General features: G+C 42.7%; 2 protein-coding genes across 2 annotated transcripts; both read left to right on the top strand.

Annotated features, from left to right (window-relative positions):
• Positions 1-4,681: 4,681 nt before the first annotated feature.
• TMSB10 (thymosin beta 10) lies at positions 4,682-5,748 on the top strand. The gene is made up of 3 exons (XM_060027728.1): positions 4,682-4,823; positions 5,070-5,184; positions 5,461-5,748. The coding sequence occupies exons 2-3, from the start codon at positions 5,085-5,087 to the stop codon at positions 5,487-5,489; spliced, it is 129 nt and encodes a 42-aa protein (XP_059883711.1). The 5' UTR covers positions 4,682-4,823; positions 5,070-5,084; the 3' UTR covers positions 5,490-5,748.
• A 62,021-nt stretch (positions 5,749-67,769) lies between these two features.
• On the top strand, positions 67,770-143,455 carry KCMF1 (potassium channel modulatory factor 1). The gene is made up of 7 exons (XM_060027443.1): positions 67,770-67,933; positions 112,734-112,901; positions 116,927-117,066; positions 130,744-130,845; positions 133,766-133,940; positions 137,139-137,421; positions 141,331-143,455. Exons 1-7 carry the CDS (start codon positions 67,918-67,920, stop codon positions 141,590-141,592), a joined length of 1,146 nt encoding a protein of 381 aa, XP_059883426.1. The 5' UTR covers positions 67,770-67,917; the 3' UTR covers positions 141,593-143,455.
• The last annotated feature ends 724 nt before the right edge of the window (positions 143,456-144,179 follow it).

Below are 144,179 nucleotides of genomic sequence, written 5' to 3'. Positions count from 1 at the left end.
TGCTCACTTGTGAACCTACTGAAGCCCAAGGTCTGAATCATCTCTATCACAGTCCACATACCTGGCTATCCACTCCTCATTGAATGCCTCCAGGGATAGGGAACTCATCACCTCCCCCAGAGTGGCTTATTCCATTTTGGGTAAGAATTTTATGCATTTGTTCAAAGAATATTGATTGAGCACTTATTATATATCAGGCATTGCATTTGGCGTTGGTGACGCAGTGGTAAATGAGACAAATGAGGTCTCCCATTTCCTAGTGTGGGAGATAGACAATAAAGAAATGAATTTATAACATGTTTGGTAGAGATAGATTTGTTGATGAAATAATCAATAAACAATCTATAATAGGAATAGAAAGGAGTTTTATCTGAGTCAAACTGAGGACTATAGCCCAGAAGACAGCCTCTCAGTTAACTCTGAGGAACTACTCCAGAGAAGCATAGCTTTCAGCACAGTTTTATATCTTGTCAGAGCAAAGAACATTAAACAAGTCAGGGATACATTCCTTCAAGATTTCAGAAAAAAAAAAAATAGATCAGAACACACCCAGCGAGTCAGTATGGCCTTGGCACCTGGGAAGGGAGTCATTTCATTGAAGAAGTACTAGCATTGGCGTCCCAGGAAGGGAAGCATTTAATCTTTATTTTTAACATGGGCATTCTTTACTTCTGGTCAATGTGCCCTTTTCTTCAATAATTGAAACAGATGTACAATGTACGTCTGATAGGCCACAAATTCAAGTTAACGGATGTGTAAACCAGAATGACTTCCCCATACCTCAATATGTACAAATTTCTTTCATCAGATTCTAAGAAGAAAAATGAAACAGGGTAAAACTTTAGAGAATGTCAGGGGTGGTCAAGGAGGGTTCTCTGAGGAGAGGACGCTCAAGCAGTTTTCTTAATGAAACGAGAAGGTACACAATGTGAATATCTAGACTAAGAAGAACATCTCCCATGAGCATTTCATCAAGGAGTAAACAAAGCGGAAGTAAATGTCTTCCGAACATTCAAAGGAAATCTGGACTGAACTCTTTCTGCTTATTCATACAGCCAGAAATCTCACTGACACTTGAGAGTTAATCCTGTGACGTCTCCCTGTACTTGCAGGGTTAATGGTCAGGCAGAGAACGCTCCGCATCTGTCCCGATCAGGTTCATTTCATCATATTTTGTCCATTTCTCCACTGGATCCACTTTGCTTTGGCATTTACAGTGTTGCATCCTTCCTAATATAGTCAGCATTCTATCTACATCCCCATTCAAGTCCCTAAAAAAAGTCGTCAAATTGGCCAGGTCTGAGGGCTGGAGTCCCATGGCAAATCTCCAAAGGCTACCCCCCGCCCACCAGATTGACAGTCATCAAGACTCCCTTTGGTCTCTCTTATTAGCTCTTCGATTTCCCGTGCATCCTTCTCAATGAAGATGGAAACGTAATTGGAGTTGAGTGGTCCTCCTTTCTCTACACCATCTGTGAACAGTACACAATCCGTTCCAAGCAGCAGGCTGATGTGTTGTCAGACAAATGACGCCCCAAGACATAAGGAAACACAGGGCACAAGCATGAGCTTGTTGACTGACTCAGAGTCATTCAGTTACTACATAGACTTGTCACTAAGAGTCTCATCATCTTTCTATCTTCCACATCCAGAATACTGCCAGATGCCCCGTGGGCATTTGATAAACCTCTGTTGAAGAGTACGTGTGTGAGTATTATAGAAGATATTTAGGGAAAAATCCCCAAATGAGACCTAAGACCCTGGCACCCCTAAGTTATGATTTTTCTATCTCATGGGAAAATGGGTTGTGTTGCTACGTAACAAAAATTCCCAAGACTTAGTGACTTACAAAAACTGCAACATTTATTTTGCTCATGAATCTGGAATTTGGCCTGGGACAGCCTGTGTCTGCTCTACTCAGCATTACCTCACGTGCTTGCACGCTTAGTGGTTGATGCTGGCTCAGAACTCAGCTGAGGCTTGTGGTTGGAATGCCTGCAAGTGGCCTTTCCTTAGAGGTGCTTGGTTTTCTCAGAGTGTGGAGGCACCCAGAGAGAGAGTCAGGCAGAGCTCTGTGGCTCATAAATCGAAAAGCATAATTTCTGCCACATTTTATTCACTAGAAGAAAGTCAAGAAGGACAGTCTATACTCAGGAATTAGTGGGACAAGTGTCAAAGAATATGCTGACTTTTAAAACCATCACCCGTAGGATTGAATGAGACTAATAGGTTTGACCGTTGTTCTTAAGCAACAAATGCCTGAGAGGATCCCTGCTTCCTTAGAGATGGGCCACAGAAGTGCACTGAGTGAGAATAAAGAATGTCTGCAAGTCTACTTAGAGCTCCTTAGTTTGGAAATCATGCAGGCTTGATATATTTGAAACATGTGTCTCTACAACTGTATCGAGAAGACAATATTCCCTTGTTTCCCAAATAAAAGGAAGTTGGAATTGGACTTCACCAAGGGTCCAAATTAGGACAACTTCACAGGCCATAGGTGGGACCCAGGAAGGTAAAACCTAAATAACACTTGGCATTGCATCTGTAGAGGAATCCAGTGCCACTGAGACGCTCCAAAGAGTCGACGTCTCTGGATGTCTGGATATTTTCATGCTCAAGTCTGGCAGATCCTTCAATCGTGTATGGTAGAGACAGCTCCAAGACCCTCCACCCCTGCTCTTACTCCTGGGCACACAGCTTGACTACATTTCCCAGCCTCCCTTGCAGTTAGGTGAGATCATGTGACTGAGTCAGGCCACAGAGATGAGGGCAGAACTCATGGAGGCTACTTCCAACCCGGTCCATAAAAACTCTAGTGCAGTCCTCTGTCTTCTCTTTTCCCATCCACTGGCTAGATGGAGTAAAAATCCAGGACCTAGAGGAGGGCGGAGAGATGAGAGAGAAGGTACATGAGTCACTACATGGAGGAAAGCTGCCTGAACAGAAACAGCATAAAATGTTGCTGCGTGAATGGAGAATAAACCTCCTTTGGAGGTTGTTTGTTATGGTTGTTTGCCTGACTGTGAAGTTGGATTTTTATTTAAGAAATGTTCAGTCACCTCCCTCTCCCACCATGGGTGGAATATAATACTTCTCCATTCCATTGAGGGTGGGTTTGGCCTATGGGATGTTAACAGACAAGAGGTGACATGACATGCTTTTACACACACTTCAACACTTCTGCACTCTCTTTTGCAACAGCCGTCTTGCTGTTTTCCTATCACCTTGAGAAGAACAAGCTCCAGCTAGATCCTGGGCCAGAGCATGAGACAGCTGTGGAGCAGACCTAGATCCAGTGAGCCTAGCTAGCTCAGCTAGCTCAACCCAGCAGCTCCTGCCTGCAGGCGAGTGAGTGAGAATAAGTGATTACTGCTTTAAGCTACTGAGTTTTGTGATAGTTTGTTACACAGCATACTGTGGCAATAGTTGGCTGATACACTAATGAAGTGTGTGTGCCATTCTCATGGGGCTGCCATGTTAAGCTTCCACTTGATGCCTGCTCTTCATCTAAGTTTTATGCCAAAACTCTTTTACATATAAAGAGGTACAAGGAAAGACTTGCCCAAGGTCACACAAGGAGTTTGGTGTATCAAATTCATGAGCCCAAATTTATTTCCTTCTGTTCCAAACGCACTGAGGGAATGTGAAAAAAAGCGGTTAAAATCAGGAAGGGATGGAACAGAACTTAGGATGTTTCCATCAAAAGTGTTTGGTAATACTCCTTGACATTTGGAAACTTCAGGACAAATAAAACAATGACCAGCTTCACCTCCTGGGTTGTTCATTTGTGGAACTAAAGATGTTGCACAGGATGAAGATACAACTTTTCTAAGAAAGATTTGAATAGTTGCAGTATACCACTCCCATAATGGGTTAAAAAGGGAAACAAGAACCTTTGTAGGGACACCTTCAAGGTTAACTCAAGGAGAAAAATGGAACCTGGGGACACAGCATCCCCAGGAGCCCTGTGAGAGAAAGAACACCGCAAGGCCCTGGGGACGGCCTGCTCTCACCACCGCCTTTCAAACCATGCTTGCATCAAACATCTAAGGGAGCACCAGCCAAGGGTCCTGCAGGAGCTGCCCAGCTCAGGGAAGGGAGACAACCGGCCCCCAACCTGAGCAAGGAGCAGTGGAAACCTATCTGCAACCCTCACCCCCACCCCGTCTTTTCATCTCTCGGACCCTTGGCTCGGATTCTTTTAGTGTGAGACCCCGCAGGGGTTCACCTCCCCGAGGAGAGGAAAAGGGGGTGGGGGTGGGGGGTTTCTGGTGTGCTAAAAGCCAAAGACGCGCGGACTGCCCAGGGGTGGGGTGTCTCCTGCGAGCGGGGACGGCTGCAAAGCGCGCGAGCACGCCAGAACACCCATACTCACAACGACACGCTACACACCCACACCCACACCCAACCATACACCCCTCCCCCGCTGGCCCCCCACGCCCCTCCTGCGGGTGAGGAGCAGACTCCCGGAGAGGGGAGTGCAGCACCCTATAAAACTGAGGGCCTGGCGCCCACCCTGGCCGCGCCTGCAGCCTCCACGCCGGGGACCCGGAGAGCTGTGGGCACTGGGCGCAGGAGGCCCCGCGCGCGGGAAGTGCCGCGCCCAGCCCGGCGGGTAGCCAGACGGAGGGCACGGCGGGAAAGCTAGCCGCCCGCCCTGGCCCCGCCCCCCCCAGCCGCCGGTGCCGCCCCCGCTGCGGCGGGCGAGGGGCGGGGCGGGGCGCGGCATATATAAGGCGAGGGGCGGGCGCCGCTCTTTTGTCTCTTGCTGCAGCGACGCGAGTCAGAGCACCGGAACCGCGGGCTTGGAGCGGAACTTTTCGGTGAGCGGCGCTCTGGGGCGGAGGCCCCATCCGGGTGGGGTCGGAGCCGCCCTTCCCCGACGGGACGCCCGGGCCGGCCGGCCACGCCCTAGGGCTGTGGATGGGGTGCGGGACGCGCCCAGATCCTTGGCCTCCGGGCTGCCGGGAACGCCCCGGCCGGAGTGCCACGTCGAGGGGCGGCGGCGGGGAGCGCGGAGGGGGCCGCTGGCCCCGGCTCCGGGCCAACCGCCTTGGTTTGCCCGCTAGGTTTGTCTTAAGAAAATGGCAGACAAGCCGGACATGGGGGAAATCGCCAGCTTCGATAAGGCCAAGCTGAAGAAGACGGAGACGCAGGAGAAGAACACCCTGCCGACCAAAGAGAGTGAGTCCGCCCCCGCCTCCGGGTCCTCGAGCTCCCAGCCCAGTCCCCACCCCGCCCTTCGCCTGAACCGAGCCCCGCACCCCATCCGGCCGATTCCTCCCGTCGGGCAGCCCCAGCCCCCCTTTCTGTTGCACAAGGCGCCTGTCCCCAACCCCAAGCCTCTTTCTTAATCCCCAGACCTCGTGGGTGCCTCGCCCAGCCCAGGTTTGTAAGCGCCTCGGTTGGCGGGTTGCAAGAGGTTCCCATCCCCCAGTGCCCGCTTCCTGCCCTCCACAGCCATTGAGCAGGAGAAGCAAGCGAAGTGAAATTTCCTAAGAACCTGGAGTGTTCTCCACCTCCATCATCTTGGAGACCCTAGTCGTGATGTGGAGGAAGAGCCACCTGCAAGATGGACACGAGCGACAAGCTGCACTGTGAACCCGGGCACTCCGTGCCGATGCCACCGGCCTGTGGGTCTCTGAAGGGACCCTCCAATCGGACTGCCAAATTCTCCGGTTTGCCCTGGGATATTATAGAAAATTATTTGTATGATTAATGAAAATAAAACACACCTCGTGGCATGGCTGGCGTGGTCTGAGTCTGTTAGTTGAGTATGCGTGGGTAGTGCCACTGCAGCAGAGCTCCAGCCACCGGAGTCGGAGTTCCTGCCGCAGAGCGGGGGAGGGGGTCGCAGGATTGGCTGGCTTGCAGGGACCATCTCTTAGTTTTGAGTTTCCCTGCTTCTGTGTAAGATTTTACGGGTTATTAGCCGCCTACTCTTGCAATCCATGCAAAATTTAACCCCACTTTTCATTCCTGGAAGCTGTTTCGGAAAATGCTTTTTTAAAAGCAGAATTTGTTTTTGATAAGCTTTTACGGTCTCACCGTTTTCTCTGGCCTCATAGTTGTGGTGAACACCAGGAGAGAACAGTGATTTAAAGTCTGAGAAGAAAGGGGGAAATGACTGAATCTGGAATGTTGGAAATTGGGCGAGGTCACAAATTCCCCGAGAGGCTTTCTCTTGGAGCTTGAAAAAGGAGGCATTGGAACAAAAACAAAGGCGGGATCCAAGGAAAGAACAGCAAGAACATCACAACTGGAGGAACCAACACCAGAACTAGAGAAGCTGTGGGGGACAGCCTAGCTTTTTGTCTTTTAACCCGGGCTCAGAACCTTCCACAAAAGCGTTAGCCATTAGAGGGAGTGCTGGGCCGAGCAGCCTCCGGTGCTGTGATCAGCAGGGAGAGTGGGATTCTGGAGGCAGGGCTGGCGCCAGCAGGGGCAGCAGCAGAGCCCTGCTGGGTCACACCCGCTGGACCCACAGGGAAGGGGCGGGCCCGCCCAGAGGCCCTAGCGGAGGAGGAGAACCTGGGGCTGCAGGGCATTCTAAAGCACAAGAAACAGGCTTGTGGTTTCAGGGGTGGAGTTTCCTTTTAAGGAGGGAGGAGATGACACATCGTGTAGTGATTTGTCCCATATCTGCCTGCGCGTCAGGGGCCGGACACTGGGTGAGGGCAGGTAATTTGAATGAGGTGTGATCCCAGTCCACGGGGCCTTAAAATGCAGTGGGTGAGATCTCCGCCACAGTAGACCACAGTCAGGGATACCTAGGCCAAGGGAGTCACTGCCCATGTGACATGGAGTGGCTTGACAGTGAAACCTGTGCTGTGGAGGGTAAGTGGCCCTGGGGAGGAGAAATAAGGAAGGGACACATTAAGAGACCACCGGGGCAAGGGACACTAACCTTTACTGAGGTAAGGTTAAGATTTCTGAAGCGATAACTCACAGCCCGCTTGCCTATCTGCCTCTCCTTTCCCCACCTTGGCGAGGCCCCAGTTAACTCATTTTCTGAGTGTAAAACAAAAGTGCCCTTAAGTCTCCTGGATTTTTGTCTTCTTAAATTCTTAGGAAGAGCAAGGCTCTCATGGGCACCCACCACCTCAGAATAGAAAGGATTTTCAGAAATCTTTAAATTTCTTCAGAAATTTTAAATCAGAAATCTTAAATCAGCTGTGGGCCAGGCACTGTGCTTGGAGCTTTAATTCTCAGAAACTCTTATTAAGGCAGTATGATTATCATCCCATTTTATAGACGGGGAAACTAGGGTTCAGAGAGACTAGGAATTTGCTGAAGACACACAGCCAGTGAGTAGTGGAGCCGGAATCTGGGGCCAAGGGTGTGCTTTGGGGGATCTTATAACCCCAGTGTTCAGGACATGCACTGCATCCCACGTTTCATGAGCATCCACTACTTGAAGCATATTTATAATTGCCCCTATAGGGGTCCATGGTTGGGAGGTTGAGGAAAAGGAAACAAATCACTACTACCTTCAAACAGTAACACAGTTGGTGGTGAGAGGGCTTTGGCATTCCCAGGACCCTCTTACTCGCAGAAGATTCCCATGACTTTCTCACCTGCTCCGCAGGAAATCCTTTCTATTCTGAGGTGGTGGGGTGCCCATGAGAGTCTAAGAATTTAAGACAAAAATCCAGGAGACTTGGGCTTCCCTGGTGGCGCAGTGGTTGAGAGTCCGCCTGCCGATGCAAGGGACACAGGTTCGTGCCCCGGTCCGGGAGGATCCCACATGCCGCGGAGCGGCTGGGCCCGTGAGCCATGGCCGCTGAGCCTGCACGTCCGGAGCCTGTGCTCCACAACGGGAGAGGCCACAACAGTGAGAGGCCCTCGTACCGCCAAAAAAAAAAAAAAAAAAAAATCCAGGCGACTTAAGGGCACTTTTGTTTTCCACTCTGAGACAATGAGCTAATTGGGGCCTCGCCAAGGTGGGGAAAGGCGATGCGGATAGGCAAGCGGGCTGTGAGTTATCCCTTCAGAAATCTTATCACACCACATTGGTTTACAAGGTAAGGCTGGCCTTCCTCAACCCATCCCAGCTCCTGAGCTGCTTCAATGTGTGCACGTCTACACATCTCTTGGTCTGAATGGCAGAAACCCCGTAAGACAGACCCAGAAGGCCAAGCACTGGCCAGGAAGGCTGCCTTCCTAGGCCCCACCTCTCTCCCCATGGTGGATTGCAGGGAGTCCCGTGGGCATCACAGTGGAGTCAGCACCAGAACCTGGAGTGTCAGAGAACATTGAAGCACCTCAGGCCCACCCTTACCTTCCTTCCTCCCTCCCTTATCCCACCATTTCTATTCCTTGCCACCTGGGAATACTGACACCCTTGGGAGAATTATACTGAATTACCGGTTTCTGCCCTTTTCCTCCTATCTAAGCATTCAGGAACCAATTATGAGTCCAATCACAAAACAAGGCTTGCTCTGAAACTAAAATACAATGGTAACTTTTCTTTTTAAACCTGGATTTCTGGCTTCATTTCCTTATTTCATCCCTAAGGCAAGCGTTAATAATTCGGCCTCCATGTGATGAATGGGGCTCAGGGCTCGGGACTTTCCACTGTCTTTGTTAGGGTGCACCAGGGGACTCAGGACGACAGAAGGTCCCCATACACACACTCCACCTCCTATTCAATAAGCTGAGTGCCTGGTATGTACCCCAGGCTGCTCAAGGTGCTGGGAAAACAGATGGAGGCTGCCTCAGGGAGCACCTAGGCTAGATTAGAAGGAAGACCCAGCCTGTCTTCCCAGCACTTCCCAATCCCCCAGATCGCTCTCCCACCCTCTTCTCTCATCCTCAGGCAAGCACTTCCTCTTCTCAGGCAATATTAGGTGGCTTAAAATAATAGAGTCTCTCTAGATCCCTCACTCAGCATCCCCTAACATTAGCATCTTACTTCATTATAGTCCAATTATCAGAATCAAGAAATTAACATTACACTACTATTAATCCCACTCCTGGTCATGTACCCAGACAAAACTATAATTCGAAAAGATACATGCGCCCCTACGTTCATAGCAGCACTATTTACAATAGAGAACACACAGAAATAACCTAAATGCCCATCGACAGATGAATGGATAAAGGCGTGGTACATATATACAATGGAATATTACTCAGCCATAAAAAAGAATGAAATACTGCCATTTGCAGCAACATGGGTGGACCTTGAGATTATCATACTAAGACGAAGTAAGTCAGAAAAAGAAAGACAAATACCATGATATCGCTTATATGTGGAATCTAATATATGACACAAATGAACATTCTATGAAACAAAACACTCACAGACATAGAGAACAGACTTGTGGTTGCCAAGTGGGAGGGGGCTGAGGGAGGGAAGGATTGGGAGTTTAGGATTAGCAGATGCAAACTACTATATGTAGCATGGATGAACAACAAGTTCCTACTGTATAGCACAGGGAACTATATTCAATATCCTGTGATAAAACATAATGGAAAAGAATATGAAAAAGACATATAACTGAATCACTTTGCTGTACAGCAGAAACTAACACAACATTGTAAATCAACTATGCTTCAATAATTTTTTTTAAAATTATACTACTATTAACTAAACCAAAGATCTTATTCAAATGTCACCAGTTTTTCCACTAACGTCCTTTTTCTGTTCCAAGATCCTATCCAGGACCGCACATAACATTCACTTATTTCTCTTTAGTCTCCTGCAATCTGTAATAGTTCCTCAGTCTCTCCTTGTCTTTTATGACCTTGACACTTATAAAGAGTATGGCCAAGTATCTGCTGAATATATCTCAATGCGGGTTTGTCTTATGTTTTCTCATAACTGGACTGATGTTCTAGATGTATTTTTTGGTAAGCTGCACCACGTTCTTTTTGGAGTGGAAAGAAAAGATTAAGTGCCTTAGTTCTCATGCTTTTTGCCACCTTCTGTCATTTCCCTCGCATGGGAAAAACACTCCTGTGTTTCCCCTCTCTACTCTTCCTGCACTACTCAACCATACGTGCAGGAAAAACTCTTCTGTTTCTCCTTTACTCCAGCATTCTACTCACAGAATACCCTACCTCAGGTCACCAAATGGGTGGATTTTCCACACCAAGCAATTCTCAGATTCTCCAGACACCAGCTGAGTGTCCCACAATTCAATTCAGTTCTGACACCATCTACCTGGAGTTAGCATCAGAGCCCACAGGTTAAGGGCTCAGTACCACAAAACTGCCCCCTCCTCCCACTTCAGACACCAATTGCAAGTCCAGCTTGACAGTATGCATCTAATAGACTGAGGCTGAGCAGAGCTGCCCTATGACACAGTGACCCCAGGCCTCGTGATACATTCCAGAGGGACGAGTGCATGTGTCCACCAAAGGACCTGTCCAAGAATGTTCCATTCATATTGGTCAAAGAGCAAAAACAACCCAAATGTCCATCAACAGAATGAATAGACGAATCTGTTGTATTCACACAGCTAATCACTGAGTTACTCAACAGTAAAAAGGAACCAAGTGCTGGTATCTAATATTGTATGATTAAATCTAAACGACAGGGCTCCCCTGGTGGCGCAGCGGTTGGGAGTCCGCCTGCCGATGCAGGAGACGTGGGTTCGTGCCCCAGTCCGGGAGGATCCCACATGCCGCGGAGCGGCTGGGCCCGTGAGCCATGGCCGCTGGGCCTGCGTGTCCGGAGCCGGTGCTCCGCAACAGGAGAGGCCACAACAGTGAGAGGCCTGCGTACCGCAAAAAAAAAAAAAAAAAAAAAAAAAAAAAAATATATATATATATATATATATATATATATATATAAACGACATTCTAGAAAAGGCAAAAATAATTTTTGACGATAAAAGTCAACAGAACCTGGGGTGATGGAAATGTTATATATCTTGATCAGAGTGGTAACTATATGAGTGTGTAAAAAATTATCAAGATAGACACTTAAGATTAACACTCACATACACTTCACTATATGTATGTTTTACCTCAATACAAAGATTTTTTTAATCCTATGAAGAACTAAGGATTCCCAGCTTTTAAGACCACATACCACTAGCTCACAGAGAAGATCAGAAGATTGTATAAACAGAGCCTGTATCTGGTTCCAAGGGGCAACAGGAAAACATGTTTCTCTGGCCCTTTCCTTCCTTCTTTCCTGCCTTTGAGTATTTCCCCCCATTTGAATGACCCTCCATCTCTTTTCTAATTGGTCAAATATTAGCCTACAAGGCCTTACTAATCACCACCTTCTCTGATTAGCCCGCCTCATTTCCCAACCAATGCCATTCTCTCTGTCCTGTCAGCTCCTATCTGCCCCTCTCTACTGGTACTTGGACATGTCACCTTCTCAGTTAGACTGAATGGAGAAGGATCTGTATTCATTGATACTGGTGGCACCCACAGTAGCCAGTACATAGTAGACACTCAATAAATAATTATTGAATTGTCACTGAAATACCCCACTGGCCTCACCTGCTGCCTCTTGGCCATACTACAGCCAGGCTGCTATCAGGCCCCCTACTGTCTTACTATGGGTTCTCTTCTGCATTGAAAGGGCCTAAGCATAATCGGCATGTGGGAGTGACCATAGTTCAGGGAAGCCAAATAGCTTCATTTCCCTCCCAGAACCAGAACAGGATGCAATCCTATGACAATGAAGGGAAGTACAGTGAATTCACAATTGAGGCTATTGATGGAAAGCTATTTATTAATTACCCAGATGGCAACTGTGAGTCTCAACCAGTTAAAAGAGTTTAGATATTGGGTTGCTGATTTCTGTGAAATACAGAGGCTGTGCTCTTGTTCAGTTTAATTCAGCAGGCATTTTTTGAGTGCTAGTGAATTCCTATCACTGTACTAGGGCTGTGGAAGCTGTAAAAGACTAGGGCAACTAACTACACAAAAGGTGGAATGAAGTAAATGGTAAAGAGGGAGATCAGCAAAGCACCATGGGAAGGTATATGAAGGAACCGTGAACTCTGGACAGGTGGTTGCTTCATTGGGAAGAAGCATTTGAATGAAGACCCAGAGGAGTGAGAATGGGAGCAGAGCTTTCTTAACAGAAGGAGGAGCAGTGCATTGTGATACCATAGCATGTTCCGTGGAGGGAAAGGGCAATGGTTCAGTGAAAATGGAGGACACCTCAAAATTAGCCTAGAAAGGTAAGTTGAGTTCTTTATCCTATAGACAGTTGAGAGCCACTGCAGATTTGAGGTTGGGGCAAAGTGATCTGGAATGTATTTGATAGCATGAGAAGGATGTTGTGGCAGACACAGAGGGTTATCTACCTGACCACTATCACCATCACCACCAATTCTACCATCGCCACCATCACCACCACTACCACCACACACTTCTCATCCTCTGCTACCCTGCCTTCTTCATGGCCAAGGGAAGCCCAGTTGTATTTAGATATAAAGCAGTTGATGAACCTCAAGGGGCACAGCCCCAGGAGCAATGCTTGATTATATAAACCTAAAGCACCCAGGGGTTCAGCATTATAGAAATTTGTGAGGTTGTTTTGTTTCAGTTTGATTGTCATAAAGATTAAGGGACACTGTCGATAGTTCATGGACAAGGATCAGGAATGTCTGACATCCTGCAATGCACGGGGCAATCCCATATATCAAAGATTTGTCCCATGCCCTGCATGACTTTTTAAAAGACCCTTGGGCTTCCCTCGTGGCGCAGTGGTTAAGAATCTGCCTGCCAATGCAGGGGACACGGGTTCGAGCCCTGGTCCAGGAGGATCCCACATGCCGCGGAGCAGCTAGGCTCGTGAGCCACAACTACTGAGCCTGTGCGTCTGGAGCCTGTGCTCCGCAATGGGAGAGGCCGCGATAGTGAGAGGCCCGCGCACCGCGATGAAGAGTGGCCCCCGCTCGCCGCCGCTGGAGAAAGCCCTTGCACAGAAACAAAGACCCAACACAGCCAAAAATAAATATTAATTAATTAATTAATTTTAAAACATGGTCCTCATTAAAAAAATCTTTAAAAAAAATTTTAAAAAAGACTCTCTATTGTGGTATAATTACGTATAGAAAAGTACACAGATCATTAAGTATACAGCTCAATGAATCTTCACAAACTGAACACAGCCTAGTGTCTCCTTCCAGTCATATACTTATTCTAACTGCAAACAGCATGTACACAGTATGCCCATTTTTGAACTTTATATAAATGGACCCATGACTTGTGAATAAACCACTAGACATTCACGTAGATGAAATATCTCTTTATAATCATGTGACTCCAGCAACAGCCAATTTTATTCTACATTTTGCATTTTCCTGGAATGCAACCGCCATGTAAATGTAAATTGAAGGAAGCCTTTTTTTTTTTGGCCGGGCCTTGTGGGATCTTAGTTCCCCCACCAGGGATTGAACCCAGGCCCTCGGCAGTGAAAGCACAGAGTCCTAACCACTGGACCGCCAGGGAATTCCCCCAGGGATGCCTTTTTTTCGAACTCAGAGCTTTACAAAGAGTTGATTGCCATTGCAGAAAATTGTGGCATGGAGAGCAGTATCTCTTTTAGGTTTTGAACTGTTGTTACAACACAATTGTATCAGTGTTCGTCTGAAGCTGTGGACTGCTTCTTTCTGTGCAAAATATTGTTTTGCCATATTATATTAGTCAGCTTTTGATAGGTTGTGAGGCAGTAACAAACAACTCCAAAAATCCCAATGGCTTACAACAACAAAAATGTATCTTTTGCTGTTGCTCTTCATATATACATCAGTTGAAGCTCTGTTCCTGTTGCACATGTCTTTTTCATTTTGAGAGCCAGGATAAAGGAGCAGCCCTATCTGAGACATGCTGCTGTCATAGCAGAGGAAAAAGGTATAGCAGAACCGCGCAATGGCTTTTCAAGCTCTTCTCAGATGTGACACTTCCATTCACATTACACTGACCAAAGCAAATCATAAAGCAAGCGTGACATCAGTTGGGTGAGGCAGTGCAAGTCCCATGCCCTCAGGCTGGGATATCTAATTCTGGTATAGGGAAGGCAGGAAATAATTTGGAGTCATAATATAATTTACCATATATATTGAAATGCATATGCATATAATTTTTGCCAATTATCTTTCTTTATTTCACCTTTATATTCCAATGAGAGCTTGTATTGATTTGTTTTTCAAGTGCATGTGTGGATAGATTATATTATCTTTGATTTTCATTTCATGAAAGAGGAGTGCCATAAAATATTTACACGAAAAGAGATGTTGGTTCTAAGAGGTTGAAAACCGGCAGTCTGAAGCAATCACAGTAATTCCATTACCCTGCAGTGACTGACTGAAGAATAGGTATGGGTTGCAATTCTGGCCAAGGAGACCCAAGAGGAAGCCTGCAGGGGGACTTCAGGGAAGATGGTATCTGTACTTTGAAGACATAAGGAAAAGTTGCATGTGTCACTGTGTGAGGATGTGAACCTCAAACCACAGCAGTCATCTCGAAGCCATGAATGGCCATGCCCAGATGCTGAGAGTGGAAAAATGAAAAGAATCTGGGTATTTGAGGAGTTCTTGAGCTGCTGAGTTTTCCTGAAAATGCCTCATCTTTGAACTTTCTGTTATATGAAATAATACATTTTTCTTACATTTAAGAAATCTATAATTGCGTTTTCTGTTCCTGGTAGTCAAAAGTATTCAACAATGATCACCTGGAAATGGGAAGACTGTGTGGGTAGAGGTGTTGGTTTGTAGGATACTGTTATAGTCCAGGCAAGAGGTAATGAGGACTTGAATGAGGGGAAGACATGCACATAGTGGTGTGCTGGTATGTGTTTCACAACCAGCTCTCAGTTCGGGGTGGAGGTGGAAAGGAGCTGAATTTGTAGCATCTGCCAATGTCTATGGTGTAAGTATTGCCAATTTCAAGCTGCCAACAGTTTAACCACCAACTTCCCTGCTTTCTGAAAATTTAACAAATGGATCTTTGCAAGCTAGCGCCAATTGGCTTCAGCACACCACTGGCTGTGGGGAGTAGGAAATCAGGACAGATACAAAAGATTTTGCAGAGGGAGAATTAGTACGACTTCAGATTGTGTGGGCAATTATAGAAGTTGTAATCTGACAAACAGGAAAACAGAAACAAACCTTTGCTTGTCCATGTGACTTCATTTCTGTCTTCAAGAGTGGAAGATCAGGGCTTCCCTGGTGGCACAGTGGTTGAGAGTCCGCCTGCCGATGCAGGGGACACGGGTTCGTGCCCCAGTCCGGGAAGATCTCACATGCCGCAGAGCGGCTAGGTCCGTGAGCCATGGCCGCTGAGCCTGTGCGTCCGGCGCCTGTGCTCCGCAACGGGAGAGGCCACAACAGTGAGAAGCCCCTGTACCGCAAAAAAAAAAAAAAAAAAAAAGAGTGGAAGATCAAAGCATCCAATAACCAGGGCATTTCCCGGAAAGTACATTGGGAGACACAGTATCACTTTGGAGGCAATTTTACAGTCCGCAAATAAGTATCATAAATTAATTTTATGGCCAACACATTGTACAGAGATACAATAAAAGGAGGCCATGATAAAGTGGGTGTGTCTGGCACTGAGCCCTGGGAAGGGCAGGATGAACTTGTAGGACCTCACAGCGTCCTAGAACCTGCGTCAGGCAAAACATCAGTGGGAGTCTGCGTGGAAACACCCGGTGGGAGGAAACCAGGCCAGGTTGGCCAGAATCAGCGAGCTATTAGGGCCAGCCAAAGTGGAGATGCTATAGTTCATTAATCGATCGATCCATTGTTTTCTCCATTTATTCACCACAATTTATTCAGCACCTGGTAAGTACTGGGTCCTAGGCTACGCATGCTCAGGATAAACAAAACGGATTTCCTGGACCTCATTCTCTTGCAGGTAAGATAAACAGGTAACCTAGATTACTGACAAAATACGGGAATTCTGTATTCTGATTTAAAACTAAAAGGGCACTAGTATTATTTTTTTACCTCCTCAGTGAAATTTAGAAGACTGAACCCTTAACACTGGGAGATGACCCTGTTGGCTCAACCCTGGCATTTTTCAGCATTTATTCTGAATTTCTGTAGCATTTATTTCTATCTCTGTATTGTTAAATTGATGTGTTTCATAGAAATCAACAAGATCAGAAGGACTTTGTTATTGGTAAGAACATAAAAACCACTGGCCCCATGAATGCTATTTAAGATTATCAAGGGACTTCCCTGGTGGCACAGTGGTTAAGAATCCACCTGCCAGTCCAGGGGACACGGGTTCGAGCCCTGGGCCGGAAAGGTCCTATATGCCACGGAGCAACTAAGCCCGTGCGCCACAACTACTGATCCTGTGCTCTAGAGCCTGCGAGCCACAACTACTGAAGCCCATGAACCACAACTACTGAAGCCCGCGCTCCTAGAGCCCGTGCTCTGCAACAAGAGAAGCCACCGCATGAGAAGCCCGGGCACCACAACGAAGAGTAGCCCCCGCTCACTGCTACTAGAGAAAAGCCCGTGCGCAGCAACGAGGACCCAATGCAGCCAAAAATAAATTAATTAATTTTTTTAAAAAATCGAGCACCCAAACCACAGCTAAGAATATTTTCTACATTATGGAGGAATCCTATTCTTTAGGAAACAGAAAAATTCTCACTTTTGTATCAGTGCAGCCCCAAGACCTTCATCTGAGGCATCTGTGACTAAAAAGAACCAATTCTTTGAGTTATTTTTTTGTCCAAGCGTTATCTCCTGCCAAGCTGTCCCTTACTTTGTTTCCTGCTACTTAGGTGCCAGGTTATTTGATATGGCTTGTTCTTAGGAAAAAACTCAGTGGAGTGCATGATCTTATCCTGAGGATTCTTTGGTGTTTTATTCTTAAAAATCCTATCCAACCTGGCTTAAGCAAAAAGGATTTATTTACTCACGTCAGTGAGAAATCCAGGGAGTAGTTTCTGCTTCAGGTGTGCTGATGTGAAGATAGTCAAATGATGTCACGGGGACCTGGTTTCTCTCTCTCCATCTCTCACCTCAAACTTTTTCTTTTCAGGCTAACCCTCCCCCTCATGGTGACAATACAGCTGCTAGTGCCCAGAGACTGCATTCTTCTCATGGGTAAGAACAGTTGAAGAGAAGAGAGAACTTCTCTTCAACCAGTTCAAACATAAACCCTGGACCTAACTTTCAACGGCCTGAATTAGGTCAAGTGTCCATCCCTGACACAATCACACTGGCCGAGATAAGGGAAGACAGAGCTTAGTTTAAAACTAGGTCCCATAATGACCTATATGGGAAAAGAATCTAAAAAAGAGTTGATATATGTATATGTATAACTGAGTCACTTTGCTGTATAGCAGAAACTAACACAACACTGTAAATCAACTATACTCCAATAAAAATTAATTTTAAAAAGATAAAATAAGGGGACTTCCCTGGCGGTCCAGTGGTTAAGACTCTGCGCTTCCAATGCAGGGGGCTCAGGTTCGATCCCTGGTCGGGGAACTAAGATCCAATTAAAATAAAATAATTAAATAAGATTAAAAAAAACTAGGTCCCGTGCTATCCCTGGAGTTAGGAGATGGGTCAGCTTCACCAGAATCACAGGGACATCACATGCAGAAGGAGTACATGTGTGAATGAAAATCAAGGACTAGGGGCTTCCCTGGCTGTCCAGTGGTTAAGACTTTGCCTTCCAATGCAGAGTGTGCGGGTTCGATCCCTGGTCGGAGAGCTAAGATCCCACATGCCTTGCGGCCAAAAAACCAAAACATAAAACAGGAGCAATATTGTAACAAATTCAGTAAAAACTTTAAAGAAAAAAAGAAAATCAGGGACTATTATTAAGAACAGGGTAGGACTTCCCTGGTGGCGCAGTGGTTGAGGGTCCACCTGCCGATGCAGGGGACACGGGTTCGTGCCCCGGTCCAGGAAGATCCCACGTGCCGCGGAGCGGCTGCGCCCGTGAGCCATGGCTGCTGAACCTGCGCGTCTGGAGCCTGTGCTCCGCAACGGGACAGGCCACAACAGTGAGAGGCCCGCATACCACAAAAAAAAAAAAGAACAGGGTAAATGGATATTAAGCACCCAAACTCCTCCATATCCACCACAGTCATGTGCTAAACTGGAGTCTGAAGGTCCCATTTTAACCTCTTAACCCCTGGGGACTGCAGGGGCTACTGTGAGTCTGATCCTGGGGGTAGGCAGATGTGAACTGGTGGAGAAAACCTAACTTCTCTGTTATCACAGCCCTATTCCCAATGTCCCTGCCAAAAACCAGGGCTGGGGCAAAGGCCCTGAGATTAAAGACACACACACACACACACACACACACACACACACACACACACATCACCTGTGTACATACATACATATATGTATACATGTATAGATGTGTGCATGTTCCTGCACATATATAAAGAGGTTTTTAAGGAATTAGCTCACAGGATTATGGGAGCTACTGAACCCAAACTCCATACAGCAGGTCAGCAGTCTGGAAACTTGAACAGTTCTTCCATGCTACAATCTTAAGGCAGAACTTCTTCTCTAGGAAACCTCCATTCTTGCTCTTCAAGCCTTCAACTGATTGAACAAGGCCCACCCTTATTATGGCAGGTAATCTCCTTTACTTCCAGTTAACTGATTGTAAATGTTAACCGCATCTACAAAATACCTCCACAGCAACATCTAGACTGTGGGGTTTTTTTGTTTTTTTTGCAGTACGCGGGCCTCTCACCGTTGTGGCCTCTCCCATTGCGGAGCACAGGCTCTGGACGCGCAGGCTCAGCAGCCATGGCTCACGGGCCCAGCCACTCCACGGCATGCAGGATCTTCCCGGACCGGGGCACGAACCTGTGTCTCCTGCATCGGCAGGCAGACTCTCAACCACTGCGCCACCAGGGAAGCCCTAGACTGTGTTTGACCAAATAACTGGGCATCACAGTCGAGTCAAGTAGACACGAGAAATTAGCCATCATCACAGTGACTGAGGTTGATTGTTCATTTCATCCTCAAAAGCACCCGGATTCCAGCAGCCATTGTCACCTGGGATCTGGGCACCGGACCATGCCGTGCCAAGCTTGGCTGGCAGCAAGGAACGCCCAGTGCAGAAGTCTGGCTCCTACTCCCACCCTGGGCCAGGAAATGAACTATATGTTGGATGATGGAGCAGAAAGCTGGAAGGAGCCTCAGTTCTGAGCCTGGGATCTCCATGCCACCATGCCAGACCTGGGTTGCCTACTTCCAGACTTCTTTTGAGGGAGAGGAAAAAGCTTCTATGATGTTTAAGTCATTGGGTTTGGTGGGTTTCTCTGTTATACGCAGCTGTTACATGAGCCCAATTCTATGTAATACAAAAACCAAAGAAAATGAAACTCACTTAAGATGATAAACAAAGGACTAAACAAGAAAGCATTTTTTTTTAATAAAGCATAATTCAAGATGACGGAAATAAGACTACAGAGATTTTTTTTTTTACCATAAATATAAATTAGTTTTAAAAATCCTTCTAAAAGACTCTCAGACTGGGTCAAAACCATTTCAATCATATTTTTTCAGGGAAGGTACATCAGCAACAATTTCCAGAAAGGTTAGGGTGTTAATAACAAACAAAGTAAAATTCAACCCAGAAAACAGTCAACAATTAAAATGTTGTTTAATATTGCCACTGTCTTAAAAACATTCACAGGGCTTCCCTGGTGGCACAGTGGTTGAGAGTCCGCCTGCCGATGCAGGGGACACGGGTTCGTGCCCCGGTCCGGGAAGATCCCACATGCCGCGAAGCGGCTGGGCCAGTGAGCCATGGCCGCTGAGCCTGCGCGTCCGGAGCCTGTGCTCCGCAACGGGAGAGGCCACAACAGTGAGAGGCCCGCGTACAGCAAAAAAAAAAAAAAAAAAAAAAAATTCACAAACTTTTATGCACTGAATAACATACACACACACACACATGCACACACACAGGCACATACATGCCCATTGTTACCACTTAGAAGAGTGCCAGGCCCAGATGGTTTCACAGATGATTTCTTTCAAAGCTGCAAGAAAGTAGTAACTTCACTACCTCAAAATTTGTTTCAGTAGCTAGAAAAAGACATATGCTACCAAAACATTTTACACAGCCAAACTGATCCTGAAAACAAAACCTACTAGGAATATTGTTGCAAAACTAAATAAAATACTAGCAAAATTAATCAGGAAATAAACTAAAATAATATGACAACAATGCTGCTAATTAAAGTTTACTACAAGAATGCAAGGATTGGGACTTCCCTGGTGGCGCAGTGGTTAAGAGTCCGCCTGCCGATGCAGGGGATACGGGTTCGAGCCCTGGTCCGGGAAGATCCCACATGCCACGGAGCAGCTAAGCCCGTGCGCCACAGCTACTGAGCCTGCGCTCTATAACCGGTGCTCTACAGCAAGAGAAACCACTGCAATGAGGGGCCCGCACACCGCAAAAAAGAGTAGCCCCCACTCTGGCAACTAGAGAAAGCCCGCGTGCAGCAACGAAGACCCAACGCAGCCAAAAATAAATAAATAAATTTATTTTTTAGAAAAAAGAATGCAAGGATATTTCAATATCAGAAAATTTACTGGTCATATTTCAGCACACTCATTGGGAAAAGGAATATATATATATATGTTTATCTTGATATGAGCCACAAAGTTTGCTGGTTTTTTTTTTTATTTCAGCTATATCTGATTTTTTAAAGTTCTTGGTAAATTAATCATAGATGAGTTCTTTCTTAACAGGACTAAAAATATCTGGTTCATACTAATTAGCCAACATTATTTAATGGTGAAATATTAGAGTAATTTCCTTTAAAATCAGGAAGGATATCAGGTTGTGAATTAGCGTCACTGTGTTTTAACATCGTTCTGGAAGTCTTAACTATCACCGTAAGAAATAAGAGGCATTATTATGGAAAGGAAAAGAGAAAAATGTCATTATTACAAATAATTATCCAAATTAAGATTCAGCAAATAAATGTTAGAATTATTCAGAGAGTTTGGTTAGATTATTTACATCACAAAATAACCATAAATCAACTGCAGCTATAATCAGTTAGAATATATAAAGAAAAAATGCCATTCATAAAGTTAAAAAAAAGACCTAGCAGATTATATTTTCAATAAACTCAGGCAGACTGAATTTTTATTTATTTATTTAATTTATTTATTTATTTATTTTGTGGTATGCAGGCCTCTCACTGTTATGGCCTCTCCCACTGCGGAGCACAGGCTCCAGACGCGCAGGCTCAGCGGCCATGGCCCACGGGCCCAGCCGCTCCGCAGCATGTGGGATCTTCCCGGACCGGGGCACGAACCCGTGTCTCCTGCATCGGCAGGCGGATTCTCAACCACTGTGCCACCAGGGAAGCCCCCAGACTGTATTTTTTAAATTCTCAGCAACAGTAAATCCCATCCCACATGCTCTTCCTCAGTGTGTCCTGGCCACTCCCCTATAAGAGACAGAGTCCAGGCCCCTGGCCCTTGAATCCAGGCTGGCCTTGTGACTTGCTTGGAACCAAGAGAATTCAGCTGACTTCTGAGGCTAGGCCAGAAAAGGTCAGGCCTGGTTCCCCCTGGATGCCTGCCCCCATCCCTATGCCAGGTAAGAAGTCCTATCCTCTGAGGCCACCAGGTTGGAGGGGTCACTCTTAGCACTCCAGCCCACAGGCTCCCACAGTCCCAGTTGAGCCCAGTCTTCCAGTGTCCCCATCAAGGGGCCAGATGTGTGATGACTCCACTTTGGAACTTCTAGACTACCCCATTTGCTAGCTGAGTACCATGAAGTACCATGAAGTACCATGAAGTGACCTCAACCTCAATGCCACAAGGAGCAGAATTGCCCAGTTGAACCTGCTCAGACTCCTGACCCACAGAATGCAAAATGGTGCAGTCACCGTGGAAAACAGTTTGGGGATTTCTCCAAAAGTTAAACATAGAACTGTCATCAGACCCGGCAATTCCACTCCTAGGTACATATCCAAAAGAACTGAAAGCAGAACTTGAACAGATGTCTGCACACTCAAGATCGTAGCAGCATTATTCACAATAGCCAAAAGGTGGAAACAACGCTAGGGTTTTTCATCAACAGTTGAACGCTAGGGTCCATCAACAGATGAACGGATAAATAAAATACGGTATATATGGACTTTGGAATATTATTCAGCCACAAAAAGGAATTAAATTTTGATACATGTTTCAACATGGATGGCCCTTGAAAACATTATGCTTAGTGAAATGAACCAGACACAGAAGGACAAGTATTGTATGATTCCACTTATATGTGGGACCTAGAATAGGCAAATTCATAGAAACAGAAAGTAGAATAGACGTTACCAGGGGCTGGGGGAAGGGAGGAGTGGGGAGTTATTCTTGATGGGTACAGAGTTTTTGTTGGAGATGATGAAAACGTTTTAGGTATAGATAGCGGTGATGGTTACAAAATACTTTGAACGTATTTAATGCCACTCACTTGTACACTTTAAAATGGTTAAAATAGGAAATTCTATGTTGGGTATACTTTATCACAATAAAAAAAAAATGTCCCTGATCCACAGAATACGTGAGATACAGCAAAATAGTTGTTTTAAGCCACTAATTTTGGAGTCATTTGTTAAGCGGAAGGAAACCAGAACACAACACGTTTAGGAATAAATTTAGCAAGAGATGTACAGAACACTACAAAAGTCTACTGGTGGAAACTGAGCATGATTTGCATAAGATGGGAGATAAATTAGTCAGAGTTCTCTAGTCAGGGTTTCTAGACAAACAGAAGGTCCTGCCACTTCCTCCCTAGTCTCTTCCTTTGGGGTCAATCTACATCATCCCTCTCTCCCTCACTAGGGCAGCCTAAAGCAGGTTAAACCCAACAGAGTTTGCTTCCCACCAGCACTGCTCACCAATGTACCTGTCACGCAGGACATGATTTGTACCAAGAGACGTTTGCCCCACTCTCATCTTTATCAAACTCGTAAATAAAATAAACACTTATAATAACACCCTCATGTAAATGTAATAAAGACATCTCTAGACAATGTTGCTCTTTTTATTAACCTGCAAAAGGGTGTCCTTACAAAGCAAGTCTGTAGGTACCTCCCTCATTCCCACGCCACAGATCACCCTCTTCCAAGCACATTGCTGCCTAGCCCCTTCTTTTCAGAAATTCTAGAGGCCTTACCAACTACTGACACAAGGCAGATGAATGGCCCTTTAGCCAAGGCTGTGCCAGCGCTTCTGCCCAGCTTACCTGGAGGTACCTACCGGCTGCTGGAGGCCCTCACATGGCTGTGTCCCCCTCTTCTGCCCACAGGCTCAGGGTGCTGAGGGGGTCTTTCCAGAACCTCTCGGTCACACTCGGGGCGGGGCAGGGGGCGCAGGGCCTGTCTGCCTGGCCCACCCAGATGCCAGGCTTAGTCCTCGGCCTCGTCAAGCCTGGATGCCACGGGCGGATTCAGGGCAGGTCTAGGCAAGTGGGATGCGCAGGGCTGTTATTTTCAACTCAAGCGTCATGAGAGCGTCTGATGACTCGGGCGGCAATTTCTTGAGTCAACACCGTCCATCATGTGGGACGGAATTGAGCCTGAGGGTGTTCAGAATCAGCCATGGGGCAGGATGGAGTGGAAGGCACCCCCCAAGGCCGGTCTCTACTGGGCTCAGGGCTCCGTGGCCACGTAGAGCAAGAAGCGGCTTGAGATCCAAAAGCGCCAAACAAACGCGTGCGTAAACCTGCACTCTCCCCCCCCCACCCCACCCCACCCCTGACCCCCGGTCCTCGTCCACAGGTGAACGCGGAGCCCCCGCGGGGCGAACAAGCGTCATCTGGCGGCCCGCCGTGGAGGCTTCCACAGAGAGAGTGACCCCAGTCACTTATGTCACACTGAGTACCTGCTCCGTGCCCGGCAGCGGCGTTGCACAACTCATGGGATACCCGGGGGCGCCATTCTCACAGAATCCAAAGTAAAGTTGCCCCTTGGAATGAAGCGCCGCTGTGGTCCTGTCTCAGCCTGTGAGGGACCCACAAGCCAGTGGAGGAGAGAGCACGCTTGAGCTGGACCGCGAATGAGGTGAGGAAAGGGAGAAAGGGCCTTCTGGACAAAGGGCGTGTGCCCAGCGCAAAGGCTGTGAAGGGTCTCGGCATGCGGGTCTGGCTAGAGCCTAAGTGCATGGAATTTGGATGGAAAAAGAGGGTAGGAATAGCTGTGAAGCTTCCCCAGGGCCATTCTGGGGAGTTAAGGCTTTATCCTGGGCCACACATTTTTTTTTTTTTTTAATAAATTTATTTATTTATTTTTGGCTGCGTTGGGTCTTCGTTGCTGCACACGGGCTCTCTCTAGCTGCGGCAAGCGGGAGCTACTCTTCGTTGCGGTGCGCAGGCTTCTCATTGCGGTGGCTTCTCTTGTTGCGGAGCACGGTCTCTAGGCGCGCGGGCTTCGGTAGTTGCGGCACGCGGGCTCAGTAGTTGTGGCTCGTGGGCTCTAGAGCGCAGGCTCAGTAGTTGTGGCGCACGGGCGTAGTTGCTCTGCGGCATGTGAGATCTTCCCGGACCAGGGCTCGAACTCGTGCCGCCTGTATTGGCAGGCAGATTCTCCACCGCTGCGCCACCAGGGAAGCCCATCCCCCAGACATTTTAAATGTAAGAAGCTTGCAGATATGCATTGCTAGGCCAGCACGGTGTTTTAAGAAATTTTAAGTTGGCATGGCTTCAAGAGGAGCTCATGCTCTCAACCAGACCCCACCAAGCCCTGTAGTCTGCAAACATGCCCAGCCTCACCCCTATGCATCATTTCCCCAGCCCTGAAGCACATGAGTTTATGACTGTGCAAGGTCGTGGGGTGTTGGCTCTGGACGGCACACGTAGGAACTGGCAGAGGAAAGAGGGGGTACCATCAGACTCCATTCCCTCTCACTGGATGATTGGGGGTGAAGTGCCCCCCCAATCATCATCACGATATGAGGTGCCCAGGCTTCCAAGGAAAGGCTGTGCCCTGGTCCCTACCGGGCCCTGGACACAGAGCACTTACTTCAGGGTCAGCTTTCCTGTCCTTGCTTAGACCAACACTGTCTGGGCTGCCCCTATTTCGAGGATTGCCCCTTCCTCCCTGGCCCAGGACTCCCCATTCTCTGTGACTCTGTCCTCTCCCAGGGGAGCACTGGATGTGTTAGAGGGAGAGCAGACTTCTCTCATGCAGGGTTGGAGGGACACGAAGGAACTCAAACCACCGGCCTGCAGGCAGCCACAAGCAGGTTCCAGGTACACCAGGGCACAGGTGGTGGCTATTGAGCCAAAGACCTTAGGGGGGGAGAACGAGCGCCATCTTGTGTCCATTTCTGGAGTGGCAGCAGAGAACTGGGACACGTTTCTATATTTTGTTCCAACTCTGTTCCAGGTCTCGAGCAAAGCAGAAAAAATACAGAGAGTAGTGTAGTATCGAAAGCCCACAGCAGACCAGAAACAACAAATGTAAAACATTCCCTCTTCTCTGACCACAGCTGACCTCCTCCATGTTCCCCAGACAGTTCACACTGGGAGGGTTGAGGATGGAGGATCCTTTATGAGTTTTTGACCTCAGAAAGCTTCCTCCTGCTTTGATCCAACTTCGGAGTTCAGTTTGGGCTCTCAGGAGGTTGGGGGCTTCCCTACAGATCCCTGCACTCTACCAACTCTTGTTCAGCACTCTACAGCTTGTTTACCTTTAAGCTTGAGAAGCATTTAGAAGTAGAAGGAGATGCAACTTTCCTAGAGGAGGCCTTCAGAGGACCCTTAAAAGAGGGTGTTAGTGCAGCCACCAGGGCCTCAGCCGGGTCTCTGGTGGGATTTTTCCTCCTTTCCAAAGCTGCTTTTCCACCCATACTCACACACTTGTGTTGGGCACCTCTCAACACAAACCCTATCTGAGTGGGTAGAGTCCCAAACCCAGACACATGGGCCCTTATTATCACCTTGACTGCTGAGCACCACTCGGAGACAGACAGGAGAGCAGGTCTGAAGGCATTTTGAAGAAAGCAGGTCTGGGACCAATGACCCCTCCCCAAACTGTCTGTAAGAGGAGAAGATGCCCCAGAGCTTAGATGTTTTCTTAATTAAGGATTATAAGTTTGCATGGAATATTTCTGTTTGATGATCCTTGCAATTCTCTCCCTGGACAATGTTTTTTCTTCTTCTCCTTTTCTTATTTTGTTGCACTGTTAATTTTTTTTTTTTTTTTTTTTTTTTTTTTTTTTGGTTACGCGGGCCTCTCACTGTTGTGGCCTCTCCCGTTGCGGAGCACAGGCTCCGGACGCGCAGGCTCAGCGGCCATGGCTCACGGGCCTAGCCACTCCGTGGCATGTGGGATCTTCCCGGACCGGGGCACGCACCCGCGTCCCCTGCATCGGCAGGCGGACTCTCAACCACTGCTCCACCAGGGAAGTCCTGTACTGTTAATACTCTTAAGGTCACCTTAAATCTATTCTGGCATAAGGGGGGCGGTATACATATGTAGGTATGTGTACTCAGAGGCTGGCAAATAAGAGGTCTTTTGAATTCATGAGTGAGTGATTCATGAGGCAATGTAATACCAAGGTTGGAACAGGAGGGGGCGTAGGTGAGCACGAGAGTTGTGTTCAGGTCACAGAAGGGGACAAACAGAAGCAGGAGACAGTCAGAAAATGAAGCAGGTGTTGGTGTCCAAAGGCTGCTTCAGCCAGCAACTCATGGCAAAATGGACAAGCATCACTAACGCACCAGTGGAAGCAGGGAACTGAGTCAGTCAAGAATACAGATTTCTGGGCTTCCCTGGTGGCGCAGTGGTTGAGAGTCTGCCTACCGATGTAGGGGACACGGGTTCATGCCCCGGTCCGGGAAGATTCCACATACCGCGGAGCGGCTGGGCCCGTGAGCCATGGCCGCTGAGCCTGCGCGTCCGGAGCCTGTGCTCCGCAACGGGAGAGGCCACAACAGTGAGAGGCCCACATACCGCAAAAAAAAAAAAGAATACAGATTTCCCCCCGCCCACCCCAAGGTGGCACAAATGCTATAAAAAATAAAAACATGCTAGACTGGTCCAAAGTCCAAGGGCAAGCAAATCTTCAACTCACACATATTTTTTATAAACCCCTAAATTCACAAGCAATTGCCAGGTATAATAATAGTGATTCCTGAGTAAACATTTTCAGAAATATTTTTTTGTATAGAAAACATTTCTTTAATTAAATTAATTTCTTTAATTTTTTTAAAGAAAATGCTTCAGCCATCAAATTTGTCAGCAAAATGAAACAAGGACACTACATACTAAAATGCCAAAGTTACATGAGCAAAACCAACCAACAACAAGCCAAAAACACCTGATTTTTTTTTTTTTTTAGGGCTGCATTCTGATGTATGTAGGGATGGAGTGATGTCCGGCATTTGCTTTAAACTTCTTCAATAGAGACTGAAAGAAGAAAAATGAAAAGGAGAGGATAGGTAGACAAAACAAATGTGGGGAAATGTTCATATGTGTTGAATCTGAGCAATGGGTACATGGGGATTCTTTTTCTATTCTCTGTACTTTTGAATATGTTTGAATGTGTTCATGAAAAAATATGAAGACTTCCAGTTTCAGCTAGAACATGTAAACAGCTTGGAAATTGTCATCCCCTTCCTCACAACAAGAAGAAAGTGAAAACTAACAACTTTTCTTAGATCCATCAAAAAATTGAAGAGGTAGGGCAAATCTCCATGATGAAAAATGGAGAGAAAGGGGAGTAGAGATCCTCAAAGCCAAGCAGACATTGCTGGAGCCAGAAACTGGTAGGGAACTTAACAGCTATTTTGACGAATGCCTGGAGGCTAAGTGTGGACTAGATTGAGAGTGAGAAACCCCTGGGGGTCCAGTCTTAGGGGCTCTACATTTTCAGGAGTTTTGGACACCAGGAACCCCATCTGGTTCTCACTGTAAAGATCCAAGAAAAATCTCCTGATGTTTCAGGTAAGGAGAGGGGAAATGTAACCATTGTAAAATATGCCCAAGTCATTCTCCATTACAAATGTCTGCCCATGAAGGGCAACTACTCTACCAGAGCCTTATCCGACTTGGGGGTGGGGATGGGGGCAGCATTAGGCAACTCCAGCCCCCTCTAGCCTTCCTGTCTCAAGTCAGGTGAAGGAAAAAAAGTCAAGGAAGTGCTTCTGAAAGTCACAGCTCAGGGACTCAGGCCCTCCCCTCCCCCACCCCCCAAAAGAACAGGGACGTAATCAAAAGATTATAGAATCCAATACCTTACTACCACTTCAGCAGGACTCCTGCTTAATAACAGTGGATTACCACTGAGATAGTTGCAATATACAGACTGTATTTAAGAAGGAGTTCTTGGAGATGGAAGCAACTTAAATGTCCATCAACAGATGAATGAATAAAGAAAATGAGGTATATACGTATGATGGAATATACCTATCCATTCTTTATGAAGAAGGAATTCCCGTCATATGCTACAACATGGATAAATCTTGACGATATCATGCTAAGTGAAATAAGCCCATCACAGAAAGACAAATAGTGCCTGATTCAACTTATACGAGGTATCTAAAGCAGTCAGGCTTACAGACACAGAAAGAAAATGGTGGTTGCCAGGGGCTGAGGGGAGTGAGAGGCAGGGAGTAGGTGTTCAGTGGATGTTGGATTTCATTCCGGATGGGGAGGTGCTGGGGATCAGCTGCATGGCAATCTGCATGGGGTTGACGGTATTGTACCACATACTTGGAAATTGTTGAGAGGGTGAATTTTATGTTATGTGGTTTTTTGCCACAATTTTTTAAAAGGCGTTCTCGGAAAACTAAAGACAACAATGAAGGAAAAAAAAATATGGTAACTACAGGAAACTGAAGCCTCTGGCACCTACAGCTATAGTATACACTAAACACGGCCCAGCTATGTCTAACCAGATTAACATAAACCTTTCACATGAAAGCTTAATTATCTCAGTTTCTATCACCAATACATCATGTCTAGTTTTCAACAAAAACTATAAGGCATGCTAAAAGATTTTTTTTAATACAATTGAAGAAACAAAGAAAACATCAAATTCAGATATGACACAGATTTTGAAATTATCAGATAGGGAATTTAAAATAACTATGTGTAATATGGTAAGGGTTCGAATGGAAAAAGTAGACAACAGGCAATAACAGATGGTTGATGAGGTATAGAGGTGGAAACTCTAGAAAGAATCAAAAGGAAAAGCTAGAAATAAAAAACACTGTAACAGGGAATTTCCCTGGCAGTCCACTGGTTAGGACTGGTGCTGTCAAGGGCACAGGTTCAATCCCTGGTCAGGGAACCAAGATCTCATAAGCCGCGTGGCGCAGCTGAAAAACAGAACAAAACAAAACAAGTAACAGAAATGAAGAATGCCTTTGATGAGGGACTTCCCTGGCGGTGGACTGGTTAAGAATCCACCTGCCAATGCAGGGGACGTGTGTTTGATCCCTGGTCCGTGAAGATCCCATATGCCGCGGAGCAGCTAAGCCCGTGCACCACAACTACTGAAGCCCGTGCACAGCAACAAAGATGCAATGCAGTGAAAATTAAATTTTTTTAAAATGTTTAGGATGATAAATTTAAAAAAAGAATGCCTTTGATGGCCATATGAATAGATTGGACATGGCCAAAATCAGTGAGCTTGAAGATATGTCAATAGAAACTTCACAAACTAAAATGTAAAGAAAGAAAGAAAAACAAGAACAGAATAGCCAAGTACTGTGGGACAATTTCAAAAGATATAACATATATGTAATGGGAACACCAGAAGAAGAGAGAACAGATTAGAGAAACAACTAAAGTAATAATAACTGAGAATTTTTCAAAATTAATGACCACTTAAAACCACAGATCCAGGAAGCTTTGAGAATACCAAACATAATAAATAAAAGGTCTACACCTGGTTATATATTCAAACTGCAAAACCAAAGGCAACAAGAAAATATTAAAAGAAGCCAAAGGAGAAAAACAGCTTACCTATAGAAGAATAAGGATAAGAATTACATCCAATTTCCCATCAGAAACCATGTAAACAAGAAGAGAATAGAGTGAAATATTTAGTGTTGAATGAAAAAAACACCTACCTAGATGTCTGTATCCAAAAAAATTATTCCTCACAAGTGAAAGAGAAATAAAGACTTCCCAGACAAAACTTGAATTTGTCATTCATAGACCTGCCCTTCATTTTAACAAAAAATGTTAAGTTTTTCAGAGAGAAGAAAAATGATAAAAATCAGAAAATCAGATCTACATAAAGAAATGTTAGAAAGTAATACAACATTGAAAATCAACTATACTCCAATAAAATTTTTTAATAAAATAAAATAAAAAAGAAGTGTTAGAGAAGGAATAAATAAAGGTTTAAAAATCTTTTTTCTAACTCTTAATTGATCTAATTGATAATTGTTCAAAGTTATGATAGCAACAATGTATTTGGCAATTATAGCATCTGGGTAAATGAAATTAATGACAGCAATCTTGCAAGGGACAAGTGGAAGGAATTGGGAATGCTCTATTACAAGGTACCTGCACTACTTGTGATACTCATGAAGTGGTATAATCTTATTTTAAAATACATCTAGTTCATTGGAAATGTATACAACAAACTCTAGGATAACTACTAAAAAAGAAATATACTTGATATGCTAAGAGGAGAAAAATAAAATTTAGAAAATACTCAACTAAAACCAGAAAAGGCAGGAAAAGCAGGGAAGATAAAAAAGAAATAAAGAAAAGCAGGAACTTGAACAGATACATATATAAGGATGTTCATAGCAGCATTATTCACAATAGCCAAAAAAGGAAACAACTTTTATCAAAACAATAAATGTCCATCCATCAACAGAAGAATGGATAAACAAAATACGGTATATCAATACAATGGATTATTATTCAGTCTTAAAAAGAAATGAAATTCTGGGCTTCCCTGGTGGCGCAGTGGTTGAGAGTCCGCCTGCCGATGCAGGGGACATGGGTTCGTGCCCCGGTCTGGGAAGATCCCACGTGCCGCGGAGTGGCTAGGCCCGTGAGCCATGGCCGCTGAGCCTGCGCGTCCGGAGCCTTTGCTCCGCACCAGGAGAGGCCACGGCAGTGAGAGGCCCGCGTACCGAAAAAAAAAAAAAAAAAAAAAGTATGCTTTCAAACCATGGTGGAATCAAACTAGAAATTAGTAACAGAAAAATTGCTGGAAAATCCCCAAATATTTGGAGATTAAACAGCACACTTCTAAAGAACACAAGTCAAAGAAGAAGTCACAAGAGAAATTTTTAAATATTTTGAACTAAATGAAAATGAAAATACAACTTATCAAAATGTGTGGGATGCAATGAAAGCAGTGCTTAAAGGGAAATTTATAGCATTGATTGCATATAATAGAAAAGAAGAAAGATCTAAGAATAAACAATCTAAGCTTCATATTATTATGAATCTAGAGAAAGAAGAGCAATATAAGCCTAAAGCAAAGAGAAGAAAAGAAATAATAAAAATTAGAGCAGAAATCAATGAAACTGAAAACAGGAAATCAATAGAGAAAAATCAATGAGCCAAAAGCTGTTTCTTTGCAAAGACCAATAAATGGATAAACCTTTAGCCAGGCTAAGCAAGAAAAAAGAGAAAAGACACAGATCACTAATAATAGAAATAAAAGAGGGGTCATCACTACTGATCCCAAAGACACTGTAAGGATAATAAAGGAACATAATGAACAACTCTATACCCACAAATTTGATAACCTAGATGAAAACGGACCAGTTCCTTGAAAGACACAAACTACCAAAATCCACACAAGGAGAAATAGATAATCCAAATAGGTTTACACCTATTAAAGAAACTGAATCAATAATTAATAACGTCCCCAAAGGGCTTCCCTGGTGGCGCAGTGGCTGAGAATCTGCCTGCCAATGCAGGGGACACGGGTTCGAGCCCTGGTCTGGGAAGATCCCACATGCCGTGGAGCAGCTGGGCCCATGAGCCACAATTACTGAGCCTGCGCGTCTGGAGCCTGTGCTCCGCAACAAGAGAGGCCGAGATAGTGAGAGGCCCGCGCACCACGATGAAGAGTGGCCCCCACTTGCCACAACTAGAGAAAGCCCTTGCACAGAAACGAAGACCCAACACAGTCATAAATAAATAAATAAAGCAAACTGTCAACAAGTAAAAATAAACACTATAAAAATAAATAAATAAATAAATAACGTCCCCAAAAAGAAAGTACCAAACTGAGATAGTTTCATTGGTGAAGACTTCCAAACATTTTTTGAAATAATATCTATTCTCTACAGTCTCTTCCAGAAAATAGAAGCAGAGAGGACACTTCTGATCTATGTTTTCTTAGACTTGGTATTTATCTATTTGTCATCTATTCATCATAGGCAAAGTTATTTACATCTCCCCTTCAATCCAGAGTCCTTACCCTTTATCTAACTCTCACAAATAAAGACAATATTTCTCCTGGCCTAAATCAATCCAGGGTCAAGTACCAGACACCTAGGAACAGCCCTGATGTCCCAAAGCCCACCAGAAGTATTCAAACTAGCCAGTCCTAAGCTGTTTCCCTTACCTGCCTTGCCTTTTCCATGGAAAACACAATAAAGGCTCTGCCCCAGACTTTCTTGCTCCCTCTGCCTCCTGACCAACCTTGGTGCTTCCTCACATGCCCCTGCCTGCAGTGGCATGCCCTCCTTCTCTTATGAAACGTAAGTAATAAGTTATTCTTTCAAAAGTGGTTGTCTTTGTGTCTGTCACCTTACCATACCTGGTTAAAACAAATCCTGAGAACACATCTTAGAACAACTTCCTAACTCATTGAATGACGCCAGGCTTACCCTATCACCAAAATCAGATAAAGATATTACAGGAAAGGACAACTACAGATCAATATCTCTCATGAACATAGATGCAATAATCCTCATCAAAACATTAGCAAATCTTGGGCTTCCCTGGTGGCGCAGTGGTTGAGAGTCCGCCTGCCGATGCAGGGGACACGGGTTCGTGTCCCGGTCCGGGAAGATCCCACATGCTGCGGAGCAGCTGGGCCCGTGAGCCATGGCCGCTGAGCCTGCGCGTCCGGAGCCTGTGCTCCGCAACGGGAGAGGCCACAACAGTGAGAGGCCCGCGTACCAAAAAAAAAAAAAGTTAGCAAATCCAATCAAACAATGCTTAAAAAGAATTATACGCCGTGACTAAGTGGGATTTATTCCAGGTATGCAAGGCTGATTCAACATTCAAAATCAATTAATGTAATCTAACATGTCAACAAGATAAAGAAGAAAAATCTTATGATCATATTGATGGATGCAGAAAGTGCATTTGACAAAATCCAACAACGATTCATAATAAATGAACACCCAATCAGCAAACTAGGATTAGAGGGGAACTTCCTCAAGTTGATAAAGAATATCTACAAAAACCTTACAGCTAACATTATACATAATGGTGAAAAACTAGATGCTTTCCCCCTAAAATCAAAAACAAGGAAAAGATATCTGCTCTCATCAATCTTATTGAACATAATACTGGAGGTCCTAGCTTGTGTAATAAAATAAGAAAAAGAGGGGGAAGGGTATATGAATTGGGAAGGAAAAGATAAAACTATCTTTGCTTACAAATGATGTGAATGTTTAGGTGCCTAAAGAATCAATAACAACAAAAAATTCCTGGAACTAATAAGCATTATAGTAAGGTTTCAGGATAAAAGGTAAATATACAAAAGTCTATTACTTTCCTACACACTACCACGAACCATTGGAATTTGAAATTAAAAACACAATACTATTTACATTAGCAGCCCCAAAAGATAAATATTAATACTTAGGAATATGTCTAACAAAATATGCACAGGATCCATTTGAGAAAAACTATAAAACTCTAATTAAAGAAATCAAAGAAGATCTGAATAAATGGAGAGAGACGTTCATGGATAACATTTAATATTGTTAAAGTGTCAATTCTTCCCAAATTGATCTGTAGGTTCAAGGCAATCCTAGTCAAAATCCTAGCAAGTTGTTTTGTGGATATCTACAAACTGATTCAGAAGTTTATATGGAAAGGCAAAAGGCTCAGCATAGTCAACACAATACTAAGGAGGAAGAAGAAAGTCAGAGGACTGACACTATCCGACTTCGAGACTTACTGTAAAGCTTCAATTATCAAGGCAGTGTGTGGTATTGGCAAAAGAACAGGCAAACAGATCAATGGAACAGAGCTGAGAACCCAGAAATAGACCCTCACAACTATAGTCATCTGACAAAGGAGCAAAGCAGTTCAGTGGAGAAAAGACAGTCTTTTCAACAAATGGTACTAGAATTAATAGACATGCATATATAAAAATAATAATAATCTAGACACAGACCTTACACCTTTCACAAAAATTAACTCAAAATGTATAATAGATCCAAAGGTAAAATGCAAAATGATAAAACTTCTAGAAACTAACGTAGGAGAAAACCTAGATGATCTTGGAAACAGTGATGACTTTCTAGATACAACACCAAAAGCACAACACATGAAAGGAAAAAAATGATAAGTTGGACTTCATTAATGTTAAAATATTCTGCTCTATGAAAGGTACTGTCAAGAGAATGAAAGATAAGCCACAGACTAGAAGAATATATTTGTAAAACACATACCTAATAAAGGACTTGTATTCAAATATACCAAAAATCTTTGAAAATCAACAGTAAGAAAACAAACAACCCATTAGAAATTGGGCAAAAGATCTAAACATACCACATCAAAGAAGGTATACAGATGGCAAATAAATATATGAAAAGATGTTGAACATCATATGTCATTAGGGAACCTCAAATTTAAACAACACTGAGAGAGCATCACACATGTATAAGAATGGCTAAAAAAATTTTTTAATAAGAAAGAAACCTGACAATATCAAATGCTGGTGAGGCTATGGAGCAACAGGAACTCTCACTGATTGTTGGTAGGAATGCAAAATGGTGCAGCCACATTGGAAAGCAGTTTGGCAGTTTCTTATAAAACTAAACATAGTCTTACCAGGGAATCCAGCAATCACAGTCCTAGGTATTCACTCAGTTGAGCTGAGAACTTCTCTGTAGGCAAAAAGCTGCACATAAATGTTTGTGGCAGTTTTATTTATAATTGTCAAAAACTTGGAAGCAATCAATGGAATATTATTAAGTGATAAAAAGAAATGAGCTATCAAGTCATGGAGGAATCTGAAATGCATATGACTAAATGAAAGAAGCCAATCTGAAAAGGCTGTATGATTCCAACTATCTGATATTCTGGAAAAGGCAAAACTATTAGAGGTGGTAAAAAGATCAGTGGTTGCTGGGGGCTGGGAGGTAGGGGATGAAAATGTTAAGCATAGGAGTTTTTAGGGTGGTGAAACTATTCTATATGATGCTTTAAGGGTAGATACAAGACATTATGTATTTATCAAAACCGATAGAACTATAGACACAAAGAGCAAACCTTAATGTAAACTAGAGACTTTAGCTAATAATAATGTATCAAAAATATTGGCTCTTTAATTGTAGCGAATGCATCACACTAATGCAAGATGTTAGTAATAGGAGAAACTGTGTAGGAAGCTGGTCTTGTGGGAACTCTCTTTACTATCTGCTCACTTTTTTCTGTAAATATAAAACTGTTCTAAAAATGATCTATTAATTTTATTTTTTTTAAATATTCATTTATTTATTTGGCTGCGCCAGGTCTTAGTTGCGGCACGCGAGATCTTCGTTGCCGCTGTTGCGGCATGCAGGATCTTTAGTTGCGGCATGTGGGCTCTTAGTTGTGGCATGCAGGATCTAGTTCCCTGACCAGGAATCTAACCTGGGCCCCCTGCATTGGGAGTGTGGAGTCTTAACCGCTGGACCACCAGGGAAGACCCTAATTTAAAAAAATATATGAAGCTTTTATTGATAGATAGCATTGCAATATAAGTGAGCACAAATGTTATTGCCTGTGATTTCCTGCTACCCCATGATTCTCCCTATCTGGGCAGCTAGAACAAGAGTCTCCCCCTTCCACTGGTTAATGGCAGGGCTATTATAGAGGAATGAAGAAGAAAAGAGTCTGAGTCTTGGCTTTAAGCTTTCAAAACTCCAAAGATGATTTAGAAGACTATTCTATCCATTAGGTAAGGTTTTCCCATGAAGGAGGAGGGAAGAAATGTGCTGGAGTGAGAGAGAAGAGTTGAAGGGGAAGCAGGAGGGTGAAAAAGACCTGAGAAGCTCCACATCTCCATCCAGATAGCTTTAACAAAACATCATAGACTGAGTGGCTTGAACAACAAACACTATTTCTCATGCTTCTAGAAGCTGCGAAGTCCAAAATCAAGGTGCTGGCAGATTCCATGTCTGAGAGGGCCCTCTTCCTGGATTGCAGTTGGTAGTCTTCTCCTTATGTCCTCACATGACCTCTTGGTGTGTGCACAAGGAGAGGGAAAGATCTCATGTCTCCTTCTCTTTTATAAGGACACTAATCCCATCATGAGGACCCCACCCTCATGACCTCATCAAACTCTAATTACCTCCCAACGACCCACATCCAAATACCATCACATGGGAGTTAGGGATTCAACATATGAATTTGAGGGGTACACAAGCGTTCAGTCTATAGTAGTCCCCCAAGCTACAGGAGAGGCCAAGAAGAGGGAATAGTGAGAGAAACCCAGAAAGGCATGGGTGATGGTCCAGGGGCAAAGAGGCCTACCCTTCCCTTCCTGGGGAGGGAGGGACTCTGGGGCTCCCTCGTGGGAAGGGGGAAGAGGCCCAAGACAGCCTCGGGACCCTGACTTCCCAGGCTGGAGCCTGAGGAAGCATGGCCAAATTTCTCCCTCGCAGGAGCTGTGAAAAAACCAGAACTGTGGGGACCCCCAGTTAGGAGAAGCAATGACACAGCAGTGACCTTGATGGACCAGAAGGACAGTGTCCACCACAGTGGACACCAGCCTGACAGACAACAGCAAGGATGGACTCCCTGCTCATCCAAATCCCCACCTGATGCTGTGATCCCCTCCACGTTCCTCAAAAAATCAGACTAACAATTAATCGAGGAAACTCTGACTGAAAAATGGAAGTTAGGTTGAGTTCTTTAAGTACAGAAAATTACATGTCTTATGCACCTGAGTTTGTGGGTTAGGATTCACTCACACAAACACTAGATAAACCTTCCTTGCTTCAGCCTCCAGGGTAAAGACGCGCTCTCTCATTTACTGCTCTTTTAGCACTCTTTTCTCATCAAAGGCATCCATCATAACTTTCAAAGAATGCCTTAAAGAAGAAAAAAATTATTTTTTCAAACACAGCATGCTTTCTCCCTTAAAACAGGGTATGTAGCAACACATTCAGAGGTGCATGTTAAACCAGCATCTGAAATGCCTTCCTGGATAACACAGTCTACCCAGGAGCAGCAGTTCTTCCAAATGACATTTCTGATACACAAATAGAGTGGAGACGAAAAATTAGTTAAATATTTTTGCTGCCTTTGGTAACAAGGATGATCTGAACAGATTGCTACCATACACAGAAGCTTCTGTGTGGACAGCTCTACCTACCCTCCATCCCACCAGATCCCATGCCCATTCCAAACCTCCCTTTCACACCTGGTACTTGAAATGTGACTTAATTATCTTTTCTTACCCTGTATACAGCTCTGATTGGATGATTATATAATAATTGTATATACTTACATATCATTATATGTATAGATAATGATTATATATTATCTATATATATGTGTAATAATTATGTTTACTGTCTTTTCAGAGGATGGAAAGACATAGAAACATGAGATACAGGGCTAAACCCTTTAATGTAATGGAGAATGGTTAACTTTTATTGGGTGATTACTATGTACTAGGTTTTCCATTCATTAACCCTTTTAGTCCTCACAGTCCTATGAGAGAGGTGCCATTATCGTCCCAATTTTTTAAGTTAAGGACCATGAGGCACAGAGAGGTTAAGCAATGTGTTAAGCAAGGCCACACACACAGGAATCCAACACCAGAGGCCATGCTGGTAAGGACTGTGGTTTACTGCCTCCCATCATGTGAGTCTCATGTAATGACATTTACATACATTATTTACTCTTACTGTAGTACTACAAGTTAGATGTCATCCCCAATTTTCTAATGAGAAAACTGTGACCCAGAAAGGTTAAGTGATTTTCCCCGCAAGACACCCAAATATTAAGTGGTAGAGGTGGAATTCCATTCTCAGAGAATTTTCCATCACACCAGTAGAATGCAAGGTCAGTGAGGGCAGAGATTTTTCACTTTTGCTCATTGCTGTTTCCCCAGCACTGAGAACATTGACTAGCACACAGCAGGTACTCAATATATGTGTGTTAAATAAATGAAGGCTTCCCCTGCTACAAATGCCGAGATAAGCAACAATTATTGTCAGGAGGTTAGAATCACGTATCCATGCAGATAGCCTTGATTTCATTGTGCAAGATTCGGGGATCTCCCAGCTGTTTGCAACTCAGATTCTTCAATTTATGTATGAGGGGAAAGTTATATGATATACATCTACTCATCTAACCTTCATCTTTTTCCAGAAAGAGTTTAAGGAAGTTTACAGGCTTATAACCAAAGAGAGATGAAAACTGAGGCAAAAATATGATGGAGACAAAGTAAAGCCAAGAATGGGGCTCAATAATTCGGAGCTTAAGGAACTCAATGCTTGCTAGGTGGGCCTTATATTATGCTCCAGGCTTCCTAACAACCTGTGCGAAAGGAATATCTGATTAGTTACACAATCCACAATGTCTGTGAGATGAAGGCAAACTCCTGGATCCGAAGAAGTATAACTGTTCTTAGTGCTAAAATCAGAAAAACCTCTATATTGGAATTTCTCATGAAGGTGACTTGTGTGCGTTTTATTAGAAACTCAAAAAGTGAAACCAGAGGAGGAAGGTCCCAGGGTAAGAATTTAACTGAGACTTTACATAGTGTAACAGAGCTTATAGCTCAGTGCACTGGATTGCATGCTAAGAAACAAGTCCCTACGCCTTGTCAGAGTGATATGCCATTGTGTGATAGACCTTACAGTTTTCTAGTTTACTTAGCTGAGGACACACCAGTAAGCCTGCATAGAAGGGATGTTCCTAGTGGAACTCCACTGGCCCCTCTCAGATCCATGGGGATGCACTGGTGACTATTCCCTTAGCCGCACTAAGACATGACCAACATTAATTCTCTTCAGTTGTTTAGTTACTCCAATCCTTCAGTTAAGTCTCTTCTAGACATATGGAATTACAAAGTGATCATGGTGGTGATGGTGGTGGTGGTGATGGTGGTGATGGTGGGGTTGGTGTTGGTGTTGGTAGTGATATTGGTAATAGTAATGGTGTTGGTGGGGGTAGTGATGGTGATAGTGATGGTGGTGATGCAGGTAATGGCAGGGGTGGTGGTGATGCTAGGGGTGATGGTGGAAATTATGGTGATGGTGATGGTGGTTTGGAGAATACAGGGAATGGGCAGTAAAGCTAAAGCAAGTGTAGTCTGCTGCCACATTTCTACAAAGTTGGAAGAAAACACAAACCACAAAGGAGACTAATCCTAGGATTTCTGGGCACTGACCAGCAGCCACAGGAGAAGCACAAAGGTGACCTACCTCTTTTGCAAGGCAGTACCTTCTGGAAGGGCCAGGATTCTCCTCAGAAAATAGTTTTACATTCCTGTAGGTGCACAGGCAAAAGAGACCTCAAAGTTCTATTCTAAATGACCTGGCCAGGGATTTCCCTGGTGGTCCAGTGGTTAAGACTTCGCCTTCCGGGCAGAAGACCTAAATAGACATTTCTCCAAAGAAGATATACAGACTGCCAACAAACACATGAAAGAATGCTTAACATCATTAATTATTAGAGAAATGCAAATCAAAACTACAATGAGATATCATCTCACACCAGTCAGAACGGCCATCATCAAAAAATCTACAAACAATAAATGCTGGAGAGGGTGTGGAGAAAAGGGAACACTCTTGCACTGCTGGTGGGAATGTGAATTGGTACAGCCACTATGGAGAACAGTATGGAGGTTCCTTAAAAAACTACAAATAGAACTACCATATGACCCAGCAATCCCACTACTGGGCATATACCCTGAGAAAACCATAATTCAAAAAGAGTCATGTACCAAAATGTTCATTGCGGCTCTATTTACAATAGCCCAGAGATGGAAACAGCCTAAGTGACCATCATCAGATGAATGGATAAAGAAGATGTGGCACATATATACAATGGAATATTACTCAGCCATAAAATGAAATGAAATTGAGCTATTCGTAATGAGGTGGATAGACCTACAGTCTGTCATACAGAGTGAAGTAAGTCAGAAAGAGAAAGACAAATACCGTTTGCTAGGGCTTCCCTGGTGGCACAGTGGTTGAGAGTCCGCCTGCTGATTCAGGGGACATGGGTTCGTGCCCCGGTCCGGGAAGATCCCACATGCCACGGAGCGGCTGGGCCCGTGAGCCATGGCCGCTGAGCCTGCACGTCCGGAGCCTGTGCTCTGCAACGGGAGAGGCCACAACAGTGAGAGGCCTGCGTACCGCAAAATAAATAAATAAATAATAAAATAAAATACCATATGCTAACACATATATATGGAATTAAAGGAAAAAAATGTCATGAAGAACCTAGGGGTAAGACAGGAATAAAGACACAGACCTACTAGAGAATGGACTTGAGGATATGGGGAGGGTGAAAGGTAAGCTGTGACAAAGCGAGAGAGAGGCATGGACATATATACACTACCAAACGTACAGTAAATAGCTAGTGGGAAGCAGCCTTATAGCACAGGGAGATCAGCTCCGTGCTTTGTGACTACCTGGAGGGGTGGGATAGGGAGGGTGGGAGGGAGGGAGATGCAAGAGGGAAGAGATATGGGAACATATATATATGTATAACTGATTCACTTTGTTATAAAGCAGAAACTAACACACCATTGTAAAGCTATTATACTCCAATAAAGATATAAAAAAAAAAAAAGACTTCACCTTCCAATGCAGGGGGTGCAGGTTCGATCCCTCATCAGGGAGCTAAGATCCCACATGCCTCCCAGCCAAAAATCCAAAACATGAAACAGAAGCAATATTGTAACAAATTCAATAAAGACTTTAAAAATTAAAAAAATTAAATAAATGACCTGGCCAAAATGGTTTTCTTCAAAAATGTATGAAGGAAGCTGAAATCTGACACCTGACTTGGCCAAAATAAACACTCATTCAGTCAGGCAGAGAACCATTGCCCAGCTTTGAGCAATGCTGCCTCCTCGTGCCCCTCTCCACCCATGAGGTGTTTGCAAAACTGCAAGATGGCATGGAAGGATGACTTGATTGTTTAGGTCAGGGGTAGGCAACCTTTTCCCATCAAGGGACAGACAGCAGATAGGCTCTGCAGGCCATATGATCTCTGTCGCAACTACTCACCTCTACTGCTATAGGGCAAAAGCAGCCACAGACAATACGTAAAGAAACAAGTGTGGCTATGTTCCCATAAAACGGTATTTACAAAGCTGATATTCAAATTACGTATAGGGCTTCCCTGGTGGCGCAGTGATTGAGGGTCCGCCTGCCGATGCGGGGGACACGGGTTCATGTCCCGGTCCGGGAAGATCCCACGTGCCGCGGAGCGGCTGGGCTCGTGATCCATGGCCGCTGAGCCTGCGCGTCCGGAGCCTGTGCTCCGCGACGGAAGAGGCCACAGCAGTGAGAGGCCCGCGTACGGCAAAAAAAAATACGTATAATTTTCGCAAGTCCTGCAATATTATTCTTCCTTTGATGTTTTTCAACCCTTTAAAAATGTAAAAACCATTCTAGCCTTGCAGGTCCTATAAAAACAAGCGATAGACTGGATTTAGCCAGCAAGCCATAGTATGCCAATCCCTGGATTAGAATGCCAGTTTCTAAACCAGTCAAGAGCTGGGGAACTTCTACCAGAAATCACAGATTGAATTTTAGATTCATTGAACTGTGGGACCTTCTTTCTGATGACAGTTCTGCCAGCTGGGACCCCTTCTATCTATTTCAGTGTGACAGAGCCATCTCTTCATCTGTGACCGAAAGCTGGTCTTTCTGTCCTCTGCAGCAGAGGCTGAGCTTCCATTCCAAAGCTGGCCCAGATCATTAGGAAGAATGTTATAAAGAAGGGAAAAGAGGGAGGGTAGAAAACAGTTCCCAGGCCACCCCACCCCCCGGAGGCTCTAACTGCTTTGCTTCTATTGCTGCTGGCTGTCCCGGTGGTGCTACTTTTTTTCTTTCTTTCTTTCTTTTTTTTTTTCCTGTGTTCAGTCTTCGTTTCTGTGCGAGGGCTTTCTCTAGTTGTGGCAAGCAGGGGCCGCTCTTCATCCTGGTGCGTGGGCCTCTCACTATCGCGGCCTCTCTTGTTGCGGAGCACAGGCTCCAGACGTGCAGGCTCAGTAGTTGTGACTCACGGGCTTAGTTGCTCCGCGGCATGTGGGATCTTCCCAGACCAGGGCTTGAACCCGTGTGCCCTGCATTAGCAGGCAGACTCTCAACCACTGCACCACCAGGGGCTTCCCAGCTTTGAACAATGCTGGGGCTTCCCACTACTTTGTGGGCAGAAGAAGGAACCAAGTTCTAACTTCTGAGGGGGCAGACCTGGGGAAGGCACTGGTCTACAGGATAGGCGTGGAAGCCACAAAAACGCCAGCCCCTAGCCTTGATTTTTCATTCTTTCTCTAATGCCTGTTATCATATTCTTAACAACTGTCATGTCAACGTTTAACATTAAAGGGATTTCCCTGGTGGTCCAGTGGCTAAGACTCTGCACTCCCAGTGCAGGGGACATGGATTCAACCCCTGGTCAGGGAGCTAGATCCCATATGCCGCAACGAAGAATTTGCATGCCACAACTAAAAATCCCACGTGCCACCACTAAGACCTGGAGCAGCCAAATAAATAAATATTTTTTAAAAAAACATATAACATTAAAAATATAACAAAAAGTCACCACCATTGGTGGGGAGCACCCTAGCTAGAGCCTTAGCTTTGCTTCTGTAGTTCCTGCCGCAGAGTCAAAGGCAGTAGAAATATCAACAAAAGCTTTAAATTGGGTGGTGGTTCCAAGTTCAAGGTCTAGAGTCAGGTAGGCCTGCTAGTTACTAGCTCTGAGATCTCAGTCAAGTTACTGGAAACTGCAGTCTGTACTCCACTGCCATGGCTACTGAGAATAGTCCCTACTTGTCCACCATCCTTGGGTCAGTCCTTCCAGATTTTTCTACCTGGGGGAAGCTCTGCATTGGCTGAGCCTGTCACATGGCAGCACCCCAGTTGCTGGGGGCAAAGCATCTGGCCACCTTTCAGCTTCTACCTTGCTTCCTATCAAAGTATGTACATTGGGAGATGCTCCCCAAATAGGAAGGAATACAACTAAAAATGACACTTCACTGAATTAATTACATTGTAGAATTATTGTAGAATAATACTTAAGGACATAGAAAAAATGCCATTTATTGGTAGGTCAAATTTTAAAAGATTACAAAGTGAATGTATACAGTATGATTTTATATATATGTATATATATGTTAATGGAAAAATGAAGACCAAAAAGTTAGAAGTGGGTACCTCCAGTAGGATGATAGGATTATGGGTTGCTTTTATTTTCTCATTTGTGGTTTTCTATATATCCCACCAGGGAATACCCACTAAGCTGGCTATAATCAAAAAACAGATAATAACAAGTGTTGACAAGGATGTGTAATGGTGCAGTCACTTTAGAAAATAGTCTAGCAGTTCCTCAAAAGGTTAAATATAGAGTGACCATAATACCCAGCAACCTCACCCCCAGGTATATTCCCTAGAGAAAAAAGAAATATATGTCCACATATAAACTCGTACATAATGAATGGATAAACAAAATGTGGCATACACATACAATGGAATATTATTCAGCCTTAAAAAGGAATGAAGTTCTGATACATGCTACAACATGAGCGAAGCTTGAAGACATTATGCTAAATGAAATGTCAGTCACCAAAGAATAAATATTGTATGATTCTATTTATATGAGGTACTAAGAATAGGCAAATTCACAGAGACAGAAAGTAGAATGATGGTCGCCAAGGGCTGGGGGGAGGGAAGAATGAGGAGTTATTCTTTAATGGGTAGAGTTTCAATTGGGGAAGATAAAAAAAGTTCTGGACGTAGGTAGTGATAGTGGTTGTACAACAGTGTGAAAGTACTTCATGGTCCTAAACTGTACACTTAGAAATAACTAAAATGGCAAATTTTATGTTTATGTCTATTTTACCATAATTTTTAAAATAATTACCAAAAGTTTTAAAAAGAAGTGGAAATGAAACAAATATAGTTCTATAAATGTAAGCAAATTATTTTATACACTTAATAAAGTATTCTACAATAATTTTATAATGATTAATATGGTAACTTTTTTTTTTTGGCCGGGCAGCTTATGGGATCTTAGTTCCCTGACCAGGGATTGAACCCGGGCCTTCAGCAGTGAAAGCACAGAGTCCTAGCCACTGGACCACCAGGGAATTCCCTGGTAAATTTTATATTATTCATATTTTACCACAATAAAAAAATGTGTACATGAATATTCACAGTAGTCAAAAAGTAGAAACAGGGACTTCCCTGGTAGTGCAGTAGTTAAGAATCTGCCTGCTAATGCAGGGGACATGGGTTCAATCCCTGGTCTGGGAAGATCCCACATGCCACAGAGCAACTAAGCCCGTATGCCACAACTACTGAAGCCTGTGCGCTCCAGGGCCCACGTGCCACAACTACGGAGCCCACATGCTGCAACTACTGAAGCCCATGCGCCTAGAGCCTGTGCTCCGCAATAAGAGAAACCACTGCAATGAGAAGCCCATGCACCGCAACAAAGAGTAGCCCCTGCTTGCCGCAACTAGAGAAAGCCCGTATGCAGAAACGAAGACCCCACTACAGCCAAAAATAAATAAAATTATTTTTTTAAAAAGTAGAAACAGGGCTTCCCTGGTGGCTCAGTAGTTGAGAGTCCTCCTGCCGATGCAGGGGACACGGGTTCGTGCCCCGGTCCGGGAGGATCCCACATGCCACGGAGCGACTGGGCCCGTGAGCCATGGCCGCTGGGCCTGCGCGTCCGGAGCCTGTGCTCCGCAATGGGAGAGGCCACAACAGTGAGAGGCCCGCATACCGCAAAAAAAAAAAAAAAGTAGAAACAAACCAAATGTCCATCAACTGATGAATACATAAAATGTAATATATCTGTACAATGAACTGTTATTTAGCAATAAAAAGGAACAGAGTACTGATACATGCTAAAACATTGGTGAACCTTGAAGACATTATGCTAAGTGAAAGGACGGACACAAAGGCGATATATGGCATAATTCCATTTATATGAAATGATAGAATACACAAGTCCATAGAAAATGAAAGCGGTGCCTGGGGTTGGGGAACATTTCTCCTGGCGAGTAAATGTATAGTTGCTACTGGCTGGGTTTCTTCTGGGGATGGTGAAAATGTTCTGATTGTAGTGGTGGTTGCACAACTCTGTGAATGTATTAAAAGCCACGAGTTGTACAATCTAAATGGGTGAATTGGAGCATATGTGAAGTCTGTCTCAACACAACTGTTACCGAAAGCAGTTAATGGGGGGAAAAGCAATCTATAAAGGCATAAGCAATTTTAAATTTTAAATGCTAGATGGTAGAGACACAGATTAAATAGTAAAAACAACCAAAACAAATGTTAAAACTATTCAAATCCAGGGCTGACCTCTCCTTGAGACGCCATATTCCTCTAACAGTGTTTGGTTCCACAGGGCCTGGGGGTCCTGTCTGGTACAAGGTTGCTATGGTCTGAATGTTTGTGTCCCCCCAAAATTCCTATGTTGAAATCCTAACCCCCAAGGTGATGGTATTAGCAGGTGGGGGCGTTTGGGAGGTCATTGGGTTATGAGGGTGGCGCCTTCATGAATGGGATTAGTGCCTTATAAAAGAAACCCCACAGAGCGCCCTAGCCCCTTCCTTCATGTCAGGACACTGAGAGAAGACAGCCATCTATGAACCAGGAAGCAGACCCTCAATAGACACTGAATCTGCTGGCTCCGGGAACTTGCACTTCGCAGCCTCCAGAATGGTGAGAGACAAGTTTCCGTGGTTTATAAGCTACCCAGTCTGTGGTAGTTTGTTCTAGCAGCCTGTGAGGACCAAGCCAAAGATGAAGTATCATGCAACCATCCTAAGGCAGTTCCAGACTGAAGGTTTCCTGCTGAGGGGTGCCTGAGAAAGCCGGCAGAAATACAGCCGCTTTCCTAGGGCAGAGCACGTGCTCAGGAGGCCTACGCTGGATTGGGACACTCGTAATGTTTCAAAGATGCATGAAATTTCATATCAAAGTCTCATGTGCCTCTACGCCTCAAAAAAAAAAAAAAAATCCCATGTACCTACATGGGCTGAACCAGGGTAGCAACTGCCCCATGTATAAGGCACGGATCTCACGGCTTCTACAGCACCCCACTCCTACCTGACTCCCAGTAGGTACTCACACTTGCTTTACCTGCCTGGTCCCAACCCCCTGCTTAAGGTTTCTAAGGGCAATGAGGGAGTCAGTTCATCAACTCACCTCTTTGGTTTGAGGGGGTAGGGGGATCACCCTGGGGCTGTTTTTTTGCCTTTAAAGAATGTTCTGCAATTCTTGGCTAAATTTAAAATGTCAATCAGAAAAGAAAAGGCTTGGTGGTGAGAGAGGCAAGGGACAAAATCCCTCCCCGGGGGGAAAACAAGTCTAGATTTAGAAATTACCAGGAGCTGGGCTCCTTGAGCCACCTTGGCCTTGAACGTCCTACAAAAGAAGGACATCAGTGAGGATTTAAGAGGTACTTAAGACCCCGACCTTGTGGTGGCCTTTACAGTTTGGTTTCAGTTTTCAACACGTGGCTTTAAAAGGGACTTTCCCTATCAGTGCAGGAAGCGTTGACAACAGGAACAGCCCCAGAGCAAGAAGCAAACTGAGCTGAATTCAGCTACAACTGGTGAGCAATAAGCTTGAGATGCTGGATTGTCACACAGCTGCCAGCAGCTGGAACCAGCCGGGGGCCGTCAGATCGGAGACTTGGGACCTGACACAGACCAAACCCTGAGGCTTGTGAAAGCACAGAGCCTTTCTTAGGAGGTGGAAAAGGAAATGAAAGCCAACATTAGGTTGAGCAGCTACTGGCAACGCTGAAAGTTCAGGCCAAGTCCACGTGCAGAAAGATGCCCCAGGTGGCCTTTCTGATGCAGGATAAAGGGATCATCTGGATGAACCTCAGGCAGGGACACCGTCCCAGACACACAAATTACCATTCCCCTCCCTGTCCTCAGGTAAGGAGAGTAAGGAGAGGGGTGCCTTTAAAAAAAAAAAATAGACAATACATTAAAATTGTAAATGGTGGCCTTATTTGCAAAGCAGAAATGGAGACATGGAGAACAGGTGAGGGGAACAAATGTAAAGATACCAAGAGGGAAGTGGGGAGTGGGATGAATTGGGAGATTGGGATTGACATATATACAATCTTGATACTACGTATAAAATGGATAACTAATGAGAACCTACTGTATAGCACAGGGAACTCTACTCAATGCTCTGTGGTGACCTAAACGGGAAGGAAATCCAAAAAAGAGGGGATATACGTATACGCATAGCTGATTCATTTTGCTGTATAGTAGAAACTAAAACAACATTGTAAAGCAACTAAACTCCAATAAAAATTAATTTAAAAAAATTTTAATGGTGAGAAGTACACATTGAAGTTTCCCTCTCATCGTCTCTTGGACACCCAGTTCCTCTCCCCAGAAGAACTGTAAGTTTCTTTTGTTTCCTTACAGAACTAGTTTATACATAAACGATATATATATATATATATATATATATATATATATTTACATATATGTATAATTTTTATATATATTTTTTTTCTAAAAACGGCAGCATATTATAACGCAGTTCAGACACTTGCTTGTCCACTTCTCAGTATATCATGGAGAATGTTCCAGATCAGCACATACAGAGCTTCCTCTTTGGTTTTACAGTTGCATAGGATTCCTTTGTGTGGTTGCACCATCTTTTTTATTAATGTTGAACATTAAGGTTATTTCCAGTCTTTGCTATTACCAACAGCGCTACAGTGAAAAACCTTGTACATATGTAATTTCTTGCATGTGCAAGGAAAGTACATTCCTGAAAGAGAAAATGCTGGAAAATTTTTGCTCGTTATTGCAAAATTTTCCTACATAAAATCCATGCCAATTTACCGCCCCCCCATTTGCAATTCAGGGCATGTGCTCCAGGTAGGAATTGAGATGATTCTGCCCTGGGGGAAAGGGCTGCTCCTTCCTTCCAGAGCTCTTCCTTTCTACCTGTATTATTCATAGTCATCAAATTCAGACTGGTCATTTGGTCAGTCTCCCCAGCTCTGGCCTGTGAACCCCACAAGAGCTAAAAATTGGGCCTTATCCACCTTTGTACCTCCAGTGTCTGGTCCAGAGCAGGTGATCAATAAATGTTTATTAGATGCGTGAACAAATTAATAAATTGGGCTCCTAGCTTCCATCTAGGAAAAAGAATTGGAAACTGTAGAATAAGGACTAAGCCTGTAATAACCGTAAGAGATTTCTTAACTCTCTGAAACTTTCCTGTGTTTGGGGGTTTTGTCTTCTCATCTGTATTTCCCTAGAGAGATTAACAGTTAAATATCAAAACTCTTCTATTTGGCTCTTGCTGAGTCATATCCTTTATAAGAAACTGGTGAATACAAGTAAATTGTTTCTCTGAGTTCTATGAGCCATTCTAACAAATTACTGAACCTGAAGAGGGGGTTGTAGAAACCCCCGATGTATAGCTGGTTGGTCAGGAGTACAGGTGGGAACCTGGGCCTTCCTATTGGCATCTGAAGTAGAGGCATGCTTGTGGGACTGAGCCCTTAACTTGTGGGATCTGACGCTAACTCCAGGTAGGTAGTGTCAAAACTGAATTGAATTGTTGGACACCCAGATGGTGTCTGGAGAGTTGGAGAACTGGTTGTTGTGAGGAAAACACCCACACATTGGATGTCAGAGTATCGTAAGTCAAAACAGTTCAGGCCTCCCCAGCTCCCAAACCGGAAAACCTGGCATCATCTTAGATGCCACCTTCCCACTGCCCACCCTTACCACTAGCCAATACCACCCTTACCAATACCTTGACAACTTATCCTGATTCAACCTCTCAAATATCTCTCATCTCCCCTATTCACCTTTTATTCATCGGTTTACTCATTCAGTCCGATATTTACTAATTACCTTTTCTGTGCCAAGTTTTATGCCAGGCATTGGAAACCAATGAGACCTGGCCCCTGACTTAGGAAAATCACACTCTGGTCATGACTTAGAAAGAAAAATACAATCATAAAGCAATGGAATTCACGCAGAGACAGAGAAATGCCCAGAACCCCATGGAGCCCAGAGCAGGGGTCCCTAGCCCAGCTGGGAGAGGTGGGGGATGGGATGGAGATGTCAGTAAACTTTTCTTGATGGAATGATGCCTGCGTTTTAAAAGTTTAAAGACTGAAGGGGAACTGGCCATGCCAAGAGGAGGGAAGAGGACATAGTAAGCGGAGTAGGCAGCCTTGAGAATGGCCCAGAGGTCAGGGCAGCATGGACAAGAGATCGTTAACGGCTCTCCCCTCCCATTCTCCTCCACCAGAAAATCTCTCTAAAGCTCAAATTTGACTTCCTGTCTCCCCTGCTTGCTGCCCTCTGCTAGTTCCCCTTCCTGATCTGTGGCTTCTCAGCCTCACCTCTGTTCATAAACTTCTTAGGGTGCCCTGGACAGTATTTCCTGTCTCTGCACCTTCATCTCTGCTCTTCTCTCTGTCTGGAATTTCCTGCCCTGCCTTGGTGGATTTGGCGAACTCCTATTCCCACTTCAGTGTGACTCAGCTGTGACTCAGATGTGACTCTTGCGCAAAGATCCCCTCCCACTCGCACTCACCTCTGTGGTGCACGTATTCCAGGGCCGTGAACTTCACCTATTTCCAAGTCTCCCTCCCGCTCCGGCTGTGCGGGGACAGACCTCCTCCACCCACTGGCACCAGGACTAGCCCACAGCGGATCTTCAGCAAATGAGGAAATGAGGGCTACTGACCAGGTGAAAATGCAGCCGATGACCCGGAAAGCAGAAGCTGCTGGAACATTCCTGAGACCCTTTAGAGCTAGAAGGGGCTTGATGTTGGGGGTTGGGGGATGCTGACTGCAGAAGGCCTGAGCTGAGGCTTGATGCCTCTGTCTTCAGCTCTGCCGCAGACCCTGGCTCCAGACACAGCCTCAAGCCTCCCAACCAAGGCTCTGACCTGGCTTCTCAACCAACCTGCCTCCTCTTGTCCATGGATCCGTGTAGACTCCCATTTATAACCATGAGATGCCATGGCTCAGAGGCACCGTGTAATGGTGATTGTGTGGTTATTATGATCGCGAAGTTGTTCTGTTTTACATAGCACATAACTTTATGTACATCGTGACTAAGACTAGTAAAATTCTCTGAATTAAAAAAATCCCAATTGAATTTTATTTAATTACAAAAGCAAAGCTCTCTCATTTTGAATGTGCACAACATTCAGCAAAGTCAGGAAAAGAGCCCATCAGTCCCAACCTCCCACTTTCCCAATCCTAATCACTAGGTGTGACTACTGTTAACAGTTGGGTGTGTGTCCTTGAAGGTGTATGCAATTTTGCTCCCTCCCCCGAAAAAAATATACATGTATATATGTAAACGACTTGATGGACATCTCTGTCAAAACACCTAATTCTATTTGATTCTCTTTAATAGCCACACAGTAAGAATTCATCATATCAGAGGTGAGCAAACCATGACCTCCACACCAGAGATGGCCCAGCACCTAAATAAAGCTTTACTGCCACACAGCCAAGCCCATTCATTTACATATTGTCTGTGGCTGGGTTTGCGCTACAGTCACCGAGATGAGCAGTTGCATCAGAGACTCTATGGCCCACAAAGCCTAAAACATTACTATCTGGTCCTTTACAGAAGAAGTGTGCCAGCAAATTCCCTGGCAGTCCAGTGGTTAGGGCTCTGCGCTTCCACCGCAGGGGACACAGGTTTGATCCCTGGTCGGGGAACTAAGATCCCACAAGCCGTGAGGCTCGGCCAAAAAAAAAAGTGTGCCAACCCCTGAAATATATGGCTGTCCCATGCTTTATTTAATCTGTCCCTTATTAATCACATTTACATTGTTTTCATTTGTTCACCATTACAAACAATTCCACCATGGGGATCAGTGAGCGAGAACATGACAGAATGTGAAATCAATGTGTTCACACAGAAAGACTTCCTTTAGGGACTTCCCTGGCGGTCCAGTGGTTAGGACTCCACACTTCCACTGCAGGGGGCACAGGATCAATCCCTGGTCAGGAAACTAAGATCACGCAAGCCATGAGACGCCCCCCCGCCCCCCCCCCCGCCAATAAAAAGAGATTTCCTTTAAAGGGGGTCTTCAAGTTAATAGACCAAGTGGCTCATGAGGGGTTTCTGGGATTCTGAGCAATTGTTAAAGTAATTGAGATCTCGTTTTCATGAAAAAGAACCAGGACACCCACCAAAAAGCATCAAAGCACCCTCCAGGATCCAGGATTAGATGAAAATTCAGGGATGTAAGACAATGAAAAATAGATTCTAACAACCAGTGGCCTCCTCTCTATGATGGCGGGACATAAAGGAGCCAAAAAATAAGGAAAGAGAAGGAAAGGAAAGGAAGAGTTACCAACTGCATGCCAGGCACGTGTGCTGGATACTCTGTATACAGGCATGGTGTTCCAAATGTTAAATAACCGTTATGGAATGGGCATCAACCAGTCAGAACAGACGCAGACCTTAAACAATCGGTATCGCTGAACCAGTGTGAGCCACTGAATATCATACTGCCCATATTAACCCTCAACTGAATCCCCACAGTATTATGCCACCTGACAGCCAAGAAAAGTAACTTTGAGGAAAAACGTCAACCTGCACAAAATGTCTCTTCCTTCAAGGAAGCCTCAGGGATTATCCCCTCTGCTCTGACCGCCAATGATAACTGAAGAAGCAATTATCAGAACTTGTGCACAGTCTCAGACTGTACTGGGGAATATGGGTATGTATGTGTACAGTTAAAGTTATACATAGGTATTTACCCAAAGAAGATATACTAATGGCCAATAAATGTTTGAAAAGTTGCTCAGGATCATTAGTAGTTAGAGAAGTACAAATCAAAGCCACAGTGAGGTACAGCTTCACACCCACTAGGATAGCTCTAGTCACAAGATGTACAATGACAAGTGTTGGCAAGAATGTGTGGACACTGGAACCCTAGTATGTTGATGGTAGGAATGTTAAATGGTACAGACACTGTGGAAAACAGTAGTTCCCCAAAAAGATAAACATGGAATTACCTACCATAAATGACCTAGAAACTCTAGTCCTAGGTAGATACTCAAGAGAAATAAAAATGTGTTCGCACAAAAACTTGTACACAGATGTTCATAGCAGCAGCATTGCTCAAATAGCCAAAAGGTGGAAATAACACAAATATCTATCAACTGATGAATGGGTAAACAAAATGTGGTATATCCACGTAATCGAATATTATTCAGCCACAAAAAGAAACGAAGTCCTGATAAATGCTACAACATGGGTAAGCCTTGAAAACACTGTGTTAAGTGAAAGAACAGAAAGAAAAGGCCACCTACCTGTTGTATGATTCCATTTCTGTGAAATGTCCAGAGTGGGCAAATCCAGGGACTGGAAGAAAATTACTTGTAGCCAGGGGCTGGGGGGAGGGGGATTGGGGAGTAACCACTACTAGACTCAGGGTGATGAAATATTCTAGAATTAGATAGTGGAGATGGTTGCACAACTCTGTGACTATACTAAAAACTGCTAGGTTCACCCTTTAAAAGGGTGAATTTCATGATATGTGAATAGAATTCTTTTAACAGTTACACATTGTTATATCAATGAACTTCATTGCTGATTAACCTTAATGGCTCGTGCCACAGATCTCCCTGTACAAGAGAGGACATTTGCTTCATTTGCATAATTTTGGCACATCCCACCTGAGCCCTCATTCCAGCTAATCCTTCTGGTTCCTTTTTGAAATCAAGCTCTGTGCTCAGCCCTGCTACTGAAGGGGCCTGATTCAGACTGTGTTTCTCCCCTAGGCCCTGTGGGCCCCATGCCACACTTCAGACCCAGCCTGCTGGCTTTCTTCCTGCATACCGTGCCCTGCTCAGCCAGACTGCCACCCTGGTGGGGACAAAAGTTAGAGCCACTCCAGGATGGGAAATAGCCTCATTAAAGAAAGAGACAGAGAGAGAGATTGAGGGGGAAAGGGGAAGAGGGAGGGATGGAGGAAGGTCCCAGGTCACTGGAAGCCAAATCTTGCTCTTGACTCATTTATTTATTTGATTTGCTGGATATTTTCTTTTGTATTTTCTTTCTCTTTCCTTCCCCTCTTGAACCCATTTATCCATCCTTTCTATTGGGCTGGCCAAAAAGTTCGTTCAGGTTTTTCCACAACGTCTTACTTTGTTCTTACAGACTAGGCACAGGATCGGGTCCTGAGGAAGCTGCATGTCTTCTCTTTCAGGTTTGTTCTTCCCTTTGGTGAAGCGTCTCCTCCTTCTGGATTACTCCCAGCCGACATCCTGGCTGACTTTTGCCAGCGGCCACGTGGCCTCAATGGTGGATGTCCTCGGTTCCGGGAGTCTGTCAGCAACGCCTCAGCAGCTTCTGACAACTTGAAGTGCATTCCTTGTATCTTCCTATTTCAAGGCCCATGTTCACTGGAGTCCAGTTTCCTGCCTAAGAGACACCCCTCTTGCCCACAGTCTATTTACAAGAAGCCAGGGGGTGCTAGACACTCTCCAAGTCACCAGCTCCTTACACTTCTCTAGGTCTTTAGGGGAAGGGCAATTAACAACGCTCAGTCTTCGTTCGGGTGGAGGGTCACTTGTAGCGAGGAAGAGGAGAGATGACTTCTTAGGGGGATAGGACTGGATGAAAGGATCGTTGGTCACAAGTTAAGAGCAAAGCCAAAGGAAGAGATGAAGAGGAAGTCCTTGTCCATGAAAGGTCAAGATGAGTCCTACAAGCCAGATACATGGAGCACAGTTTGAGGCAACATGGCAGGGTTGAGGGGGTGTCCAACTACCTTTACAACAGGTTTTTTTTTTAGCTGCGCCACGCAGCTGGCAGGATCTTAGTTCCCCCGCCAGGGATTGAACCCGAGCCCTGGCAGTGAAAGCGTTGAGTCCTAACCACTGGACCTCCAGGGAACTCCCACAATAGGCTTATTATTTTTAACTGCTATATATGTCTTCCTCTTTGGGGGCCAAGCCTCGCCTAGTTTAATTACATGGTAATAACAACAACAACAACAGTAAGTAACACTTATATAGGCTCTCTCTGGGCCAGACACTACGCTTGGTGCTTTACATGAGTGAATAAACCTTACTGGGTGGGAGGAGCCACTGTTTGTGCTTCTAGACCAGTGGTCCCTGAGCTCTCCCCACGAGAGTTCTGAAAAATTGGCCTCAGTGGGAGGGTGGGCAGCCGTGGCACAGAGAGAGCACAGGACACTGGGTTCAAAAACATCAAATGCAGACTCAGAACCCTAGTAGAGGAGCACCCGGGACAGTATCAGGAGCCAGGCTGCAGACCAGGATTAGAAAAGAAATCAGAGTGGGAGGTGGGTTCCCAAAAGGGGACGATGCTCAGCACCCCACGGAGGGGCTCGTTCTACGCCACCTAATCCCAATGAAGCATGATAAATTTAAGCCGGGTCTACGTCAAGAGTTCTTAGCGGGCTTCCCTGGTGGTTTAGTGGTTAAGATTCCACACTTCCGGGCTTCCCTGGTGGCGCAGTGGTTGAGAGTCCGCCTGCCGATGCAGGGGACGCGGGTTCGTGCCCCGGTCCGGGAAGATCCCACATGCCGCGGAGCGGCCGGGCCCATGAGCCATGGCCGCTGAGCCTGTGCGTCCAGAACCTGTGCTCCGCAACGGGAGAGGCCACAACAGTGAGAGGCCCGCGTTCCGCAAAAAAAAAAAAAAGAGAGATTCCGCGCTTCCACTGCAGGGGGCTCAGGTTCGATCCCTGGTCAGAGAAGTTCTGCATGCCAAGAGGTGTGGCCCAAATAAAAGAGTTCTTCGGGCTGCACGTGGAGTAAGATTGGGGGCTAGAGGTATGGGGGTGAGGCCCAGATCTGGACGTGGAGCAGGGAAGAGGCCGGTATGGATTTCCAAACCTGGTTTTCCCATGAGCTCTGATAGGGCACCGTCTGGGGGAACAAGGGCAGGAGCCAATGCTCTGGGTGGTGCTCAGAGTCAAAGATCCAGTCCACAGGGAGGACACGGAAGAGATCAAGACAGAACAGTAGGACCCAAAAAAAGCCAAACCTAGGGATGGGGATCATGGACAGGGCAAGAAGTGATTTCAGAAACACGTAGGTTCATTGGGCGTCCCTGAGCCAGAGACTCCTGGGGCCATATTATAAAGAAAAGGCATGGGACACAGCAACACCGGAGCTCAGGAACAGCCCAGGGCTAACAGAGCTGAGTCGCTTTGCAATGTGCTCCCTGGAATGAAGGTGGGCCCATGGGCTGCATAACAGGATGCTGAGAAAGACGGTCCAAAGTGTCAGTCTGAGGGGCTGGGCAGAAATAGACCAAATTTCAGGAGGCAAGACAAGGACGTTCAGAATGGAGAGAGGAGACAGTCCTGGAGAAACTCCCCCTTGCCCCTTGGAGCAGGTCAAATGTGGTTTTATGCCCCCGGGAAGAGGGTACTGATGACAGCTCACCATATGCTGGTTCAGACAGAGGCTGGGTCCTCACTCCTTTCTTGCTCAACCCACCACACAGCCTTGGGAAGGACCGGCTCAAGAACTGGATTAGAGAAAGTAGCCATGGGCCAGCCGTGAGGCAGCGTTTATTGAGTTCTTACCGTGGCCAAAAGCAGTGCTAAGCATGACTCCTTAGTTACAGTTCATCTACCCAGACTTTCCATTCTTTCTTCCTTCAATGAAGTTCTCCTTTTGATTATTTATCAACCACAACCTCTACAAGAGCCTTTGTTTTGGGCAAAATGACAGATATCTGTTAATGTTTAGGCAAATGTGTAGGCAAAATGACAGGTATCTAGGAGTGGGGCCCCTGTAAACACGTTATTCTTTGTTTAATTTTTTTTGTAGTTTTCAGTCACTGAGATTTGGGAGTTGTTTGTTACTGCAGCGTAATTTACCTTATCCTGATTGATCTAAGTGCATAGAGGAAGGAAATCAGGACAGGCTTCACAGAGAAGCTTGGGAAGATGAGGTCAATTGGAGCAGCAGAGAGCAGAGAAAGGGACACTCTAGAGGGTGATTGGGGTGTGGAACCACAGAGCTGCACAAGCCACTGACAGGCTCTGAGGTCTGATGTGGCTGTCATGCAGGACACAGAGAGGAAAGGAAGTAGGGTGAGACGAGGCTGCAGGGAAACATAGGGGCCAGATCGTGACAAATCTTAAAAATATACTAAGGAGTTACAGAAAATGAGGAACCAACAAAGGTTTTATTGAGTTAAACCCTAGTGGGATATATATTTTAGGAAAATGACTAGCTGCAGAGTAGAGAGAAAACAGAGTAGGAGGAGGACCAGAGGCTAGAAGACCAGTTAGGGGGCAACTACAAGTTGAGAGTAAAGTGGCGAAGGCCTAAATCAGAGACTGACAAAGTTTTCCTGTAAAGGTCTAGACTGGAAATAGTTTAAGCTTTGACTACCATGCAGTCTCTGTGACCACTGCTTAACTCCTCATGATAGCACAAAAGCAGCCAGAGATAATATGTAACAAATACACATAGCCATGTTCCAATAAAACTTTATTTACAAAAGAAGGAGGTAAGGGCCAGATTTGGCCCATGGGCTGCTGTTTGCCTAGCCTCGACCTAAAGTAATAATAGGACAGCTACCATTTTTTGAGACCTGCCATGTACCAGGCACTTTTCAGACATTGTTACTGATTCTCTCAACCTTGCAGGGAGGGATTATTGGCTCCATTTTACAGAGTAGGAAACTGAGGCTGAGAGCTGTTGGGTAACTTGCCCAGGGTCATACGGCTGGTATATGGCAAAGTCAGGATTCAAAGTCAGGTCTGACTCTAGAGCCCAGGCTCTTAACCCATGCCACCCGGAGGCAGCCAAGAAGGGACGGGGGATATACAGGACTGTCAGTTCTCAGTGCCTGAGAGAATCCATTCGCTCACTCATTCATTCATTCATTCATCCAACCTCCCTTCAACACATATTTTGCTTTATGCTATTTGCAAAACATTAGGGATTTGAAGATAAATGAGATGTGATTCCTGTCCTTGAGAAGCTCAGAGTCTAGCATTTAAACCTATAACTGGATGTGGGGATGAAGAAAGGGAAGTGTGATTTATTAATAAGATCAAGGAAGTAAAACAGTGAAATCGCTTTCATCCCCACCTGCTTCTTTCCTCTAAGCATCCAGAGAGCCCTCCAGTCCTTTGGGATCAGAGACACCCAATATTTTCACCTTCTAGCAGGAACATGTAGGTGATTTACCATGAAACTATTGAAGTTTAAGCTTCAGGGTCCCTTGCTTCCTAAAACAGGCCCTTCTAAGGCCCTGTGTCTAATTTTGTATTTCTTTCTTAGGAATCACCCCTCAGAAGTGTATAGGCCTCAGGCTCCCAAATCTGGATCTGCCCTTGAGTGAATATTTCACAGAGCCAGGTCTGTGAAACACTGTTTTTAGGAATTACCAGGGGCTAAGGATCCTGGTTTGGGCTCTCAGGGAAACTAAGAACCTGGGCTTGCCCTCAAAGTCACAGGTGTGGCCAATTCAAAGTCGTTCCCCTTAACAGCAGCTGGTTCTGCTCCCTTTTCCTTTAAAATCAACCCTGGGCCCAGTGGTTTCTGCTGACTCCACTCCTTGGAATTTAAGACACCCAGGAATTCAAAAATCTTCCCATCAACCTCTCAACAACCTCTCAGTGGGCCACTGGGGCAGCAAAGGACACAGGCAATCCTAATGGTGCTGGGGGTGGGCCTGAGGCTGGGCAGGAACTGAGAGCCACTGAAGGTAGGCTGCTGGCCATCACAGGGCTTCCCAGGCTGAGGACGTCTCTCCAGCTCATCCGTAGGCCCAGAGGAAATCAGACTCTGCAGAGCTGGCTGTTTTACGCTCATCCGAGTCACACATGACTCAAAGCTAGAATGTTGTTTGTGTGAAAACAGGAGGCCTAACTGGCAAAATAATGGGCTCTGGCCATTGCTCAGAGTCCTGTGCCTTGCCAGGCAAACCCACAAAGCATCCCAAATTACAGGCTAGGAATTGGGTGAGTGAGTGAGCACGACGCTGAGACTCCTTCAGGGCAGGTACTATGCCTGTGTTGTCCACTGTCACATCTCCAGCATCTGGTACGGCCCCTGACCCATGGGAGGTGCTCAATAAAGACTTGGATTAAAGAAAGTGGATTAGCTGTTCTTGGGAGATAAATCTGTTTCTCCTAAGATGAATTAGCCATCCTTTGGACAGTTCCCTCTAAATGAACAGCACTGACCAATGGTTTCAGAGCATCTTTTTCCTTGGACAGTGTGAGAGACACACTATAGTTTCTAACCTTGTGGCCTCCCCTTTTTTGGATTCTGTGCAAGTCACACACAAGCCTTTTGTTATGACTCGTTACCTGCCAAGCAGTCACCTTATTAACAGTTACATTCCAGGGCTCTTTTCCAAAGCTTGTTTTAACTCCTTGGTGGGTGTTGGGGAGACAGGTGACATACTGAGAATCCCCACCGGCTGCAGGGACTGGCTCATCCATTTGGTGTGGGTTCCACTCACTTCACTTTCAAAGGGCCTCGGGTTCTGACTTTCCTTACAGCCACCAGTCCTCCTTAAATCCATTCTTCCCAGGATCTTCCTATGTGGGTTTGTAAGGGTTTTAGTTAGCATATGATTTTTTGGCATAGTTGAAGCAGGAAATGCTTTCATGAAGAATTCAGCGGCTTGTGGAGATAAACCATGATGTCAGAGGGACATCAGGACGCCTGGACTCATTTTGGACACACCATTCATTTTACAGCTTAGCACCCGAAGCCCTCTGTGGTAGCCAAGTGCAGGGCTGTAAGCAAAGTTTGTAAATGAAGAGACACTCCCTCCCAAGGTCAGCAAGCTGGTAAAAGGGAATAACTTAATTGCAATCACGGAGAATTGTAAAATGAACTGAGAGCGCTTAGTGGAGTGATCCTCCAACTTTGCATGACCGGGATCCCTGTGGGTGTTCTTTCAAATGCAGATCCTTGGGCTCCACCCCTCAGAAACTCTGACCAGTAAGTCCGAGGGGGCTGGGAAGGTTTTAACAAACAAGAGCTCCCCCCTCAACCCCCCCAAGAAGGTGATGCTACTGGAAGTGGCCCCAGCACACTTGAAGGGGTCAGGAAATTGTTCACAAGGGCAGGGGTCTACTGCTGACTTTTTTTTTTTTTTTTTTTTTTGCACCGCAGCGCGCAGTTTGCAGGATCTCAGTTCCCTGAGCAGGAATTGAACCCGGGCGATGGCAGTGAAAGCAATGAAAGCGCCAATTCCAAACCACTAGACCACCAGGGAACTCCCTCTACTATTGATTTTTTTTTTTTTTTTTTTTTTTTGGCAGTACGCGGGCCTCTCACTGCTGTGGCCTCTCCCGTTGCGGAGCACAGGCTCCGGACGTGCAGGCTCAGCGGCCGTGGTTCACGGGCCCGCCGCTCCGCGGCATGTGGGATCCTCGCGGACCGGGGCACGAACCCGTGTCCCCTGCATCGGCAGGTGGACTCTCAACCACTGCGCCACCAAGGAAGCCCTCTACTGCTGATTTTTAAAGGAGGAAGGGGTAGAAACTTACCAGGCACAGAGGCACAAAATGGCCTTACCTTCGACTTTGAGAAAATGAAGGCCAAGAGACACAGCTCTGCCTAAAACAACTTTATTTCTTATGACTGTCAGCAGAGAATGAGTCCTATTGCCTGGTGAACGCTTACTTCACCTGGGCTCCTCTTGTCTCCTCCATCCTCCCTGCTGCCTTACTCAGGCACAGACACACACACACACACACACACACACACACACGCGCGCGCGCGCGCGCCTTCCCCTAAGCCTCTAAACACACTGGAGTCTCCCCCATTCCTCAGATCATCAGAACCATCCCCTTTACTCTGGACCCCTCCACTTACCACCTTCTAGTTCCCATTTATTTCAATGAGAAGCTTCTTTAAACATAAAAGAAAGAAAAAAAAAAGAAACAAAAGGGATATGAAACTAGTACTTGTTCATTAGAGAAAATTTCAAAACTAAGGGGGAAAAGGCCCTTCACATCCACATCATAGACTCTCAAGACACTCTTATCAGAATGGCAATTCAATTAATTCTGTCACCAGAATGTAAATGGCTTGAGGATGAGGACGTGATTTTCTTTTTCATCCTTGTAAGCTCGGTGGACACAGAAGGCTCCCAATAAACATGTATAAATTGAACAAATAACATAAATCCTTCATATTATCCATTCAGTCTTTATTTTATGTATTTGCTTTATTAGAAAACAAAAATGGCATCATGCTGTTTATACATCATTTACAAAAGGATCAGTGTATGATTAAAGTCTGATTTTCTTATGGAAAAGATACCACAAATATATTTCTAGCTGCTCTGGGTTTGGATAAATAATTTATTTAGGGGCTTCCCTGGTGACGCAGTGGTTGAGAGTCCGCCTGCCGATGCAGGGGACACGGCTTCGTGCCCCGGTCCGGGAAGATCCCACATGCCGCGGAGCCGCTGGGCCCGTGAGCCATGGCCGCTGAGCCTGCGCGTCCGGAGCCTGTGCTCCGCAACGGGAGAGGCGACAACAGTGAGAGGCCCGCGTACCGCAAAAAAAAAAAAAAAAAAAAAAAAAAAAAATCAGTGATGGGACCTTATATTAGATAAAGTAGTCAGGAAAGGCTTCTCTGAGGAGATCACTTTAGGTTAAGGCTGCTACGGGAAGAATCAGGTACGGACACTCCAGGGATAAGAAAGGAAACCACTCTGCAGCCAGAGCAACCCATCTAACACGGATTACATAGTGGGGGCAGAAGACAAGCTGAAGTAAGTAGAGGCAGACCCTACCAGGACTTTAGACCTTGGTAGGAATTTGAGTGATAGTCTGTAAGAGATGGGGAGCATTGAAGGTGAACCATCTGAAGGGCTCTAAGCAGTGGATATATGATCCATTTGTAACTCTGAACTGTAGCTCTAGGAAGGAAACACATCAAACTATAACAATGTTTACCTCTGGGTGGTAGGTTTATAAGTGATCTTTATTTTCTTTATGTTTTTCTGTATTTGCCAAAATTTCTCCAATGAGTATGTATTACTTTATAGTTTTAGAAATTTAGTCAAAAAACGGGAAAAATCTAACTAGAAGTGGTACAAAGGACAACAGAAGGGGTATGATTAGTGGCGAGGGGCCAAGATGTACTGAGGCTCGAGGAGGGAGGGTAGCAGCCTGGAGTGGTTTGGTTGCCATGGGAATGGAAAGGGATGAACCTGACCAATGTTTAATGGGTAAAATCCACTGGTGACTGATTGGCCATAGGAGGTAAATGGGAAGGAAGTCTAGATGACTACTGGGTTTCATCTTGGGTAACTGACTAGGTTGATGATGACTCTGCTCAACCCAGTAGAGGATACAGGAAGAGCACAGACATGGGAGGGAAGGTAAGAGTGGTATCACAGGAAATGAGAGTGGCCTACAGCATAAAAAGCCAAGCAATCAGATGAATCAGGTTATAAAGCTGAGGAAGAGGAGTGACATTTTATGAAGCTTGACTATGAAGAGAAACAATAAGGTGGTAAGCAGAGGGAATGGAGGGCTGAGGTGTTTCTTGGCCAAGGGAAACAAACCAGCAGAGGCTGCGTGGCTGGAAGTATAGATGTTAAGGAGGTGACTGAAGGAGTATGATCCAAGATGGGGTGAAGTGGGATCATAAGCAGAGGTGGGATTGAACTGGAAAAAGGACATCTTGGCTCTTCTGGGATGGGAGTGAGGGCATGAAGTAGCAGGATACACATGTACAGATTCCTTTGGGGGTTAATAGTGGGAAGGGGAAGTTCTTACTTTGTGAACTATATTCCCTCTGTGAATTAGAAGGTGAGGTTATCTATTGGGGGGGTGGATAGGTAAGTAGTGGAAGCCAAGTGGTGAAGGTCTGTAACAATCTGAGAAAGGAAGAGGGTGCTGATTAGATAAGAACTGCTCAATGGTACTGAGGTCCAACTGAAGTTGGATCCACTAGATTTTGTAACAGTTCCCCCCCGCACCCCGACGAATCCGTTTATTTGCATCATATTTTACATTGTGTTCTGCATGCCAAGAAAATATAGGTGGGGGGAAATCGTCATGCAGTTGATTCCGGATTGGGAGTTTGCAGGGGTGGTGCAGCTTGAGAATGAGGGGTCTAAAGAGTTGAAGGTCATGAATGAGAATAGTTTTAGTTGACCATAGGGAACCCACTGGGTCAGGAAGAGAATAGGGTTAAAAGAAAAAGAAAAGAAGTTAAGTGGAAAGATCAAAGGATTGAGGTCCTGAAGAAGTAAAAGAGTAGATTTAATGGCAGAGTAAGAAAACTGGAAAAGTAGGCAGTCACAATAAAACAGGAAGTCGTGTAGTAGAGCTCTGGGTGTGGTCAGTAGAGGGGAATGGGTGGCTGAAGTGCAGGTGCACATAGTTAGATTGTCAGAAACCAAGGCATTGCAACGCTGTGCTTGAAAATACTCAGAGTGGCAGAATTTGAAATGAAAACTGGAAAGTTGGAGGCCTCCATGACTCTTACCTAGTGACAGTGAGGTGGGTGGAGAGCACAGAGCGGTGAGGTACCAGATAGCATGAGCCTTTCTGACCCTTTCCAGGGCTCTAGGGAGGTGGCAGAAAAGGGTGGTTAGCAGCAGGGCCTCTGAAACACACGGGGGCTCAAATCCTGGCTCTACCAGCGACTAGGTATGCGGCCAAGTCAATTAACTTCTCTGTGCCTCTCTTGCCTTATGAGTAAAATGAAGCTATAATAGCACCCACAAGAAAAGTGCTTATCACAAGCTCTACCTGTAGCAGAGCACTACTTAAATGTCAACATCATTATGATTTCTTATTTGTGCAATGAAGGGGTTGTAACAGTCTCTAAGGCAGAGATTCTCAAACTTTTTGGTCTCCGGATCCCTTTATGCTCTTAAAAATTACTGAAGACTCCAAAGAACTTTTTTTTAAATGTGTATTATACCTACTGATTTTTTAAAATAAATTTGTTTATTTTATTTATTTTTTTGGCTGCATTGGGTCTTTGTTGCTGCGAGCGGGCTTTCTCTAGTTGTGGCGAGCGGGGGCTACTCTTCGTTGCAGTGCACGGGCTTCTCCTTGTGGTGGCTTCTCTTGTGGAGCACGGATTCTAGGCGTGCAGGCTTCAGTAGCTGTGGCACGTGGGCTCAGCAGTTGTGGCTTGCGGGCTCTAGAGCACAGGCTCAGTAGTTGTGGTGCACGGGCTTAGTTGCTCTGCAGCATGTGGGATCTTCCCAGACCAGGGATTGGACCATGTCCCCTGCATTGGCAGGCGGATTCTTAACCACTGTGCTGCCAGGGAAGTCCCCTATTGATTTTTAATTAAAATTAAAATCTTAACATAACCCATTTCCTAGAAAATCTTTTAACATAACCCATTTCCTAGAAATACACATATTTTTAAGAAAAGTAATTTTTCAAAATAAAAAATATTTGGAAGTGTGACATTGTTTTACATCCTTGCAAATAGTACCTCTAATGTTCGGCTTAACTGAAGACAGCTGGATTCTCTTAGCTGCTTCTGCCTTCTATCTACTGAGACGTGCTGTTTCAAGTATACAAGAAAACCCAAGCAACTCACCCTCTGAAAGGGTCTTGAGGACCCTGGACAACACTTTGAGAACAGTTACTTTAAGTTTTCTTCCAGCTTTATACCACACTACTGGATCCGAGACAGAAAGGAATCATGTGATTGTCTGTCTTGGAGGAGTTTAGCTAAGAAACAAGATGAAAACTAATTATAAATTATGCACAGCATAAGTGAGCACAGGGAACTTACTGGTGTGCCTGAGGGGCAAGGAAGGCTTAACAGAGTACAAGGAATTTTAATCTAGGCTTGAATTTCTTGTCCTCCCTCTAAGCAGAGGGAAGCACATGTGCAAAGGCCCAGAGGCAGGAATCAATATAGTATGAGATAGCACAGGGTACACTGGCAGAGGCAGGAAAAGTCCTTATGCTGGAAAAGAATGTTGGGCCTTATATGAGAAGTTAAACTTCACCCTCTAATCACAGGAGGCTGGGGTGACAAGAGTTTGCTTTTCTTTTTTAAAGTTAGGTTTAGTGAGGTACAATTTACACAGAAGTAAAATGTAATCTTTTAGGTTTACAGATCTATAAGTTGTGACAAAGGTATACAGTAAACACAACACAATCAAGACAGTATTCTCATCACCTCAGTAAGTTCTCTGTAGTCAATCCCCATCCCCCCACCCTCTCAGCTGCAGGTCACTATTAATCTGATTTCTGTTCCTACAGTTTAAGTTTTTACTTTTTCTTTTTCTTCTTTTGGCTGCGCGAGCAGCTTGCGGGCTCTCAGTTCCCCAACCAGGGATTGAACCTGGGTCACAGCAGTGAAAGCCTGGAATCCTAACCACTAGGCCACCAGGGAACTCCCTAAGTTTTTACTTTATAAAATTATACACTCACAAGAAGTTGCAGAGAGAGCCCACGTACACTCCCCCCTGGCCCCCATGGTAATATCTTACAAAACTATAGAAAAATATCAAACCAGGAAACTGACATTAGTGCAATTAACTAGACTACAGACCTTATCCTGATTTCACCAATGTTTATGAGCATTAGCTTGTGTTAAGGTACATAATTGGGCCATTGTATGGATTTGGGTTGGCAAGGCAAGGACACAGAAGAACTCAAGGAAGTGCAGGCAAAGGAAAGGACTGGAAGAAGCATTCCTGGAGAACAAGAATCATTTTTTTAAACATTTATTTATTTATTTGGCTGCACTGGGTCTTAGTTGCGGCACGCGGGATCTTTTGTTGCAGCATGGGCTCCAGGGCGCGCAGGCTCAGTAGCTGCGATGCGCGGGCTTAGTTGCCCGGCGGCACGTGGGATCTTAGTTCTCTGACGAGGGATCGAACCCGAGTCCTCTGCATTGGAAGGCGGATTCTTAACCACTGGTCCACCAGGGAAGTCCCAAGCCCAAAAATCATTTGATGAACAATTTGGTATGAGCGTTTACATTAATCCTTTTTTGGGAAATGCAGTCTCCTATACGAAGGACAGCAAGCAGGTTGTTTTAATTGAAGGGCCTGATCTCTAGTTGAATTGAGGAAATGTTTCATCTAGTCATGAAAACCCTGAATAACCATAATATTCCTGCTTACTCTTATTCAAATAGGAAAAAATACATTTTTTTAGTGTCTTCATTTTCTTACTTTTGCCTGATTGAAAACAATGTTAACTGTCAAAGATCCGATATTCCCTTCAGGTTTAGACAGTCATCTGTATGCTCTCCTTAATAGGATTAGCTAACATTTCCCCAAACCAAAAGAAACTAACTCTTATTCCTTCCTGGAGTATTTGTCAGCTCTCCTACCTGCTCCAGCATTTTACCTGACTATATTACTGATAATGCCCTAACCTCTATAACTTATTATTTACAGACATCATTTACTCATCACAAGACTATGGGGTGTTGCTGTCTTCACTTTTACAGCCCAAGAAATTGACGGTCCTAAGAGTTTGGTACCAGGGAATCACACACACAATACTGTACAATGCTTAGAAAGACACTGGCACAGGGCAAGCATTCAGTAGATATTAGCCTTGTTGGAAGCCCTATTTTCTCTATCCCACCAAGCCCCCTTACGGCCTAGATGAACCTCTTTCTTCAACAACTGTGCTGGCCTGAATTTAGGCAAAAGCTCCGTACAATACTTCCGCACTGGAAGTATTTCTGGTGACAGTCCTCATTTAAACCCGTTTGTTTAAACCTTAGTTTGACTGGGAACTAGTTCATCATTAGTTACTACCAAATAGTGACCTAATACTTAGTTCCCTGACTTTTAAGATGAGCTTTTAAAAATACCTTTCAAATCGAGAAGCGTCTTGAAATCAGATGTAATGAAATATGGTAACAAACTGTGTTTTTACTGTGTCCCGTGCTGGATATTTTATATACACTTTAGCTCTTAATCGTCCAAATACCTGTTGTTATTATTATTGTTATTATCATGTGTAATCGCGCTCATTTTAAAGATGGGACAGTCAAGGCACAAGGAGGCTAAGTCATTTGCTCCAGGTCACACAGATAGTAATGGTGGAAAGGAAAAAGAGTAATCCCAAAGCAAGCAGTACCTTAGAATCCAATTTCAGTAGACTCAGCCTAGGGACACACTTCTAGTTTATGGAGAAAAACAAAAATTCAAATATAAAAGGGTAAATGCCCAAGGTTACATAGAGGATACCAGAACCAGAATCCACGGCATTTGTCTTGACTGCAAAGTGCGATCTCTTTCCACTAAACCACGCTACCAATCGACACGTGGTAAGGGGCTGTATAAATATTTGATGAACTAATTAAGGCCTGAAAACAAAGTTGACAAGAAAGAGGGTAAAAATGTAAAAGACAGATTAAAAACAGAAAAGTAGTTCACGGACAGGAAGAAAAGGAAACACACACACATACAAACACACCCCAACAGTTTTCAGAGAAGAATATTCAGGGTGAGCCAAGGTGCTGGAACAAACTTTGCGCGGGTGCTGCCGGACACCCGGGCTGGAGGGAGCGGAGTCTTCGAAGTAGATGGTTCCCGAGGAGCCGGCCCTGGGGCACAGCAGCCAAGACCGGCCGCCTCCCGGCTGGCCTCTCGCGTCCACGCCCTGCCGACCGCGAGTCACCCCGCCGGGCAACACCGGACGACTCCCGGAGGCCAGCCGCCTTCCCCTTCGGGGCCGCTGGCTTAAAAAGAAATACAAACACATGTCCCCAGCCGGTGCGCAGCCTCCCGTCTGGATCGGAGGCCGCAGGGCGCTGCCCGCTGTCGGCCCGGCAGCCATGCGCCCGAAAGGGGGGAGCCTTCCGGGGTCGCAGCTCGCTGCCGGGAAGCACCCGCCGTCGCGGTTGGCCCGGCCCACCGGCGGGGCGCCTACGGCCCGGGCTCGGATAGGCCCCAGGCGGGGCTGGGGGCGGCCGAGGGCCCCTCGAGCCGCGCGGGCCGGTCATACTGGCGAGCGGCTGGCGCCGGCGGCCGAGCATTTCCTCTTCCTGCCTACGCGCTGCGCGGCGGCGGCGGCGGCCAGGCCGAGGCCGGGCTCGGGCGCCCGACCGCGGCCTGCCGACGAGCGCGGGCAGCCGCCGCCGCGCCGCCCCGCCGCCCCCGCCGCGCCCTCCAGCCGTGGGGCTCCGGGCTGCTAGGCCCGGCGCGGGCTGCGAGAGGCGGGGCCGACGTGCGGGCGGCGGAAGGAGGCGGAGGAGGAGGAAGAGGAGGAGGAGGAGGCGGCGGCCGGGAGCCGGGGAAGAGGGGCGGGGGGTGGGCCGGGGGAGGGGAGGAGCGGGATTTGCGGAGCGCGGCGCCGCCGCCCGGAGCCGGCGGGCCCGAGAGTGACCGAGTCACGGCGGGCGCCGGCGGAGCCGCGGCGTCGGACCCGCCTCCTGGAGGAGCTCAGCCTCGGCCAGGCCCGTCCCCATTCCCGCCCCGTGCCGCCTCCCCGCCGCAGCCGCCGCCGCCGCCGCGGGAGCGCTCCGCTGCCCACCCCGCCCCCGCGGCCGAGCCCGGGAGTCGAGTGGGAGTCGGCCGGCCGGCGCGGGCAGCGCCGGGACCCCGCGGGGGACACTGCAGCCGGAGCCCGGGAGGGGCCGCGCCGCCACCGTCTGAACTAGGATGTCCCGACATGAAGGTGAGAGGAGCCCCCACCCCCACCGCCAGGGCCTCGGCCTACCCCGCCCGGGCCGGGCGCCGCGGAGGGCGGCCGGGAATCGGCGGAGACTTGGGCCGAGCCCGAGCCGGGCCCGAGGCGCCGGGCCCGAGAGCGAGCGAGGGCGGAGAGCCGCGGCGCAGCCGCCGCCGCTGCCGCCGACACCGCCGCGGCCCTGAACTGGGCCTGGTGCCGGAGGCGGGGCGACCGGGCAGGCCGGAGGGTTTGCACTGTCATGGGGCGGGGGAGGGGGAGGGGAGGCGGCGGGGCCCGTTACCGGCGGGAGCCGGGCCCTCGGGACTGATACCGGACGCCGCGGCCCGCCCGCCCGGCCCCGGAGTCGCTGGGCCCCGGCGCGGCCTAGCGCTCCCGCCGTCCCGGAAGGGCCCGGCGCGGCCGCCGAGCGGGGCCGCAGACGGCGGCAGGAGACCGAGGAGCCGGCCCGGGACCCGGCGGGCGCGTCCGGTCGCCGGGAGACGACGGCGAGCGCCCCTGCCTGCGGGCGACTGCGGGGCGGGCGGGAAGGCTCTGCGGCCGGGGAACGGGAAGCCCCCGCCGCCTGGAGCCCGCCCCGGCCTCGCGGCTAGGCCTCGGCGCGGCCCTGAGCTCGGGTAACCAAGTTCCCGGGGCGGATCCGTCCCGGCCGGGCGAGCAAACTCCCTGCTCGGTCACCCGGTAGGAGGGGGACTGGCTCCCGGCCGGCCGTGGGCCCCTCTCCCGGCGTGCATGTCTCCCTAAACCAGGTTTTGGTAAATGACCGTGGTGAGGTCTGTTAGTGGTCAGGGAGCGTTTTGGACTTTGTTTTGCGATTTAAAAACATGATGGGGGTACAGTTGCAAATCAGCAGACAGCTCTAGCCCGGCCCCAGGGCACAAAGAGAAAAATGTTTAGAGCCGAGGTATAGGCGTTGATCTGGTAAAAAATAAGTTAACTTCAGTTTGCTGCCATATGGTTTAGAAAAGGGGGAGGGGGGTTGTGTTTTCTTTGTTTCACTACCACAGGTATTTAAATAAAAAGTATTACGAGACTTGGCGAAAAGTTTATCCTAGTAAGGTTAATGCAACATTGTAGAAGTGGCTTGAAGATATTGTGTACTCTGGATGTTAAAATACTGTATAGGTGATGTAGGAGTGGAGAAAGTTTAGTGAGTCACATTTGTGTGTGCATCACACTGTTAGAAGGGTATTCTTAGGGAAATACAGGCCTTAGACTTTAAAGATTGAAAAACTCAGATTGTTCAAAATTATATTCAGAGCATTACTAATTATAATGTAATTTGAGATGGACTCCAAGAAAATATTGTGTCCAAGGGTTCTGTATTTTAAAGTCAGAAAACTAATAGGAAATAGGTTATATTTTCTTCACTTACTGTGTACAAGTGTTGGACAGTTTGAAATAATAAGGTACATAGGCTCATACAAATATTTAGAAGCTATGCCTGTTTTCCCGTTTTCTTCTACTTAATGGCAATACATTTTCTATCTTGTAATTTAAAAGAAGTTGTAATTAAAGTTATAATAAAATTTTAATTGGGGATATTAAAGTTTATTTTAGGCTGAAGTCGTGTGTACATTGACCACCTTCAAGACAAAACGAAAGTGAGTAATGGCTGCAGGCTCTCTTACTCATAAGAACTAGGAGAGTTAAAGTTACAGAATCATAGCAATGGAAGAAGGGTGTTTGAGACCCATTCTCCTTGCTTTAAGAAAATATCCAGGTAGTTCCAGATGGAATATTCAGATTGAATGGTGTCCTGGGAAGATTCCTTTACCCTCAGTAATCTTTTAGAGTAATTAAAATCCCACAGCGTGAACATTCTTGAATGTAACACAAATTCTGTAATTTAAGCCCAGTTTTCCCTGTTTGGTCCTGTGGAAAGGCATGTGGTCATGAAACTTACATTTACCGTTTAGTTACTTGAATATTACTGAACTCCTCAGCACATGAATAGCACACCTTTTCTGGTAACTTACATAATGCCAGAGGTTTCTGAAGAAGGAGCATTCCTATAATGTATCAGTTTAAGACTTATAGTACAATATTTGACAAGTGATTACTTTTTAAGGGTCTGGTTTATGGCCTAAGGCAGGAATGGCAATCTCATTAAGAATCACATTTAATTCATTAGATATATGTTTTGTGGAATTTTAGTTTAGGCTGCCAGTTATTTTCATCAGTAGAAATTTAGCCTATCAACAAATGTAGAGTTTGACACCCTCGATATTATAGTTTGTTTCTTACCCTTTCTTCTTTGGGCCAAGTAATCCCATTTCTTTAGTGGTATGATTTTTGAGCCCTTTCAATCATCTGTCCACCTCCAAATTCTCTGTAGTTGTTGTTTTCCTTTCAGTAGTATGAGCCAGGACTGGGTGTAGTAGTCTGCGAAAAGATCTGAACTGAGCTGCCTGTACTGTTGTGCTTGCATTGTGCTTCCTTTTCAGTGCCTTCTGTAGGCATGTAATTTGTTAGTTTGTCTTTGGGCCCATCCTAATGAGTTGCGCTATTTTATATGTAACATGTAACTTTGGACAACACAGCCCCAGGATGGACATCTGTCAAGCTTAGAGTCTGTACTTGGTGAAGCAGTGGACCACCTCTGAGAAATGAGATGCAACTAGAAGCATAGAAAAATGTCCTAGCCCAAGGGTCAGCATGCTTTTTTCTGTAAAGGACCAGGTAGTAAGTATCATAGTCTTGGCAAGCTATAAGGTCTCTGTCCACTCTGCCGTTGTAGTATAAAAGCAGACAGCATGTAATTAATGAGCACAACCATGTTCCAGTGAAAACTTTCTTTATGGAACTGCTGTTGAATTTCATTTTAATTTTCATGTGTCATGACATACGATTCTTTGTTTTACCATTTAAAACTGTAAAAACTGTTCTTAGCGTGCAGGCTGTTCAAACACAGGAGGTGGCCGAATTTGGCCCATTTTGGCCTGCAGGCTATAATTTGCCTACTTTTACTCTAGAGTAGAGCTTTAGAGAGCTGATAGAACTGGAATTGTTGGGAGTCCAGAAAGGGCCCGCTCTGCTTGGTGTTTCCTTTGGGAATGGGGAGCAAGTCCATGGACTGAGCCAGTTCTGTACCTGTTTCCAGCAGTACCATGTCAATTGGGATAGAAGTCATTGTTCCTGAGGCATGGGAAGCAGACTCCCCAACCACCTTCCCAGACACTGTCTGAGTGGAGATGATGGTACTCTACATTGTCTCCCGCTTGCCCAACGTGACTTTTCCAACCAGAATTCCAGGGCCTTTTAATTCACTTTGTAACGTTCTTGTCACGTTAACAAACATTTTACAACATCAGTTCTTAGTCACTTTATGTTCAACATACCAACGCCATCTAGTTCCATGTTATACACAGTGAAACCAATCATTTTCTATTTCATTTGTAAGAGTATTTTTTTTAATGTTTCACTACATACTTTCCTTTTAAATACATTTAAAGTATAACTGTGTTATGCAGAGCTTAAAAACTATATAATAGCTTTGCACATGTTTTTAAAAACATCAAATTACTCAGTGCTTATTAGCTAAAATGAAATTATGAGTGTTCTTGCATGAGTTGGAGCCTAGTTGATTACCTGGGGTTATTACCTTAAATCATTCAACCTTTTTTTATTCGCTACTATGTATAAGGCCCTGGGTTAGTTACGGAGAATGTGGGGATGAATGAACAAGACACAGCTTCTCACCTTAAGTTTGGTGGGGAAGGTGCATGTGTGCACAGCTTCTACCGCCCAGTAGACATACCATAAGGAAGGGATAAACAAATTGATGACAAAATAATTACCAACTTTTTTCTTGCTAATTTTGCCCAATTTCAGAGAGGGAATCTATTGTGATTCCTAACTCCTTTTTCTTGAGTGCCGCCTCAGCTTTTTTGTGGGCTACTCTCGATTTTGCATAAAATTGTTCGAGATTTCAAATAGAGTTCCTATCTCTACCTGATTTATATTTCCTCTAGTTTTTTGAAGATTTTCATATGTAAAAATGATAGTGAATAAATGGACAAGTGATGATACTGTGTTATTCTCAGAAGCATCTGATACTGTTTATTTTCAGAATGTAATGTACAAGAGTAAGTAGGCCATTACTCTAGTTTTTGAAAGTTGTACCATTTTTTTGAAATTGTAGAACTCTTCTGTTAGTAGATTTCTCTTCTCTAAAAGTGCTGTCTGATGCTAAAAATGCACATGCAGACAATCCCGTAGTGAATTGCAGTAATTTTGTTTTCAGGATTTGGGGACTGGAAAGCCAGGATTGGCAATTAGCATGTGATTTTAATGTGGTGACTTTTGCCTTCCTGTGGCAAAGTAGATTCACTCCCACTGAAAAGAGCTTTGCCATCATGTCAGACAACTTACTTTACTTAAATGATCTGTTGAAAGATTATGACATTCTTACTTGACTTTAAATTTCAATAAATCATGAATTACATTTACCTTGACTTTCAATAAAGGATAGAACATAAATATTTTAATTTCTGGGGTCTTCAATTTCATGATTTTGTATAAAGTTGATTTTGAAGCCCATTTTCCCCATATATTGACATTTGTGTTAAAGTTAAAATGTGACGAAATATAACTTCCCTCTCTTATTTTAAATTAGAAATTTAATTTGGAAGAAATTCCTTTTAGTCTTAGAATTTTAAGAATTTATTAGCAGCAATCTTGCTTAAAGATTGAAAACTTTTTCACAGTGGAAAATTAGGAAGCTTCTGATGTGAAACTACCAAATTCCTTCATATTACACTTGCGACATTTCAGAAAAGAAATCCATGCCCTTATGAGTCATTACTTAATTTTCAAAAATCAGCTTTATAACATCTACCATATATATTTGCTGAGGTTTGGGTGTTTCTTTTAGACTGGGGGTTCCAAAAGTTGTTCTTAGTGAAGATTAAGGTATCGTTGTGTTATCCTAAAAATAGTGTGTTTTTAATTTCATTATAAATATTGCTGTGTGGCTACATTCATGAATACAGAAATGTTTCCTACCCATCATACTCATAAAATTTAAAAGGAGTGCTATTCATAATTAAAATCTTTGTTGATAAAAGTTTCATTTCATGTTAATTTTAGTGTTGTGCTAGGAGCCATGATGTTGTTCATTTCCTTAAAATGATATGGTATGCTTTTTTAGTCACTTAAGCTAATCATTATAATTGAAGAGTCTGTAAGAGGTATACAGATCAGAGCATTTTTTAAATGTGCTAATTTTTATATATTATCTATGTCCTGATTCATGTTGGAGATATTGGATAAGGCAGACAGTTTCCTGAGGGAACAAATTACCTACGTTCCATGGGAAGGAAGTGAGTATTTTGGGTGAAAAGAGAGGACGTTTTGGGGATGGTAAGGACAAGAGGCCAGGAGGGTGATGGCAGAGGAAAGTTAGGGTGGGCCTGAAGCTTGGAAATTATCTGTAGTCACAGGGAGTCAGAAACACAAAACTAACTCTTATGCCGATGAAATGTCTTAAGAGCTGCATGCCAGGAGGTAAAAACTCACTGTCCTGTGAAACTAGCAAGAGATGAATTGCCTGATTAGGCACCTTCCAGGGTGCCATCCCTGCTACCTTTCTCACTGCCTTCCCACATGTTTGTTAATCCGTGTTTTTAGCTGTGTCTTTCTGAATAGTGACAAGCAGAGTGTGGGTCTATCCAGTTCATGTACATGGTCTGTGTATCTTTTCAGGGCCACAGTACCAGCCATCAGTCCAGCAGACTTTGCCCGTAGCCACAAGGGGTATCAGGGAGAAAGTATGGATGGATCCTTGCAAATCCATCACTGCTGTGAGAAAAAACCAGCTGAAATCACAGGAGTGGGTCGGTCAATCGAGTCACCTTCAGCTTGGAGGGACAGACAATAAGTGGGTGAAGCCTCTTGACATCATGACTAATTAGGTTTGCACATTATGTTCTGCTGAAGTGTGTGTCTGTGTGTTCCTTCTCTTGGTAGTATTCACTGCACTGTCATGAACTTCAAATTTTTCTACAGTCAGAGGATCTTCATTCAGAGCGCCACTTTAGAGTGCTAACTTGATGAGTTGACCATTCGAACAGTCACAGGTATACTCAACTATAATGTTTGGTTTTGACTTTTGTTTCTTTTGTTCCTTAAGACTCTGTCACCCTCCCCATCCACCCAGCAAAGTTAAGTTCCTCCGGTGGCACTCCTGCCTCATTCTCCAGGCGTTTTTTTATGCTGCAATTGTTTACTTGTCTGCCTGCCCCACAAACTACCTGAGGGGTAGGTATAGTGTTACACTTACCTTTGTACCCTACCACCTAGCATAGTGTCTGGCCTTTGGAGGCCCAGTGAACATTTGCCGGTGATTGTTAGAGATGTTAATACTTGTCTAAAAAATGGTGAGACTGGACAATGCATTCCTGTTTTTATCTGGAGGAACTGGTTAACAGGGAGAGAGATTGTAGGAAAGAGAACTTGGAACTTCCATAAAAGTCAGAGGGGATGAATAAACTATGTACATAGAATGAAAATAACTTAGGGTAGCTGACTCCTGTGGGGATGGCCTGGGACTGGACTCTGAGGTACTGTTTTGTTCTCCTTCTGGCTCTGGTTTCAGATTAGCTGGCTGTGGGTTCTGCATATTAATTGTACTGTGTATGAGTTTTTTGGTTCATTCAGTCATTCATTCAGCAAATATTTATGGACTACCTACTCAAGTACCACTCAGTCATCTCCAGAGCTTGCTGCAAGTTGTTGACCCTTGCTGCAGGATGATGATATTCAGCGGGTTAGAAACACATGTTTGGGAATTAAATGCTGTTGCATAGGTTGTGGCTCTTTTCCAGTGTGCTCGAGTTAGTCCTTGAAGTTTATATTTTATGACAGGATAGTTAAGTCATGTAAGTGTTTTAATGTTTTGGCAATATTTGCTCCCCCTCCTTTTTTTTTTTTTTTTTTTTAGCTTATTTTCATTCAAGCTTCACAATCACTTCTAATGCTGTCCAGCAGTACATTTCTTTAACAATATTATCCTTAGACTGTAAGACTCAACACACATCTGCATATATAAGTATCTTTTTGATATTGAATACTTAGAAAAGAGCTCAAGGGATTAAGCTTTTTGTATTCAGTATAGTTTTTTTGCGAAGTCCTTATGGTTATATAGCAACTGTTGGGGTGAGTAACTAGACCCTACTTCCTTCTGTTATTCTTCCTCAGCCAGCATTCTCCTTTGGTGTCCTCTGTGATTATAGAGGTTTGGCAGTGCAAGCAAATGAGAAACTTTCTAAGTCAGGAGTTAAAAACATTGAAATAAAATGGGCGGGGATTATATAAAGGAGTTGTTACAGATGTGTCCCTTCTCTGCAAGAATGAAATACATCCTGGGAGCTGGGGGTTGGTTTGGTGTTGGGAACCAGGTAGTTTTCATAATCAGAGATCTTATGTTCATCCTTATTGACACTACTAGGGATTCTGACACAGTTAATTGCAATTTGAATTGAATGTCACCTGTTCACGTGTTTGTATAGCTATAGATATGGATATACATAGTAGTCACAGAGGTAGAACCAGTCTTCCTATCCTTGGGAAAAGTGGTGATTAGAACCTCAAGTTACAGTGGATGAGCATCTGGCCCGTGGTGATCCTGTATTAGGCCAGGATCAGGGAGCTTCACTCCATGTCAGACATACTGCATATCTTCATGCTCATTCATTGTTCCATATCATTTTCTGCAAGCTTCTTAGAAATCACCCAAATGGTAGAGGAGATAGCAAATCTACTTGCAGAATTGGGGTGCATGATCACACTGTCCAACAGAAATCTAATTGCAAGTCACATGTAATTTAAAATTCTCTGATAGCTACAGTAACAAAACTAAGGAAGTGAAATTAATTTTAATAATTTAATGCTTTTAACCCAATATATACAAAACAGCATTTCAACATGCAATCAGTATACAAATTGTTTATGAGATATTTTTACATTCTTTATTCTTTACAATGCTATAAAAATCTAGGGTATAGTTCACACTTAATACTTTTCAATTCAGATGCTAGATTTTCATAAAGAATACTTGGTCTTGGGCTTCCCTGGTGGCGCAGTGGTTGAGAGTCCGCCTGCCGATGCAGGGGACGCGGGTTCGTGCCCCGGTCCGGGAAGATCCCACATGCCGTGGAGCGGCTGGACCCGTGAGCCATGGCCGCTGAGCTTGCGCGTCCGGAGCCTGTGCTCCGCAACGGGAGAGGCCACAACAGTGAGAGGCCCGCATACTGCAAAAAAAAAAAAAAAAATGAATACTTGGTCTTAGTTGAGACATACTTTAGACTCATATATCGGGGGTCTGCTGATTCATCTTTTGATCATGTACTGTTTCTTTTTGTAAGTACATGTTGATGCAGTATTGCCATCTACTTAATGGTCTGTTCATTAGCATTCTAGATTTCTGTTCCTAGAATTTCTCTCCTATGAAGCTAGGTTTTACCTTACTTTTGCACCTTAAAATTATTTTTAACTTACTTTAACTGCATATAACCATCACAATAGAAACCTACTTTATAAACAGCTACAAATGTATATAAATTCTAATCCCTTTGTGAGCTGTTCAGATTGATGAGGTATAAAGTAGTGGCTTCAGGGTGATTTTAATGTGAGTTTGGGGGTTATTTTAAAGTCCCCTGCGTTGACAAATGTAGAATTTGGGAAAATTGTTACTAGTCCATTTCAAGTTCTATTACGGTGAATTCATCATTTGAAAACAGTGACCCCCTAGGCTTGGTAATTTATTGTCGATATATTTCATTGTATAGATTAGATCTCTAGTATCCATCTCCAAAAGTCTCTTGGCATCTAGCAATAGAAAGACAGGTGGTTATGATTGTTCTTTAAAGTAATTTTAAGGAAAATGACTATGGAGTTAATACTTAGCCCACTATCAAGGTTAGCCACCCACTGGTGACTTCTCTCTTTTACCTATTTGGCTTATTGTTTTCCAGTTACAGCTAGATTTGCAAGTGAAAATAGAGTGTTTGGAAGACAGTCTGTTAAAAATTAAAGACCTAGTGTTTTTCTGTCTTCATTTTATTGGAGCAACATTTCCACTGAGCAGTCAGTTTTACGGTTCTTTTTTTTTTTTCCCTGCAGTCCCCCTCCAGCCAGATCACTGGAACATAAGGAATCTGTGGCTCTCTCTCTCTCTCTCTTTTTTTTTTTTTTAATAGTATAAAAATGCTAGTACTGTCATTTTTGGGTACTCTCATCCAGTGGTTCTCAAAGTGTGGTTCAGGACCAGCAGTATCAGCATCACCTGGGAATTTGCTAGAAATGCAGATTCTTGGACTCTACCCTAGACCTACCAAATCAGAATTTCTGGGGGTGGGGCCCAGCAGTCTGTGTTTTAACAGGCTCCTACCTGGACCCAGTTACAACCAAAGGCATTCTTTGCCTGAGGTTGTTATTGCTGGTGACAGGCACACAATGGTTGTGGGACCACTTTTCATGGTGTGATACTAACCAAATGGAAATGGAGCTCATGACCTTGGCATCATTCTTCTTGAACGTCATGCTGTTGTCACCTGAGGAGGTGAAGAGGAGCATAGCTCTCTGCTCCAGACTAGTTCTATTTGTTTGTTTACTCAACATATATTTATTGAATGTGTACTTGGGGCTAGGCACTATTCTGGCCACAAGGAAACCATAGTGAACAAAACAGAGAAGCTTCCTGTCCCTCTGACACTCACACTCTATTAGAAGGAGTATACTGGGGGTGTATGGCCTACAAGCCAAACTTGGCCACTGCCTGTTTTGGTCAATAAAGTTATATTGGAGCACAGCCACATCTCCTCTTTCCCATATTGTCTAAGCTGCTTTGTGCTACAGTGGCAGGGTTGAGTAGTTGTGACAGAGAAAGCTGAACATATTTATTCTCTGCCTCTTGGCAGAAAAGGTTTGTGGATCCCTGAGAAAGACCATGAAAGAATGAATAAGTAACAGAGTGTTAGGAGGTGACAAGTGTTATGAGAACCCATACAACAGGTTAAGGGAATAGAGAACGGGGGCCTACTTTAGACACGGTGGTCAGGAAGGGCCTTTCTGAAGACAGAACTTTAAAAGAAAAAATTTGAATTAAGTGAAGGATGTGTAAAGGAGGGTACAGCAAGTGCAGAGGCCTTGAGACTTGGAATGCTCTGGGAACAGCAGTGAGGCCACTGTGGATGGCGGACAGTGATCTAGGGGGAAGAGGTAGGAAATGGAGTTGGCATAGCCAGGCCAGACCCTGCATACCCTGTATGGTGGGCTGTGGTGAGGACTGTTGAATTGTTAGTGCTTTGAGAAATACACTGTAGAAGCCCTTCTTTAGAGAGATCTTTCTGGCAAAGGCTGGAAACTAAATCCCTAATGAAGCACATTCCAGCATCTCTAAGAAACATTTCTTTTTGAACTTTCCCCTATACTCTTCACTCTAGGGAGTCCACCAAGTAGGAGAATGGGAGGGAGTAGACTGCAGAGCTAAGAAAACATGAGCGAGTTGGAGAGAGGTAGATGGGACAATACTGAGGAGACCAGGGTGTCTAGAACAGGAGACTCCCATATGCCAGTAAGTCCTAACTTCCAGTTCAGTGCTAGGAATCTGGTTTCTGTAAAAGGATACTAATATACTTCTTTGGCCTCTTCCCAAGGGTTGTTGTGGAGATGAAATGGCAGCACATGTAAGAATGTTTTCTAAGTTAGATAAAGTGCTGCACAAATGTAAGGTGATGGTATTTTTATTATGGGAGATAAGATTAGAAAGGAAGATTGGAGCAAGGTAGATAGGGAAGGATTTTGATTGCCACACTAAGGTCAGTCTTTTCCTTTTTCCATACAGGTTATGGGATGGAAGGGGGGTTGGGGTAGTGCATCAAAAGTTTTAAGCAGAGAAAGGGCATGATGAAGAGTGGCATGTTTTAGGAAGAGTAGTGGGGTCCGTGTGCAGAGTAGGTTGGTGCCTGGGGCAGGGACCAGTTAGAGACTCTGGCGGAATGAGCTTGAAGTTAAAAGGACCTGAATTAGTCAGTGACAGTAGGAGCAAAAAGAAAAAATATGACTTGAGAGAAAGTCCTATTGCAAGAGAGGAAGGACTAAAGTATAATTTCAGGACAACCAGCCAGGGTGCTGGGAGGATAGCAGGTTCTTTTGGTAGTTAAGGAAGATAGGAAGGGACAGGTGGGGAAAAGATGGGGAAAAGAATAATTTTCAGCTTTTGACGTTCTGAATTTAAGGTGATGGTAGGCCATTAGGTAGAAATCAGGAGTTGAGAAATACTACACTGGGGCTCAGGAGAGAGAAATCTTGGTTAGAAAAAAGAATTTTATAGCCCCCTACATTGAAGTCTGGGGATTGGCTAGATTTCTAAGGAAGAAAGCATCTAGAGAAGGGAGGATCAGAAAGCAAAGGGAGAACCATGATTGTGATGTGACTTGGAAGCCACAGACCATTCCTGACCACCCATCATCTGCAATAGCACTTGTCATGCAAGTATTGACTTACTCCTTTAGATATAGGCTGCTTTGAATAGGGGTGAGAGGTAGAGTAGATGAGGAGGTGGGAAGGGGAGAAACTAATACTAACCAAACATTTGCTACAGTAATAGTAGTATTTATTGAGTGCTTACTATCCGAGGGGCACTGTGCTCAGCATTTCAGATGTACCAACTCATTTAGTTCTCACAACTGTCCTGTGAGGTGTATATTTATTATCCCAGTGTAATGGATGAGGAAGTTGAAGCACTGAGTTCAGTACCTTGCCCAAGGTCACACAGTCTGCGATGAAGCTGGAATTCAAACCCAGGTCTGGGTGCTCAACATTAAGCTGTACTCTGTACCAGGCACTTTATAGACTGGTTCCTACAGCGGGGATCACAATTAAAAGGCTTAGTAAAATTTCAAAACAACCCAGCAGATATGTTATCCTGCTTTACAAATTAGGGATTTGAGTCTAAGTAAGAGAGGTTAGCTTATTTGTCCTAGGTCACCCAGGTAGTAAGTGGTAAAGCCAGGACTTGAACTAAGTTCTGTCAAAAACCAAAGCCCATGATCATTTCATTTCATTCAGAGGTCAGTAAACTTTGTGTACAGAGCTAGATAGCAAGTACGGCTTTGCAGGCCACGTGGTCTCGACTGCAGCTACTCCACTCTGCTGCGGTGGTATGAAAGCAGCCATAAGACTAAACATAAACAGATGAGCGTGGCTATAATCCAATAAATCGTTATTTGTGGGTACTGAATTTGAATTTCATATAATTTTCAGGCATCACTGAATATTATTCTTTTTAAAATTTTCTAAACATTTTTAAATGTAAAAACTGTTCTTAGCTTGTAGGTTGGACAAAACAGGTGGTGAGCCAGATTTGGCCCATGGGCAATGGTTTGCTGACTCCTACTTTAATCCATTCATTTAATAAATATACATTGAATACTTTCTCTATGCGGAGACATTGTGTTGGGCACTGGGGATGAAAAGCAGAGGGAGTTCCAGTTCCAGCCTTCTAAGATGAGACAGGTAATTATAATACAATGTAGTATGAACTATAATAAATTTATACCTGCAAGGTATAGTGAAGGAATAGATATGGGAGGCTTCTCAGTTTTATGGATGAATTCATGAATGCATCCCAAAAGGAGTTATGTATTTGAGCTGTATCTGATGTTGGGGAAGAGTATCCCATGGAAAGAGACATGGGCAGAAAGAATTTTGCTCTGAGGGGAGACCATAAGAAATTTAACATTATTGGAGCAGAAAGGGAGGGGCTGATGCCAGGAGATGAACCTTGTCAATAGGATAGGTTAATGGGAACGAGTTTTTAGGAAATTTTAAACCAGTATGACTTTTGTGGTCTAGAAAGAGATGCTCTGAAGGATGGATTTGCGGGGGGTGGGGCGGGGGGACGGACAGGTAAGTTACCACAAGATAAGATAATTGCTATAGTGGGTGCAAATGAGAGACCTATCTGGTGAATGGTTAGGCGTGGGGATTTTGGAATAATGAAGAGTCTAGGAAAACTCGGGGTTTGGGCTTCATTAGTTGGGCAGTGCTATTCATCAAGATGCATATCTAGGACAAAGAAGCATGCTTTAAGGGTGAAGGTGGGAAGTAGGGAAAAGAGAAGTGACTTCCATATTTAGCATGTTGGGTTTGAGGTACCTGTGGGACATCCGGGTAGAGATGACCAGGGACAGTTGAACATGTGGGTCTGGAATTCAGGAGGAATAGGTCTGGGCTAAGATAAATCCATAGTGGTAGAGTTGATTGCTCAGTGATGGTGAGAACATACAGATTAAGAAGATTGGTAGACCAATCATTCAGCCCTTGGGAAAAGTTCACGTTCAAGGAGCAGGAGGACTGGCTGAAGGGGATAGCCTGGAGAGCGGGAGAGCATTGTCACTGAAACTTAGGAAGGTGACGTTCTGGAAGGAGGATATGGTTAGTATTGCCGCAGAAAGGTCAAGAAGATAAGGAGTGAAGTGTTCTTTGGCTGGGACTGTTGGAGTGAGGAAGGTTGTGGAACTTAATGAGCACCTTCAAAGGCATAGGCTGGAGCCCAGATTGCAGTGTATTCAATCCTGAAGGAACATGAGAAACTGGAAACACTTCTTAAAGATTAAGCTGTGAAGGAAAGGAGAGATGTCTGTAGCTAAAAGGTAGATACTACAGACTGATACTAAAGACTGGGAAAAGTCATTCACTCAACAAATACTGTGCCAGGTACTGGTGTTGAAACTGGGGATAGAGTAATGAAAGATAAGAGGAAGTTCTCAGCGTAGAGCTTATGTTTTAATGGGGAGGTTGGATACAGAAAAGGAACACATAATTTAATTTTGGTTACTGATAAATATTCTGAAGAAGATAAAGCAGACTGGGGGATTAAGGATTGAATATGATGGGAGGTGAATGAGTGGTCTGTGTGTTTTTTAAAAAAAGATTGGTCAAGAAAGCCTTTCAGAGGAGGGTGACCCATCTCAAGCAGAGACTTCAGGTATACAAGCCCTGGAGTTAGAATGAAGTAGGTTATGCGAGGAACAGGATGGCTGGAGCTGACTAGGTGAGGAGGTGGGGATAGCCTGGGCCAGATTACATGGGGCTTTACAGGTGATGGTGGGGCATTGGGGTTTAATCCTTTGAATGTGGATCTAACAAGGACACAGGCAGGCCAGGTGGGTGAGAGGAGGGCCATTTACTGAGATGTGGAGGGGAGGAGCATTTGTGGAGGCTGGAGTCAGGAGTTCTGTTTCAGACATATTAGGTAAGAGATGTCTGTTAAATGTTCAAGTGGAGATGTGTGCTGAATCAACTGGAGTTGGTTGAATGAGTGTGAACAGGTACAGGCTCAGCAATATCATTAGGTATCTTAAAGTCAAGACTTGGTGTGATTCTGCTGCCTTTCTTTCCAGTTTATTGTGGCTTGAGTCCCTGAACCTTTTAGTAGGTAAGTGTCTGTTTGGGGGGGCCTGTGAACCTGTTTTTTTCCCCCAAAGTAGCAAGAGAGAGGGAGCATAGAGGTCACAAGCCCGGTGTGTCTCCTGTGCCAGTGTTGCAGTGATACAGGTCCAGGCCAGGAGAGCTCAGTGTGGAACTTAGGCCAGTTTGGCAGCTGGATAATGAATTAGTTTATTTGAATCCTTTTCTCTCCAATAAAATCAAGAGAAGATAGAATAATAGACCTTTTGGTCCAGAAGGAAATCAACCTTTTTTTTTCCCAAATAAAATTGCAGTCTAGAAAGGCTGAGTCACACTACCTGAGATCACAGTGAGGGCTAGAATTCAGATCCTATGACTCTTATTCCAGGCTCACTTTGTACTATATATGCTGCTGGGATGAAGTTACCCAAAACTGTAGGCTCAGGGAGAGTTATTAGTTTGTAGATACTCTGAGGCTAGATTTCTTCAGTGGATAAAATTTTCTGTTCACTCAAGGTTTTTTTTTTCTGAGATGCTGACTAGTAAATTTATCCATGGGACTTTGGAGCCAGACCACCAGGGTTCAGACCCCAGCCTGGTCACTTACTTTACAAACTGTGACCTTGGGTAAGTTGTTCACCTCTGTGTGTATCATTTCATGAGGTGGGCATAATGCTAGGGTGGTTATATTTGATGGTTATTATATATATAATGTTTAGAATAGTGCCTGGCATATGGTAAGCACTCATTGTCTGAGCCATCATCATCATTTTCATCTTGGACGTACGAAACAGTTGTCTACCATACTTCTCAGTTCCGTGCCTGTAATTTGAGTGTTAACGTTATGCAAAGTATATAAGAGAAGATATAGGAAGGTAGGGTAAGATAAGGTATATAAGGTAAGATATAGTCTCTACCTTTGAGGAATTTGCATTATAATGGAGGGAGAAGTTTTAAAAGGCTTACCTATTTGTTATAGGACAGTGAAAGCCATGAATAATCTCTTACTTTCCTAACATTCTGTGAATCTGAGTGTTCAGATGAAGGCAAAGGGACTAAGGAGAAAGAGGTTTGAGCAAGTTTTGTGGATAAGGGACTTGCCTGGGTAGAGGAGAAGCAGACATTCCAGACCAATGGGGTGGGCAGAAATGAGTATGTAATAAGAAGGCCAAGGTAGGAAAACACAATTTGTGAGAATTTGTGAACAGTGAAAAGAACAGTTTTGCTAGGGAAAAGGCCCATGAAAAATAGTAGTGATTAGGATATATTGAGGATATATCAAAACCAAGCATTACCAGACTTATCTCTTTTGATTGGGCTTCTAAATTGGTATATCAAAGTATCGCCATAGGCAATATCTTTCATTAAGGTGTATAAAAGACTGTCATTGTCCTCGTGGACAGGATATTAGCTCTATTAGATGATGATGTCAGAGGAGTGCATCACTGAGTAGCTCAGAGTGTTGATTGGTAGATTAGTGGCAACCTAGAGTAAAGAGAGGACTAAGGAGGTGATTCTGTACCTCTTTTTTTCTGTTCTAAGATTTTTTTTTTAATTGACTGAGATTAACACATTGGTAATATATTCCCCTGTTCTATTAACCAGGTTCATCACATCAGCATTTTGCCATTTTTAAATCAATTTCCTACCCCCTTCCTTTTGGGGGGCTTTGAACATTTTTAAAGCAAATCCGAGACCTGTGTATTATTTTACCCACAAATATTTCAGTATTTATCCCGTTGATAGGGATGCACACACACGTGCACACACACGTGCCACAGTATCATTATCACACCTCACAAAATTAACAGCAATTCTCTAGTATTATATAATACCCAGTTCATCTTCAGTTTTCCCAGTAGTCTCAGAAACGTCTTTTTAAAGTTAGTTTGTTAAAATCAGGATCCAAAGAAGGTCCACATAATTACATTTGGTTGTTATGTCCTTTAAAATCTCTATAACAGCCCCCCACCCTTAAAAATGCTATTTAGTTTTTGAAGAAACCAAATCATTTCTTTGGTATTTCTAACATTCTGGTTTGCATTTTTATGATGTCATTTTATCATATTCTTTCATTCTCTGTATTTCTTTTAAGCGGTAATCAGTTCTAGAGGGTTGATTCAGATGTTTGTTTCATAGAATATTTTATAGGTGCTGAATATTTCATAATACTTATTATATCACATTAAGAGGCCCATAATGACTGGTTGTCTTAGTGGATTCAAATGTCAGCTGTCCCTCCGTTGGCAGTTACTGATGTAAGCTGCCTGGATCTGTTGTTTCATAGTGATTGCAAGATGTTGATTTTTCCATTTTTGTTTTCCCTATGTTTATTTTATTCATTGGAATTTTTCTATAAAGAACTCTGATTCACGTACTTTAAAGAAATCACTGTAATGCTCTCATAAAGGATAAATGAAATGAAATAGTGCCTTTCAGGATGTGAATGCTCAGGCATAATTAAATTAGAGGAAATAATGAAGAGGTTAGATACTTGTACCTATGTAAGACTCACTGTGAGTCAGATAGCTTCAAATGCAAATCCATACAGACATGTTGTGTTGGCAGTTCACCTTCAACAATGTTGCCATCAGTGCTGTTTCTGTTGAACAACTCTTGGTGTCAAGTTTTAAACAATTTACCCAAACAGTTACTGATGATTTCAGTGTGTGTTTAAATCTTACAGAAGATACTTAGTATCTATACGTAAAATTCAGTTAGCTTCCAAGTTCAAATAATGATAAACAGGTTTTTCTGTTTGGACCTTTGAAAGATATGTGAAAGGTAGAACAGCAGTTCTTCATTGTGTCATATTGTCCATCACATTGCAGGTTTCTTAAATCCCTGGCACTGACCTCCCAAATGCCAAGATGACACCCAAATTTCAAAATGCCCTTTCGGAAGTAATACCACACTCTTTAAAAACCACTAGTCAGGGTTTCCCTGGTGGCGCAGTGGTTGAGAGTCCGCCTGCCGATGCAGGGGACACGGGTTTGTGCCCCAGTCCGGGAAGATCGCCCATGAGCCATGGCCGCTGAGCCTGCGCGTCCGGAGCCTGTGCTCCACAACGGGAGAGGCCACAACAGTGAGAGGCCCGCGTACCGCCAAAAAAAAAAAAAAAAAAAAAAACCACTAGTCAAGTGCAAATATTATTAGGACAGGAAATCAAATAACCACTATAAATAAACATTTGAAAATAGGAGGTAAAAACCACCTCTCTTGCTTCCCTGGTGGCGCAGTGGTTAAGAATCCGCCTGCCAGTGCAGGGGACACGGGTTCGAGCCCTGGTCCGAGAAGATCCCACATGCTGCGGAGCAACTAAGCCCGTGCGCCACAACTACTGAGCCTGTGCTGTAGAGCCCGTGAGCCACAACTGCTGTGCCCACGTGCCACAACTGCTGAAGCCCGCACGCCTAGAGCCCATGCTCCGCAACAAGAGAAGCCACCGTCATGAGGAGCCCGTGCACTGCAATGAAGAGTAGCCCCCGCTCACCACAACTAGAGAAAGCCCGCGTGTAGCAATGGAGACCCGACACAGCCAAAAATAAATAAATTTAAAACAAAACAAAAAAACCCAAACCACCTCTCTTTTTGCTAATATCACTTTATGCCTAGAAAACGTGAAACTCTTTTAAAATTATTACAATTATTGAGATAATTTAGTAAGCGGATTGGTGTATATACCTAGAGGTGAGAATTGCTAGGTCATAGGGTAAGTGAGCAGCTTAATTTTCATTTAAAAATTGTTCTTGCGCTCACTTATTTTCCGCCTCGTAGAATTGCTTGTTTCTTCCTGATTGTTACCAGTCTTAAGGATATTAAACCTTTTTTATATTATAGGACTTTTTTCTGAATCGCATTTGCCTTGTATATGCTTTGGCTCCCCCAAAGACTTTTCACTTTTATTATAGACCTATCTCTGTCTTTTCTGTATGCCTTCTGGGTTTCATCCTGCCTTAAAAGGCTACTTTTTTGCCTTTTGCCATGCCCACAGTTTTTTTGTTTATTTATTTGTTTTTTAAGACAGAAAAGATAAAAAGAAATTGAGGGAGTGACTTGAAGGCATCCATATGGGGAGTAGGGAAGGTGAAAGCACCTGCTTTAGAGAGACAGGGAGGACCTGGAGGTGGGAAGTAGATCCCAGAGTAGACTGAGCGCCCAGGAGGTGAGGGACGTTTGTGAAGCAGGCAGCAAGTGTGAGGGACCTTGTAGGACAGTTGTTGGCCACCGATCTGTTCAGTAACTGGGGGACCACAAATTTATTTGACCTTGACTTCTAGCAAGAAAGACATTTTTACAACACCCAGAAAAACACACACAATGGAAACAAAAGTTTCATGAAATGGTCCCCTGTTTGCAGTGTACTCTGATAATTTTCAGTTGTTTTCAAGAAATTCTGATTAAGATCCACTATATTAATGATTCTCAACCCAGTCAGACCTAGTGCCTCATTTATTCTTATAACAAATATTTTAAGGCTGTTGATTATCCTGAAATAAAGTTAGTAGATAGGTCATCAGGTACCTTAGATGTTACAGTGAAGTAGTTGACGGCCTGTACCTACTTACAGTAAATACCTTCGGATTCAATGTAAAATAGATAGCTAGTGGGAAGCAGCCGCATTGCACAGGGAGATCAGCTCCGTGCTTTGTGACCACCTAGAGGGGTGGGATGGGGAGGGTGGGAGGGAGGGAGACGCAAGAGGGAAGAGATATGGGAACATATATATATGTATAACTGATTCACTTTGTTATAAAGCAGAAACTAACACACCATTGTAAAGCAATTATACTCCAATAAAGATGTTAAAAAAAAAAAAGAAATAGGCTCAGAAGACATACCGTATAAAAATCATAGGAAAATGAAAGAGTTGAGATATATGTAGATACTAAAATAAAAACTGTTACAATAAATAAAAACAATATATGATAAGAGGAAGAGGGAAATTTTTAAAAATGGAAAATATGATAAGAGAGGGAAGTAATTTTACTTGATGTGAGGATAACATAAGAAATTAGACTGTCCACATGGAGAAGTAAAAGTAGTATCACATACTCACCAGTGAGTTTGACCTTATTTATACCTGTGGTGTCAAAATAATTCCCTGTGAAATGACCTGGCATGAGACAAGGAAGTGATGAAGTCTCACAGAAAACCTGGAAGAAGCCATCATTAGCAACCTGCTTTCAGACTCTAGTACTTAACTACCCTGCAGGGCATATCCTTTGATGGGCGGTGGGGTGTAGAGGATGGATTAGAAAAAGAAACAGTTAACAGCCATGAGGTAAACTTGGAGAGACATTCTCAGAGTAAAAAAAGAAAGAGAAGCAGCCCCAAAATAAATAAGTTTAATAGTTACTTTTCACAACATAGATTTCTAATATCGGATAACATATAGGATGATCTTGATGTGAAATTTTTTTAATGTTAATAAAGTTTAGAAAGAACCCTCTGTTTCATAAATCCTTACTAACTTAGTGTTTAGAAATAAATCTATTCAGAGACGTCTCTGTTACATACTATTTGAAAGTTACGGCTATAAAAGCAGTCTGATAGAGGTATGCTGTACTGGAAACTCAGCTACTACAAACAGCTTGTCATCAGATTTTCTGAAATGCTAAACAGTCTTAGTCCTAAATGAAGCAAAACAGTCTTTTCTTAACTTATAGGATAGTGTCACACCTGGAAAATAAGTTAACTAAAGCGTCAGGAAATATTTTGTGTTTATGGGGAAGATGGAGTTTGGTAGTATGCTCAATTTTAAAGTTTTTTGTTTTAATTTCCTACTTGAATGTCTGGTGGGAGATTTGGAAAATCTTGTTGGGATACTGGGCAATTCTTTATTGCATTTCCAGACTCCTAGCATCTTTGGTGCCTTTCCCCCAATAAATGCCAGTAGGACCCCAATCATTGTGGTGACCAAAAAATAACCCCCATAGGCTCCCTGGGGATGGTACCTCCCAGGTGAAAGCTTCTGTGATTAAACTGATTTTACTGGGTCCTGAGCTACAGTTTGCAAAAACACTTAGGGAAGCCTCTGGGTCCTCCTGAAAACTAGTAGAAGAATGACTTGCAACATTATTGCAAATGTAAGATGGTTATTTCCCTAGTGTTGATAGGTCACTTCAGTTTGCTTTTGTTCTTTACATTCTGACTTTCATACTCCAAGACAGATATTGATGGTCTTAATAAACTCATTTGACCTCCAATTTAGATGGCCTCATCCTCCAGTGAAACACTCAGAAATTCTTTCAAAGGCATGTATCAGTTTGTCTAATCTCTAAACACAACCCATGCATTGACAGAGCACTCACTACACTGTTTTGAGTGTCATTCGTTGAACCATCTGCCTCCTTGTTTCTTGGTTTTTTTTAAATAAACTTTTTATTTTGTAGTAATTTTAGATTTACAGAAAAGTTGCAAAGATGGTAAATAGACTTCCCACGTACCCCTCACCCAGTTTCCGCAGATGTTAACATGTTAACTTGACAAGTTTGTCATAACTAAGAAACCAACATTGATGTATTGTTACTCACTAAACTATAGAGTTACTCAGATTTTTACCAGTTTTTCCCCTTATATCCCCTTCCTGTTGCAGGATGCAGTTCAAGATTCCATGTTGCATTTAGTGCTTCCTGGTTTGGACTTGAGTAGCTGCACGGAGAGCAGTGCGTTCTTTCTCTGTACTGGGTCTGTGTGGAGCCGGCACATTTTCTCCACACTGCATGCTCTCTGTTCTTCTCATTTTGTCTCTTAGTAATTTCTCTTGACTGAGTTTCTAGATCTTTTGCCATTCTGTCAGTATGTTGTATTTGTTTCTCATTTTAAAACAAGACATCCAGAACTGAATGCAGTTCTTCACATATGGTCTGACAAGAGCAAAATGTTGTGGAAATATTACAGTTGTGTGTCCCACATGACAGTTAATGTAGCCTAAGCTTGTTTGTTTATTCCCTCGCTTTTGTAAGCAACTGCATCCCATATTGGGCTAATACTGAAGCTGAAGTTCTGCTTAGTTAATTCACCCAGAGTTTTTTTGTTTTGTTTGCTTGCTTGTTTTAATCACATGAATTGCTCTTTAATCCAACAGCAAGACATTATGTGAACCCCTTTAAAAATTCATCTCGTTTGTTTTGGCACACCCATTTGCCTCTTTGAATTTCTATCCTGTCCTCCAGTGTTTTAACTGTTTCTTTTATGCAAAGCTTATAAGTATGCTTTCTGTCATTTTCTAAGACACTAATAAAAATATCGTATAGAACAGGGTCAAATACAGGACCTTACCATGGCACAAGATGGCAAGTGAAAAGAAGCTGTATAGCAAGTATGTAACTGTATGAGGAAGCTAAAAAATGTTGTCAGCATAGGCTGAAGGCCGTGATTCAGTCTTACTTATATGCTGACTGGGGTGGCGCCTAAACTAGAACTCTTGTAGAATGAGAGCAAATGAATTTTTTGGAGGACTGGTAGGTGGAGGGTCAGTTTTACCTAAGAATGGAGCCAGCTGTTATTCCTAAGACTGTCAGCTTATGCTTCATTTGACTGGATGTGCCTGAAACTTCTACTTTAAGAGTTCATGAGCCTTTCTTGAATTAGGCCTTTTTATGAATGGCATTGAAAATTTTGGAAGACTTTAGACACACTTTTTTTTTTTTTTACTATCAAGGATTTTTTTTTAATATATATTTATTTATTTATTTTTGGCTGCATTGGGTCTTCGTTGCTACGCACGGACTTTCTCTAGTTGCAGCGAGTGGGGGCTACTCTTCATTATGGTGCGCGGGCTTCTCATTGCAGTGGCTTCTCTTGTTGCGGAGCATGGGCTCTAGGCACGCAGGCTTCAGTAGTTGTGGCACGTGGGCTTCAGTAGTTGTGGCTCGCAGGCTTTAGAACGCAGGCTCAGTAGTTGTGGCGCATGGACTTAGTTGCTCCATGGCATGTGGGATCTTCCCGGCCCAGGGCTCGAACCCGTGTCCCCTGCATTGGCAGGCGGAATCTTAACCACTGCGCCACCAGGGAAGTTCCTCAAGGATGTATTTGAATGATACTTCCTTTTCAGTAGTGCCTGTTCATGTATCATTTCCCATTTTTCTTTTTTGTTTTTCCTGTTGGTCTTTTCTTAATCTTTAAGAGCCCATTGTTTGTTGTATTTGTTGCAAATATTTCTCTCTATCTGTTGTAATTGACTTATTTTGTGGCTCTTTTGTCAATATTAAAGTTTTATACTTACCTATTATCAAATTTACATTGTGCTTTCTTGCCTCCTTTATGGTTTCAGGTTCCCTGTATTGCTTAGAAACTTCTCACACACTAAGAGGTAAAATAAAGAGATCCTCTTGTAGTTTCTTTTAAGAAGTTCATAGCTTTTTTAAAAAATCTAAACATACTTGCCATTTTTAAGATATATGCCAACCAGTCAGTCCTTTTCGTTGAGAATGGAATTTTTATGCATGTGTGAGAAATGTGTCATGCATTCAGAAATGTGCAAGATGTCTACATTCAGTAAAAAGATAATAAAACAAAGGACATTGTATCCATCTGTATTAAAACATAGGCTGTCTCCCAGACATGTACATAACCACTATCTGGACCTTTGTCTTGATCATCCTCTTGCCTTTCTCTATAGTTTTATCCCCAGTAAATCTCTTCCTATCTAAGCAGCGTATTGTTTAGTTATGAATCGCTGAGTGACAAGCTCAGAGCTCTCTGTGTGAGGAAAGGGCAGTTTGCACCATTGGACACAAGCTCCTAGGAGAGGAGAAGCTGAACAAAGTCTGTCTTCAGCCTCCCTGGGAGTTTCCCAGAGACGCTTTGCAGAAGTCACTGGGTGAGGTCACGAGTGGACCTTGAATGATCAGGGCCACCACAGAGCGGGGGATTTGGCTGGGCCTTCGTTTGGACCAGGGTGGATCTCCAGCCGAGATGCGGTCAGAGGACAGCCGCTCACATCCCCCGCTCTCAGGAGCAGGTCAGAGCAGAACACCTGTGGGGTGAAGCTGAACTCCCTCCTGGAGTGGAGAACAGGAACTTACTTCATCAGCCAAGTCCAGATGAGCAGCGGAGCCTGGGCCAGACGCCCTGGGCATCATTCTGTCCTCAGGTCAAAAGGAAAAAAGTATATAATTTTGTGTGTGTGTGTGTGTAGTTGATTCTTGTTGTTCTTGGTAGCTGTGTTCTATAAAGTTGCCGTGAACACTGAAGTAGCAAATACTCAACCAATGCTCCAGTAGAAATACAGGGCTACGTTCCTGTGAGCCTCTGGTCACAGTTTCATCAACAGATCAATACATAACCTTGTTTTCTGTGTGTTTCTGTTGAAAGACACCTTACTTAATATACAGTTGATTCATAAACATAGAAGTCATAGCTAACAGCACTATAATTCATGACTGGACAGAGTTTATCTAACACATATTTTCTCAGCCTTGTGGTGCTTAGGAACACTAGACAGCACTTCAGCACTTCACTAGGGGCCACTTTAAACAGTGCGATCACCTACAAACAATACAGAAAGTTGAAAAACGTGACAGTACATAGACCATGAAAAGGATGCTTGTTTACAGGATGAACTGAAACAAGAAGGCAGAGCGGCCACTTGTTTGAGCTCAGCTAGGAATGTGCACATTGGTAACTCAGATGTGCATGAGTGACTTTGAAAGCACTGCAGGTATGCTATGTAAGTCTGTATGTGTGTGTGTGTGTGTGTATATACACATACACACACACATGTACACATACACGCACACACGTACACATACATACACACACACAAAAAACAGGGAAAGTTAATCCAAGATGTTAGACGCCAGGATAGTAACTTGGGGTAGTTACTACCAGAAGGGGCGTAAGGGAGACTTTTGTTCTGTTAACTTGATCTGGGTGTTAGTTACGCAGGATGTGTTCACTTCGTGAAAACCAAGCTGCGTATTTATGATTTGTGTATTTTTCTAAATGGTGTTCCACTTCAGTAAATAGTGTAAAACAAACAGTACTGTGGCCTCAGGATCTGGGCGGTGGCCACTCATTGTGCACGGCTTTTGAGTGTCACTGCTCTGTTGTGGACAAGTTGTTCTCAGCTACTGCATGGCTGTCATTCTGGGGGTTCCCACTTCACCATCTTCCTGCTGATTTTAGTTGCTTCTCTCTTATTTTGGATCTCCTGTTTCCGAGATTCGATCTCCCCATTATTTCCTCTTCTCACTCTTCTGTAGTTTCTGGAGAAAGGGTGCACTGGGAGTAATTTTGTAAGAACTTAACAAATATGAAAATATTGTTAATACTACCCTCATCCATGAATGATAACTTTGCAAAGTATATAATTTTAATTTGGAAGTTCTTTCCTTTAGAACTTTGATGACATTAGTGTATTACCTTTTGGAGTCCAGTGTTCCTGTTGAACATATCAAATTCTTGATCTTTGTGTGTGACCTCTATTTCCTTCCTCCCCTATTCCCTCTCCTGGAAGGTGGTAGAATCTCCCTTAAGCCTGCTCTTTTGAAATGTGATTACTTGCTTTCCTTTTATCCATTTTGTTCGGTACTGTATGGGTCTTTTCAGTCTGTCAATTATATCCTCTTTTCTGGAAAGTTTTCTTGAATTATTCTGTTGATTATTTTCCTCTCCTCCATTTTCTCGCTTTCAGGGTAAAGTTTTAAGAACTCTTAGGATTTACGCTGTTAACAACTTTCATATATAACACACAGCAGTGTTAATTATCTTTGTCATGTTGTGCATTTCATCCCTAGTACTTATTTATCTTATAACTGGAAGTTTGTACCTTTTGACTGCCTTCATTCAGTTCCCCTTTCCCCCACCCCCTGCCTCTGGTAACCACAAATCTGATCTCTTTTTTCTATGAGTTTGTTTGTTTTTGAAGTATAATTGACCTACAATACTGTGTTAGTTCCTGTTACACAACATAGTGACTCAATATTTCAGTACATTTCAAAATGATCACTACAGTAAGTCTAGGTACTATCTGTCACCATGCAAGGATATTACATAGCTATTCACTATATTCCCCACACTGTTTATTTCATACCTGTGACTTGTTTATTTTGCAACTGGAAGTTTGTACTTCCTGATCTCCCTCACCTATTTCTTTCCTTTCCCTACCCCCTCCCGTCTGGAAACCACCTATTTGTTCTCTGCATCTGTAGCTCTGTTTCTGTTTTGTTATGTTTGTTCATTTGTTTTTTAGATTCCACATATAAGTGAAATAATACAGTGTTTGTCTGACTTATTTCACTTAGCATAATACCCTCTAGGTCCATCCATTTGTCACACATGGCAAGATTTCGTTCTTTTTATGGCTGGGTAATATTCCATTTTATACATATGTATATATACGTATGTATGTATACATACACACACACACACCCCACATCTTCTTTACCTATTCATCCATTGATGAGCACTTAGGTTGCTTCCATATCCAGCCCACTGTAAATAATGCTATAGTGAACAACATAGGGGTATATATATCTTTCCTAATTAGTGTTTTTATTTTGTTCAGATAAATACCCAGGAGTGGAATTGCTGAATTGTATGGTAGTTCTATTTTTAATTTTTTGAGGAGTCGCCATAATGTTTTCCATCTCCCTGATGATTAGTGATGATGGGTGTTTTCTTCATGTGCCTGTTGGCCATCTGTATATCTTCTTTGGGAAAATATCTATTCAGGTTTTAATTGGGTTTTTGTTTTGTTTTTAATGTTGAGCTGTGTGAGGTTTTGGTATGTTTTGGATATTAACCCTTTATCGGATATATTGTTTACAGATATCTTCTCCCATTCACTTGGCAGCTTTTTCGCTTTATTGATAGCTTCCTTTGTTGTGCAGAAGCTTTTTAGTTTGGTGTAGTCTCATTTGTTTATTTTTGCATTTGTTTTGCTTGCTTCAAGAGACATATTCAAAGAAATGCTATTAAGACCAATGTCAAAGAGCTTACTGTTTTTTTTTTTTTTTTTTTTTTTGGTTGCACTGGGTCTTAGTTGCGGCAGGTGGACTCCTTAGTTGCGACTCACGGGCTCTTAGTTGTGGCTCACCTGCTCCTAAGTTGCGTCATGTGCGCTCCTTAGTTGCAGCCAGTGTGCTCCTTAGTTGCGGCACATGTCCTCCTTAGTTGCAGCCAGTGGGCTCCTTAGTTGTGGCTCACCGGCTCCTTAGTTGTGGCATGCATGTGAGATGTAGTTCCCTGACCAGGGCTCGAACCCGCATCCCCTGCATTGGAAGGCAGATTCTTAACCACTGCACCAGATGGGAAGTCCCACATTTAAGTCTTTAATCCATTTTGAATTTATTTTTGTGTGTTGCTAGAGAGTAGTCAGTTTAATTCTTTTACATGTAACTATCCAATTTTCCCAACAGCATTTATTGAAGAGGCTGTCTTTTCCCCATTGTATATTCTTGCCTTTGTCATAGATTAATTGCCCATATAAGTGTGGGTTCATTTCTGGGCTCCCTGTTCTGGTCCCTTGATCTATGTGTCTGTTTTTGTGCCAGTACCATACTGTTTTGATTACTTTGTAGTATAGTCTTGATGTCAGGGTGCATGATTCCTCTGGCCTTGTTCTTCTTTCTCAGATTGTTTTGGCTATGCAGGGTAGTTCGTGTTTCCATACAAATTTTAGAGTTGTTTGCTTTAGGTCTGTGGAAAATGCCAATCGTATTTTGATAGGGAATTCATTGAATCTGTAGATTGCCTTAGGTAATGTGGTCATTTTAACAATATTAACTCTTCCAATCCATGAACGTAGTATACCTTTCCATCTGTTTGTGGTGTCTTGAATTTCTTCCATCAGTGTCTTACAGTTTTCTGAGTACAGGTCTTTAAGCTCTTTAGTTAGGCTGATTCCTAGGTATTTTATTCTTTTTGATAGGATTTTAAGTGGTATTGTTTTCTTAATTTCTCTTTCTGATAGTTGTTAGTGTATAGAATATGCCACAGATTTCTGTATATTAAGTTTGTGTCCTGCAACTTTACAAATTCATTGATGAGTTCTGGTAGTTTTTTGGTGGTGTCTTTAGGATTTTTTTATGTATAGTATCATGTCATCTGCAAACACTGACAGTTTTACTTCTTCCTTTCCAATTTAGAATCCTTTTATTTCTTTTCTGATTGCTGTGGCTAGACTTCCAATGCTATATTGAATAAAAGTGGTGACAGTGGGCATCCTTCTCTTGTTCCTGATCTTAGAGGAAATGCTTTCAGCTTTTCACCATTGAGTATGATGCATATGTGACCTTTATTATGTTGATGTTTGTTCCTTATATACCCACTTTGCTGAGAGTTCTTTTTTTTTTATCATAAATGGATGGTGAGTTTTGTCAAAAGCTTTTTCTGTATCTGTTGAGATGATCATATGATTTTTATTTTTCAGTTTGTTAATGTGTATCACATTGATTGATTTGTGGATATTGAACCCTCCTTGCATCCGTGGGATAAGTCCCAGTTGATCATGGTGTATGATCCTTTTAATGTATTATTGAATTAGATTGCTAGTGTTTTGTTGAGGATTTTTATATCTGTGTTCATCAATGATATTGGTGATATTGGTCTATAATTTCCTTTTTTTGTGTGATATCTTTGTCTGGTTTTGGCATCAGGATGATGCTAGGCTTGTAGAATGAGTTTGGAAGTGTTTCTTCCTCTGCAATTTTTTTGAATAGTTTGAGAAGGATAGGTGTTAATGTTTGGTAGAATTCACCTATGAAGCTGTCTGGTCCTGGACTTTCGTTTGTTGAGAATTTTTTGATTACTGATTCAATTTCATTACTGGTAATTGGTCTGTTCATATTTTCTATTTCTTCCTGATTCAGTCTTTGCAGATTATACATTTCTAGGAATTTGTCCATTTATTCTAGCTTGTCCATTTTATTGGTATATAATTGTTTGTAGTAATTCCTTATGATCCTTTGTATTTCTGTGGTGTCAGTTGTAACTTCTCCTTTTTCATTTGTGATTTTATTGATTTAGGCCCTCTCTCTTTTTTCCTTGATGAGTCTGGCTAAAGGTTTATCAATTTTGTTTATCTTTTCAAAAAAGTAGCTCTTAGTTTCATTGATCTTTTCTATTGTATTTTTAGTCTCTATTTATTTCTGCTCTCATCTTTACGATATCTTTTCTTCTACTAATTTTGGGTTTTGTTTGTTCTTCTTTTTCTAGTTCCTTTATGTGTAAGGTCACTTTCAGGATATTGAAACGTCTAGATTTGGGTTCCAGTTTTCTTCTCTTTAACGTTCTATTCTCTCTCTTTCCCTCCTGCACCTTCTCCTTCTGGAAATAATTTAGTTAAGATTTAACTCAGACTCTTCTCTTTTCAGTAATACTTGCATATTATTCTGTTGTCAACAGTGCCTTGAGTTCCCTAGGTCAGAGGCCCTCTGTTTTACCCTCTTTAATGAATAAACTTCCTATTTCCACTTGGAGTAGAATATGTTGGAAAGGCAACTTACAAATTTAACTGCTTCTGGAAGAGTTTTTACATCTTTCATCTTTAAATGATTTCCACTCTAATCCAAGTTCCAGCAATACCTGATGCTGCCAGTCCTAGACATTTTGTTGAATGTGTACTGTAAATTGGGTGGTTTTTTTGCTTCCCCCTTTACCCATACAAGGATTCAGCTTTCTCCAACCTCCTAACTCCATTACCACTCATCCATCTGCTTCCCAGCTTCCAAAATTTTGTTGCTATTATTTATTTGTGTTGTCCCTATTCTTATGAAATTGTCTTTTTTAAATTCCAATACTAGATTTTAAGATTTTCAGAAAAGAACAAAATTAGGTCTTACCTTATTATCTGTTCTAGACCTTATCATCACAGAATTATGGTTCAGTCTTAAATGCCACTGTCCAGTGCACTGTTGTCCAATGCAATAGCCACTAGCCATGTGAGCCCTTGAAATGCAGCTGTGCAATTCAGTGTGGAACTGAATTTTTAATTTTATTTGTTTTTGTTTGTTTGTTTGTTTCTGGCTGTGTTGTGCAGCTTGCAGGATCTTAGTTCCCTGACCAAGGATCGAATCCGTGCCCCCTGCAGTGGAAGTGTGGAACCCTAACCACTGGACCACCAGGGAATTCCCTTTATTTTATTTTAATAAATTACATTTAAATAATCGCATGCGTCTAGTGGCTACCATACTGGACAGTGCAGGTCCAGTGCTGGTGAACTAGGAGTTGGAATGTAAATTCTAGTCAGCATATCTACTACATGGACGTTTTTTTCCTGTTTCCTTCTCCTTAATTTATTTCTTCATTCATATCAGTGTGGACACGTGGATTTCTGTATTATTCAGTGGGCATTATTTTTTTATTATTGATTTTGATGCTCAAATTATCCCAGATTTGGACAGTGGAAACCCCATTCAGGTTTCTTCTGTGTCCTTTTGACATGTACCCTCTTTCTGGATCATTCATTCTAGACCTTAGACATTACAGGCTCCTCACGTACTCACCCTGTCCTAACCTCTGGAATCATCCATTTCTCCAAGGAGCTCTGGTTCCTCTTAGTGGAGGATAATGGAAACCAAGATCTGGTTGCTTGGTGGGCTCATTGCTGCTGGACCAGCACTGCTTCTAGGCTCTGTAAGTTGACAAGGGATTTTTAAAGACTGATGGCTTTGGACAGCACGGATAAAGAGATATTTCTATCATTGCAAAAAGGGGAAAGATGGGGTTACTAGAATTTAGGAGTTCAGAGACTCCTACTTCCCCAGGCCCATCTCTACACAGCTGGTGCTTGGCCTTTGAGTGGATTCAGCTGGTTGGTGATGAGAATGCCAGAAGAGCTTGGTGCTAGAACCCCTCTGCTGCTGGAGGGGTGCTTTCTCTCTCCCTCTTTAACCTCCCATTGGCAGAACGTGAACCAGAAGCCAGCTGCCAAGGGAGTATGAATAACTTGAGTTTGCAAACCCTAGACCATTGTTTCTCAGCCTCAGCACCACTGACATTTTGGGCCAGGTGGCCATCCTGTGCTTTGTAGGATGTTTAGTAACAACATCCCTGGCCTCTATGCACTTGATTCCAGTATCCACCCCACCCCCAAATGTTTCCATATATAGCCAGCTATCCCCTGGGGAGGCAAAATGACCCCATTGAGGACCACCTCCTGGACCATCATTGCAGAAAAGAATAGAGAAGGGTAGACTTGGAGCTGAGAAACAGTAGTACTAACCAGCACCCTACTTTACTTTACACAACCTTGAAGTGTGAAGGAAGGGAAGAGAAATTAACATTTACGTTCCTGTTACAGCCCTGCAATATAGAGAGATTAGTATATGCTTTTTTTTTTTTCTTTAGTTGATGAGGACAGCAAAGACCAGTTAAGTAATTTCTTCGCAGTCAGGCAGGGTTCAAATCCTTGCTGATAAAGTTATTCGTTTACATGCTCTTGAAGTTTGTGCTTGAATTTTTAGGTTGTAGTTATTGCCATAGTCTTTTTAAGTGGGGCAACTATTCTTCTGAGTGTTGCATTTTCAAGTCATTATGGATATATTGTCAACCTGGGTGCATTTTCTGGATGGTGCCCTACTGGAGCCATGCTTAGAATAATGGCTAAAAATGTTCACAAACAGAGGGAAGAAGAAATATAAATAATATTTGTTAGGCAATTCCCTGGTGGTTCAGTGGTTAGGACGCTGTGCTCTCACTGCTGAGGGCCCGGGTTCAATCCCTGGTCAGGGAACTAAAATCCCGTAGGCTGTGCGATGTGGCCAGAAAAATAAATTATGTTAAAGCCAATGTCTTATTTTGTTTTTTAGTTTCGGATACTTATATTTAAGTACTAGTTAACTTGATTTCCTAGAGATTTGCTTCAGACTATACAAGCACTGCCTATTTTTCTCATTTTGCCTTTATGCCTAGTCCTTTACTTCTTTCTATTCCATACTGTTGTGTGTCACTCTCAGTGGTAGAAAGACATGTCCTCTCTCAAAGGAAATCTCCCAAAGATCAACCTAATACTTGACAGTACCTTGCACCTTGCATGACTCATGATCGCCTCAGACCTAACATCCAAAGTAGGCTAGTGTGCTTTCTAAGCCAGACATAAACCGCTTTTTCTCTTCCAGTGCTAGAGCATTCTCTGTACTTTGCGTTATTCCTAGTCCTCTCCAGAGTTTTATATCTGTTGTAGGTCTCTTTGCTTTAAAATCAGTGAAGGAACTAGAGCAGACACAAACATAACGTAACAGTTGAAGGTAGGATTTTTGAAGACCTGTTAGATTTAAAATCGGTTCGCCTAGAAAAGAGGAAGGGGACTTCCCTGGTGGCGCAGTGGTTAAGAATCCGCCTGCCAATGCAGGGGACAAAGGTTCAGTCCCTGGTCCGGGAAGATCCCACATGCCGCAGAGCCTCTAAGCCTTTACGCCACAAGTACAGAGCCTGTACAGACCCAACACAGCCAAAAAAAAAAAGAAAAGAGGAAGAAGTGACTTGATTCTTTTTTTAAATAAATTTATTTATTTATATTTGTTTATTTTTGGCTGCACTGGGTCTTCGCTGCTGTGCGCGGGCTTTCTCTAGTTGTGGTGAGTGGGGGCTACTCTTCGTTGTGGTGCGCAGGCTTCTCATTGCAGTGGCTTCTCTTGCTGCAGAGCATGGGCTCTAGGCGCATGGGCTTCAGTAGTTATGGCACACGGGCTCAGTAGTTGTGGTTCGCGGGCTGTAGAGCGCAGGCTCAGTAGTTGTGGTGCACGGGTTTAGTTGCTCCGTGGCATATGTGATCTTCGCAGACTGGTGATCAAACCTGTGTCCGCTACATTGGCAGGTGGATTCTTAACCACTGCGCCACCAGGGAAGTCCCAGAAGCGACTTGATTCTTGTCTTAAGCTGTGTAGTGGCTTTCTGAGAGCGGATTTAGAGTAATTGCTTTATGTGGAGGAAACATGGAACAAAGGGACCTGAAGTTGTGTTTCAGTGTTTTGAAGAGAAGGTACCTCAGGGACTGCTTGATATGAAGCGTTGTGTCAGGGTGAGGCTAATTGTGGGGCTCTGTTGTACTCTCCCAACTAGAACAGGTCATCTTATATTGCTCTTATTTGTTGGATGTGTTCCCATAGTTCTCTGCCACTTACTCTTCATACTCTATTTTAATTGCTTGTTTACTTATCTTTATTCCCTATTAAACTTTAAACACTAAGTGGGCCTATAGGTGCTCAGAAACTTGTGTTCATTGAAGTAATGTTGTTACAGTAACTTAATACAAAATTATCTCCTAATATCCGTTCAGGACAAATCCTTTACACTATAATAGAAAGGGCTGTCATGTGCAGACTGTGAATTTATCACAAATAAATGTGCAGACATTTCTAGCTCAAATAATTATTAAATAGTATGTTTTCTGGTCCCTCCCTATTCATCTTGTGGTTTTCTTCCCCTTTCCCTAAAACAGTTGCAGAAGATCAGTTTTAAAGTGTTTAAACCATAGGCAGGATGTTCTGGGGTGGGGGGGTGGCAAATCCCATTAAGTATGTTTCACCCTTTAGTTGTTTAAAATGACATTCTTCTCTCTCACGAATATATGTAGTCTGTCTTTCCAGGAAAGGCAAGAGGTCCCCTACTGCTCTTTGTACTGCATTGGCCAACTATGCAATGGGAAGGCATTCTAAACAGCAACTTCAGCCTGTGTCAGTGCCCACTAGTACGCTGTCCACGTTGTCTGTGCAGTGCCTAGCGTACCCAGATTATACACTGTGCTTGGGAGAAGTCATTCTGTGAACGCTTAGCTTGAAACTCAGTGACTAGTTGATACTTCAGCAAGAATTAACAAGTACGGGATATAGAATCCATCTCTGGGGCCAAAAAACATTAGTTTTATTCTATAATTTCATTAGGTCAACTATTTTACCCATTTATACCTCAGTGTAAAACCAGCCATCCTGTCAACCTTCCATGCTACTGTACAAGTTGAGATGGGATTGGGGGAGTTTTGTCTGTGTTAGGTTTTCGTGGAGTTTTTAACGAAACATTTTAAACATGTAGAAAGAAAGATTTTGCAGATATGGACGAATTTCACTTTGTACCCTTTCTTGATTCCATTCTGTTTCCTTCCTTTTTCTCCCTACTTCCCAGAGGCCATCACTTCTTGGAGCTGGTGTGTATCCTTTCCGTTCACATTTCAGCATGCTTTCCACATGTGTATGTGTCCATAAACTCTAATTATAGAGTATTGTGTATTTTAAAATTTACATAAATGCTTCCATGTGGTTTGTATCCTTTTACAACTTGTTTTTGTGGGGACTTATACATGATAATAGCAGTTTGTTGGAGTACGATGTTCTAGAATTTCATTATGTGATTATGTCACGTATAATAGGTTGTTGATTCCCATGTCTGAAGATGTGTGTATGCCAGATTTCCTTATGTTTGAAAAGACCAAAAAAGAAAAATAAATTATATATTTGAGTCATATTGATATTCTGCTGTGATTTGAAAGAGTGAGGCCTGACATGTTTCTTGCTTACTGAAATTTTATTTTTTTTATTTTTTAAGGTTTTTTTTTTTGTCTTTGTTTTGTTTTGGTTTTGGCTGCGTTGGGTGTTCGTTGCTGCACACGGGCCTTCTCCAGTTGCAGTGAGTGGGGGCTACTCTTTGCTACGGTGCACGGACTTCTTATTTTGGTGGCTTCTCTTGTTGCAGAGCACAGGCTTCAGTAGTTATGGTGCGTGGGCTCAGTAGTTGTGGCTCGTAGGCTCAGTAGTTGTGGCACATGGGGCTTGGTTCCTCTGCGGCATGTGGGATCTTTGCAGACCAGGGGTCGAATCCGTGTCCCCTGCACTGGTAGGTAGATTGTTAACCACTGTGCCACCAGGGAAGTCCCTGAAATTTTAAATAAAAGAGATGGTGATGTTTTTAAACATTTACCAATATAGGACATGGATTTTCAAAAAGTTAAGAGAACACTACTCTAGAATAAGAACTTAACAAAATAGTGACTTTAGGTAGAGCTGTGTTTGATCAATTATCAACCTCTGGAAATATATATATATGTATATGTAAAAACACCTGCCTGAAAGTAATTCCTCAATCTCAGGGTTTCATTTTAGAGAAGCTATGTGGTAGGTAAAATTAAAGTCTCTCACAAAATAAAGAATTAAGGGAAGAATAATAAACATGACATTAAATGTATATCTCTATGCCATAGTAAATAAAAGTTCTAAAGACATCCATTTCTGAAACAAACAAAAAACAGATTAATTGTTGTCAGATGATCTGCTTTAGTAGGTAACCCTTCATCGTCATCACCGTTGGTCACTTCATGATGGTGCGCCCTAGGAGCAAGCTGCATAGTGCTTGTGGGCCTCAGTTTATTCATCTGTAAAAGAAGAACAACAGTTCAGTGACCAAGCCCTTAGCAGGTGCCTGAGGCAGCAAGGTCAGTTAAACACTAATTGGTTAGTGGAGATGATCTGAGGGAGAGTCTCCTATGTCATTTTTTTTTAACATCTTTATTGGGTTATAATTGCTGTACAATGGTGTGTTAGTTTCTGCTTTATAACAAAGTGAATCAGTTATACATATACATATGTTCCCATATCTCTTCCCTCTTGCGTCTCCCTCCCTCCCACCCTCCCTATCCCACCCCTCCAGGCGGTCACAGAGCACCGAGCCGATATCCCTGTGCCATGCGGCTGCTTCCCACTAGCTATCTACCTTACGTTTGTTAGTGTATATATGTCCATGACTCTCTCTCGCCTGTGTCATTTTATACCTGTTTTAAGGGCTTTAATTTTTCAGACGGATCCCAATAGGTTTGAAACGTAATGTATTTTTTACTAGTGTTCTCCTTTACAAGGCTCTGCAAAATGCTCATGTAATCACTAGATATTTTAATAAAAATTACCACCTTCTTTAAGGGCACTTGTCTTTTTGGGAGGGCTAGAGCTTTCTGCCCTTGCCCTGTAGGCCTGCCTGGAGGGTCTTTAAAACAGGGCAGGGCTTCTCTGGTGGCACAGTGGTTGAGTCCGCCTGCCGACGCAGGGGACATGGGTTCGTGCCCCGGTCCAGGAAGATCCCACATGCCGCGGAGCGGCTGGGCCCATGAGCCATGGCCGCTGAGCCTGCGCATCCGGAGCCTGTGCTCCGCAACGGGAGAGGCCGCAACAGTGAGAGGCCCGTGTACCAAAAAAAAAAAAAACAAAACAAAAAACAGGGCAGTGTTTCTGATTAGTGTGCATTGTTTATAGCAACTAAATGGAGTTGCACACATATTTGGAAATATTGAGATTTTAGTTTTGGCTTTTATATATGAAATTGTTAACACAATCTGTGGCTGATAAAAAACCTGCTTCCCAAGAACAGACCCTTCGTTTATACAGCTGGCAGCCAAGCTCTTCTGGGCTAATGTTGCCGAATGGGGGCTGATGCCTAGAAGTATTCGGCACAGCATTTTTGCTGACTTAATTTTCCTTTCTCCTACGGGAAACAAGTACCTGTTGTTCAGTCCCTTCTTTTTCTCCCCTACTTTCATCATTCAGTCATTCTTACATCAAGAGGTCTATTATAGACACACATTAATCCTTGTTTCCCTTCTCTCTTTTGAGCTCTTATCTAAATACTCTAGGAAAATGTCCCTTTCTCTTTTCATCCACTTCATTCAGCAGATACCCACTGAATTCCCACTTTGTCCCAGGCATTCCTTACACACCTCTTCTTCCTTCGTTTTATGTGTGAGTCAGAAAATAGCTCTAATCATGGCTGAGTATAATAGTAGATTGAGTAATATAGAAGCTTCTCTATTTCCAGATGAGAGGTTCTGAAAGACTATTCCTAACTAAGCTTACTCATGAGCAAGTCCATTGTTACTAAGGTAGGTTTCTGTTCGCAGGCCAGGGATGCATTTCTACGAAATAAGAGCATAGAACAGTTCTTTAAAACCAAGGAAAACAGCCAGTTGTTCCAAAATGGACCAAATTTCACTACACTAAAAACTTTTAGAAATGAATTAAACTTCCCTCTGAAAAAATGCATAAGGAACTCCTTAAATATAATGTCCAACCCCTGCCTTTCTGTCCACTTTGTTGAACAGACATGAACTAGCTTGGAATCATCCACAGCCATGAAAGAAGTTTTATCGTATTTTCCAACTACCTCATGACTTTGTTGTGAGGATTAATAAAGTAATTATGAAAATGGGCACACAATAAATAGTGATGGAAGTTGCTGCTATTACCACTGGAGTATTATAGCTCTGTGTAGCAAAGACCTTTACTCACTGCTGTATCTTGGCGCAGAATAGATAGTAGTGGAAGGATAGGTGGCTGCTCCTCATTGTTACATGTCATCAAACTTGTAGAATTCCACCTGAAAACAATAAACCGGAAGTTAGAAAGCTGAGTCCCAGTACAGAAAAGGTTGTTTTAAATGGCCGGGTAAATGTATCACAGGTTCAAGCAAGTCTGCTAAGTGTGAAGAACACACATACTACAAGATCTATTTACCAGGCTGTTCCATGTTTTTCCATAAAATTCCTCGCCATCACCCTGCCCTTGTTCTTCTGAATCGTACCCTCCCCAGGTGTATACGCTCCTTCTGATTTCTCTTTTCTCTGCCCCTGGCGTCTCTTTAACTATAGGTCTTTTCTTTTTTTTTATTTTATTTATTTTTTAAATTTTTCTATTTCTGGCTGCGTTGGGTCTTCATTGCTGCGCGCGGGCTTTCTCCAGTTGGGGCGAGCGGGGGCTACTCTTTGTTGTGGAGCACAGGCTCTAGGCGCACAGGCTCAGTAGCTGGGGCTCACGGGCTTAGTTGCTCTGCGGCATGTGGGATCTTCCTAGACGAGGGATCGAACCCCTGTCCTCTGCATTGGCAGGCGGATTCTTAACCACGGAGCCACCAGGGAAGTCCTAAAGGTCTTTTCTTTTTTTTTTTTTGCTGTACGTGGGCCTCTCTCTGTTGTGGCCTCTCACTGTTGTGGCCTCTCCCGTTGCAGAGCGCAGGCTCAGCGGCCATGGCTCACGGGCCCAGCCGCTCCGCTGCATGTGGGATCTTCCCGGACCGGGGCACGAGCCCGTGTCCCCTGCATCGGCAGGCGGACTCTCAACCACTGTGCCACCAGGGAAACCCATCTCCTTTTGAGTCTCTCCCTTTATCATATGGCATAGATTTTTTTTTAATAAACATGTATAGAATTACGTGTGTATTTAATTGGGGGGGGGGGTGCGGGATTCTGCTCCTAATTCTAAAAATAATTGAGTAGGGCTTTCTTTTTTCTTTAAAAAGAAACAAACTCCTAGAGTTACTTTACCTTTGCAAGGCATGATTGATTCTATTTCCCCCAATGTTTCTTTTTTTTTTTTTTGCGGTACGCGGGCCTCTCACTGCCGCGGCCTCTCCCCCTGCGGAGCACAGGCTCTGGACGTGCAGGCCCAGCGGCCATGGCTTACGGGCCCAGCCACTCCGCGGCACGTGGGATCCTCCCGGACCGGGGCACAAACCCACGACCCCTGCATCGGCAGGCGGACTCTCAACCACCGCGCCACCAGGGAAGCCCCCCAATGTTTCTTTAATAGAAGGGGGGAAAGCTTTCTACTCCTGATCTAGGCTCCCAGCTTGTGAAGCATTATAAAATTTGTCTTAGGTTCCAGCAATTTTGCTTCTAGAAATATCCATTGATCATCTTCTTTAATTCTGGCTACTTCTGCTGTTCACTGAATTATAATAGTTCATTTCTTTAACTGCTTGTGTTCATCTGAGATCCTCTTCAGAAGGTTGCATGATTCTTCAACCATCTAAATGCAAAGAGCCTCTTTGGGAATTGCCCTTATCATTGTCAAGTTATTTTAGTGGCATAGTTCTCTGTGCAGATCTTAATATTAAAATTGTTCTATAGCATGTAACACACACACATTCTTTTTTTAAAAGTCACACTTATTTAGAGATGCATAGGGCCTGAAGAGAGAATTCACTGAAGTAAAAAGAGAGCCTTCTCTCCAAATTACATGGCATCTAGAAGTCAAAATAGATTGTCAGTGGCAAAGGCTGAATAATCCCAGGGCTTCAAATTCAGGTGGATGGAGTCTCTTCCTGTTGTGTTTCTTTTCACTGTGTATCTTGACAGATAGCTTTCCCTTTGTCGACCTTCCCTTCCCACCACCTCTCTGTTCCCTACCTAAAAATTCGTTCAAATCAAAAGAAAAAGCTGTATCAACCTTTGGGTTTTTCTTTTAAAAGATACATAAATGTATATTTAATGTACACGTAATATATATATAAGTAAATAAACCTTTGTTTATTTTAGAAAATTAAGAAAGAAAAAAGACTTTACATATTATTTCGGTGGATTTTTAAACATCTGTTCCCACTAGAGGGCATTCTTTCCTTTGATTTTAGTTCATAGCTTTTATGTATTTATTTTACAGAACTGCTAAATATAAAGGTAAGTGTTGAGGGTTTGAATGTGTTCAGATATACCTATTATAGATAGGGGTTGTCAGATATACACCATTCTTTTTATGTAAGTTTCACACATGGGCGTGTCAAAATTGAGGATAAGCTGTATTTCCTAGCATTTTTGTTTGTCTTGTTAGGTGAACTTGGTCAGATGGGGAATCACAAATATCCCACCATAACTTTAAGATGTAGCTTGTGTAGATGTAGATATGGTACATATATACAATGGAATATTAGCCATAAAGAAAGAATCAAATAATGCCATTTGCAGCAACATGGATAGACCTAGAGATAATCATACTAAGCGGAGTACGTCAGAAAGAGAAAGACAAATACCATATATCACTTATATGTGGAATCTAAAATACGACACAAACGAACTTATCTACAAAATGGAAGCAGACTCACTCACAGGTACAGAGAACAGACTTGTGGTTGCCAAGAGGGTGGGGGCGGGGATGAATCAGGAGTTTGGGGTTAGCAGATGCAAACTGTTATATATAGGATGGGTAAACAACAAGGTCCTACTTGTATAGCAACAAGGTCCTACTGTATAGCACTATGTTCAATATCCTGTGATAAACCATAATGGAAAAGAATATGAAAAAGACTGCATACCTGTATAACTGAATCACTTTTCTGTACAGCAGAAATTAACACAACCTTGTAAATCAACTATACTTCAATAAAATTTAAAAAAAAAAAGATGTAGCTTGTGCTAGTTGCCATGTTACAAAGTAGTGACTGTCCGAATTTGTTTATGACAATATGGCTAAAGCTAGATTATTCAAGGATGAGTTGCGTATTTTATTATTTGGTTAACTCAGTTTTTGCAGGGTGTATATAGTATAGAGTAACTGACACCTAACATTTTTTAAATCCAGGAGATCTCAGTGCTAACACATAGTGGTTCTCCAGCCTTGCCTCTCAAGGCGATATTTTATTTGACAATATTTGAATTCTTGTTTCTATTATAAATGATATTTTTCTATAGGAACTTTTTTTTTAACATCTTTATTGGAGTATAATTGCTTTACGATGTTGTGTTTCTGCTGTATAACAAAGTTAATTAGCTATATGTATACATATATCCCCACACCCCCTCCCTCTTGCATAGGAACTTTAGTTCTTAGCATCTTAAATATATCTTATTGTTATCTCACCAGAAGGAACTTCATTCTTCCTATCAAGGAATTGATCGTTTTACATATGCCACGTATATGTTCTGTTTCAGATTTTCCTGAGTCTCCTGGTACCAGGTAGAACATTGTTATTAACCAAGCGACTGTGCATTGAAGAGCTGGCTTGTTTCCCTGATAGGAAAGCACCTGTAGTAGACACAAAGGGAGCACATTTTGTTAGTCTGTGTTATAGAGTGAATTCTGACAGGTATACTTGGAAGAGGTTCTGTTTTGAGTGAGAAATCTGGGGTTCTTTTCAAAGCTACATGAGATTTAGTAATTTCGAGTTGGGGCAGAGGGAGACCGGGTTACTGTTGAGAAACTGTGGCAAAGCCTATGCATGCTTCTGTGCTTCTATTCAGAGACTTCGAGCTACTGTCGAGAGGTGGTATGGAATCGTCTCTAAAGTGAGATATTGACTAAAGCTTATGATGACAGATTAGAAGTATTAAATTGGCAGAGCTGTTACAATGAGAAGGAGTAGCAGGTTGTCTGGAAAATTATATGTGATAAAATATTTTTACTTCCGACTTCTTATTCATAGTACACTCTTCACCAAAACAAATGCTCTATAACATACTTGCTGCTATAGATTATTATTAAAGTTACTCTTACTTATGTTGTAAGAAACCCTGCTGAGAACTTACCTAATATAATGTTTAATGGTCAGACTGAAATATATATTTGTGTTTGAAATAATGACCTTGAATCACAAAAGTTGTTAAATGTCTTTTTTGGGTGGGGGGAGAGGCACATGACTTGCGGGATCTTAGTTCCCCAACCAGGGATTGAACCCGCGCCCACAGCAGTGAAAGCACGGAGTCCTAACCACTGGACCGCCAGGGAATTCCCCAAAAACATACATTTTAGAAATGATTCCATCAAAAATAGTTAATAGGGCTTCCCTGGTGGCGCAGTGGTTGAGAGTCCGGCCTGCTGATGCAGGGGACACGGGTTCGTGCCCCGGTCCGGCAAGATCCCACATGCCGCGGAGCCTGCGCGTCCGGAGCCTGTGCTCCGCAACGGGAGAGGCCGCGGCAGTGAGAGGCCTGGGTACCGCAAAAAAAAAAAGTTAGTAATTTTTTAAAAGACCTCAGTTTCTTAAAGGGCTAACAGTTACTGAACTCCAGCTGGATTGTAGGTGAAGCCTGACACCACTCGACATCCTCACCCCTTAGGGGAGCATTTAGATTTAGATAGCTTCGAATTTTATCAGCCGAGTAGAACAGGCAAGGGACAGGCATCATCAGCATGTCCCTACTGAAACTGATGCAGTGTTTGGCAATATCACCATCCCCAGTCGCCTTAAGCTTTGTTCATTTATACTTGTCGGTGGGCATCCCCACCACAGAAAGAAAAGTGGGGCCCGCAGAGTAATGGTGGATGGGACATGCCGAAAAGTTAGTGTTCAAAACTGAGCTTGCCTTTCAGGCACCTCTTTAGCTCAGTTCACACTACATTTTGTTTGACAAAGTTATTGTACCCTGTTACATTAAACTTTCATTTGTGAATCTGAATAGATACTTACCCCTTTTCAGTACCTTCAGTGCTGTGCTAAAAGCATTGTCATGCTTGGAAGCTATTTTGAATAGGCAGATTTTGAAGTAGTCCATCTTTTTGCCCACCATCTTTTCAGTGAAGCTTTCTTTGTCCACACTATTTATCCTGTTTTGCTTTATTTTTCTCCATGGCACCTATCTTCCAACTTGCTTTATAACTTAGTTTGGTTGTATGCCTGTCTTCACCCACTCTTTTAGGCTATCATTCATTCGTTTTTAATTCATTCTATAATGGACGGTTGATGGCCCTTTGGGTTGTTAACAGCCTTTTTTTTTTTTCTTTCCAGTTGCCAAAACTGCTTTGAACATTCTTTTGCATTCTTCTGGTGCTCCTGGGCAAAAGTTTCCCCAGGGAATAGATTTAAGAGTGAAATTGCAGTCACAGTAATTGTACATGTTTAACTTGACTAGAATATGAACAAAATTTGCAAAGTAGTTGTGCAGATATGTGTTCCCACTAGCAGCGTCGAAGAGTTTCTGTTGCCCCTTGTCTTCTCTAGCACTTGATATCAACAGACTTCCAAGCTTTTGCCAGATTGGTAGATGTAAAATGATAGCTCATGATGGTTTTATTTGCACTTTTTTGATGACTAATGAGATGAGAGTCTTTTCATATATTTATTGGCCAGTTGTGTTTGTTGTTCTTTGTAGTGCCCATTGAGGTCTTTGCCCATTTTTCTGTTGGATGTTGGTCATTTTTTACTGATATGTGAGAGTTCCTTAATGTATTCCTTACTTCTGTCTGTCACGTATGTTGTATTTATCACCAGTTTCTGGGCCTTGTCTCTTCTGTCACTCTCGGGTATTAAAAGTGAAGGAAAAGTCTTAATTTTAACGTGGTTGAATATATCTTTTTATGGTTTGGGCGTGTGTGTGTGTGTGTGTGTGTGTGTGTGTGTGTGTGTGTGTGTATGTGTAAGAAATTGTTTCCTACTCTGAGCTCATAAAAATATTCCCTACATTGTCTTCAGAGATTTTTTCACTTTCCTTTCACGTTTGTCTTTAAACCATTTGGAACTGGTTCTTGTGTGTAGGATCTGTGAAAGAGATCCAATTTTATTTTCCCCATATATGGGTGATCACCTGTCCTAGTACCATTTATTGTCTACTCTCTCCTTTCCCCACTGATCTCTAGTGACCTTACTGTCATGAAACAGATTTCAACATGTGTGCATCTGTTTGGGGGCTTTCTATACTGTTCCTTTGGTCAGTTTGTCTGTCTCTATGCCAATGCCATTCTATCTTTATCACTGTAGCTTTATAGTAGCTCTTGATATGTTAAGCAAATCCCTGCATCTTGTTATTCTTCAGGAATATCTTGGCTATTCTTGACCCTTTGCAAATTGTGTAAAAATTTGAGTCAGCTTATCATGTTCCACAAAAAATTCTTTTGTGATTTTTTTTATTAGAATTGTATTGAATCCACAGATCAATTTGGGGAGAATGATATTTTATTATGTTGAACCTTCTAGTCAGTGAACCTGGTATTTTTATTTTTTTAAAGCTCTTTGTCTTTGAACACATTTTTACTAATTTACTTCATAAAGGGCTGCATATCTTTGGTTGGCTTTTTTAAATTTATTTATTTTATTTTTATTATTTTTGGTTTCGTTGGGTCTCAGTTGCGGCATGCGGGATCTTCGTTGCAGCGTGCGGGCTTCTCTCCAGTTGCAGCACGCAGGCTTAGTTTCCCCATGGCGTGTGAGATCATAGTTCCCTGACCAGGGATTGCACCTGCGTCGCCTGCATTGGTAGGTGGATTCTTAACCACTGGACCACCAGGGAAGTCCCCTTTCGTTAGCTTTATTCATAGGCACTTTTCAGAAATGCTACTACAAATGACATAACGTTTTTATTGTGGTAAAATATGCACAGCATATCATTTTAACCCTTTTTGCAGGTACAATTCAGTGGCATTTGTACATTCCCATTGTTGTGCAACTATCACCACTGTCCATCTCTAGAATTTTTTTATCATCCCAAACTGAAACCCATTAAACAATACTCCCCATTCTCCCTTCCACCCAGCCTCTGGTAACTAACCACTGTTCTATTTTGGTTTGTTGGGTTTTTTTTGGGGGGGGGGGGTTGTTTTTTCTGTGAATTTGACTAATCTGAGTACCTCATATAAGTGGAATCATAAGTGGCGTTTTAAAAATATACCAGTATTTGTCTTTGAGTGAAGAAATCAGTGTTTTATTAAATTGGTTTTTGTATTTAGCTAACTTGCTTAAAATATTAATTTCAATAATTTAGCTGGGGTTTTCTGTATAAACAAGCATATCACATGTGAATAAAAGGCTTTCCTACTATTAATTAAACCTGCCTATTGAGTTTTAAATTTTAATTAATTTTTTGTATACCTAGATAGTTCATTTTCAAATCTGTTGGTTGCCTCTTCAAGCTCTTCTTTATTTCTTTTAAACTGTTAAGTGTTATTTGATATTCGATTCTGTTATAAACTGTTTGCCATTCTGATTCTGCTGTTTCTGCTACTTTCTGATGGTGTTTTGTTTTTTGTTGGTATTTTGTGTATGAGCTGTCATTCCTTCAAATTTTATTTCTGCCAGCTGCCTGGTGGCAGTACTAATTTAGGACCACTTTAAATTAAATTCTTGACCTGAGAACCATTTGGGAGTCTGAATTTGGGCTCTCCACTTATAAGAAGTCTGGACTGGTTTGTAGTTATAACTTTTCAGGGTTTTGTTGTTGTTGTTGTTGTTTTGTGCCTGGGGAGAGGGGGATTTCACGGGTAAGTTTTGTAATCCCCTAGGGAGGGTTTCTAGCTCACCCATATACTGAGGGTATATTAGGGTCTCAGCTTTATGAGGAGTTGCCTGTTCAGACAGCCCGCCGTGGCAGACCTTGGTCTTTGCTTCCTGTGTCTGTCCTGCAATGCTGTGAAAATTTAAGCTCAGATTTTTCCAAATAGATGCCCACTTCTTGAGTGATTCCATTTAACCATTCCTCTTTCACTTGGGTTTTACCCTCTTGCTAATTCATCAAGGCATTTAAAACGTTTCTCTGCATTTTTTGAAACATTTTAAGTTATTTCCATTAGGAATGTAAATCAGGGGAACAAATCCACCATGTAGTTGGAAATTCCTATATCATTTTACTGTGTTGTTTTTAGTCATTTTGGAAAGGAAATCTGGGATTAAATGCATATTTTTTTATTTATAAAATTGAAATGGAGAGTGGCCTTTTACGGCTGCTGATTAATGATATTTCTTTTTTTTATAGGTGTCAGCTGTGATGCATGTTTAAAAGGAAATTTTCGAGGTCGCAGATATAAGTGTTTAATTTGCTACGATTACGATCTTTGTGCATCTTGTTATGAAAGTGGTGCAACAACAACAAGGCATACAACTGACCACCCAATGCAGTGCATATTAACAAGGGTAGATTTTGGTACGTATTTAATTAAAATTTTAATGAATTATCATTTAGAACTTTGTGTGTATGTGTATGAAGAAGTAAAGGCAAAATGTTCTAAAACTGTCCCCAGTAGCGTACATGAGGCTCCAAATTCATTAAAAATAACATGAGTCTTACTTTTATATTCTAAGTAATTTTTCCTCTTATAGTTTATTTATGAAAGCCATTCAGAAATAAATACAACCGGCAAGGTATGAAACGGAAGAGTGCCTCAGTAAAGAAGGAATAAAGTTTAAACTGACTGTTCTTGCTAACAATACACAAGTCTTCTTGCTCTGGTTATCAGGAAGCAGATTATTTCTACAGTTGATTAGAAGGCACTGTCAATTCATAAGAAAAGCTTTAAATGTTTCATGCTATAATTTCTTACTAGTCAACACTTGTTATTATCTGATTATAGCCATCCTAGTGGGTGTGAAGGTGAAGTGGTGGTATCTCACATGGTTTTGATTTGCATTTCTCTGATGGCCAGTGATGTTGACCATCTTTTCTAGTGCTGATTAGCCATTTGTGGATCTGCTCTGGAGAAATGTCTATTCAGATCCTTTGCCCATTTTTTAATTGGGTAATGTGTCCTTTATTATTGACTTTTAATAGTTCTTTGTGTATTCTATATACAAGTTCCTTGCAGATAAATGACTTGCAGAAATTTTCTCCTATTCTGTGGGTTGTCTTTTCACTTTCTTGATGGTACGCTTTGAAGCACATAAGTTTTAATTTTGATGGTGTCTAGTTTATCTGTTTCTTTCCTTTGTTGTGCTTTTAGTGTCATATCTAGGAAACTATTGCCTAATCCAAGATCATAAAGACTTAAAATTATGTTTTCGTCAAAGGGTTTTATAATTTTAGTATTTACATTTAGATCTTTGATCCATTTTGAGTTAATTTTTGTGTGTGGAATGAGGTAGAGTTCCAACTTCATTCTTTGGCATGTGAATATCCGGTTGTCCCAGCGTCATTTGTTGAAAAGACTATTTTCTACCCAATGAATTGTCTTGGCATTACTGTTGCAAATCGGTTGACCAGAGGGAAAGGGGAAATTGGGGTGTGTTGGTCAAAGAGTACAAAGTTTTGTTATGCAAGATGAATAAGTTCCAGAGATCTAATGTATAGCATGGTGACCATACTTAACGATATTGTATTGTATACTGGAAATTTTCAAAGAGGAGATCTTAAATTAAATCTTCTCAACACACACACACACACACACACAAAATGGTAACTATGTAGAGGTAATAGAGATGTTAATTAGCTTGATTGTGGTGATCTTTTCACAGTGTATACATATGTGAAAACATATTTATACCATAAATATATACAATTTTTATATGTCAAAGATAGTAAAGCTGTTAAAAAAGAAAAATCAATTGACCATAAATGTCCGTTTTAATTTCTGGACTCTCAATCTGTTCCATTGATTTATATGCCTATATACCGGTACCACAGTGTCTCAATTATGTAGTAAGCTTTGAAATCAAAAAGTATGTGTCTTCAAGCTTTGTTCTTTTTGAAAGTTGTTTTGGGTATTCTAGATCCCTTGAATTTCATGTGAATTTAGGATCAACTTGTCAAGTTTCTGCGAAGGAGCCAACTGGGATTTTGGTAGGAATTGTTTTGTACCTGTAGATCAGTTTGGAGAGCAATGTTATTAAGTCTGCCAACCCATGAATGCGGGGTATCTTTCTGTTTATTTAGGCTATCTTTCTGTTTATTTAAGTCATCTTTCATTTCTTTCAGCAAAATTTTGTAGCTATCAGAGGATAAGTTTCACACTTCTTTCATTAAGTGTATTCCTAAATATTTTATTCTTTTTGCTTTTGTAAATGGAATTTTTTAAAATTTTTATTTTGGATTGTCCATTGCAAATTACAGAAAAAGAATAGGTTTTTATATATAGATCTTGTATCCTGTAATGCTACTGAACTTGTTTATGAGTTCTGATAGTTTTTTAGTGGATTCGTTAGGATTTTCTATATACAGCAGGGGTCCCCACAGCTACTGGAACCGGGCCTCACAGCAGGAGATGAGCGGCGGGTGAGCAAGCGAAGCTTCACCTGTATTTACAGACAGTCCCCATCGCTCACATTACTGCCTGTCAGATCAGCGGCAGCATTAGGTTCTCATAGGAGCGGGAACCCTACTGTGAACTGCACATGCAAGGTATCTAGGTTGCACGCTCCTTATGAGAATCTAACACATCATCATCTGAGGGGAGCTGAGGCGGTGATGCCAGTGCTGGGGAGCGGCTGCAAATACAGATTATCATTAGCAGAGAGGTTTCACTGCACAGAGATCATAATAAATCAATTGCTTGCAGACTCATATCAAAACCCTATCAGTGGGCTTCCCTGGTGGTGCGGTGGTTGAGAGTCCGCCTGCCGATGCAGGGGACACGGGTTCGTGTCCCAGTCCGGGAAGATGCCGCGGAGCGGCTGGGCCCGTGAGCCATGGCCGCTGAGCCTGCGCGTCCGGAGCCTGTGCTCCGCAACGGGAGGGGCCACAACAGTGAGAGGCCCGCGTACCGCAAAAAAAAAAAAAAAACAACCCTGTCAGTGAGTGGCAAGTGAAACAAGCTCAGAGCTCCCACTGATTCTGCATTATGATGAGTTGTATAATTATTTCAATATATGTTACAATGTAATAATAATAGAAATAAAGTGCATAATGAATGTAATGTGCTTGAATCATCCCAAAGCCATACCCCACCCCCACCCCACCCGCATCCATGGAAACTGGTCCCTGGTGCCAAAAAGGTTGGGGTTTGCTGATATACAGGGTCACGTCATCTGCTAATAGAGATAGTTTTACTTCTTCCTTTCCATCTCGATGCCTTTCCTTTCATTTTCTTGCCTAATTACTCTGGTTAGATCCTCCAGTAAAATATTGAATAGAAATGGCAAGAGTGGACATTCTTGTCTTGTTCCTGGTCTTAGGCGGGAGGCCTCCAGTCTTCCACCAGTAAGTATGATGTTAGCTCTGGGTTTTTTGTAGATGCCCTTTATCAGGTAAGAAAGTTCTCTTCTTTTTTTTTTTATGTTTGTCTCCACCTACCCCAAATTCACTTGGCAAGTCTTATGCATATAATAAATGGTCAATATATATGTAATGGGTAAATATTTTTAAGATAGTCTTAATTTCCCTAAAAATGAATGTGCACGAATCTACCATGTAGTAAACACTTTCTTTCATTTTCTCTTCTCACAAAAACGATCATATCCTCTTAAAGTAGGTATTTGTTTCATGTTAAATAATGAGATCTTTGTAATGAAGTGACATAACATACTAAGTGTACTTTCAATTGCATTTCCTTTTGTGCTCCTAATAGAGAAAAATACTTATTCCTTGGCATGTGTTAATCAGGCAAACAAATTATTCCCACAGACTCTCACTAATTGGTCAGTTCTTCAGTAACCAAGTTGGGCAGAGTACGTTGTGGTAGTTCCCCATTCAAGTTAGCATTTATAATAACTGAATGCTTAGGGTCCTTCCTGCTATATGAATGGTATGTTCTGTAGATAAATAGCTGCATCTAGGAGTTAGCATATTGATCATTGTCATCTGTTCTTTCCCTCTGAGCACTTGTGTTCTTGTATATGATATATCCTGCTGATTCTTTGTATTGACATTGGTGTTGCCACAGTATATACAGAGATAAAGAAAAAAAATAAATTACGATAAAATTAGAACCAGATGTGAAATTAGAGATGTTTCAAAATTAAATGAAGGGATATAAAGCTGTTTGCTTGCTTTTCTCTTAAGGCTGTAGTAGCAAGTAGAGAAGGAATTTGGGAAGAGTGACATAGAGTCCTTGGGAGAATAAGGATGTTACAGAGGTAAACAGAGAGGTACCTAAGCACTCCTTGACAAAGTGAGGCTGTTGGTGGAGATTTCAGGCACCCTGGGTTTTTTTACGTTATTGTACCACATGGTTACATTTTTATACATTTTTTAAAAAACGAATAATAATTATTTCTCAATGCAGTTCCTCTGTTTTTCAGATTTGTACTATGGTGGGGAAGCTTTCTCTGTAGAGCAGCCACAGTCTTTTACTTGTCCCTATTGTGGAAAAATGGGCTATACGGAGACATCTCTTCAAGAACATGTTACTTCTGAACATGCAGAAACATCAACAGAAGTGGTAAGTGAAGCAGCCTTGTGTCTAAATGATATGGTAAAGTATATTATTTCTAACATAAATAAAGCCATGTCACTATCATCTACCTCCTGTTAAGTGTACTGTTACTGTTTGTGTGATAACTGTTAAATTATCTTCAAACAGCAAATTTTACGCATCCTAGGAGGGAGGCTGCACGTGTACAAGATGATGCCCCCTATTTGTCCACACTAGCCTTTCTTGCGGTGTTGCTGAAAGCACAACGTGGAATCTTAACCAAATTCAGGAGCCTTCAGTAAACACGTGGTGAAAAGGTTTAAAGCACCCCGACCTGCAACACATCTCTTTCCATAGTATTCTAGCTGCCTGATTGATTTCCCTTTTATAAGGAAACCTTCACAAGGAAATTTTAAAATCTTTGGTCATATACTAAGTAGAAATCCATTGTCACATCTCATTGTGATAGATCACTGACCTTCCTTGGTTTTCATCAGATCATATTTCTTGCTTCATAGGTCAGAGCTTTGAGGTCCCTAGAAGTTCCTCCTACTCTGATCTTTGCCAGTGGCCAGGGACCCAGAATAATACCCAAAGAAAATCTTGGCTTGAAAGCTTTTTGGATATTTTACTTGACACCTGAGTCAGCATATATCCAACTTCAAGAAATGATGAGTGCACCCCAAAGAGTCCCCTTCCCCCCGTTTACCATTGGTAACAGTAGATAAAGTGAGCCATGAGAGCTGGAACTGTGGGTGTGGAACTCGGAGAGTTTGGGCCCAAGCATTTGCACATTGCTTCAACTCATAAGCCCCTGAATGTACTCAAAACAAATTAACTGAAACTCAGGAGAAGTAAAGTAATAGTGTGTCCAAGGACTCACAGCTAGTAAGGGGCAGAGTCAGGTGTTTGAACTCAGCCAGAGTCCCTCTGGGTTGTAGAGTCCCTACTTAACCACTGTCTTATTCTGTCTCCACTACAGCCCTGCTGTTACAGCTGTGAGAGTACAGGTTCACTGTTATCTCCACTTACACTGCTAGTTGATGTTAAAGTTGTTATAAGATTCATAGTTCAAACAGTTGGTAAATTTACATTATGTAGTTCTCAAATCAAATTTTACCGTCTGACAACTCAAAAATGCTCTCATCTTGCACCTTGGGGAACCTCAGAACACTATTGTCACATTTTACTTGTGTTCTTAATTTGTTCTTTTTATTCTACAAAGGTGATTTTGCTTCCTTTTGGAACAGTCCCAGATGACAGTGTGAAGAATGAATGCTGATTTGATTGCATCTCTGTCCTGGTTGTTGTGGGAAAGTTGGAATAATTTCTCTTTGATTTAAATTCTGTTAAGTTTGAGAATTTATTTACCTAGATATAATAAGGAGGGGTTTCCCTATTGTAAACCTGGCATTCTTAAAATCATTATTATATTAGCCAGTAGGCCCTAGTGTAGTAGTTCCATCACCCCTTTGGGACAGGACAATGTGTCGGTTTTCCACATCTAAAACTGGGGAATCCAGTGGAAATTCAAGTCCTCTCCATGAATGAAAAGCTAATTATTCATTTTTAAAAATGAGAGTCAACTACCAGCAGCCTTGCCTTTATTTTTTTCCAGAAAGTAAATACAATTTATTTATACTTCTTTGTACCTGATACACAGTTTGAAAATTAAATACCATCTACAAATAGTTTTATGGTCTGTCTCTCATAAGTTGTGTTCAGTTATATGCCTTCGTTTAGTTCCCCAACTTTTGGAACATAGCTCAAGGCAGCGGCCATACCATTTTTTCATATTAGTATTTGTGTAATATTTTAAGGATTTCTCTCTCCTCATGGGCTCTTAGTCTGCATGAGCACCACATCTACCTCGCTTCCCACTCATTAGCACACCCAGACATTTCAAAGTGAAAAATAGCAAACAGGCAAGAATCTTTGATACAAAGGTGCTTGATTCTTTGAATCATGTAGGTCGTGTCCTAGATCCGGGGCTGACATCAGCAGGTGTACCACGTGTGGAATACTGGCCAGTGTCCATGCTCAGTGATTGCTGCCTGTGCCTTGCCAGGTGTTAAGTATTTTGAATGCCTCTAGGTATATATGTGAAACACATTATCAGCTCTGATGTGTTACAGTTATACGTAAATGTCCATGTGATATTATTATGTGTGCCCTCTCAACACCCTCCCCCCTGTGTTTTGCCAAGTCATGGTAATTAAAACATTTTTGAATTCTGGAGTTCAGGAGTGACTCATGTCATTTTGGAAGGTAGGGAATTAGATTTACATAATAGCTGTATCTCTGTTTCTATTCCTGTTTATATTTTTCTTCCTAAATGCTCAATTTTCTATCCTTCTTTGCCCTGCATTTCCTGCATATCTCTCCTCTGTACCACCAGCTTGTACCTTCCTCTAGGACTTAAGGATCTCACTCCTCTAACCAGCATCCCTTTGGAACATTTAGGAGTGAGAGGATATATCCCTGCAGATATTACTGTCACCACTAGTAAGCACTTACCGATACCTGACATAGCTAGTAAGAAAGTGTACGGAAGGTTAATTTTTAAAATAACTTTGTAGTCTTTGTGTGTATATATATATTTTGTTGTTGTTGTTGTTGTTTGTTTGTTTGTTTTTGGGGTTTTTTTGGCGATACACGGGCCTCTCACTGTTGTGGCCTCTCCCGTTGCGGAGCACAGGCTCCGGACGCAGGCTCAGCGGCCATGGCTCACGGGCCCAGCCGCTCTGCGGCATAGGGGATCCTCCCAGACCGGGGCACGAACCCGTGTCCCCTGCATCAGCAGGCGGACTCTTCAACCACTGCGCCACCAGGGAAGCCCCTTTGTCTGTATTTTTGTCTCCTTTTTCAACTTGGGACTCTAAGGCCCCAACCTAAGATTTGCCTCCTTTCTTAAGATTAATTTAAGATTGCTCAAGAGGCTTTTGATTTTGAGGATATGGAGGATCCTTCAAACTAGATATTATTAAAAACATCTGACATAGAATGCATAGTGAAGATGATTAAAAATTTTACAAGCAGATTGGGTGTAGTCTCAGGGATCTTTTTATAAACACCAAATCTGATAAGCAGTGTGATTTTGAAGTTAAGCACAAGTTCTTAAAAACCCTCATAGTTATGAAATCTGGTTGATTGGGACTAGTTTTTGGTTGCGGGAAGAATTAAGAGGGGAAGTAGCACAGTATGTAATTATCAAAATCCATCAAGCTGGTAGTAGAAGTGAGCGCTAGAGGTCAAATGGGATTGCAAACATGAAGGATTTGTTGAGGAAGTGGTAAGAATGTGGAAGAAATACGGTGGGAAAGCTTTGAACATAAAAACATTAAGCATGACTCCTGAAATTTTTCTTAAATCTTACATTTGAGGTGACTTGCACTGCAGCTAATTAGAAAGCCTTCAGGGATTTTTGTTGTTGTTTTTAAATGAAATGTAGCTTTACCTCTAATTAATGATATGTAATTAATCTTTCACTTCCTTGTTTAATAAATCTCTTGCAATTTATATTAAGAACATTATGCTTTAAAAAGTAAAAGTACTTTTGTTCACCAACATTTTCTTCTCACTTCTAGAAATCTGTTTTGCAGTATACTACTCCGTTCATAATTGCATCAGTTCTCTAGCATTCCCTGCTGGAAGCTTTTTGCTTTCTATTTTTCATTTGGTTTTACTCTTTGGTTTCTTTCCTCTCCAAAAAGGGGAGGTTAGGGCAATCTCCAGCTTTTAGGTTTTCATACATGTAAGTGATACAGTCCCTCCTTTTTTTTTCTCTTTTAATTGTGTTAGTTTGTTCATTTTTATTTTCCTAGGGATACATCCGTATAAGTTTCTGAACTTGGCACAAGGTTATTCATAATATCATCTTATTATATTGTCGATGTCTACACTATCTGACTCTTTCTCATTTCTTTTTTGGTTTGTTTTTTTTTACCTTTTTTCTTTTTTTAATTAATTTTTATTGGAGTATAGTTGCTTTACAGTGTTGTGTTACTTTCTACTGTACAGCAAAGTGAATCATCTTGCACCTTGGGGAACCTCAGAACACTATTGTCACATCCCTCCCTTTTTAATGAAGACCTAGATATGTTTGTAACAAATTGAGTTTAATTTTGAAATAGCATGGTTGTATTGTGTTCTATTTACACTGATTTGATAAGAAGTAAAAACCAAGAAGAAAGAATTATTTTAGAAATTTTTCACAATCTGACTATATAATTTTATTCTTATGGAGAAACATGATGACATAAAAGGACTTTTAAATTTGTTTTTAATGAGTCAGAATAATCTGTTTTAGCTGATAATTTTTTTAATATTTAGACGGTTGTTTGTCAATTAAAAGGAGCCATAGAACACAGAATAGAAATTATCATCATTGTGGCGTTTTGTGTATAAACAGATGCATTTGATACCTAAATTCAACAAGCAGGAAAATATAAGATCTAATATACTGCAAACCAAAATAATGTGACAGGTATGGTTTATACATGAGGGCTATGAAAGGTTGCATATCTTTAAATTGTGTATAGGACTTTTAAATTTTGACCATCAAAATAGTATCTGTATTTCATTGAAAGACCATTTTAATATGTAGATATATAGAGCTAACTTCCCAACACAGGTATTTCCTTATTAGGAACAATAATATGGAGTGAACCACAATTTTTACAAATCTTCTAATCTAATCTTGTACATTTTCTTAAATATTATAATTACCTATTTACTCTTATAATCAGGTAATCAAGAAAAGTAAGCATTTAAAAGCCAAATACACATTTTTTTTTTTAAATAGGCTTTGATTGACTGTTACTACTTGCATTCTTCTTCAAAGAATGCAGTTGGATGCTGTCTGCTTTTCTGTGAACTAACAATGGTATTTTATTTAATAATAGTGGAGGAATACATAAAACTGCCGTTGCTACAGGCAACCATATAGCTACTACTCATTTGCATTTAGCTAGAGAGATTATAGAAGACCAGGATTTGGTACTTTTACCATTTGTGCTTTTCATTACTTTTGACTCAGAACACTTTCTTTTTTATAAATCACTTTTTTACTATCTTTAGTATTTAGCTATCTTTGCACATTTTTAATAATAGTTATTTTGAGCATATTTACTTGTTTAAAATCGGATAGTAATACTTTTGATTTTAAGGGTGATACAGCCATTGGTTTCCCAGTAGATTCTTGAGTTGATAGCACAGAAGGAAATGATAGGAGACACGTTGGGCATTCCAGATTGTTCTAGGATAATTCAATTTATATGTGTGTCCTGATATTTTAAAAGATATTTCTATAAGAGATCAGTTCCTTAAGGTGATGTGAAAACCAGGAGGGGAATCATTTAGAATATTATGAAAATGAGGTAATAAAAGCTTTTCCAAGAAGGTGTTGTGCCTGGTATTTCAGAGTATATTGTTATCCTGGGTAGGGTTTTCATTGCTCTGTACTTCCCTCTGTGTTGAAGTAAACTCCTGTAGGGGAAGGTGAGTAGGCAGTTTTCAGAATGGGAAGAACACCCAGTGTGAAGGGGAGTGCTGGGTAAGAGCAGCAGGTGTAGAGACATTCACTTTGAGTTCTTTTTTTCTTTGGCCACTGGTTTGGTTTCTTCTTTGTCCTGTGAAATACTGGCTTGTCTAGTTCAGTGTCTGGACAGCTAATTTCAAGTCAGTGCATAGAAGTGGGGCCTCTTCTTGCAGGGCTTGCAGAAAGATTTGTAGGGAAGGGGGTATAAATTAAAGATGGGACCTCTCTGGCAACTATTGGAAAATTATAAGGTAGCTCAGTAGTCCTTTAAACACTTTTCAGCCTTGTCTCTTCTCCTGGTATCCCTTTCTTCCCCATCGTGCCCCTCAGGTTAAAAAAAGAAAAACTGGTTAAGAAAATTATTTGAAGACGCCAGTCTCGGTCTTCATAGCTGAGGTTATTTTTTCTAGGAAATCCGACCAAACTCAGCCTCACTTGACAAACTTGTAATGCTCTTGAGGAGAGAGCATACAAAGCTTCTGTCATTGCCAGACACTCAACTCATAAACAACATAAACCCACTAACTTACGTGGAGTCATTTGTGACTTTTCACTAAAACTGTTGCTGGCTTTGGGCTCCGCCTCCCTGTGCCTGTCTCCCTGCAGCTCGCAGGTGCTTACGGACACACTATGCAACAAGAGGTGCCCGTTTCCTTTTCTTTCTCTAGGTCTACAGGGGAAATAGATAGCTTACCCCAGGATAGGTGGAAACAGTGAAGCTTACACTGCAGTTCTTCTTCTCAGTACTCGTGGATATGAGTGCTCATATTCAGAGTGAACTGTGAACAGGATAAAGAAATGCGAGCGCCCTGACCCCTTTGGAGTTATTTTTCATTGTGGCTAAATTATGTTTTTTCAAGTGTTATGAATTTCCAGGACATCAGTATACACATGTAATTTAAATCTATATCCAAGAAACATGTTTAAAACCAAAACTTTATTTATTTAGTACTCTTAAATCATATATAAAAATGTAAGGAAAACTGAAATTTTTGTATTTAACAAAAACTCCCTAACATTCTAAATGCTGCTCTTGGGAAGCAGGTGACAGTTCCAACCTCAGCATTAAAATGGGGAGAATGGAACTGAGGAGAAAAATAAATTCAATATGAAGTAGCTTATACTTAATTATAAGTTAATTTGAGTGTTCCACTGCAACAGCAGAAAATTAGATTATAATCTAATTTTATATATGAACATTGTGATCACTCGGGTCTTGAAAGAACCTATATCTGTATTGACAAAACAGATGGCTAAGGTGCATGTAGCTACAATTTAGATGGTTCTAGAGAAGGCCCAAAATGAGTTTGTTGACCATGTAGCATAGATTTTCCACTAGTGCTTTTTGTATGTCCTCAAAGCAAAACTTCACTCTGGTCTTATTTTCATTATATCTGCAGATTTTATAAGATAAACTACTTTTAATTACTCAAGAGATCCAAAAATCTGGAGTTATCAGTTAGCCTTAGCAGTTGTTAATTCAGTAGAATGTCAACTCTCTTTTTTTAGTATGAGGATTAAAATATAATGCATGTGAGGGGTTTTGTATGTCATGGCTTTAAATTATAATAGCTCCTTTGGGTCACCACCTTTCAGTAAAAGAAACTTTGTTAAAAACACCCCCATTGAATTGCAGTTGATCAGAAAATCTGCCTTACAGAACAAGCCCGTGGTATTTCTAGAGCTGAATTTGAGTTCCTCAAAAGGAGAGACACAAATTGTGCCCCAGATATGAATTGTACCTAAGATTTACTCAGTAAATACTTAATGAATTAGTTAATCCATAGTAACAAAATTATACAGTATGGCAAATTTAACCAGTCAGAACTTTAAGTTTACCAGCTTACCTGGACTTCACAGCATAAGTCCTTTAACTTACAGAAATTAGGACACAGTTGTAAAGAGCAGCACAAGAGAAGGTATGCTTATCGCACTTCCAGAAGTTGCCCTTATCTTAAACGACACTCACAAGGCTTTACTTAAATGTTTTTATTTGAATTTATTACATAGTCTACATAAATATCGTAAAAAAGGAAGACCCCAACTTTAAAAAGAGGCTATTTTTGTAAATGTCCTTTGGACACCTGGTTTGGAGCTCAGAGCACAGTAAGCACATAAGTTGCCAGAACACATCATGTAGTGAACTTGGGTTTCAGAGCTAGCTTGGGAAAACCTAGGTAACCTTATACTAGAAAATTAGTATAGTATCAAACAACACAGGAAAATTATTTGGCTTGAAATTATGTTCTTGTGTTATTATTGGGGAAAAACAGCACATTCACATAAGGATGAAGAAATAATCAGAGCTTTTCTGAAGACAGTAGAGCTATGGCAGTGGGCAGGTTCTTCGCTGCATTTTAATTTTGCTTCAGAACTTATAACTCTTCAGATACAAGGCTGTTACTTTTAATCTTTTCAACCACGATTAACTTCATAACTTGACTCACAGCTGTAATAAAGGAATGAGGAATGGAAAAGGGGGAAGGAGTTTTGAAGTAATGACCGGACAAAAAACAGGGAAACAAAGGAGGATGGGGGCTGCAGAAGGGCTAGGGTGTGAGAGAAAGTGTGGGTGCCTGAGAAGAAATTAACTGAGGTGTTAGCTGTGATGGAGGAAATGGGTCAGGGTGGGGCACAACATTTACTTTGCCCTCAGACGGATGACGTCAGAAGAAAGGCTGTTCTGGGTCATGCCTGGGTCAGTTATTAAGGACAGCTTAGGGAAACATTTGCTGGTCTTTCTCAAGACTTCATATATTCCTAACTTCTCAATGTGTCTCTCCAACTATGAACCAGGAGCGTTACATCTAATATGTCAAGTGTGAAGTAGTGCTTTCCGAAGTCATCAGATTCTTGGAGTAAAGCACGATGGCTGTCAGCATAATAAATTTAAAACATGGCCTCTACCCACACAGACTTTATAGCATGTCTAAAAACCAAACTAGCTCTTTTGACACAATTGGAGAAAAACGCAAGGAGTCAGGGCTTTGTGACTTGAGGTAGGCCTTGAAAAATGGGTGTTACTTCAAAAAGTGGACAGAATGGAAGGAATGGTATTACTCGAGGGAAGAGACATGAACCAAGATGCAGTGTTAGAAAGAACACAGGAGGTGGAAAGGATGGTAAGGCATTGATTGTTGTGTGAAGTAGTGGGAAAACTGAATCAGCCAAATGAAGCCAGATAGTAGAGAACCTTTAAAGCCAGAATATTTGTCCACTTGGTTTGGTGGACAATAAAGAGAAGTGTTTGCCCCTGTACAGAGGAGAGACATTTTCTCTACCATCATGGCACCTAGGCTCTCATTTGGGAAGGGAAGGATGGTAGGGTTTGAGTGATTCTGTAGTTCTTTTGAAACGGGATGAACTTAATCATCATGATTATGTGGATGAACATGGATCAAAAAAGGGTAGAGGGGCTTCCCTGGTGGCGCAGTGGTTGAGAGTCTGCCTGCCGATGCAGGGGACGTGGGTTCGTGCCCCGGTCCGGGAAGATCCCACATGCCGCGGAGCGGCTGGGCCCGTGAGCCATGGCCGCTGAGCCTGTGCGTCCTGAGCCTGTGCTCCGCAACGGGAGAGGCCACGACAGTGAGAGGCCCGTGTACCGCAAAAAAAAAAAAAAAAAAAAAGGGTAGCAATTACAAAGAAGCTTTTGCTGCCTGTTATAAGACCATGATCATCAGAGAAGTGATGCCTCAGACATTTGGTATCACCAGAAAGTAACAATAGAAGATGATGTAAGGAAATCACAGCTTTGGAACATGTATTCTCAAAAGGAAAATGTTTCTCATGGGTGTAAAATTAGATCGAAGAAATAAATGAGCTTATCAGGTTTGTGATCCAGAAACCTAGTCGAGAAATGCCGATTGCCAGGGCAGTTATTTCACTTAGGGTGTTTGCTGTGAGAAGAAGCGTGGTGTCCCAGAATCTGAGTTCAAGGGCAGCTTCAAGTGGTCTGAGAAGATGATGCATCGAAGTGGATCCTCCTCATGGTGAAGAGCCTACCTCGCTCCCCAGCAGCTGCTGAACGAATTTGGTGAAAGACCAGTCTCTCTATAATGCTGCAGTCTAGCTTCAGTGAAGGCCAGGTTGTATGCTGGATCGGATAGGCAGTTTTTAAAATGCGTTTTTCTGTAGCAGTGAACAAAATGGGCAAGAAGTGTATTACGAAGCCTATCCAAAAAAAGGAGGGAGAGAGAGAGAGGTAAAGAACTCACCACATCACAGGAACTTAAATCCTCCTCTCTTGTTGTTTTAAAGCACTGTACAGTAGCCAGACAGAATGCCACCTGGAGAGGGTTTTCGAGCTCAAGAAAGAAGCTGGGGGAAATCCGAACTTGCTTTAGACTGGTTGATAATTATATGGGGCGCTTTGCTTTTAGATTTCTTTTTTAATGTAGTAGCCTGTCACAGGGAAAAAGGTTTTGTAAATTCAGTAGTGACTTAGCATTTACATGTTGAATAGTAACTTCAGAAGGTATGTTCTAGACATTGGTCACACAGGTGACCACCGGTGTTAAGAATCTGTACTGACTGGTTACTCACTGGCAATCATGCACTGGGAACATGTGGAAAAATGGAAACTCCATTATGTTTTTGGCCTGGGGTCTCACCCCAGTACATGGGTAACGGCTTCCAAAGGTGCTACAGGTAAAAAGCAGGACTGACGGTGACCCTCAGTGGCAGGATGACGCAGAAGGGGAAGACTCGAGCAATAGCAAAGATTGCTAAGACTGAGAATAGCAAGGACATTTGTGAATAAGCTTGTGGGGGAGGGGTAGCTAATGACAACATTTGGTGTTTCATACAACAGGGTAAGTATTATTTTTCAGTACCTTTGTATATTCAAGCAGTATTTACCAAACTTTCTAATTATAAAGTAACTGGGACCCTTGTCAAAATACAGATTCTCAAACCTAGAATCACTTTCTAGGCAGGAGTCTAGGAAACTATTTTTTTATATATATTTTTTTTATTTTATTTTTTATACAGCAGGTTCTTATTAGTTATCTGTTTTATACATATTGGTGTATACATGTCAATCCCAATCTCCCAGTTCATCCCACCGCTACCACTCCCCCCCCGCCGCTTTCCCCCCTTGGTGTCCATACGTTTGTAGGAAACTATATTTTTAACAAATGCTCCAGATGAATTATATCCTTAGCACATTTAGGAAGCACTGACTTAAGCCAATTCAGTAAGCCTTAACGTTGACAAATTGTTGTAATTTTTTTAATTTTTTATTTTATTGAAATATAGTTGATTTACAGTGTTGTGTTGTCATAATTTTAAGCTAATGTGTTAGCTTAAAATTAATGGAATTTTCTTGTTCAGGTGATAGATATTTCTATATCATGTGGCGGTAGAAGTATGATAAATACTAATGTTGACAGGCTCATAATTTTAGGGTTAATAGCTTATCCTTTGTGTGGAATTTGCCTGTCCTGTAAAAGGTATTAGGTACCATCTCGGGGAAGTAAAGACACACTCAGAGCTAAGCTGCATTTGTGCTCCTGGGTGCAGGGTGGCGTCTGTCTCTATTCCCACCTCTTCTTTGTTTCTCCTGCCCCACTTTGCTCTTCTTTTTCTCCCTTCCTCTTGTTCTCTCAATTATCTCTCAGAAAGTACAACCTTGATTTACCAAAGTTTTTATTCTAAAACATGAGTTAGCTTGCTAAGTATAAAATGTAAAAACTTGTAAGGTGACCGGGCCTCCAGTTCCATCAGCACTTAGTTTTCCCTTCCAGGTCTTCATCTGAATTAGCTTCATGTGGGCCCAAGTGTCACAGCATCTTCCACTTGGTTCTAATCTAGCCTCTTGATCTTTGTGTGCCAGCTGCCAAACTAGGTGGTCCTCCTACCCCAGTAGTTCCTTATCCTTGGTAATTCTTTATCCCTAGTTACTAGAGAAGTGTTTGCTTTTGTTATTTCTCTCTAAGTGAAGCAGTCTGAATACCTTCATCCTGCCTTATCCCGATAGTGAAATATAAAAGATTTTGAATTACAGAACTGAAATTAATATACAATATTGAAGGATCCTGATTTTCCTTCTATTTTACATCAAAGGTGATTTTCTAGTTTGTAGGAGATTATCAGTCCTATTAGGACATTCTTAGTATGTTTGGTATCTGTACTTTCCCATTCTGTCTTCCTTCCAGGAATGCATGTTCTCAAGGAGACTTTCCTCATCTAAGTTCACTTATATGCATCCTCACAGTACTGCAACTTCTGTAGCTATCTTTGTGCAGTTCAAGTTATAAATAGATAACCACCTTTTGGTGGTTATTTTCTCTTTGGATAAAAATCTCATACATGCAACTGGAGGTTGTTTCTGCTTCTCCAAACATTGTCAATCTTTTTCGTTTTAGCAAATCTGGTCACAGTTCCCAAACAAGAAAGAAATCACACTGTCCTGCATTTCTCAAAGAGTTTACAATCTAGCTAGACAAGACAGAAACATGTGAAAAGTAAAATAAGTATATCAGACTCTACCCCACAGTGTCACAGCACAGGAGTGGTACAGACAGTAAAACCCAAGTTCCTGGTAAGGAGAGAGTTGATAATCTGTACACTTGTAAACAGATCCAATTGCTTTTCTCTCTGGCACCAAAAAAAAGAAAAAAAAAAAAGTTTCTAGCATCTTCTGAAAAAACACAGGCATAGCTATCTACTTCTTTCATTTGCCTCACAAGTATGTCCCATTGTGACCTCCCTAATTCTTTTGCACAGTCTTGCTTAAGTGTTATTTTTCTTGAGCAACTTTAGGTTTTCTTGAGGATATTTCTCAGAGTCCTGAGGCAGATAATCAGGACAGCTGACTGTTTGCACATTAAGGGGAACCTAGGATCACATCAGAGTCCGGGAGCTTCTGCTTTCTAGTCATTAGAGATAGGGATTTGTGTTCGCTTAGACTCTAGGAATCAGAGTGATTTGTTTTCCCCTCCGTATCCCGGTATTGTCCTTCCAGGTCTCGCCTTTTTCCTGCTGCCTCATCTCCAGTGCCGCTCTCCTCTCCCACTTGCTGTGAGCCGGCAGTAAGGTCAACCAGATGCCCAGTTTTACTCCAGGTGAAAGAACTTAGGCACAGGACACATGTATTGGCAAGATGAATCCTACCCTCAGCTCTCCCGTCCCTGGAGGGGCACAAGCTGAGACCTTTCTTTGTCCGAGTCCTGTGGCTCCCTTTGGTTGTGTCCTTTGCTGATATCAGACCTTTCTTCTTGGTTCTGTTCTTTCAGGTTGAAGTTCTTCATACTTCAAGGCTTGGCTACCACTCTTAGGCCATCATCTGTCCAGTTGGATTTCTGGAAGAGTAAGGGGCTTTCCCCTGAAAGTTGTGCATTCTTCCTGTCCTTCCCTCTCCTGCCTCCTATTTCACCACTTCTGTTGAAACTGCTGTTTCAGAAACCACATTCCCAACCTGTCAAGCCTCCTCTGCCTGTGGACACGTTATTTTATTTCTTCTTTCTCCTCTGTCCCTTGCCCTCAGGCCCACAGCGAAGTTGTCTTCTACTCCTTGACCTGCTCTGATCACAAGCTTTTGTCCTACCTCCCATCCTTCTGGGAAGTAAAGTTCTAAAAATGGTCTCTCATACCCACTCGCCACCTTGGAAGTCCCATTCATGAATCGATAGAGCATATTTGCATATTATCAGTAGTCATTGTCTGTCTTACCATACCACATTCAAAGTACTTAAGTTCGTGCAGTTGTGTTTTTAGTGAGAGCCTTGCTGTCTTGTTTGGCTGTTGGCCCTCAAGTCTAGCTTACTTTAGGGAAGCTTATGTCTCAGCCTTTACCGGTAAGACCGGACTTAGACATGAATGTGCACTAAATAGCACACTAACAAACTCTTTTTATGGAAACTGTGTTACTAGACCATGCAGATGAATTGGCCAGGCTGTTGGAAGTCGTTGCCAGAGCTCAGATTTGACCTGTGTGTTTAGAATTATCTGTCTGAGCCTGACAGACATCTGCTTCGGTGGAGTCACAGCACTGATGCCTGTGGTTCTTGTTCAGCCTCCACAGCTGTTCACTAGTTCAGGATCTGCTTTGTTTTTGCCTGGTTAAAACCTGGTCAAGGTAAAATGTATAGTAAAGTATTCATCCGGAAACATGTCTGATCAGTGTTCATCTGTAAGTAAACCTGCTTTCTTTCCTTTCATTTCAGATTTGTCCAATATGTGCGGCATTGCCTGGAGGCGATCCTAATCATGTCACGGATGACTTTGCAGCTCATCTTACACTTGAACACAGAGCCCCTAGAGATTTAATATCCTTTCGAGAGGCAACAGGGGGAAACGCTGTTTGTAACATTTATCATTTCGATGAATTTTAAGGATGGCATCCCCAAAGAGGAAAACTAACCTCCAGACTATCTTAGTTGATTTAACCTTTTCCTAAGAGTGACTCAGTGTTAAGGTGCAATTTCTTATTTCTCTTTTTCTGTGCTATGACTGTTATATTAATCATGCTCAGTAAGTGAAAGTTCCCTTGCTCGTCATCTTTAGTTTGTTACCATCAGATTTTTTTTAAGACAATTTGACCAGGTTATAAGTCTTCAGGAGGGTGTTTTCATACGAAAGAGGAAAATGCTAATCCAAATTAAAATCTCGTTCATTAACTATACGGAGGATGTATTTGCTTGCCACCCCTGTTCTCTGTTGCCTCACCCTGTTACAGGCTGGATGGTGGGCAAGTGTGCGTCGTGGGGCTCCCTTCCCTTTTGGAGTTTCCTTCTCCAGAGAGAGCCATTTCCTGCCCAGTCTCTGAGTAGGATAGCATAAGGTCAGGTCCAGCTCTAAATTCCTTTCCCACTTTCATTTCTGCTTCCCCTCCCAAACCAATCTCATGACAGTTCCTGGCAGTATTCCCTAATAATCTCCAAGAGATTACTGGCCCCCCAGAGTAAGTTAATTTTGTAGACTTGGTGCTTCTGGTTTCAAGTTATGAATTGTTTTTCTGAAACTATCACCTATTAACGTAGGGTTCTGTTCTCATGTAAAGGTTTTAATGTTCGCTGCAATTTGAAGCAATTCAAGAGCTAATCACAACCTTTCTCCCTGCCAGACTTCATTCTGATTCCTTTGCTTGCCTCCTGGCAGTCATAATTCAAGCTTAGACTTATTTGAGGAAGAAACTGGTCTGGTGGTTTTCTTGTCCTATAGGTCCCATCCCTTGCTCACAATTCCTAATTTTCTAATTAGAAATATGGCCCTTTAGAGTTAGGGGAAGATAAGTGGAAACTAATGGAAAGAAAAAGATATCGACCCATCCTGAGAAGTTAGAATATCAGCCTGGACTGAGCCAGTCTAGGACAAGTACTGAAAGAGGAACCCACTCTTCCTCTCTCCTAAATGCAGGGGACACTAAAAGCAAAGTGAAGAAAGCGGTGCTTGCTTGTTTTTGTTTTTGTTTTTTTCCAAGAGAATATGAAAATCCAAATAGGCCAAGAATACTTTAGCCTTAGGGTCACTTCTCATTTTGTATAAAAGAATCCTATAACGATACCCGGAGTTATGCTTGATCCCTGCTCCACTCCATCTTCATGGAGAAGCTGGGCAAATAACTTAAAACCGTGCTGTTACCCTGCACTTTTTCAGCAAGTTCAAGGGCCTCTAGTGAAATTAGTATCCATTCAGTAGAATGTCCCGTATCATCTACATGCATTTTTGTAAGATTTTTATGAGTCTTTCATTACCAAGAAAAGATTAACTTATGCAAAATACAAGAATAAGAGAAGTCATGTGTTGCATATTAGATTACTAACAAGTATTATCATTAAGTTCTGGAAAGCAAAATGTTGGCATAGCTGTTTTCCTGGAAGCATAACTGATTTCTCAGGTACTTCAGGTGCTGCTGTGGTAATTTTGTTTGACATGAGGGAGTGACTTGTTTCTAAGCCTCTTAAGCACCCAAACTTCTTTTTTTTTTTAACTACTTTGATGGAACTCCTCCTAAAGTGCACTTTTTACACTTTTTAAAAGCAGAGTGTGATGATCACAACATTGCTTTCTGCAGAACCCAAGCCACCGTCATACCACCATGAAACAGTGCATTATGGTGGCGCCTGAGGGCTTCCTGGAGCCGCCACCCACCCTGTCCCCACGTGACTCCTGAACCATCAGCTGAAAAAGCTGGGAAGTCAACACAAAAATTAATCTGTATTATATAGCTGTCTGTTGGCTGCTTTGTTTTTTTTTTTTTAATTTTTGTTAGAGTATGCTTGATTTAGAGTGTTGGGTTAGTTTCTGCTGTACAGCAAAGTGAATCAGTTACACATATACATACATCCACTCTTTTTTAGATTCTTTTCCCATATATTGGCTGCTTTGAAAGAAGATCTCCCCTGCTACAATAGCTAGTTCACCCAGTCGCCCTCCCCACCCTCTTTGCACACTCACACTCACCTGTGTGGAGGCAACACAGTGTTGTCTTCACGAGTTTCGGCAGCTTTTCGCTCCTCAGGACCTTCTTCAGTGTAACTCACACGCAGGTGCGTAAGATGGTCGAGGCTGCTGGAACTTCGACTTCTTGAGAAATGTGCTGTTACTCTCTCTGTGTCCACCTGTACAGGAATTTCAAATCTGGTTTTCTGCTTAGCAGCAGCATTGGAAGAAACAAAAAAACTTGACAGATTAAAACTAATAGCCAGAAGGAGTCTTTTACTCCTGAATTTGAATTATTTATACTGTTCGGTTCTCATTACAGATGGTCATTGAGATTTGATTAGCCTGCATATTGGCACAGTTCTCACCAAATAGAAAAAATTGCTGGTTCTTATTTGTGGTTACTTCAGTATGAACGTATATGGAATTCAATACTGAGTTGAGGGTAAGAGAATGTCTCACCCTGGGTGTCTGACCAGGCAGTGCCTCTCACCTCGTTTGGCAGTGTTAGGAGGGAACTTCTTCCCACCTGGAGAAACTTTTTTCTCTTTGAAAACACACACACATGCACAACATACACACACAGTATACACATACTCACATGTTGCTTTATATTTGAGTGTCTTTTTTTAGAGTTAATAGCCCTCATAGATATAGTTGTACCATTTGTATTCTAAATGAAATGTGCTATTTTAAAATGCTTATCATTTGGGAAATCTGCATGTCTATCTTGCAAGGACTCGAGTGATTTTTTTTTTTTCTTTCTCTGAAATACTTCAGTTTTTTCCTTAACTTTGGAGTTATGATGAATCGAGTGGCGTTCGACATGTACGTAGAATGTTTCACCCTGGCCGGGGATTGGGAGGTCCTCGTGCACGTAGATCAAACATGCACTTTACTAGCAGTTCTACTGGTGGACTTTCTTCTTCTCAGAGTTCATATTCTCCAAGCAATAGGGAAGCCATGGATCCTATAGCTGGTAAGTTAGTTTCACATTAATAAAGGAAATGGCTGGGGATGGTGGAGCTCCCTTGAAAAATTTTTGGTAGGATTTGTATTCTTAGTCTCTTATCACACGCCACATGTTCCTTTACAAAATTCCTCTAAATTTTATAAGTATAAAATATGTTTAAAGTAGACCACATAAAGTAGTTCATATTATTTTGGCATTTCTTTAAGTACTTAGAGGTATAAGAGAATAAGGAACAGTCAGTGTTCTATTTGTGGCCTCCAGTGAAACCCAAGAAAGTCATAGAAGATGTCAGAGTTGAAAGACCTGCAGAATTTCATGGCTCAGCCTCCACAAGCACACAGATAAGAAAATTAATTGACAGGACTAAAGAATTAAGCTCTTCTCATGGAAGAAAGTCAAGTAGGAGTGTCTTGTCCTTGCCTTGATTTGAGAACTATATTATTGTGAAACATTCGTGTTTTAATAGCTTGGGAAAATCTTACTTTAAAAAACATTTGGGGGCTTCCATGGTGGCGCAGTGGTTAAGAATCCACCTGCCGGACTTCCCTGATGGCGCAGTGGTTGAGAGTCCGCCTGCCGATGCAGGGGACACGGGTTCATGCCCCGGTCCGGGAGGATCCCACATGCCACAGAGCGGCTGGCCGTGGTCGCTAAGCCTGCGCATCCGGAGCCTGCGCTCCGCAACGGGAGAGGCCACAGCGGTGAGAGGCCCGCGTACCGCAAAAAAAGAACAATCCACCTGCCAATGCAGGGGACACGGGTTCGAGCCCTGGTCTGGGAAGATCCCACATGCCGCAGAGAAACTAAGCCCGTGCGCCACAACTACTGAGCCTGCGCTCTAGAGCCCGCGAGCCACAACTGCTGAGCCCACGTGCCACAACTACTGAAGCCCATGCGCCTAGAGCCCGTGCTCCACAAGAGAAGCCACCGCAGTAAGAAGCCCACACACCACAACGAAGAGTAGCCCCCGCTCGCCACAACCAGAGAAAACCCGTGTGCAGCAACGAAAAACCAACACAGCCAAAAATAAATAAATTTGTTACTTAAAAAAAAAAAAAACATTTGGGGCTTCCCTGGTGGCGCTGGGGGACACAGGTTTGAGCCCTGGTCCGGGAAGATCCCGCATGCCACGGAGCAACTAAGCCCGTGTGCCGCAACTACTGACCCACGAGCCACAACTACTGAAGCCCGAGTGCTTAGAGCCCGTGCTCCACAACAAGAGAAGCCACTGCAATGAGAAGCCCACGCACCGCAGTGAGGAGTAGCCCCAGCTTGACGCAACTAGAGAAAGCCCGCGCACAACAACAAACACCCAATGCAGCCATAAATAAATAAATAGGAAAAAATTATTTAAAAGAAACAACAACATTTGAACATGTAGTTCATAGCCAAGTCACCGGTCTCATGCATGGCCAACCTGGGAAGCCAGCAGCAAAACACAAGGTTTGACAGTCAAAATGTCAGAAGTCACTGTAGGCTGAGACCCTGAAAGACACAGTAAGCACTGGCAGGCAGTAAGAGTCCAGGGAGCCTGTACAAGTCCGAAATGTGTACGTACAGTGGAACGCATACCTGAAATGCAGCTGAGTATACATCCGTCATCGAAAGTAGGAACAGTGTTATTCATAAAATCTTCCTGAAAATGTGAGGTATTCAGTGTAAAATCGTTTTTTTTAACTTTTTTTTAAAATAGATTTATTTATTTATTTTTGGCTGCGTTGGGTCTTCCTTGCTGTGCACGGGCTTTCTCTAGTTGCGGCGAGCAGGGGCTACTCTTCGTTGAGGTGCTTGTCACCTCAAGGCTTCTCCTTTCAGTGGCTTCTCTTGTTGTCAAGCATGGGCTCTAGGTGCGCGGGCTTCAGTAGTTGTGTCACGTTGGCTTCAGTAGTTGTGGCTCGCGGGCTGTAGAGCACAGGCTCAGTAGTTGTGGTGAACGGGCTTAGTTGCTCCGCGGCATGTGGGATCTTCCCAGACCAGGGCTCAAACCCGTGTCCCCTGCATTGGCAGGCGGATTCTTAACCACTGCGCCACCAGGGAAGCCAGTGTAAAATCTTAATTTCAAATGTGCTTTGGGCATTTGGATGTGCAGTAAGCCCCAAAAAACTGAGTTTTGGGAATTTTAAAAAATACTTCTTCATCTAAAAGGATATTTACCGGCTGTCTTTGGTAGCAGGCTCTAAAAGTTAATGTGATTTCTGGGGGCAAAATTCACAGTTGAGACACTTTCTCCATTCAGTTTTTTTCTGTCAGTGAAAATTAGTTTATGTTAGTGATGGACTATGTGAAAGAATGGTGTTAAGAGCCCCTGGAATAAAACAGCAGTGAGCAATACGGCAGAAATTGCCCTGGAAACGAATTTTAATGGTGAAGAGCTTCGCCAGCCTAGTAGTGTTGAAAGGGCAATCATCAAATCCATGTAAGCCAGATAGACCCTCCACGTGGGAGAAGGCAACTACTGCACCTCACTTAGATGACAAGGCAGGGACAGAGAGCCACCTGGCTTCTGATGAGCACAGCCTTGTCCAAACAAGAGCGTCTAAATAGGCTGTACAGTCAGGAGCTAATCAGCTTCACTGGGCATCACCGGTGGTCCTCACTGCAGTGGTGTTCTGGGGCTCTCAAACAGCAGTACCAGAAGGTTCCAGAGAAAGAAGGCAGAGGCAAGTGTACAACCGTCACAGTTAGAAATGATGCAGGTCTCTTGGATTTAATTCTGAGAGTCATTCAATCATTAAATAAATGTTTGAGTGCCTACTATGTGTCAGGTGCTGTTCTAAGAACCAGGCATATCGTAAACAGTAGACTTGATCCGTGCCTTCATGGGGCTCACGTTGAGAGGGTTTGTGTTGTGTTTGGACCAGCAGATGAGCCACCTTAGCCTACTAAGATACTAAGAGAAAGTGTAACTGAATCAGCCCATTATGCAGACAACTTAAAAAACAATTTGCTATGTTTTGCTTAAGAATAATTGTATGTGAGCTAGTATTCATATGTATTTGCATTTCCCATACACAACACATACACAACTCTTGCCTCTAGGAGGCATCCTAAAAGGTATTAAGCTCCAAGCTGGAACTGTGTGGTGCCACAGGTTACCTTCCTGTTGACGATCATTTTTAATGTTCCTCTGGTAAAAGAATGATCTGTAGCATTTTGTTTTCCTCATATTGAAGTAGACATTAATGTCTTCATTTCCATTGGCAGAGCTTTTATCCCAGTTATCAGGAGTGAGACGTTCTGCAGGAGGACAGCTTAATTCCTCTGGCCCTTCAGCTTCTCAGTTACAACAACTGCAGATGCAGCTGCAGCTAGAACGGCAGCACGCCCAGGCAGCACGGCAACAACTGGAGACTGCACGCAACGCAACCCGACGTACTAACACAAGCAGTGTCACCACTACAATCACACAATCCACAGCAACAACCAACACAGCTAACACAGAAAGCAGTCAGCAAACTATCCAGAATTCCCAGTTTCTTTTAACAAGGTAGTTCATTTATTAATGTAACTTTGAGAAGTAGTATTTTATTGGCACCGCGCAGCCTGAGATGACCTTTTCTCTTTTGTGCTTATATGTGTTCTTAAAGACTCGGCCTTTGATCAAACCATTAAAACTCACAGATCTCTAATCAAAACTGTATATTCAGTATTTCCTTAAAAATATGAAAAATAGTTTATTTTAGATAAACTAGGAATGCTGATGGTCTTGTTCTGACGGTGTGTCATCATCTGATATGAATTTCTTTTCCCATGTTGCCCATAATATGTAAACATCATGTCATTACATATATGGGACATACTAGGTACATTTATTGTCATAATTAACTTTGCTGTCTTTTTATTGCCAGTTTCAGTCTGCTGTGAAATATCCAAAAGTACAAGAGAAGATTTTATAATGTGGTGGTTTTCTCCTGAGACTTTCTAAAGAAGTGGAATTTAAATTTTTGTGGTTAGCGTACACAAAATAACTCTTTAAAAAAAATGGTTCACCACAGTGTAAAAAATACTTAGTACACACAGTAAATGGCTCTGCTGGATGGAGTAGAGTTCTTATTTGCTTCTGAAAACTACCATTAGCAACCAAATATGTTCCTCTCCTGAGACCTCGTAGGCATTTTATGTGACTTTTAAAAATAAAAGAATTTTAGAAAGAGCAGTAATGAGTAGGCTCAGCAGATAAAGAACCTGGACTAATTTGGACTTTTAATGGAATAGAGAGGAATATAAAGTTAAAAACTGTGACACGAAGAAGAAAATTAGTGTAATGTATCATTTATCTCCAAAAAGTAATGTGTGTGGCAACTAGATGTTAGAAGAAAACACTATTTCTGTGTGTATTTCTTTTATCTCATACTTTTAAACATCTCTGTTAGTACAGTGGCACATGTGTATAGTTGTAAATAACATATTGTTGATGCAGAATAAAAACTGTTTGCACATCTCTGCAAATAGGACCCCTGTCAAGAGCCCCAGCTTTTACTAGTTTGGACCTTAGGCAAGTCACTTCACTTCTCCAGACCTCAGTTTTATAATATCCCATGAGTTCTGCCGCATTAGAATGAGAATTGTTTTGAGGATGAAATGGAGTACAGGTATGTGTATGGTCTGGCTCAGTATCTGGCGTGTAATAAAAGCCAGTTAATGGTACTTATTATCATTTGGTATGGATCTAAGGAGGAAGTTTCAAGTGGAAATTTTACCTTTGTATTATCTCTGCAAAGTGAGTAACTGTGCCTGATTGATTATCACCAGAAAATGTGGCTTCAACGTAGAGAAAGCACAGAGCCACAGATCTAGGTACCTGCCTCAGAAAGGAGCCCTACCAGTGTGTGTGTCTGCTGAGGGTTCGCTGGCCTGGGGGGTGGAATGAATGTCTTGCCCCACTGCCCTTTGGAAAATACATCTTCCCACCTTTGTTCCACTCTGGTTTTTTGTTTTTGTTTTTTGAGCTCCAGACTCAGTGAGCTTGATCTGGGACTTTTCTCTATGTAGTTATTCTAGACCAGACAGCCAGCAACCAGGGCACAGTATGGGTGGCCTCTGAGTGCTTCCCTTGGATTCTGGTTGTAGCTTCTGGAAGGCCCCCCTTCTGTCATCTGATAGTTAGTTGCATAGTACCTTGCAATTTGTAGACCACTTTCTACATCTTTCATTGTGTCATTAGATCCTGACTCATATAGTTTACCTAAGGCAATATTTCCCAAAAAATATTCCCTGGAACTTTATATATTCTAAGAAATATAAATAGTTATTTATGTTCGTTTTTTTCCTGATGAATAAGTTTGGGCAAAACTAACTAACAAATAGTTTATTTACTCTTGGGCGTCTCAGAACTTCAAATACATTAACATGTGTGCTGAGAATCTTCAAGGCTGGGAGAGGGCCTGCGATGTTTCCAAGGGGAAATCCCTGTCCCTGGCCACACAGCTGTCATGTGATATGTGTGGGGCTCCAGCCTCGTCTTTGGTCTCTTTGACCAGGGGCAATTCCTGTTCCTGTTGCCTTGGAACTGATGGTGGGACACAGTTTCTTTGGGATCCAAAAATGGTTGACCTTTTAGAAAGCAGTTGTGTAAGTGCCTATGTCAGATTCCAGTCTCTTGGTAATGGAGCCAACTAGTTTGGCTAACTCCGGTTTGAAGCTCCTTACAAGCTTTGCAGTTACTTCTAGATCCCAAATGAAGTTTGGCCATCAAGACGTCTAGTCCTAGTACCGATTTTATCTACCCCCCTCAGGAGTGAAACATTTTCTCAGTTATTTCCTAAAAATGAAAACAGTAATACTAGAATTACATGCTCTCCGAAGGTTTGGGGGCCTCAGCCTGTATGTTTCTAGTTTGCCTGCTTGCTGTGTAGGTAGTTTTCTATGCATCCTTTCTCTTTCTAATAGGTTTGACTTTAGTTTGTTTTTCTTTTTAAGGCCTTTTCCAAAACTAAGGATGTGGAATGTACTTCACTTCTTAGCACTTTCAGAGTTTTTGATTGAGAATATGTAGCCTATTGCTCAATCTCCTGTTTCATTAGATACTCTCTTACATTCTTAATTTGGTTTTAATCATAAATGTCATCAGTCATTTCCTTTCAATGTGGATTTAATGGCTTTTATGTAGTTACCTTCCAGATCCTTTTGTGTTCTTTCAGTTCTTAAATTTAGATCTTTTGTTTTCTAAGCCATGGATCTAATCATTGAGTGGTTTTGAACTTGATGGCTGTGAGATTTTTGAGCACGTCACTTAACCTCTTCTGTTTCTTCTGCCTATAAGTTGATAATAATGAGACCTAACTCGTAGGAGTTAAAAGAGATAATCCATACAAAAAGCCCTTAGAGCAGAGCCCATGGTGAGTGCCCAGTATGCCTCCTCCATGGCTGCTTTGGGATGCCCCCGTGCCTTCCAGCGTCGGTGGGACAGCAGGGAACAGGTGCGGGGTGTAGACGAGCGTGGGCTCCAGGTGCACCTGGCTTCGCCGGGAGGAGCACCTGTCACGCGTGCCTACTGAACCTCCTTTCACTGTCACCATCTTCTCCCTGTTTGTTACTTTTCTTGATCCCAGTGCTCCAACCAGCTTCCCTTTCTTTCTTTGCCACTAAAAATGTAGAGAAATAAAATTAGCACTGAAACTAAGCAGAATTTTGCATAAGTCACTTAACAGGTTAGTAATAAAAATTCAGCTCTTGACAGCCGTCCAGTCTCTGTGCAAACGAACCAGGTTTCCCAACATGACACAGGTCTCATAAGTGCCTGTTGTCAGGTGAGCATACTGGGCCGTTAAACCTTGGGTCAGACCTGTTACACAGTCCTTGGTAGAAGCGTAGGTGCGCACATGCTCGTGCGTGCGTGTGTGTGAGTGTGTGTGTTTGCCCTCTCAGTCTTCTGGACATATCGTCATTTCAGGAAGAATTAGATGGAAATAATAGAGAAAAGCCAAGAGAACTTGTAGGATTTTTTTCGGTTGACTGTTCTAATCACTGCACATTTTGTTTTTGTGACCAGGGTTGGTACTTTTCCTCTTTTTACTACCCACTGGTAAAATTTTGGTTGGGGAAATCACTACTTCCCCAAGTATCTAATCTGGTAGAAATTTTGTTTTCCTTAGGAAATTTTTCACCACAGTTTTCTCTAAAGGGAGTATGAGAAGTGTAAATGTATTTTTTCTCATTGAATCTAATTAAAGCATAGACTTGCACCTCGGGGTAACAGTATTGCTGTTACAAGTGTGGGGAATTCATCTCAACATAATTAACGAGGTAAATTAGAGCAAGGTGTTCCATTAATACGTCTCAGATTCCGAGTTTTGCCGCCTGTGAAGCTTGTACAGAGTAGGACATTGTAGAAGTTGACCACGACATTGTTCATTGACTCTTTACCAATAAGCTCTTTTCTTTTTAATTTACACAGGTTGAATGATCCTAAAATGTCTGAAACAGAGCGCCAGTCCATGGAAAGTGAGCGCGCAGACCGCAGCCTGTTTGTCCAAGAGCTCCTTCTGTCCACTTTAGTTCGTGAAGAGAGCTCGTCCTCAGACGAGGATGAACGGGGGGAGATGGCAGATTTTGGTGCTATGGGCTGTGTAGATATTATGCCTTTAGATGTTGCTTTAGAAAACCTAAATTTAAAAGAGAGTAATAAAGGAAATGAGCCTCCACCACCTCCTCTTTGATGACATCCCAATTCGCAGACAATGTCCTCTGTGCTGTATTTGCCAATGAAAGTGGACAACAGCTATCTTGGGTTTGTTTGGTGATTGTAATTTCAGGTCTGTCACTCTGTTACATTGTGTACATTCAACAGGAAGAGAGAAGATATATATGATAATCATTTCCACTTAACTAATTTTTACTTCTAGCAGGTAAATGTAGGTAGCAGTGCAGGGGTGATCTCTGCTTCCTGTACCTTGACATGCAAAAGGCTCTCCTAATACTCCACATTCAAACTGAAGAGGAAAATTGAAATCTCTAATGAAGCTGCTGTGTGTATTTATGAATATTAATGAATAAAAACTGCTTGGATGGTTTACCTTAACTACTGCATGAGGTTTTTTGCAGCGTGCATGAGTTTTAGTGACCTTGTTATTTAAAAAACTTAAATACAAGGAGTAAAACTTAAAAATAAAAGCCCAAAGCTTTCCCAAACATTATTCAATGGTTACGCAACAAAAGGGTTACTTGACAAAGTAGCTTTTGAATAATGTCTGCCTGAATCACCTTTCTTTGTGTGCCTCTACGCACAAGCCAGCTCTGCAGTGGAACCTGGGGTCGTAGCCGGTGTCGCGCTCCGCCCTGTGTGACTGTCCTGTCGCCCTGTTAGTCATCTTACCGTGTGGAGCTCAGCCTGTCTAACTCATCCATAGAAGACACACCAGTACAGCTACTGTGGGAATCTGCTGCAGGCGTCTGTGTGCCCTGAAAACAAATCCTGTTCTACTTGTTTAAACTTTTTACTTTCTGTGGTTGTTTAAATTTTTTTTCAATTGTTAAATATGTTTTATTCAGGTGTAGATGAATTTCATTTATTCACTGTTCAACAAAGTTAACCTGAATTATGTTGTCTTTGTTTTTGAAAATCTCACATTCTCAATCATACTTTGCATTATTTATGTATTTGCTTCATAGTTTGCTGAGACAGATCAGTATCAGGGGAGCTTTGAGGATTTGCCTTCCCAGACTTTGTCAATATATTACAACCAAATTCTTAATGCTAACTTTAGCACCTTTTATTTATTGGGTTTTTTTCAGCATAAAAAGCAAAGCCTTTTAATTGAATCATGCCACCTATATGCCTATATTATTAATCCTATGTGTAAAAAAAAAAAAAATGTACAACTCTTTTGGGTTTGTTTTGGGGTTTGGAGGGGCCGGGATATTTTTTATTTTCTGTTTCAGTTTTTGTGCATAGACTTTTCACAATAGCTCCAAGGCAGGGACAGTGGGTTTGGGGTTGGGGGGCAGTTTTTGGAATGTAAATTTAGGACTTTTAAAAAAGGTGCGCACAGCTTCTGATAAATTTATAACTAGACTTAACCTAATCATGTCTTGTTCCAGTGCTCTCTCCTCTGAGCCCTTTCCTCCGTCTCCCCTCTTCCGCTGTAGTCCTTTCCTTCCCCGTCTGTGTTTCTCTGTTTCTTCAACACAAGCATACAGACTCAAGCACCCTCCGGTGTTTTCCCGAGAACTGTGAAGTCCATGCTCATCCAGATGTATCCAAAAAAGATGTCACCCCACATTTCTAAAAAACTGTTGCTTCTCCTTCTCTGAAACTTCAAACTCCAACGATTTCCAAGTATCCTAGCTCTGTTTTCTTTAGTTTCTGTGATGGAAAATGTTTTAAAGGAAAATTTTACACCAGGCTTCTGGTTATGCTAGAAGTCCAGTCCAGTAGGATTTTTTTTTTTTTTTTCAGTTGGTTGTTGAGACGTTTCAAAAACCAGTTTTCAAGCTGTGGTCTTTTCACACACATCTTCTGCACATACGTCACACATTTCAATAAAGCATTTTCAAGACTGTTGACCACTTGGATTTCTTTGGTGTTGGTGAATTAGCCTAACCATCATTCAGAGATTGTATATCTCTAATCTAGTCTTTTGGTTTGTCTGTGGTTGTGGGGGGGGGGGGTTTGTTTGTTTGTTTCATGCTAGACTTGAAGGTCCTGATTTTGTGTGAACGCATTACTTCGGATGTGAGAGATAGAAATTGCCAATTCTTTGCTTTCCCTTTACTGCACACGTTCTGGGAAAATGTAAGATCCTTCCTTTTTTAACGTGGTTTGAGGGAACAGCTGTAAGTCCAGTCAGGGCAGTTTTATTGAGATGATCAGTTTGACACTTCAGAAGACCTAAAGGTTTATAAGATTCCATCTCAGAATACTGTATATTAATCATTTTTTACCAGATATTTTACAAATACCTCACCTCATCCTGTATGTAATCAATAATAATGTATTAGGGTAGAAAGACACAGAGTATCAATATAAAAAATATATTTAAGCCCTTCAAATTCTTGTGTCCTTTTTCTTTAGTTTCTGAATTAACATCATATTACTGGGATTATTGAATAAAAATAATTGCAAAGACGGTGATGTAGAGGAGAGAGAATCACTATACCATTGTTTATTTTGGCTACAGCTTCACCTTTCTAAGGACCAGACCCTGAGTTTTGAGAGGTTTTTGTTTTGTTGAGTTTTGAGTGTCTAGGCTGTACGTTTGTTAAGTGTTCTGCAGTGCTTCTCTTCACTTACTGTGAGGAAATAAT

Source organism: Delphinus delphis, chromosome 12 (assembly GCF_949987515.2).
Source record: "Delphinus delphis chromosome 12, mDelDel1.2, whole genome shotgun sequence".
NCBI lineage: Eukaryota > Metazoa > Chordata > Mammalia > Artiodactyla > Delphinidae > Delphinus > Delphinus delphis.
Note: the sequence above shows the minus strand (reverse complement) of the source record. Positions and strands in the feature narration are given on the sequence as shown.

Coding starts and splice junctions, on each gene's coding strand:
- TMSB10 (XM_060027728.1), top strand. CDS start 5,085: ATGGCAGACAAGCCGGACATGGGGGAAATCGCCAGCTTCGATAAGGCC. Junction 5,185..5,460: donor CACCCTGCCGACCAAAGAGA/GTGAGTCCGCCC, acceptor TGCCCTCCACAG/CCATTGAGCAGGAGAAGCAA.
- KCMF1 (XM_060027443.1), top strand. Junction 130,846..133,765: donor ACAGAGCCCCTAGAGATTTA/ATATCCTTTCGA, acceptor CTTTGGAGTTAT/GATGAATCGAGTGGCGTTCG. Junction 137,422..141,330: donor TCCCAGTTTCTTTTAACAAG/GTAGTTCATTTA, acceptor TAATTTACACAG/GTTGAATGATCCTAAAATGT.